The following is a 131,283-nucleotide window of genomic DNA, read 5'->3' as shown; positions in this document are numbered from 1 at the left end:
ATAATGCTATAGATTGAGTTGCATACAGGTGAGCCCAATATTCACTCCTTCTACCCTTGAGGGATTTGCTAATTAAAAAGTGACATGGATCCAAGATTGAGGGTAGGAGAAGAGGGTGACAGAGGATGAGATGGTTGGATGGAATCACTGACTCAATGGACATGAGTTTGAACAAATTCCAGGAGATAGTGAAGGACAGGGAGACCTGGAGTGCCACCGTCTGTGGGGTCACAAAGAGTCAGACACAACTTAGCAACTGAACAACAACGACGTGTCCCAGAGCAGAAAATAGCAGCTAAGAGACTGGGAAATGGAGTCAAACTTTTGGCAATCTCCTAGTAACTGAAGAGACCAAAATATAAACGTCAGGGCTATGAAAACAGCCAAGACTTCACAATCTAAAATCCCAGAGGAGGAAAAAAACAGCTACATTGAGCTGAGCTCAACATTTTGTTCCACTTTTCCCTTCAGACTTTTGCTGATTCAGAAGCAGCATGGGTGCAAGAAACTAAGAAGCTGGGAACCTGAGCAGAGCTTTTGGCAGTTGCATGAGTCTGGGGAGTCAAAAATTTCAGTTAATTGCCCAGTAAAGAAGCCTTGGTGAATACCTCAGGCTTCCTGCTGGTGCTGTGGGAGGGCTATGCTTACATTGAGAGCAAACCAGACTGGATAAGGTGGTGTGCCTGTATTCTTACTGCCTGCCAGAAAATATGTTATTTGTGGAGGAAGGTAACACTAGTGAACCTAAGTATGTCTACTTATACACTATGTCCAGCATACTGTGAAAAGTTATCAGACATTCCAAGAAATAGCAAAAAGTTTACCAAACTAGGGGAAAAAATGTATTTGAGAACCTACAGGTGCTGCAGATATTGGAGTTACATTGGATCATGTGTTTAATAGATGAAGAAAGTGAAAATTTCTGCAGAGAACTGGAAACAATGAATCAAAATTTCAATAACAGAAACCACTGTCAAAATCCCCATGGACATGAAAAGACAACCTATGGGAATGTGAAAAAATGTTTGCAAATCATTTATCTGATAATGATAGCAGATAATATTATTACCTGATATACTTTCTGTATCCAGAATATGTAAAGAACTTGTTTAACTCAACAGTTTTTTAAAGAAAACCTCAGTTAAAAAGTGAGCAAAATCTTGAATAGGTATTTCTCCAAAGAATATACACAAGTGGCCAATAAGTGAATAAAAATATGGTCAACATCACTATTCATCAAACTGCAAGTCAAACCACAAAATGCCACTTCACATCTATTAGGATGGCTATTATTTAAAAACAACAACCAAACAACCCTGAAAAATAACAAGGGTTGGCAAAGATGTAGAGAAACTGGAATCCTTGTGTGCTGTTGGTGGGAATGTAGAATGATGCAGATGCTATAGAAAATAGTATGAGAGTTCCTCCCCCAAATTAAAATGAGTTACCATATGATCCAGAGTACATCATGTGAAATGCTGGGCTGGATGAGCACAAGCTGGAATCAAGATTGCCGGGAGAAATATCAATAACCTCAGATATGCACATGACACCACCCTTATGGCAGAAAATGAAGAAGAACTAAAGAGGCTCTTGAAAGTGAAAGAGGAGAGTGAAAAAGTTGCCCTAAAACTCAACATTCAAAAAACTAAGATCATGGCATCTGGTCTCATCACCTCATGGGAAATAAATGGGGAAACCATGAAAACAGTGAGAGACTCTTTTCTTGGGACTCCAAAGTCACTGCAGATGGTGATTGCAGCCATGAAATTCAAAGGCGCTTGCTCCTTGAAAGGAAAGCTATGACCAACCTAGACAGCATATTAAAAAGCAGAGACATTACTTTGCCAACAAAGGTCTGTCTAGTCAAGGCTATGGTTTTTCCAGTGGTCATGTATGGATGTGAGAGTTGGACTATAAAGAAAGCTGAGTGCCAAAGAATTGATGCTTTTGAACTGTGGTGTTGGAGAAGACTCCCCGAGAGTCCCTTGGACTGCAAGGTGATCCAACCAGTCCATCCTAAAGGAGATCAGTCCTGGGTGTTCATTGGAAGGACTGATGCTGAAGCTGAAACTCCAATACTTTGGCCACCTGATGTGAAGAGCTGACTGATTGGAAAAGACCCTGATGCTGGGAAAGATTGAAGGCAGGAGGAGAAGGGGACGACAGAGGATGAGATGGTTGGATGGCCTCACCGACTCAATGGACATGAGTTTGAGTAAGCTCCAGGAGTTGGTGAGGGACAGGGAGGCCTGGTGTGCTGCAGTCCATGGGGTCACAAAGAGTTGGACATGACTGAGCAACTGAACTGAACTGAACTGAACCATATGATCCAGCAATTCCACTCCTTTGTATACACCCCCCAAAAATCAAAAGCAAGGTCTTGAAGAGATATTTGTATACCCATGTTTATAGTGATATAATTCCCAACAGCTAAAAGGTGGAAGCAACCCAGTGTCCATTGGTGGATGGATTGATAAGGAAATGTGGTCTCTAATATGCTGGAAAATTATTCAGCCTTAAAAAGGAAATTGTGACACATGTTATGACCTGGATGACCTTTTAAGGACATTAAGCTAAGTGAAATATCCCCAAAAGATATGTATTACATGATTCACTTATTGTGGTATGTAGCTGAGTCAGGTTCAAAGAGGCAGAAAGCAGAATGGTGGTTTCCAGGAGCTGGAGCCGGGGGTGGGGGTAGAATAGGAAGTTACTGTGTCATACACACAGAACTTCCGTTTTGCAAGATGAAAAGAGTTCTGGAGATTGACTGCACACCAGTGTGAATGTACTTAATCCTACTGATCTGTACACTTAAAATGGTTAAGATGGTCAATTTTGTCATATTTTTTAAAAAACAAACTAATTGCAAAATATACAAAGGCGAAGTAACTCCACAAATGAGTTTAACAGTAGGTTAGAGACAGCAAAATACCAGATTCATGATCTGGAAAATAGATCAATAGGAAATATCCAGAAAGAATCACAGAGAGAAAAAGTGTGGGAAGTACAGAAAAGAGTGTAAGAGACGTGTGAAATGCAGTGTAAAAATCTAAACAGGTAGAGACTAGAGTCCCAGAAGAATATAAAGTATTCTTCTTCTGCAAGAAGAAGAGGGAAGTAAAAAGGAGGCAACATTGCAAGAGATGACAGGTAACAATATTGCCAAATTTGTAAAAAGACATTAAGTGACTAATTGAAGATGCTCCATATCCCCAAGCAGGGAGGAAAGCACACCTAATACATCATTATAAACCTGCTAAAAACCAGATAAAGAGGAAATCTTAAAAGCAGCCAGAAGACAAATTACAGCCCATGCTCATTGTTTTCAGTATGCATATTTGTGAAATTGCCTAATTGCTAAAATTCATTTGTGACCTCAAAAATGAACTCTCATGGTGTTTTCAGAGACATGCACATTGGAGCAAAAGACCTGAGCCACCCCAACACCCCTGAACCTCTTATGACCAATCTCTTTTACTGTCACCATAGTTTTGCCTTTTCCAGAATCTCATGGAATTGGAATCATAGGGCACATACCCTTGTAAGACTGGCTTCTTTCACTTAGCAGTTTAAGATTCTCCCATGTCTGTCTTTGGCTTGATGACTCATTTTCTTTCTTTTTTTTTTTTTTTTTTGTGGGAAAATTTTTCATTGTATGAATTTACCACGGTTTCTTTATCCAGTCACCTATTGAGGGGCATTTGGATTGCTTCCAGTTATTGGCACTTATGAATTAAAGCTGCTGGAATGCAGGAGACCTGGAGAAGGAAATGGCAACCCATACTAGTTGTGCAAAATTCAACTCAACATGTACCATGAACTTCCATATGAAACATAAGAAGTAACACTTTTGTAAGAAAACAAAGAAGACAACATGTGAGACCTAGGACTAGATAAAGAGTTCTTAGATATAACATCCAGCATGTTTTGGAAAAAAAGAATTCATCGATCAAACATCTTTAATATTAAAAACTTCTGCTCTGCAAAAGACCCTCTTCAGAGGATGAAAATATAAGCTTCAGAATAAGAGATTGCAAATCTTATAGACAAAGGACTCATATCTAGAATGCATAAAGGATTCTCAGCAATAAAAACACATACCATTCAATTAGAAAATGGACAAAAGACATGATGAAACATTTCACCAAAGAGAAGAGATAGCAAATAAGTACTTTAAGTTATTTTCAGCATCAATAGCCACTAGGAGGCACAACACCAAAATGAAAGATCAGTGTAAATGAACCTAGTATAGCTAAAATACAAAATAATGAAAACACTGGAAGCTGGTGAGTATGTGGATAAACAGTCTCTTGTATGTGACTGGTATGAATGTAAAAAGATCACAACCACTTAGGAAAAGGGTTTGGCCACTTCGTTAAAAAAAAACCAATATGACCTAACAGTTGCTCTTATTTATTCTGGGGAAATAAAAACTTAACGTGCACAAAGAAACCTGGACATAACATAGCTTTTTGTTTTATTTTGTTGAAAAATATTTATTGAAATATAGTTGATTTGCAATGTTGTGTTAGTTTCAGGTATATAGCAAAGTGATTCAAATATATATACTTTTCTAGATTGTTTCCCATTATGTGTTATTACAAGATACCAAGTGTTGTTCCCTGTGCTTTCCAGTAGGTTCTTGTTCTTTAACTATTTTGCATATAGTAATGTCTATATTTTAATCCCAAATTTTAATCTCAAACTCCTAATTTATCCTTCCCCTATTCCCTTTCCCCTTTTGTGACTGTAAGTTTGTTTTCTGAGTCTATTTATGTTTTGTAAATAATTTCATTTGTTTCATATTTTTAGATATTTGTCTTTGTCTGACTTACTTCACTTAGTATGATATTCTCTCAGCCCATCCATATTGGTGCAGATGATATTATTTCATTCTTTTTTATGGCTGAGCAATGTCCTTCTGTGCATATATACCACACCTTCTTTATCCGTTCATCTGTTGATAGACATTTAGGTTACTTCCATGTCTTGTCTTTTGTAAATAGTGTTGCTGTGAACATTGGGATGCATGTGTCTTTTTGAATTACGGTTTTCTCTGGGGGAAAAAAAAAAGTAAATCTAATCTTTCTGGTGACTTAGAAGGTAAAGTGTCTGCCTACAATGTGGGAGACCCGGGTTCAATCCCTGGGTCGGGAAGATCTCCTGGAGAAGGAAATGGCAACCCACTCCAGTATTCTTGCCTGGGATATCCCTTGGACGGAGGAGCTTGGTAGGTTACAGTCCATGGAGTTGCAAAGAGTCGGACATGACTGAATGACTTCACTTTGACTTTCTTTTCTCTGGATATATGCCCAGGAGTGGGATTGCAAGATCATATGGTGGCTCTATTTTTAGTTTTTTAAGGAACCTCCATACAGTTCTCCATTGTGGCTGCTGCACGGATTTACATTCCCACCAAAAGTGTAGGAGGGTTCGGTTTTTTTTTCACACCCTCTCTAGCATTTATTTGTAGACTTTTTGATGATGGCCATTCTGGCTGGTGTGAGATGGTACCTCATTGCAGTTTTGATTTGCGTTTCTCTAGTAATTGGTGATGTTGAGCATTTTTTCATGTGCCTCTTGTGCATCTGTGTTTCTTCTCCGGAGAGGTGTCTAATTTAGGTCTTCTGGCCAGTTTTTGACTGGGTTTGTTTTTTTGATAGTGAGTTGTTTGTGTATTTTGAAAATTAATCTCTTATTGGTTCCAAATATTTTCTCCCTTTCGATAGGCTGTCTTTTCAGTTTGTTTATGGTTTTACTGTGGAAAAGCTTGTAAGTTTAATTAGGTCCCATTTGTTTATTTTTGTTTTTATTTCCATTACTCTAGGAGATGGATCCAAAAAAATTTTGCTGTTATTTATGTCAAAGAGTATTCTGTTTATGTTTTCCTCTGGGAATTTTATAATAATCTGGTCTTACATTTAGGTCGTTAGTCTATTTGAGTTTATTTTTCCATGTGGTATTAGAGAATGTTCTAGTTTCATTTTTTACTTATAGCTGTCCAGTTTTCCCAGGGCCATTTTTTGAAGAGACTGTCTTTCCCTAGTGTATATTCTTGCCTCCTTTATCATAGATTAATTGACCATAAGTGTGTACTTTCATTTCTGAGCTTTCTAACGTGTTCCATTGATCTATATTTCTAACATGTTCCATTGATCTAAACTTTGTTTATAATAGATAAAAATAGGAAACAATCCATATGTCCTTCAGTGAGTGAATGGTTGAACTCTGATACATCCCTACAGTGGAATACTTCTCAGCAATGAAAAGGAAGAAACTATTGATTCAGGCAACAACTTGTATGGATCTCAGAGGCATTTCCCTGAACAAAAAGAAGGTAATCTCAAACTCAAAATATTACACACTTCAATATTTATTTAATATGATAAAATTTAGAAATAGAGAGCAGAACAGTAGTTGCTGGTGTTTAAGGATGTGAGAGGTGGGTGCACGTGATGATAGAGGACCCGCTTGAGGGACATCTTTGTGGTGATAACTCAGTTCTTGTATCTTGATTGTGGTGGTGATTACGTGAATCTGCACATGTGATAAAACACATAGAACTTTCAACACACACATAAATAAGTGCATGGGAATCTGTGAAATCTAAGTAGATTCTGTGGATTTCCCAGGTTTGATATTGCATTATAATTAGATAAGGTGCTATCATTAGAAAAGACTAACCTGGAACCTGTACTATTTTTGCAACTTCTTATGAAAGTACTATACTTATAGTGCCATCATTGCTTAAAAACAAAATGTTTTAAAGATCAATTATGCTTCTATTCAGCAGCAGAAATTCTAAACTGAGAGAAAACTTGAATATAGTATTTTGAATAGCTTAAAAAATTAAACTCCTAACTTCATTAGAGTGCTAATAGTTCCAGTGGAAAAAATGCAAGTCCTCTACACAGAAAACTTTTTAAAGAATTTTAGAAAACTACGTAAATGAAGTAATATGCCGTGTTTGTTGATCAAAGAATGAAAAAGATGTCCATTCATCCTAAATTATATGGATTTAATACTGTCAAAATCAAAATCCCAGTTTTTTCTCTTTTTGATATGTGCTTGTGGAAGTAACTAACTGACTCTAAAATGCATATTGAAATGCAAATGGTCAGTGTATCCAAGATGGTGATGGAAGGAGAAAACCTATAATATTTCCACTTTTCTCCCACTTATTACAGTGACAATGTGATATTGATACAAGAATAAACAAATAGACCTATAAAGTAAAAGTTCAGAAATAAACTCACATATATGCACCCTGAAATTTATGACAATACAGAATATTTGCAAAGGAAAGTCCTTTTCAAATAGAATTGGATCACTTTTGCATTTCACACATGAAAAAATACATATTCACCCACACCCCAAACAGTACACAAAATCAATTCTAGATGATTGTTGTTCTACATGCGAAAGGTAAAGATTTCTACAGCAAAATACAAAGAGCAGTGTATATTGTTTTCTTGAGCTCTTTATGGATTTTATTCTTTTCTCATAGCACCTTCTTGTTTTGTGGATATAACGTCTTCTCCGTGGTGATAGAAATTAGAATTTTTAACTTCTTGATTTTCCAAGTTCAGTTTTTTTGCTTGTTTGCTTTTTCACATTCCTGGTGTCCACGTATGTCTGATGATTCTAAGTTTTCCTCGGACTAGATTGCTTATAGGTGACTGATGTAAGTTTTCTCTGCTGTTGTGCAAGTAGGTTTGTTTCCTCATTAGGTATGAATGAGAAAGCTGATGGGGAGCTCAGGGTACATGGCTGAATGGACAGCCCTTTGGCTGGGAATCTCCAAAATTTCAGATTTCCTAAACCACTAGCCCATCCCCACTCAGCCAGGTCTGTTTCTCTAAAGGAAATCTCTTTGACTTCTTTGCTTGGTGAGAGACACTGGACTGCCAGCCTCTGGAACCTCACCATTTTTGGGTCTGAATTTCTCCAGGAAGAATCTCTTCCCTGGCTCCCTTTAGCCCCTTTTTTTTTTCTTTTCTTTTTATTTAAATACAGCCTTCCCTCTGGCTTCCTCATTATAACTTCACCATCATACCTTCATCCACTTTCCTTCTCTCTAGTAATATGTTAAAACCTTTCATCCACTGAAGACCCCTTCCATTTATTTAATTATCATTGTTCTTAGGTGGTAACAAGTGGAGAAAAACATGTTTTCAGTCTGCCCACTTAAAATAGAACCTTCTAACTTACCCTTCCTTTAACTAGCCTGACCTAGTGTTTGCCAACTTGACCTGGACGTTGACCTGGACGTATTCTTGTTGTTGTTGTTGTTTAGTCACTCTGTCGTGTCCAACTCTTTGCGACCCCATGGACTGCAGCCCGCCAGGCTCCTCTGTCCATGGAATTCTCCAGGCAAGAATACTGGAGTGGGTCACCATTTCCTTCTCTAGTGGATTTTCCCAACCCAGGGATTGAACCCACGTCTCTTGCCTTGGCACGAGGGTCCTTTACCACTGAGCCACAGGGGAAGCCCCATATAGTACCTCCAGTTCAGTTCAGTCACTCAGTCGTGTCCAGTCTTGGCAACCCCATGGACTGCAGCATGCCAGGCTTCCCTGTCCATCAGCAACTCCCAGAGCTTGCTCAAACTCCTGTCCATCAAGTCGGTAGAATGTTAATAACATGCAAATGGAACATATATTTAGAAACAGTGTTATATATAGATGTGAGGGGATCATGCAAAGGATGATCCAAGAAAACCAGGTCAGCATCTCCCCTTGTAGACTTTCTGATTGTTCTACATATTTCAGTAGCATACCTTAGGCCTGCTGTTGTTCTCAGGGTCTGGGATGTGAAATCCTGATACCTGAATACTTTTCCCAGGTGGGAAAGTGAATCTAAAACGGGTTCAAGAAAAATTCATGCTACTCAAGTCCCTTTGAGGCAGGAAGTCTGGTTAGGCTTCAGAACTTTCACAAAGGATCACCAAGTCACTTAGCTGCGTGTCGCTTCTCTCCTTCTGACTCTGCCTTCGGCCGTGTGGACAAGCAGAACCCTGAGTTGTCTCGGAGAATCTAATCTCCGCCTGTCAGTTTGGCCACTCTGATGGAAATCCGGGCAGAGGAAGATATCTTTTAAAAGAACATGTAGAGTAGGATTGCTATATATACACTACTGTATATAGCTGCTCTATAGCACAGAGATCTCAGTCGGTGCCCTGTGATGACCTAGAGGCTTGGGATGTGGGGGCAGGAGGGATGTTCAAGACGGAAGGGATATATATAGCTGAAAGCAGTTTTCCTCCAGTTAGAAAAGATAAAGTACACATTTGAGATGGGCTTCCCAGACGGTGCTAGTGGTAAAGAATCCGCCTGCCAGTGCAGGAGACATAAGAGACTCGCATTTGATCCCTGGGCTGGGGAGATCCCCTGGAGTAGGAAGTGGCAACCCACTCCAGAGTTCTTGCCTGAAAACTTCCATGGACAGAGGAGCCTGGAGGGCTACAGTCTCTGGGGTTTCACAAGAGCCAGACACAACTGAGCACACGCACATACACGTTTGAGAGAAATATGAATGGACTTGTGTTATCTTGCTTTGTGAGACAATTAATGAAAATAGTGAATTTAAAAAAAGCAAGGACATCTAAAGTGAGTTTCCCAAAGGCTGGTCTATGGGACGCCTGTTCTGCCCGATGCTAGTAGGTCTTCATGGACCAAAGTTCCATGATTAACGAAATGCACACTGCAGAGTCTGAAAGGAGAGTCCGCATAGGAACCAGCCTGTTTTAACTTGGTTTAAACTGGCTATTCCCCACAGTATCTGACTCTGGACCTTTCCTGGGGGTTTTACCAGAAGCACATACAGGAAATCACTTCTCCATTTGTTACACAATGCTGCTGGAAAAAAGAATCATCTCCTGTGATATTTACTGTCCAAAAACACTCCACAAAACCAGCATCTTTCTGAATTTTGCAGATGAGTGGGTGGGAGTGGGTGCTTTTTTCTTTCTGATGAGCAGAGCTGTGTAACTTCTGTTCCCCTTTTTTGCTTAAGGAAGCTCTGAGTCAGACTTAATATTTAGTGTTTGTGAAGATATAAGGCTCTGTGATTAGCATACTTCCTTCCTCTTTCCATGTTCTTATTGTTTTGATTTTATTTAACCCTGTTACTACGTCCTTTGGGGGAGCCCTTTCAAACACATTTTAGGAACAATTAAGGTCACGTGACCAAACTATGACATTTTGTTAATACGTGATCATGGAATATCCATGATCATATATCCACTCAGCAGGACAATCATCCTCTAATCACACATAATGTCCAGTTATTCAGACTTCAGCTTTATATGGGTTTCCACTGGGAGAAAATCGTTGGCTGTAAAAAATAATCACTACCATGTTCTTGTGCCCTGGTGAAGTATTTGATGGCAAAAAGGAAAAGCCTAGGGAAGAGATAGTTTTACATTTCCATTTCACGGGGAAACATGGACTACGTTTAACTGAAGGAATCGTTTAGACTGGTTTTGTTTTATTTTATTTTTTTAAAGTAGAGTTGATTTACAATTTGTGTTCATTTCTGCTTTACATCAAAGTGAATTATTTATATATGTAAAAGAATATGAATGAGAATGTGTGTATAGATACACACAATAAGAATGTGTGTATAGATACACACATTCTTATTCTTTTACATTATGGTTTATCACAGGATAGTGAATATAGTTCCCTATGCTACACAGTAGAACCTTATTGTTTATCCATCCTACATATTAATATAATTGTTTATATCTGCTAATCCCAAACTCTCAATCCTTCTCTCTCCCACCCTTCTCTCACTTGGCAAACACATAGACTTGTTTTATTCAAAATACAAATTCATCCTCTGTCGGGTGGGGGACTGTTTCTCTAGGCTTCCCTTGCATGTATTACCACATGTGGCATGCATGTTGCCGTGTTCTTAGGAAATGTCTTCAGTTAACTCTAACGTGACAAGGCATAATCCTGGCAGGTGGGGGAGGGTTAGCAAGGAAGGAAGAAGAAGATTCAGAACTGAGGTCTTCAGTAACAAACATGGACAGATTAACTGGCCATCAGTGCATGGGTTTATTTCTGGGCTTTCTGTCCTATTCCATTGATCTATGGATCTGTCTTTGTGCTGCTACCATATGTTTTGATGACTGTAGCTTTGTGGTACAGTCTAAAGTCAAGGACAGTGATTCCTCCAGCTCTGTACTTCTTTTTCAAGATTGTTTTGGCTATTTGGGGATCTTTGTGTTTCCATGCAAATTAAAATTTTTTTGTTCTATTTCTGTGAAAAATGTCATTGGTCATTTGACAGGGATTGCATTGAATCTGTAGATTCCCTTGGGTAGTTTAGTCATTTTAATTAACAGTATTGATTCTTCTAATTTAGGAACACGGTCTATCTTTCTGTCTGCATGTGTCTTCTTCAGTATCTCTCATCAGCGTCTTATAGTTTTCAGAGTCTTTTTGCCTTCTTAGGTAGGTTTATTCCTAGGTACTTTATTAGTCTGCTCCATAGAATTCATATGGAATTAAACCATTTTATGCAGGACATTAAATCATGGGATGTAGGAGCGATAAGCCTAAACATTGTGTAATATGATACTGGTGGATCGTTTGTGGTGGGAGTAGATTAACTTATGAATATTAACTGAGAATTGGGGCTCCATTGTTGAAACCACCTGGTCCCAGGTACTCTTTTCAACAGTGAAGTTTTAATTGCCTTTTCAGAGTCGTCTGTAACAACTGATTTATTCAGTGCCTCCTTTTCTTGGTTTAATTCTGGTCATTTTTGCATTTTGCAAGACCATCTGCGTCCACGTATGTCGCCAGCAGCCTGGAGTAGTGTTGTTTCACAGTGGATTCATAGTCCCCAGATCTGTGATTATCGGATATTCTCATTCTCCTCATGCATACTTTTGCTGTGTTTCTTTTTGTCTTTATCAGTCTCACAAGAAGATCATCAATATTATTGGTCTTTTCAATGAAATGCTTTTGGATTTGTATATTTTTATTGCATAGATTTTAGCCGTTACCGTTATTAATTTCCTCTTCCAACTCTTTGTGGTTTGATATTTTTGTTCCATTACTAGTTTCTTTTTTTTAATATTTGTTTATTTATTTGGCTGCATAAGGACCCTGGTTGTAGCACCAGGGCTCTAGAGCACACGGGCTTAGATGCTCTGTGGCATGTCAGATCTTGGTTCCTCAGCCAATGATTGAACCCTGTCACAGGTTCAATCCCACATCTTCTGCATTGCAAGGTGGACTCTCAATCACTGGACAATCAGGGAAGTCCCACTGATTTCTTAAAATGAGTTGAATTGTGTCCCTGCAGAAAGACCTATTGAAGTCCTAACCACCTGCGCTTCAGAAGGAGACCTTATATAGAAATAGAGTCATTGCAGATGTAATTAGTTAAGGCCACACGGGACTTGTATGGGCCTAATCCAGTATGACTGGTGTCCTTGCACAAAGATGGGCAGGTGAAGATGCAAAGGGTGAACACCGTGGAAAATGGAGGCAGAGAGTGGCCTATGTATGCTGCCACAAGCCAAGAAACATCTCTATCCACCAGAAGCTGAAAAAGGTAAGAAGATCTTTCCCCAGAGACTTTGGAGGAAGCCTGGCCTGGCTAACACCTTGGTTTCAGATTCTGGCCTCCAGAACTGTGAAACAATAACTTTCTGTTGTTCTAAGCCACACAAGGGAAATTAGAAAAAGAGAAGAATGGAATTTAAAAGTCAGCATACTTAAATTTATGGGATACAGTGAAGGCAGAGCTCAGACAGAAATATATAGCTGTAAACACCTACATACAAAAATAAGATTCCAACTCAATTACCTATTACAGACAAAGCATAGAAAATCCTAAAAAAATACACAAAAATTTTTGCAGCTAATAAACTGATGCAGCAAAGTAGCAGGATGTGAAATTAACAAACTAAAATCAATTATGTTTCTCTAGATAGAAATGAATGATGCAAATGAGACATTAAGAAAACAATTTCATTTATAATAGCATCAAAAAGGACAAAATACTTAGGAATAAATTTAAGGAGGTGTAAAGCTTGTACACTAAAAATGACAGAACATTGCTGAAAGGTTAATGGACGCTTAATCAAATGGAAAAAATCCTGTATTCATGGCTTGGAAGACTTAATACTGTTAAGTGGTGATGCTACCCAAAGTGACCTAAGGATTCAGTATAGTTCCTACCGGAGTCCTCAGTTCAGTTCAGTTCAGTCGCTCAGTCGTGTCCGACTCTTTGCGACCCTGTGAATTGCAGCACGCCAGGCCTCCCTGTCCGTCACAAACTCCGGAGTTTACTCAAACTCATGCCCATCGAGTCGGTGATGCCATCCAGCCATCTCATCCTCTGTTGTCCCCTTCTCCTCCTGCCCCCAATCCCTCCCAGCATCAGGGTCTTTTCCAATGAGTCAACTCTTCGCATCAGGTGGCCAAAGTATTGGAGTTTCAGCTTCAGCATCAGTCTTTCCAATGAACACCCAGGACTGATCTCCTTCAGGATGGACTGGTTGGATCTCCTTGCCATCCAAGGGACTCTCAAGAGTCTTCTCCAACACCACAGTTCAAAAGCATCAATTTTTCGGCACTCAGCTTTCTTCACAGTCCAACTCTCACATCCATACATGACCACTGGAAAAACCATAGCCTTGACCAGACGGACCTTTGTTGGCAAAGCAATGTCTCTGCTTTTTAATATGCTGTCTAGGTTGGTCATAACTTTTCTTTCAAGGAGTAAGCGTCTTTTAATTTCATGGCTAGAGTCGCTATCTGCAGTGATTTTGGAGCCCCAAAAAATAAAGTCTGACACTGTTTCCACTGTCTCCCCATCTATTTCCCATGAAGTGATGGGACCAGATGCCATGATCTTAGTTTCCTGAATGTTAAGCTTTAAGCCAACTTTCTCACTCTCCTCTTTCACTTCCATCAAGAGGCTTTTTAGTTCCTCTTCACTTTCTGCCGTAAGGGTGGTGTCATCTGCATATCTGAGGTTATTGACATTTCTCCTGGCAATCTTGATTCCAGCTTGTGCTTCTTCCAGCCCAGCGTTTCTCATGATGTACTCTGCACATAAGTTAAATAAGCAGGGTGACAATATACAGCCTTGACGTACTCCTTTTCCTATTTGGAACCAGTCTGTTGTTTCATGTCCAGTTCTAACTGTTGCTTCCTGACCTGCATACAGGTTTCTCAAGAGGCAGGTTAGGTGGTCTGGTATTCCCATCTCTTTCAGAATTTTCCACAGTTTATTGTGATCCACACAGTCAAAGGCTTTGGCATAGTCAATAAAGCAGAAATAGATGTTTTTCTGGAACTCTCTTGCTTTTTCGATGATCCAGCGACTATTGGCAGTTTGATCTCTGGTTCCTCTGCCTTTTCTAAAACCAGCTTGAACATCTGGAAGTTCACAGTTCATGTATTGCTGAAGCCTGGCTTGGAGAATTTTGAGCATTACCTTACTAGTGTGTGAGATGAGTGCAATTGTGCGGTAGTTTGAGCATTCTTTGGGATTGCCTTTCTTAGGGATTGGAATGAAAACTGACATTTTCCAGTCCTGTGTCCACTGCTGAGTTTTCCAAATTTGCTGGCATATTGAGTGCAGCACTTTCACAGCATCATCTTTCAGGATTTGAAATAGCTCAACTGGAATTCCATCACCTCCACTAGCTTTGTTCGTAGTGATGCTTCCTAAGGCCCACTTGACTTCACATTCCAGGATATCTGGCTCTAGGTCAGTGATCACACCATTGTGATTATCTGGGTCTTGAAGATCTTTTTTGTACAGTTCTTCCATGTATTCTTGTCACCTCTTCTTAATATCTTCTGCTTCTGTTAGGTCCATACCATTTCTGTCCTTTATTGAGCCCATTTTTGCATGAAATATTCCCTTGGTATCTCAAATTTTCTTGTAGAGATCTCTAGTCTTTCCCATTCTGTTGTCTTCCTCTATTTCTTTGCATTGATCACTGAGGAAGGCTTTCTTATCTCTCCTGGCTATTCTTTGGAACTTTGCATTCAAATGGTCCTAGTGGCCTCTTTTTTCTTCTTCAGAAATGGAAAAACTGATCCCACAGTTCACATGGAAAGCATGCGTGCATGCTACGTCACTTCAGTCATGTCTGACTCTTTGTGACCCTGTGGACCATAGTTCACCAGCCTCCTCTGTCCATGGCATTCTCCAGGCAAGAATACTGGAGTGGGTTGTCATGCCCTCCTCCAGGGGATCTTCCTGACTCAGGGATCGAACCTGCATCCCTTATGTCTCCTGCATTGGCAGGTGGATTCTTTACCACTGAGCCACCTGGAAAGCAGTGATAGCCAAAACAGTCTTGAAAAGATGAACAAACTTGGTAAAATGGATTGAAGACTTAAATTTAAGAGCTAAACCCACAGGGCTCTTATAAGAAAATATGACGTTAAATCTTCATGACCTTGGGTTTGGCCAAAAATTCACAGATAGGACACCAAAAGCACAAGCAGCAAAAGAAAAAATTGATGAGTTGGGCTGTATCAAAATGAAAAACTTTTGCATATCAAGAAAGTGAAAATACAACCTGCATGAAGGAAGAAAATATTTCAGGTTATAGAACTGATAGTGGTCTAGAATATAGAACTCTTAAAATTTAACAACAAAAAGGAAAAAAAATTAAAACGAGCAAAGGCCTTGAATAAATATTTTTCCAAAGAGAATATACAAATATCCAAAAGTGCATGAAAAGATGTTCAACATCATTAGTCATTAGGGAAATTCCATTAAAACCACAATGCGGTACCTCATTCTTTGAGGCCAATTCTGCTAGAAACAAGTTCTCTTTCTGTCCCTTAGTCTGAGGATATCTTTATTCCTCTTTCATTCTTGAAGAACAGTTTTGCTGGATGTAGTTCTTGGTTGACAGTTCTTTTCCTTCAGGACTTGCTTGCAAAATGTGCTGGTTCTTCTGCTCCCGTGGTTTCAGACGGGAACTCTGCTGTGATGCCAGTCATTGTTTCCTTCCAGTATACTGTATTTCTGTGGTTGCTTTAAAGTTTTTGTCTATGTTTTCAGTTTTTAGAAGTTTAATTATACTATATCTTGGCATGGATTTCTTTAGGGTTATCCTATTTGGTATTCAGTCGGCTTTCTACATCTCTAAGATATTTGTCTTTCACCATATCTGGGCATTTTCAGCTTCCCTGGTGGCTTGGTGGTAAAGAACCTGTCCAGCCACTATTTTTTTTTTTAATACTTTTTAAATCCGCCATTTTTGAAAGGTGTTTCTCTGATGTATTGATTTATTTCGGTCCTGCCGCAAGGCCTGCAGAACCTGACTTCCCTGTGTTTGCATGTGTGCTCAGTCGTGTCCAGCTCTTTGCAACTCCATGGACTGTAGCCCACCAGGCCCCTCTGTCCATGGAATTTCCCAGGCAGGAATACTGGAGTGGATTGCCATCTCCTTCTCCCAGGGATCTTTCTGACCCAGGGATGAAACTCACGACTCCTGCATTGGCAGGCGGATTCTTTACCACTCAGCCATCTGGCAAGCCTGACCAGGGATCAAACCTGCAACCCCTGCAGTGGAAGAGTAGAGTCTTAACCTCTGTGGTTAAGGACAGGCGAGTCCTTAAAATTCCACATTTTCGCTCCTTTCCTTCTAGGCTTCTGATAACATAAATGTTAGATCATTTGCTGTTGTCCCACAGATTCCTGAGGCTTTGTTCATTTTTTTTTCCCAGTCTATTGTCTCTGTTGTTCAGAGTGAATGAATTCTATTGATCTGTCCTCCAGTTCGCTGATTCTGTCTTTTGTCACTGCACTCTACTGTGGAGTCATTTCAGAGAGATTTTCCTTTCAGTTATTTCATTTTTCATTTAGATCATTTCCACTTCATTATTCTTATAACTTCTACTTTGCTGAGATTTTACATTTATTCATTTGTTTCAAATGAATCTGTAGTTACTTACTGAGGCAATTTTAGGATGGCAGCTTTCCATCTCTGTTAGTTGAGTTCAGCATCTCGTCTGTCTGAGCCTTGATATCGATCCTGATTTCCCGTTTCATTTAGGTTATGGCTTACCTGGGTTTTGGTATGATGTTGTCGTTGTTCAGTCGCTAAATAATGTCCAACTTTTTACAATCCCGTGGACTGCAGCACACCAGGCTTCCCTGTCCTTCGCCATCTCCTGGAGTTTGCTCAAACTCATGTCCATCGAGTGAGTGATACCAGTCAACCATCTTATCCTCTGTCATCCCCTTCTCCTTCTGCCTTCAATCTTTCCCAACATCAGGGTCTTTTCCAATGAGTTGGCTCTTCACATCCAAAGTATTGGAGCCTCAGCTTCAGCATCAGTCCTTCCAATGAATAGTCAGGGTTGATTTTCTTTATAATAGACTGGTTTGATCTCCTTGCTGTCCAAGGAATTCTCAGGACTCTTTTTCACTTCTGTCTTGGACATTTGCCTGTGATGTTAGGAGAGTCTTCCCTTGTGGCTCAGCTGGTAAAGAATCCGCCCGCAATGTGGGAGACCTGGGTTCAATCTCTGGGTTGGAAGATTCCCTGGAGAAGGGAAAGGCTACCCACTCCAGTATTCTGGCCTGGAGAATTCCATGGACTGTGTAGCCCATGGGATTGCAAAGAGTCAGAACAACTGAGCAACTTTCGCTTAGGAGAGTCTTGATCCTACTTAGATCTTTATTCTAATCGGTCATCATGCTTTGGTTTAATGTTTATGTTCTGGTCTTATTTTACGGACTGTAATTCCAATGATGACTGAGTCGCTGAGCCTCTAAATGCTGTTCTGGTCTGTTTTGTTTTTCTGGCTCCACTTGAGCTCCTGTTTAAGTCCCTGCTGGTGCTGCCGAGGGGGGTAGAAGTTGCTTCCCTGGGCCTCTTGGTGGTGTTAGGTGGGGTGGGCCATGCTGTACCTGATCGACCTGGTGCCAAGGGGCTCCGCACTCACTCTGCCGGTGCTGCTTTGGAGGGAAGCCTCTCTTGGGCCACCTTCTACCACTGGGTGGAGGGCAAGAGCCACGGAGTGAAGATGCTGCCAGCCCCTAAGTGGAAGTTTGGAAGACACTCGGCTGTGGGCTTTCCTGGTGGCTCAGCTGGTAGAGAATCTTCCTGCAATGTGGGAGATCCGATCCCTCGGGGGTCGGAAAGATCCCCTGGAGAAGGGAATGACCACCCACTCCAGTGTTCTTGCCTGGAGAACCCCATGAACAGAGGAGACTGGTGGGCTACAGTCCATGGGGTGCAACGACTCACACACCACTGAGCGTGTATGCACAGGACAGGGTCTGCTGGTGCCCCTGGTGTGCATAGATGGGCTCCCCCCCCTTCCTGGGGAGGGGGTAGGCCCTCTGCCCGGGCTGCATTGTTCCCATTCCTGCTGCAGGCAGGTCAGGGCTGCTGCTACTGCCTATGGTGTTCCCACCCACACCTCTGTGGGGCGGCTCCTTTCCTGGGCCTTTGGCAGAGAGCATGGCGTTTTCGTATGTTTATTTTTTTTTTCTTGTCTTTGTTGTTTGGAAGTTCTGAGTTGCAGGGCTCTCCAGTGCCCAGTTGGAAGATATATAGAAAAGTAAAGAAAAAGGAGAACGCAGGGAGCTCCCCACGGTGGTATTCCTAACACCCCAAGATGTCCATTCAGTCTGTCTGCTTTCCATGTTTCATAATCCTTCGATGATTGTCAGTTGATTTGTGTCCAGAGAATTTAGTTGTATTTAGACAGAGTGGTAGTAGTAATAGTAATGCTTAATTGCCCAGTCGTGTCCTACTCTTTGTGACGCCATGGACTGTAGCCTGCCAGGCATGTTTGTCTATGGGATTCTTCAGGCAGGAAGACTGGAGTGGGTAGCCATTCCTTTCTCCAGGGAATTTTCCCAATCCAGGGATCAAATCCAAGTCTCCTACACTGCAGGTGGATTCTTGACTGTCAGAGCCACCGGGGAAGTCCTGTATTTAGATGGAAGGAACAGGGAAAAGTGGGTCTGTGCCATCTTGTCCCCCAAATGCCAGATAATAGGGTTCTTATTAAGTTCTCCTATTTATGTTATTAAAGGCTTGCTCCTATATTTAATCACACAACTTACTGTTAACTTGTCACCCAAGTTGGGATCACTAGCACCAATTATTTGGTTTGTTAATTAGAACCTTAGCATTTCAGAGTCATCTGGACCATACAGATGGCTAGTTCATAGTGCTTAAAAAAATCTTGTTTTATTTACTTTTTACTGGGATATAGTTGATGTATATTATGTAAGTTTGAGGTGTGCACCATAGTGAGTCATGTATTTGAAGGTTACATTCTGTTTATAGTTATTGTGAACTATTGGCTGTATTCCCTGTGTTGTATAATATATCCTTGTAGCTAATTTATGCATAGTATTGGGTTGGCCAAAAAGTTCTTTTGGATTTTTCCATTCTATCTTACGGAAAAACCCGAAAGAACTTTTTCACTAACCCAATATCTTTCCTATCTTTCCTCTCCCCCACTTCTTTCTCCCCACTAGTGCATAGGTCTATGCACGCACCTTTGTCGGCAAAGTAATGTTTCTGCTTTTTAATATGCTGTCTAGGTTTGTCATAGCTTTTCTTCCAAGGAGCAAGCGTCTTTTAATTTCATGGCTGCAGTCACCAGCTGCAGTGATTTTGGAGCCCAAGGAAATAAAGTCTGTCACTGTTTCTTTTGTTTCTCCATCTACTTGCCATGAAGTGATGGGAATGGATACCAGGATCTTTGTTTTTTGAATATTGAGTTATAAGCCCGCTTTTTCACTCTCCTCTTTCATCAAGAGGTTCTTTAGTTCCTCTTCACTTTCTGCAGAGCTTATCTGAGGTTGTTGATATTTCTCCCAGCAATCTTGATTCCAGCTTGTACTTCTTCATCCAGCCTGGCATGTCTCATGATGTACTCTGCACATAAGTTAAATAATCAGGGTGACAATCTATAGCCTTGACGTACTCCTTTCCCAGTTTTGAGCCAGTCTATTCCATGTCCTGTTCAAGTGAACCATTTTCAGTTCTAACAGTGCTTCCTGCCCTGCATACAGGTTTCTCAGGTAAGATGGTCTGGCATTCCCATCTCTTTAAGCATTTTCCACAGTTTGTTGTGATCCACACAGTCAAAGTCTTTAGCATAGTCAGTGAGGCAGAAGTAGATGTTTTCCTGGAATCCCCTTGCTTTTTCTGTGATCTGGCAGATGTTGGCAATTTGATCTCTGGTTCCTCTGCCTTTGCTGTTACTGTGGTTTGTGATAGAGTCCATCTTCTGGAGCTCTTCTAGCCTCCTAGGCAACTGGATTTTGCCTCCAGATTCTGAAAGATCCTGACATTAGCAGAGGGCTTAACCCTTCTAGGGGCTTCGTTGTTTAATCTGAACAAGAGAAAGCATCTTGAAAATTGCTGTGCTGGGCAATATTCCTGCTGGGACCCATCCCAGGCTTCTAGGAACATGAGTGATGGGCCTGACAGTATCACTGCTCTCTCCATTGTCTGGGAGACATTTCAGGTGACCTATGCAGGGAGGGAAATTGACAAGTAAGGGGATACCTGCCCTCCCAGGAAGACAAGGGGTTCAGATGAAATGAGCTCCTCCCCATAAACGCTGGTGGCTCAGCAGTAAAGAATCTGCCTGCGATGCAGGAGACTTGAAGGAGATGCGGGTTTGATCCCTGGGTCAGGAAGATCCCCTGGAGTTGGAAATGGCAACCCGCTTCAGTATTCTTGCCTGGAAAATCCTCATGGACAGAGGAGCCTGGCGGGCTGCAGTCCACGAGGTCTGGAAGAGTTGAATACGACTGAGCAAGTGAAGAACAAACCTTCCAGAGAAGGGGATGGGTCCTTGTGAACCCAGGAAATAGAGTTTGGGGGAGAAATATTTTTCCTACCTTTTCTTCAGGAAGGAAAGTCACATCTTGAAGTATCCCCACTTCTCAGAACTAGTAGATCATGCTCACTGAGAAGTGTGTTTTTACCATGTGAATTATATTGCTTACAGGTTCTCAGAATTTTCCCACCAGCAGGCAGCTCCTGCTCGGAAGGGAATCCCTGAGTGAGGGACCAGCCTGCCGAGTCTGGGGGGTGATGCTCAGTGAGGCAGGAACCGAGACTCCCTGGTGCAAAACTCTCAGGGCTTATGAAAGCAGCTTTCCAAGGGCAATGCCAGAGAGCCTGGGGGTACTCAGCGGGCACAGTGACCTTACCTTGGAGCTGGTTCTCCCGGATGGGCCCTTGGAGTGAGCAAAAGCCCCCAGCTTTCCACTGAGCCAGTTGCAGGAGAGGCTCGGTGGTGAGCGGAGGTGGGTAGTGTCATGCATGGAGCCCCCCTCCCTTTTTGACCAGTGTCACTGGTGGGAATTGTTTGCTGGACGGTTAAGAAGACAGGACTGTGTGCACGCCTGTGGGCTGCAGGAGACGGGTCATCCTTTCTCTGTGGACCCTTGCCTGGATCTCTCAGCCTGGAGCCAAAACTCAGTGACTAGGAGGAAAATGCAGAGACACTCAATGGGCCACACCCTCCCACAATCCCCAGAAGCCAGATGTTAATGTGCCTGGGGTCCGTTCTGATTAGGACCCACTGCAGGGCCTGGTGGGAAGAAATGGTCTCTTTCTTTGGACATTGGCCAGAAGACAGCAATGCCTGTCTGGGGGGTTGGAGCATCAGGCACTTGGGAAGCCAGTGGAAGCCAGGCTTTCTCAACCCTCGGGTGGCTTCAAACAGCGTGCCTGCCTGAGTGCAATGCGGTTGTTGGGTAATTGTGGTGTGCAGTCGGGTGAGAACGGCCAGGCTCCCTCTGAGCGTGTGGGGCGGCACGGGGATAGAGGGGCATCTTTCCAGCCTGTGAATGGGAAGAGAGGATGGAGGCAGTGGGGGCTGGACACTTGTCCTTTCTGTAGCTCACTTCATGGATGGTGTGGCTTTTAGAAGAGTTTAACACCCTTGTAGAGAAGGGAGCCTTCCTATGCTGATGGTAGGAATGTAAGTTGGTACAGCCGCTGTGGAGGACAGTAGGAAGGTTCCTTAAAAAACTAAAAATAGAGCTAGCTTATGACCCTGTCATCCCACTCCTGGGCATATACTGGAGAAAAACATCATCTGTTGTTCATTGCAGCACTGTTTACAATAGCCAAGACATGGAACCAGCCTAAATGTCCATTGACAGAGGAATGGATAAAGAAGATGTGGCACAAATTTACAATGGAATATCACTCAGCCATTAAAAAGAATGAAATAATGCTATTTGCAGCAACATGGATGGGCCTAGAGATTGTCATACTGAGTGAAGTACGTCAGGCAGAGAGGGAGAAATATCGGATGACATCCCTTATATGTGGAATCTAAAATGAAATGATACAAATGAATTTGCAAAATAGAGACTCACAGACTTAGAGAATGAGCTAATGGTTGCTGGGGGGTGGGGTGGGAAGGGTGGGGAGATAGTTAGGGAGTTTGGGATGGACATGTACACACTGCTATATATAAAATAGATAGCCAAGAAGGACCTACTGTATAGCATGGGGACTCTGCTCAGTGTGACGTGGCAGCCTGGAGGGGAGGGGAGTTTGGAGGAGAATGGGTACATGTGTATGTGTGGCTGAGTCCCTTTGCTGTTCACCGAAACTATCACAGCACTGTTAATCAGCGTCGTGTGTGTGTGTGTGTGTGTGTGTGTGTGTGTGTGCGCGCGCGTGCGCACTTGCTTCAGTTGTGTCTGCCTCTTTGCGACCCCATGGACTGTAGCCCACCAGGCTCCTCTGTCCATGGGATTCTCCAGGCAAGAATACTGGGGTGGTCTGCCATGCCCTCCTTCAGGGGATCTTCCCAACCCAGGGATCGAACCCACTTCTCCTGTGTCCCCTGCTTTGCAGATGGATTCTTTACTGATGAGCCACTGGGGAAGCCCATTAATTGGTGATATCCCAATACAAAATAAAAAAGTTTAAATTTTTTTTTAATTAAAAAAAAAAGAAGAGTGACACCCTTCCTTCATCCTCATCTTCGTGATTTCGGTATCCGAGCAGTTGCCACCTGCAGAGTGGACCCAGTTGGCTAGAATGATAAATTAAAACTAAGAAGATGACTGCCAGGTTTTATGACCTCTGATGATTTACTCACCCCGACCTTTTCTAGGCCAGGTGACCTTTTTAACCAGGAAGGAGCTCAGGTTTGGAAGGAAAGGGGAATTTGAAAGATGATCCCATTCCCTTCCCACAGACTGCTGCAGGCTCTTCCTTCTTCTCCCGGGTAGAGCTGGGAGGTGGGCCCGGGCTTGGTTCTCTCCCATTGGGCAGGATGAGAGTCAGGCAAGGAGAGAGTTCTTGAGTGGAGATGCTGAGTCCTCCCGAGAGGCAATGAGGGCTGGTGAATGGGAATCTCTGGGGACGGCTTGCTGGTCCCCCTGCCCTGGTGTCCCACCTGAAACAGGTTAGGCATCTGAGTCCCATCTGCCCCTGAGGCTTGTACAGTAAGAGGCTTTGCAGCAGAAAAATCCTAGTTCTAAATGTTACTCTCACTGTGGTCTGGGAACTGTGCTAAGCACTTATATTAGCTCAGTGAGTTGTCACCACAACTGTATGAAGTTGGGCCTGTTATGATTCTGTTTTACAAAAGAGGGCAGTGGGGAACAGAGAGGGTCAGTAATTTACCCAAGGTCACACAGCCAGCACACGGCAGAGTGGGAACCCCAAATCAGTGAGTTTGGCTTCTAAGCACTATGCCATGTTGGTCTTCTGAGTTCCTTTGTGATTTACAGTTTATTACCACCAGCCACTGGTTGAAAGAAGATAAATTTAAACTTCTTCCTTACTCCATATGCAGAGAGAAACTCCAGATAATTTAAATGCTTAATGTAAAAATAAGTTAACCAAAAGTCATGAAAGAGAATGTAAGTAACTGTTTTACCCTTAGCACGGGGGAGAGTTTTAACTAGGGGAAAGATCTCAGGTACTAGTGCTGGAAAAATGAATTGCATAGCCTTTTAGAAAAGCAATCTGGCAATAACTACTAAAATAAAAAGTGGGACATACACCTCTTCCCAGTGACCTTACTCTTGGGACTCTATCCTATGGAAATAAAACCACCAACATCTTAGGATTCATGTATGTCAATTGGGCTGAAAACTAGATTCAAGATCAATTATCATCAGTTAGAGAATGCTTGAATGAACTTTGTTTAGATGAAGGAATGTTATGCAGCAATTGAAAACATGAGTTAGATCCATACTAGTGACTAGGAAAGATTGTCTCATGATGTGTTTTGTTTTTTACATTTTTCTGTGGAAAAAATTGCACCCTTCTGTAAAGTTGCAAAAGCAACGCAAAGAATTTCTGTATTCCCCTTCACTCAGATTCTCCAGTTGATAACTTTTTACTGCATTCACTTTCTCTCTTTCTATGAGTAGATATATAGATATATAGAAATCTATATAGATATATAGATTTCATGATTTTTTTTCTTTTTCCTAAATATTTCAGTATGTGTTTCTTAAACAAAAATGAGGATTTTTTTTTACATAATCCCAGTGCAAGTTGCAAAGTCGGGAAAGGAACATTAGCATAATACTATTGCTTCTTCTGAAGCCTTTGGACCACTGATATCCTTTATCACAACAACAATAAAAAATTCAATGTTTAGGATACAACCCAGGATCCACCCAATTCAGGATCCACGTTGCATGTATTTGTCTTTTCTCTTTCATCTTCAACCTGGGACTCTTCCTCAGCCCCTCACTGTTTCTCTTGACCTTGACATTTCTGAAGAGTACAGGCCAGTAGAATGTCCTCCATTTGAGTCATCTGATATTATTTCGTGATTAGATGTGGGTCATGCATCTTTGGCAGGAATGTCATAACTGGATGTTAACCTTTCTGAGTGCCATGACACATTAATTTCCTATTTTACAGTACATTTGCAAAGTTGTACGACTATTATCATTATCTCATTTGAGAACCTTTTAGTTAAATATTTCCTAATAAGAAATCCCATACTCTTTAGCCTTCACCCTCAAATCACCCCTGCTCCACTAAATCCACTTTCTGTCACTATAGATTTGCTTATTCTGAACATTTCATGTAAACAGGATCATGCATGTGGTCCTTTATGTGTCTGACTTCTTTTCACTTAGCATAATACTTTTAAGAATCGCCCACGTTATCACATATGTTGGTACTTGCTTCCTCTCTTTGTTGAATAATGTTTTGTTGTATGGATTTGTCACATCATATCTATCGATTCAGCTACTGATGGACTTTTGTGGTGTTTCCGCTTTCTGGCTCATGTCAATAATGCTGCTGTGAAAACTTGTACAAGTTTTTGTGTAGACATGTTTTCATTTATCATGGGTATATACCTAAAGAATCCGCCTGCCAGAGCAGGAGATGAGGGTTCAGTCCCTGGGTTGGGAAGATCCCCTGGAAGAGGAAATGGTATTCTAGAAACCCATTCTAGTTGTTCTTGCCTGGAAAATTCCATGGACAGAAAAGCCTAGTGGGCTGCAGTCTATGGGGTTGCAAAGAATCAGACATGACTTAGCAAAAGATTCTTATTTTCACTTTCATATACTTTGGAGTTGCTGGATCATATGATAATTGTTTTAAGCAATTGTGTTTGTCAGGGTACTCTGAAGAAATAGAACCAATAGGATGTGCATATACAGAGAAAGATTTATTGTAAGGGATTGGCTCATGTGCGACCGCATGGACTGTAGCCCTCCAGGCTCCTCTGCTCTTGGGGTTTTCCAGGCAAGAATACTGGAGTGGGTAGCCATTTTCTTCTCCAGGGGATCTTCCTGACCCAGGGATCGAATTCAGGTCTCCCACGTTGCAAGCAGATTCTTTGCCGTCTGAGGCACCAGGGAAGCCCTGTGACCATGGAAACTGGTAAATCCCAACCTGCAGTGTGGGCTAGTAATGGAAGGTTGGAGACCCAGGAGAGCCAGTGAAGCAGACAGAATCTGGAGGCATCAGCTGGAGTCTCTCCTGCTTGGGGAGGCTGGTCTTTTTTTTTTTTTTTCCTGTGAGGTTGCTTGTCTCTCCTGGTTCCTCTCTTTCATGTCGGCACTTTCCTGAAATGTTTGATGATTCATCAGTAACCATTCCTGTTTCAGAAGGAGGTGTGAGATGCGATCAGGAGCCTCCTGTGTGTGTGGACCTCAGGGGCTGAGGTTTTGTTAAGTGACCAGATGGACTTTCCATCAGAAGATCCTCAAAACTGGAGATGCTTTCTCTGGGGATTTGAGATGTGTTGAATTTCTTACCCTCTGACTCCTGGTGGTGGAGGTGGTGTAGACTTGGCTAAGGGAATTCTGGAGATAGAATTTTGTCTTGATCAGATTAAAATTTACTTCTCTTGTCTTTGGCCCTGAATTTTTACTGCTGTTAGTATCCCAGAGGGGCTTCCCCAGTGACTCAGAATCTGCCTGCAATGGAGGAGTTGTGGGTTTGATCCCTGGGTCAGGAAGATCCCCTAGAGAAGGAAATGGCAACCCACTCCAGTATTCTTGTCTGGGAAATCCCATGGATAGAGGAGCCTTGTGGGCTACAGCCCATGGGGTTCCAAAGAGTCGGACACGACTGAGCGACTAAACAAAAAGTATCCCAGAGTCTGGTACCTCCATGGTTCAGTCTGCTCAGTGAATATGCCTCTTTCTGCTGTGGGCGGGGCTGGGGGTGGAGAAGGGAGTGTGGAGTCAAGAAGTCCCCTTACTGTTGGGGATGGAGGAGGCGCCTGCCATTCTTGGTTAGTGGTGCTCAGTTCAGCCCTTACATGTCTTGCCATGGGCTTCTCTCCAGTGGTTTTTGTCTGTTTTCTCTCCTCAATGAGTATCATTCAATCAAAGTCTTTATTGGGATTCTTCCAGGTGTTACATATTAGGTCAAGTGTTGGGAGAGACCAAAAAGAAAAGGTAAAGTGCCTGTTTTCAAGGAGGTCAGCATCGTAGAAGAGGGACTGCATGTGGATAGCTACAAAGGCAGATGTGTGTCCCACCTGCTAAGAGGGAGGAACCAAAATGAAGCTGTAGGAGTCACAGGAGAGAGCACTGCCAGGATGCCCCTGGCCAGGGATTCCTGGAGGACGTAAGGTCTGGATGAGCTTTGAAGGGTGAGCTGGATTTCAACAGGCAGAGATGGGCATGGGGCATGAGGTGAGGAGTGAAGTCAGAAGAAGGCCTGTTGGTCTCTTTCCATGTTTCTCCACCCGCTCAGTGGCTCGTTTCTTCGTGGCCGTGGTGTCAGCTCGGTCATTGGCACATGCGGGGTGTGCACAGTAGAGGGACCGGGGCAGGCACTAGGAGCAGCTCCATCTTTGACTCCCAGAGCATCTCTGTAGGACTGGCCCACCAGGGCACCTGCTGCCTCTGCCATGGTCAGGCAGGTATGAAATCTGGAGACCAGCCCTTCAACCTTTGAGTTAATGGCTTGTCACACAGTTTGATCTGGGAATTGGGAAGCTGTCCCTGTAGCCACTGCAACTAGCTCTCACGTGTGAGTGGTCCCTGGAGTGCTTTTTAGAAAAACTCAGTGTCTCTTTGGTCTTGCTTGCCAGAAACAATACTGGACGATGGCTGTTGTCGTTGTTCAGTCACTCAGTCGTGTCTCACTCTTTTTGACCCCATGGACTGCAGCCCGCCAGGCTTCCCTGTCCTTCACTATCTCCTGGAGCTTGCTCAAACTCAAGTCCATCAAGTCAGTGATGCCATCCAACCATCTCATCTCCTGCTGTCCCCTTCTCCTGCCTTCAGCCTTTCCCAGCATCAGGGTCTTTTCCAGTGAGTTGGCTCTTCGCATCAGGTGGCCAAAGTGAGCTTCAGCTTCAGCATCAGTCCTTCCAATGAATATTCAGGGTTGATTTCCTTTAGGATTGACTGGTTTGATCTCCTTGCTGTCCAAGAGACTCTCAAGAGTCTTTTCTAGCCCCATAATTCGAAAGCATTAATTCTTCAGCACTCAGCCTTCTTTATGGTCCAACTCTTACATCCATACATGATCACTGGAAAAACCATAGCTTTGACAATATGGACTTTTGTTGGCAAAGTGATGTCTCTGCTTTTTAGAACACTGTCTAGTTTTCTCATAGCCATAGCACAATGACTATAGCACTCTTACTCCTTCAGAAACATGAAGAAATGAATCTAACTGATGGGACCTAGTTTGCATGTAAAAAAGGCTTTTATTTTATTTTTTGGATAAGATGCATGGCATGTGGGACCTTAGTTCCCTAACCAGGGATCAAACCCATGCCCCCTGAATTGGAGGTGTGGAGTCTTAACCATTTGACCTCAGGGAGGTCCCACAAAGGCTTTTAGAGCTGCAGTTCATGAAGGCAGGGGTGGGTGCAAACACCACCATCTTAAAAATAATGTGATTGGTCCCGGGCCTCTGCGAGTCCATTAACATTGTTTCTTGCAATATCTGCTTCAGCTTATAAAGAATAGTTTTGCTGATAACTGGAGACTTCCCAGTGGCTCAGCAGTAAAAACTCCACCTGCAGTGTGGGAGACCCAGGAGCCTCAGGTTCAATCCCTGGGTCGGGAAGATCCCCTGGAGTAGGAATGGCCACCCACTCCAGTATTCTTGCCTGGGAAATCCCATGGACAGAGGAGCCTACATGGCTCCTTCATGGCTCCAGCCCATGGGGTTGCAAGAAGTCAGACACGAATACTTGTGTCCAAAGTTATTTATTGAGTCCTGCAGAGCAAGAGCTAGGGTTTGAGGCTTCTGATTCTCTGTATTTCCTCGCAACCCCAGGACTAGCAGCATCTTGCTTCTAGCTAATGAGGTTGTAAGGGAGATGCCTTTTTTGTTGTTAAAAAAAACAATTTGTAAGAGAGGGTGCTGAGATCTCCAGCTTTGTATGCCTCAAGGTAATGTGGAGCCACCTGGACACTCCCAGGGATGCTATCACCTTCACGGCAGGGGGCAGGACTTGCTGGCTGTGCCTTTTGCATGTGTGAAGGTGAGAACCCAGGGAGGCAAAGTGACTTGCTCAAGGACAGATAGTAGAACGGGACACCTCCTGATGACGGTGAAGGTCACGGTGTCTGCTCACCATCCTGGGAACACACAGCTTCCTGAAAAATGGCTGGTAGTTTCCTTGGAAACCAGCTCCCAGCCCAATCCTGGCCATGGCCCTTTGTGTCAGTGTCGGGCTGGCACAAAGTCTAAGAAATGACCTCAGAGCTGACCTCAGAGTCTAAGGAATCTGAGGCCTCGGGGCCAAGGCTCATGTAATAGCTTGGCCTAAAGCAACATTTTCAGGACCTGTCCTGCAGCCTCTTCCCTGGAGCTGGGGACACACGGTGGCCACCTGGGCTCTGGCTCTTGAATTTCACAATGTGTTTCTGTTTTGTGTCGAGTAATCTGCACGCTCTTTCTCAACCGGGCAGAGAAGTTCTGGGCTTCACTTCTTTGGAAGCATGATGCTGTTAGGCAACCCCTATGTCGAAACAGCACAGCCTCTAAAGGAAACCCTGTGGTTTTTGACTTTTGTCCCAAATCTCAGCCCTTCATGTGTGGTCAGCGAAGACCAGCCTGACCCCGAAGGCCCAGAGACATCAAGAGAACTGATAAGCTGGGCCACTTCCTGGTGGGGGCTCAGTCAAGTCACTGCACACCCTCTGGGTCTCAGTCTCCCCATCTTTAAAATGGGGCTCAAAGCACAGGCTTCCCAGGTGGTGCTAGTGGTAAAGAACCCCCCTGCCTATGCAGGAGACATGAGACTTGGGTTTGATCCCTGGGTCGGGAAAATCCCCTGGAGGAGGACTTAGCAACCCACTCCAGTACTCTTGCCTGGAGAATCCTATGGACAGAGGAGCCTGGCGGGCTACAGTCCATATGTAGCAAAGAGTTGGACACGGCTGAGCACCCATGCACACAGCACATAGCCTGATGAATGCCAGAAGACGAGCTGATTCATGTCTTTGGAGCACCTAACTCTGCCGACTCCCTTTCCAGCTTGCCCTCCGCAAGCAGCTGAGTCCCCAGGTCCGACCTCGTGAGGGGTGGAGGAGAGTCACTCGTGTCAGCCAGGGGGGCCGGTGCTGGGTGGTGGGAGACAGGATGCAGCACACAGACCAGGAAGGGCTGCGCTGCTCCCCGCTGCTGGGAACAGCTCTGTAGGAGGGCACGCACCTGGGCAGTGCGATGCCAGCAGCTGGAGCTGAGAGGCAGAGGCGGGTTTGCTTCCTGCCGGGTGGCTTGGCCAGACCCCTGGGGCCAGCCAGAATCCCTGGGGAAGCAGGTCTGTCCCAGGTGTTTCTTGGACAGGAAGGTTGCTGTCCAAGGGATGAGCAGGGGTCAGGGAATGGGGACTCTGGAGCAGCCAGAGACCTGCAGCAGTGGAGGTCTCCCTGCAGGGAGCAGGTGCGGAGATGCCCACCTATCTCCTCTCACCTGCTGGGCTCCCTGAGGGCTGCACTGCAGTGGGGGCGGGGGGGGGGGGCTCAACATCACAGACTCAACAGATATGAATCTGAGCAAACCCCAGGAGGTAGTGGTAAACAGAGGAGCCTGGTGTGCTGCAATCCTATGGGGTTGCCAAGACTTAGCACACAACTTAGTGACTGAACGAGTGCCTTCCATGTCTATGACTTCGGTTTCATTTATTTGTTTGTGTGTTTTGAGGTTTATTTTTTAAAAATCATTTTCAAAGAACATTCACAGACTCCATCCCCACCTCAGCCTGGTGAGTCAGCTGATGAGGAACATAGGTGCTGTGTTTTCTTTGAGGGAGGAGACTCAGAGAGGCTGTGATTTCCTCAAGGAAAATGTGCTGGGGAGTGGCAGGGCTGTGCCTGAAATAGGAGACTGCTCACTCCTGTTCCCAGAAAAGGCCAGGGGAGCCAGAGCCCAGCGGGGAGCACTGGCAGGATTGGGGGTCTCCAGTTTCTGGCTTGGGAGCTCAGAGGCTGGTGGCATTGGGTTGGCCAGAAAGTTCTTTTGGGGTTTTCCATAGGATGTTACAGGAAAATCTGGATGAGCTTTTTGGCCAACCCAATATTTGTGTATATGGTCTGGCAGGTGTCTGTCTATTCAGTCTCTCAGCCTTTCCTCCTCCAGGAGATCTGAGCCCATTAAGAAGATTCGTCTGGGTTGATCCAGATGCGGGAGGGATGAGGATACAAGGGCGGAGCTTGATGAGATTTGGTTGAAGTAAAACAAGTTGTGTTTCAATAGGAAACTTCTTGTTTTTGTTCAGTCGTGTCCATCCTTCCATCCTGGGGTACCAGTTCTAAACCCCATCAGTGCCCTAGAGTCCCCCAGATGCTCAGTTGTGTCCAACTCTGCGACCCCATAGACTGCAGCATGCCAGGCTTCCCTGTCCTTCTCCATCTCCTGAAGTTTGCTCAAACTCATGTCCATCGAGTCAGTGATGCCATCCAACCATCTTATCCTCTGTCTCCCCCTTCTCTTCCTGCCCTCAATCTTTCCCAGCATCAGGGTCTGTTCCAGTGAGTTGGCTCTTCACATCAGGTGGCCAAATTACTGGAGCTTCAGCTTTGGCATCAGTCTTTCCAGTGAATATTCAGGGTTGATTTCCTTTAGGATTGACTGGTTTGATCTCCTTGCAGTCCTAGGAACTCTCAAGAGTCTTCTCCAGCACCACAATTTGGAAGCATTAATTCTTCAGCATTCAGCTTTCTTTATGGTTCAGCTCTCACATCTGTACATGTCTACTGGAAAAACCATAGCTTTGACTATACGGACCTTTGTCAGTAAAGTAATGTCTATTCTTTCTAATATACTGCCTAGGTGTGTTATAGCTTTTCCTACAAGGAGCAAGTGTCTTTTGATTTCACAGCTATAGTCACCTGGAAATTAATTCCTGTCCTGCAGAGATCTAACTAACTTCCCCCTATCCTCTTGGGGGAAAAAAAGCAATTTTGTTTCCATTCATCCCAACATTGCCTTTTCCACACAAATCTGTGCTGTTTTGACTTTTCCCTTGATCCTGTTATAAAATCTGCATGCCTCCGTCCTATCTTTTAAATACGTATTTATTTGTATATTTGTATGAGAGTCATGGTTTTACCTTTTTCTTTTAAGGCTGTGTTTGTGTATGTGGGCTTTCCTGGTGGCTCAGCTGGTAAAGAATTCGCCTGCAATGCAGGAAACCCTGGTTCGATTCCTAACTCAGGAAGATCCTCTGGAGAAGGGAATGGAGACCCACTCCAGATGGATGGCCCCAGGTGCCCATGAATACCAAGTATGAAGCAGCATGACCTTGACAGTGATGAAGGGCTCTGGGGCCTGGACTTGTCTATCCAGAGAGAGAGAGCTTTTCATGGGGCCTCGGGGCAGAGTGAAGATATTAGCAATGAAGTCCTTCCTGTGGATTCTTGTTTGATCCTGGACTCACTGAGATTGAATTTCTCAGCATTTCTGACTAAGGCATGTGCGTCTGTGGTTGGGAGGGTGCAGACTCAGGGCCAGGTGTCATTTGGTGTGGATAAGTTGAGAAGTGTGAAGTTTCCTGCATCTAAGATTGATGGGACAAGTGTCCTGGATGCTGGATCTTGGAGGCTGGTCTGGACTTGGAGCCGGGTGTCTGCACCACAAACTCACTGCAAGTCCAATTGGTTTGGAGAGGTGGTATGCAGATGACTGGTGTGGAAGTTCCTTAAAAACTAAAAACAGAGCTATCATATGACCCTGCAATCCTGCCCCTGGGCTTATATCTACAGAAAAATATAGGCCAGAGGATATATGCACCCCAGTGTTCATTGCAGTCCTATTTACAATAGCCAGGACGTGGGAGCAACCTAAATGTCCATCATCAGAGGAATGGATGAAGATGTGGTACATGTATACAATGGAATATTATTTAGCCACAAAAAAAGGATGAAATAGTGCCATTTGCAGCAACATGGATGGACTTGGAGATTATCATACTACATGAAGTAAGTCACATAGAGAAAGATAAATATATGATATCTTTATATGCAGAATAAAAAGTGATACAAATGAACTTATTTACCAAATAGAAACAGACTCACAAGCTTAAAGAGAAAGAACTTATGGTTACCAGGGTAACCAGACAGTTACCAGACAGTAACCAGACTGGTAACCAGACAGTTATCCAGTTGGACATGTACACACTGCTATATTTAAAATGGGTCACCAACAAGGACCTACTGTATAGCACAGGGAACTCTGCTCAATGTTATGTAACAGCCTAAATGGGAAAAGAATTTTTTAAAGAATACATGTTGTTGTCTAGTTGCTTCAGTCTTGTCTGACTCTTTTTCAACAGCATGGACTGTAGCTCTCTAGGCTCCTCTGTCCATGGGATTCTCCAGGCAAGAATACTGGAGTGAGCTGCCATTTCCTTCTCCAGAGGATCTTCCTGACCCAGGAATCAAGCCTACCTCTCTTGTGTCTCCTGCATTAGCAGATGGATTCTTCACCACTGAGCCCTCAGGGAAGCCCACAGAATAGATACAAGTATATATTTAACTGAATCACTTTGCTGTGCATCTGAAACTAACACAACATTAATCAACTCCGCGCCAATCTAAAATAAAAAGTAAAAAAAAAAACCCCAAAAAGTATAAAAGATAAACAATGAAAAGTACAAAAAAGAAAGGAGGAGGCGCTTGGAAGGGGAGTGTAAGGATGGCATTTCAGATTCTGAGTGACTAAAAGCTGCAGTCACGACCATCACGACACAGTAACTTTCCGGAATAAGACAGAACCCACCTCTGCACACCTGAATCCCTTCCCGGAGAAAGAAGGGTGTGCAGGGCGCTGTGGTGAGTGAGGATGCGGTCATCCTTCCTGCCCACGCCTGGGCCTGACTCCTGAGACCCAGGCCGACGCGATGGGCAGGGAGTGGGCTGGCTGGGCTGACAGTGACGAGAACAGTGAACCACCAGGAAGTGAGGGCGTTTTGAGGGGAGGACCTGCCACCTCGGGGAGGGCTGGAGCCTTGGCTCCAGGGCTCAGCAGAGATGCCGGGATAGCAGCCACTCTCGGAGGCTGAGAGGTGCTGCTGCTAAGGAGAAGCCCCGAGCTCCTGGGGCTCACACTGCATGCAGTGTCTTTGGCTGGATAACCCAGCTGTGGGCACCTTTCAGGGACCTGGCCGTTCTAGCTCCTTCAAAATCTTCCAGCTACGGGTTGAAGTTTGGAATTTGAGATCACCTTTGGTCTTGGAAATGGAGAGACTGAACGCATACGTGAACAATGTCCAGAATATGTATTATAAATATAAAATACAAGTTAATATTTTATATAAATATAAAAACAAAACTGACCCACAGTCTGCAGCAACCAGAAGCCAGCCTGTTATCTCTAAGTCAGCCTTGTCGGAAGTCAGAGTACTGCTATAGCAGCCAGCCGGCAGCCAAACTATGACCCCTGTAACGATTGGTCCCAAGTGGCCAGGGCTTGATTAATAAGTGACAACCGAACCCACTGCAGTATCCTTGCCTGGAGAATCCCATGGACAGAGGAGTGTGATGGGCTACAGTCCATGGGGTCGCAAAGAGTCAGACGCCTCTGAGGGTCTGAGCAGCCCTGATTTCTGTCCCTGCTTCCTATTCGGACCAGGGAAAGCCAAATACACATGCCTGACCAGCCACAAAGGATGCCCGGCTTCTAGTGAGGGGGGCAGCAGCCTCCAGCCAGGGCATCCCTGGAGCTCCCCTTTCCCCATTACAGAGCTTTCCCACTCCTTCAGGCCTGCCTTTGTGTCTATGCCAAAACTAAGCGTGAGAGGCTGACTCTCCTGCTATAGCCAGCTGTGAGTAAAGAGCCCTGGCTTGTTCTCATCTGAGTGGTCTTTGTTTATGGAAACAAAAGCTTGGATCTGAACAACAGCCAGACCTAAAACAGAGTGGGCAGGGCCAGCTCAGAGGACTCCTGACTCAGAACTTCTCCCAATTCCTGGAGTTGGGATGAGATTGGGGGTGGGGGCTGGGCGCGCAACCCAAGGCTTGAAGGATAGTTTTAGTGGGCACTTCCAGGGCCCCGATGGCAGGGAGACAGGAGGAAGTTTCAGGAGGGTGGGGGTCCCGGAATTCCCTGGCAGTTCAGTGGTTAAGATTCTGTGCTTCCACTGCAGGGGGCATGGGTCCAGTCCCTGGTGGGGGCCCCATGTGCTCCACCACATGCTATGGAGCAGCCAAAAACGAAAAAGAAAAATGAGTGGGAGTCCTGACTGTCACTCTCGGTTCCTGGGAATTTCAGAGACCTGGAAGCCCTTGAAAGCCATTTGCTCAAGCAAGTGGCCTCTGGAGGCTGGCACGGGCCTTCCTGGCTGCCCACAGCGGGGTGGCCCCGGGTACGTGCAGAAAATCTAGGACTGCAGGAGGAGGGCCAGGCCCACCAGCAGGTTAGAAAAACCAGCCAGGTGTGGATAGAATTACAGGTGTTAAGTTTTAACTTCAAAAAATGATCTGACATAAATTTACATTTAGAAAAAAAAGTTGCAAAAATAGTAAAAAGAATGTCCACATGATTCATCCAGATTCTCCAAATCATTTCATTGTGTTTATTTCATCCTTTGCCATTTTTTCCCCTGAGTGTGTGTGTTTGCTTGCGCATGTGTGTGTTAGTTTTTCCTGAACCATTTATGAGTATGTTGTGTGATGCAATGCTGACAAAGTCTGGGAAGAGGTGACCAGATTATTTTATAACCAGGTAATTTGTCCTTGGGTCATACAGATGTAGTTCCTATGGGTAATGGACCTGACAACACTCTAATGAGCATCACTGTGTCTCCCTTATGAATTCTTCCTGCAACATTGCTTACGAAAGCCAAGAAGAAAACAGCCTAAGTGTCCGCCTCCAATAGGACTGAATCAGTATGGTACATCTATTTAAGAGAACGCTACCAGTTGTAAAAAAGAATGAGCCAGCTTGATGTGTACTGATGTGAAATAATATTTTTGTCAAAATTGTGAACAATTCTTGTTGTTTGGTTGCTGTCTTATTTGACTCTCTGTGACCTCATGGACTGCAACATACCAGGCTTCCCTGTCCTTCACTATCTCCCAGAGTTTGCTCAGATTCATGTCCATTGATTTGCTGATGCTATTATATGCTAATATAAGAGTATATATATATATAAAATATATTCTAAGATTTAAAAAGTTATGGTACCAAATACCGAGTAAGTTGTAGGCATGTCTTTTTATTCTTAAATACTTTAGGGTATATTTCCTGAAAGCAAGGAATCCTTTTATATAACCAGAGCACAGTGATCAAAACCAGGTCCTTCACATGATGCGTGCGTGTGTGCTAAGTCGCTTCAGTCATGTCCAGCTCTTTGTGACCCCATGGGCTGTAGTCTTCCAGGCTCCTCTGTCCTTGGGATTATCCAGGCAAGAAAACTCGGGTGGGTTACGTTTCCTTCCCCGGGGGATCATCTTGACCCAGGGATCGAACCCGCATCTCTTATGTCTCCTGCATTGCAGATGGGTTCTGTGCCTCTGAGCTACCTGGAAAGCCTTCGTGTGATATCTGATCCAGTTATAGACCCCATGCCCATTCTCCCACTGTCCCAGTGGCCCCCGAGAGGGCAGTCATTCACAGCATCTGGTCGTCCTCTCGTGTCTCCTTCTGTGGAACCAGGTCTCCGTCTTTGTTTTTGTCTCACGTGGTTTACCCTTTAGGAGAGTGTGGCTGAGGGCATCTGTGGAAGGTTCCTGCTCTCTGTCTGGTGTCTGCCTGGGGCTAGATTCAGGCTTGTGCCTTTGGTGGGAACCCCTGGGGTTAGGCCGACCTCCTCTCGTGCCTCAGGTCCCTGACTTTGAAACCACATGGGCGTCTGGGAGTCTGGGTGAGGTTCTGAGACGAACCTGTGCTCTGGGCCTGCGTGCATTCTGGTCAGCAGAGCTCAGGCCAAAGTTCAGTTGGCCTTCTAGCAAAAAGGCCAAATCCCACCTCTGTCGCAATCAACAAACAACAGAATGTCAGGATCGATTTTTTTGAGGAAAACAGTGACCTCTTGATAACAATTGACTGAGTCCTGGGCTCTCGTTGCTGAGATGAAAGGCCCACGTTGTAGAGAACATTCTCCACTCCTGATAAACAGGATATCGGACTCCCCTCGGAGATGATGCCTGCTCACCTGAGTCCATCCCAGCTCACAGGTGGGGTGGGTTCCAGCCACCCAGTCCTGGCTTGGCCTTGACTTGAATGGATGTTCCCTGCCAGGCGTGGTCTGCAGCACCCTGGAACTTTCTTGAGCCTACTGAACAGGATGTATGAACATCTTTTGTCCTTACTGGCTAATGAATGAGTTTAGTTCAGCAACGTCTGTGTGTGTATGAGGCCGAGTTGGTCCTAGACTTGCTTTCACTGTAACCTGGTAGCTGGCTGTGGTGGGGGCTGCCTGCGTCACGGTCTTAGGAGTTGTCCCGGCTAATGTCACCTTCCAAGAAGTTCCTTCAGTCCTACCACCAAATGGGCTTTGTAAACATCAGCTCTGTCTCCTTTCATGGGAACCAGGGTGCGTGGTGGAGCTGATCATGAGTCACCGGGACCAGGGGTCTGTGGACCTGTCCCCCGAGGCCGGGCTAGGCACCAGGGTCGCTCTGGCAGGCGCTCAGGGATGTGGCTGGCTCAACGGGGCCCATTTCACCCCTCCCAGCCCCCACCTTGCCTTGCACAAAGGTCACTGCCTTGCACGCACTTGCCCCGTTTTTCCTGGCTCTGGCCTATCTCCACTACCGCCCACAGCCCGAACGCCTGTGCACGGCCAGGGAGCAGCGCCTGCAGGTCCCAGCCTGACCTGGCAGGGGGGCCTGGGAGGAGCCAGGTCAGAGGCCTGGCAGGGCTGACTCGACATTGAGCCAGGTGCCCGGCTCCCTGAGTCCCCTCCAGCTGCAGGAGGCAGGTCCCAGCCCTGGGGGTGTGGCCAGGAGCTGGGGGCGGGCGGGCACTCTCTCAGCCCCAAGGACACAGTGCTGTTTCCAGGGCGCTCTCACCCCGCGCCAGGGGCCTCTTGGTCCCTTGAATCTCTGCACTCTAGCTGGGTCCTCGCACCCGGGATGCTCATGAGTTGGGCTCAGTCTCGATGTGCTTGTTGGCGTTTGCTGGGTGCTTTGCTTGGGCTTGATACTTTGCTATAAGCTGACTTAACCCTGCAACAACCCAGGAGAGATACTGTTGTTGTCCCGATGTACAGAGGGGAAAGCAGACCCAGAGAGGTTAGGAATCATGCCCAGCCACTAACCAGCAGAAAGTTGTGGTCACCTTTGCCTGTAACCCCTTAGCAAATGCATGCATGCTCAGTTGTGTCTGACTCTTTGTGACCCCATGGACTGTAGCCTGCCAGGCTCCTCTGTCCCTGGGATTTCCCAGGCAAGAATACTGGAGTGGGTTGCCATTTCCTTCGCCAGGGGATCTTCCTGACCCAGGGATCAAACCCACGTCTCCTGGGTCTTCTGCATTGCAGGCAGATTTCTTTAACTGCTGAGCCGTCAGGAAAGAGTTCAGTTCCTTGAACTCTTAGTAAATGTGCATTAGGTAAGGTTAGTGACTGATACTACTTGAGCATCCGTGCCTTCATCTCTGGGCGACTGCCGAGGTTCAGGGTACAGACTGTTCTCCAGGGGCAGGGAGGGGGCTGGGCTTTCGTCAGGAACCCACCACTGTGCTATGCTGAGGTGGGACCTGGCTCCAGCCCTGGGGGGTGAGTGGGCTTGAGGAGGGTGGGTGTGGAGAGGGTATCTCACCCACCTGACCTAGGAAGGCATGGTGCCTTTGGCCTCATTCTACTTTGGCAGGAGCAGCAGAGCTGTTGGCTTCTTGATGGAATGTGATAGGCTTAACTGGCAGAGTGAGATACAAGTTAGAAAAAGGAGATGGTAAACAAACCCCTCCCGTGTCTGCAGGGATGTCACATTCTGGAGTGAACAGTTCTGTTGCTACACGCTGGGAAGTGAGGGGGTGGTTTCAGTCTTGTTGGAGGTGTTTGCTGTCTTTTTTGGTGTATGTTAATCTTCTGAGGCTGTGGATGGCCATCGGATCCACGGGGCTGATCTCTTCTCAGCAGTAGTTCTCGGCTGCCACCTGCACCTCCAGGCATAAGGGCTAGACTGTCCTGTGATATATTGGCAGCTCCCCCCGCAGCCCCTGGGTGGTGGGGCCAGGAATGTGGACTCCAGAGCCACAGGGCCCAAGGTGGAGGCTCATCTCCACCCCCAGCTACTCTCCCGGGTGGTTTAGAGCTGCAGCAATGAACGTCTCCATTCTGGTGCCTGGAGGTCACCGATCAAAGTGTTCGCAGGCTGAAGTTCCCTCTGGTGACCCCACGGGAGGGTCCTTCTTTGCCTCTTCTGGCCTCCAGCGTCATCAGCCCTCATCCTTGGCCTCCCGTGGTTGGAAGTTGTGTCCTTCCACTCATACGGCTGTCTCCTACTTTTGTCTTCACATTGTCTTCCTTCAGGTGGGTCCATCTCTGTGTCCACAATTTTTTTTATAAGGACACCAATTACATTAGATTAGGGCCCACCCTAATGACTCAACTTGAAGGAGGAAATGGCAAACCACTCCACTATTCTTGCCTGGGGAATCCCATGGACAGAGGAGCCTGGTGGACTACAGTCCACGGAATCACAGAGTCAGACATGCAATATCCTTGCTTTAACTTGGTTGCCTCATTGAAGACCCAATTTCTGGCTAAGGTCACATTCTGAGTTACTCTGGGGGCTGGGATTCCAATATATCTTTTTGGAAGAAGAGAATTCGACCCATAACTTGAGCTACTTTGGACAAGTTACTTGATATCTGCATACTTCATTTTCTTTATCTGCAGAACAGATAATATTGGGTTGACCAAGAAATTTGTTCAGATTTTTTCCATACCATCTTACAGGAAATCCTGAAGGAACTCTGTGGCCAACCCAATACATCATAATACTAACGTCACCAGGCTATTGGGATGATTAACTAAGTGAGTATGTAAATAACATGCTTGGAGAGTTAGGAGCTTAAAAGGTACCCTGGGAGAGAGTGACTCCTATCATGATCCCTCCTCAGAGTCACAGACCTGTAGGAGGTGTAGACGCTTTCTGAGGGTGTGAAGTTGAATTAGGACCCAGAGATGGCTCTGAAGGATCCCTCCTCAGAGTCACAGACCTGTAGGAGGTGTAGACGCTTTCTGAGGGTGTGAAGTTGAATTAGGACCCAGAGATGGCTCTGAAGGAGGCTGGCGTGGAGTTCAGTGTCACCGTGTGTGGCTGACTGCACCCAGAGAGCCCCGAGCCTGGTCTGGAATTAACTCTCTCATTCTGTTTTTTCAAAGAATTGTTTTCAAAGCTGGTGAGGCTTGGATACTCCTCGCGGAGCCAGGGAGAGCTTCAGTCCTCAGTCTTCAACCTGGTGAAATCCCACCAGCAGGGCTTTATCATCTACAAAGGGAGGGGTTCCCTGGGCGGGGGGAACTGAGCCTCTTCCTACTCTGACAGCCTGTGGGTCTGTGAATCTCCAAGTACAAGAACAAAACCCAAGGTGTTCTGACCAAACAAGCCCCAAGGAACAGTTTGCTTAGTTACACTAGAACTTGGCTTGAGGTGGCCCCAAACTTGGACGGTTCCTGGAGGCTTGTTAGAACGGATCTGCTGCCTCCTTCTGTCTTTCAGGGTCTGGAGGAGCCAAAACTTGGGGCTGGGTGGGGAACCCCTGGGGTGCTACAATTGCCAGAGGATTAATAGCGGATTGACTGAATCCCACAGAACCTGGTGGATTCTTCCCCATCCCTTAACCAGGGCTATCATGGACTCTGGAGGTGGGATTCTTTGGCACCCCTTCCTGGGTCCACTCTGGGTTCAAGCCTAGGAGGGCAGGTCTGCCCGTGTGTGATCCTAAGACATTGTCTTCCTGGTCACTGTGGGGTGAAGGGTGCTTCCTTGGAGTATTAGGGATGGGAGTCTTACTCCTCCATCCAGCTGCTGGAAAGATAGGCATGAACCTGTGATTCAGGGAGGGGACCATTTCCTGCCTGATGATTCTCAGTCCTTGGTTTGAGAAGCACATCAGCTCCAAGCGGAGGGGAAAGGCGTGTACTGAAGGCTATTGGAAGCCTGTCAAGTTCACTCTGGAAATAGATCCAGGCCCACAGAGTGTTCGAAGAAAGAATTAATTGCTATTTGCCATCAGTGCATCATCATTTTATGGCACGTGGCTGTTTTTCCTACATATATAACATGTACTTTCTATAATTTTAATTTTTACTTAGCAACCTTTTTTGGTACAGGTGGAATCAGAATACATTTCACCCAAGTCCTGTTTCAAGTGCCAGTACTATTGATGCCCTACTTTTACTGGGTTAGTGTAGCCAGATCAAGCCCGAGACACCAGGTGAGGCGCCAGATCAAGGTGAGGCGCTGCATCAAGGTGAGGCGCTGCAGACTCTGTGGGTGAGAATGCATGAATCCCAGTTGCCAGAGTGAATCCAGCGAGAACTGATGTATGAGTGACTCTCTCTAAAGGAGGGAATTGTCCTGCTCAGAGGACCTTAGTGTCAGTTATGTACCCAGCATCTCGCCTGTTATAAAGTGAACCATTAACATAAAATGTTTTTTTTACACAAAATTTGCTTAAAAAATTTTTATTTTCCAGTTACATTAGCATCTCAAGTACCTGCCAATTTTCCCAGGAAATGGAGCTTTTAACAATTCTTTTTTAGAAAATTTTTATTATAATTGCTCTACAATGTTGTGCTTCTCTGTACAGCAGAGGGAATCAGCCATATGCATACATGGACCCCTTCTTTTTTAGATTTCCTTCCCATTTAGAGCGCCATAGAGCATTGAGTAGACTTCCCTGTGCTATATAGGAGGTTCTGTTAGTCATCTATTTTACACACAGTATCAATAGTATGTATATGGCAGTCCCGTTCTCTCACTCCTTTGTTCACTCCTTTATTATTGTCATTTTCCTCTGCTAGAATGTGAGTTCTTGGGGCTGAAAATAATGCCTGACTTGGGGCAGGTGCTCAAGAACATATTAGAAAAGCAAATATGAATGAATGAGCTGCCACCTCTGACCTTGGTCTTTTCTGAGCTTAGTGGCTGTGAACTGGGGTCTGCTCCCCCAGTTGGCCGTTAGATCTGGAAGCTCAGCTGTCTGCCAGACCCCTCTGATCAAGCCTTGCAACCTGGCCTCACCTGTGTCTTTCTTAGGACCTGTGCTCCGTGAATCACACTTGGAGTTTTCTTACTTGTTGGCATTTGCCCCCTGCAGGAGCCAAAGACATGGCCCTGGTGGATGTGAGTGGTCCAAGTCCTCAGGCAGCGGCTCTCAGCCCTGGCAGGTGGTACAGAGCCCACACGGGAACTTGAAGGTATTGCCTGGTCCAGCTCTACCTGTCCTGTCCAGGTCTCATTGGTGAGAAAGTGTCCTGGCGTTGATATTCGTCAGACACCTCTTACGGGCAGCAGAGATGAGAACCCCTGGAATAGCTTGTCTCAGATTTTGTCCACATCAGAATCATCTGGGGGTTGGGGGATGTTTCCCAAACCCCAATTGTTCAGTCCCTCATCTAGTTTCTTTTTAAAAAAATAATTTTGTTTATTTGTGTTTTGGCTGCACTGGATCTGTGTTGCTGCACGGGCTTCTCAATGCAGCGGCTTCTCATGGCAGAGCAGGTGGTCTGGGCACGTGGGCTTCAGTAGTTGTGACATTGGCTGCAGTTCCTGGGCACAAGTGCAATGGTTGTGGCTCCAAAGCTTAGTTGCTCTGCGGCATGTGGGATTTTCCCATATCAGGGATTGAACCCATGTCTCTTGTGTCTCCTACACTGGCAGGCGGATTCTTTACCACTGAGCCACCTGGGAAGCCCCCTCCTCTAGTTTCTGATTGAGTGCTCTGAGGTGAGAGCTCAGAATCTGCATTTCCTGGATATTAGGGTATTATTTATTGTTTTGACCTCGCCATATGGCATGCAGGATCTTAGCTCCCTAAGCAGGGATTGAACCTGTGCTCCCTGCAGTGGAAACGCGGAGTCCTAACCTCTGGACGACCAGGGAAGTCCCCAGAATCTGCATTTCTAACAAGCTCCCAGGATGCTCTGATGTTGTCCAGGCCACACTTTGAGAACTGCTGCCCCAAGGCTCGGCCATGGCCTCCCTGATTCTCACTGAGCCAGCGCCCTCTGCTTCCTAGCCTCGTCCCTTGGTCCCCCTTCCTCCAGCTGGGGCACTTGCTATGCCCTCTGTACTGGTCTGCCCTTCACTGAGCTCTGGGTTAGCCCTGATAAGATAGAGAAAAAAGTGTTTTTAATCTGCTTTTCTCAACCCAAAGGAGATGGGAATGCTTCAAAAGGCGTTCTATCTGGGGGAGAAATGGGTTCCCGGAAGAACTGATGCTTTCAAACTATGGTGCTGGAGAAGACTCTTGAGAGCCGCTTGGACTGCAAGAAGATCAAACCAGTCAATCCTAGAGGAAATCAACCCTGAATATTCATTGGAAGGACAGATGCTGAAGCTTCAAGGCTTTGGCCACCTGATATGAAGAGCTGACTCACTGGAAAAGACCTGATGCTAGGAAAGATTGAGGGCAGGAGGAGAAGGGGACGACAGAGGATGGGATGGCTGGATGGCCTCGTTGCCTCAATGCACATGAGTTTGAGCATGCTCCAGGAGATGGTGATGGACAGGGAAGCCTGGCGTGCTGCAGCCCAGGGGGCTGCAGGGAGTCAGACACGACTTGGTGACTGAACAACTACAACAACGGGGGGGGACTGAACGCATGGAAGTGAACACGTTTGGGGGTGGCTGCAGGGTGGGCTCTGGGCTGGTTGGTTTGTATTTGAGAGGCACACTTGTGGGTTTGTGGTTGGACCCTCTGGGAACTGGCTAGTCCACGGAAGGGTCAGAGAGGCTCCAGATGTCAAAGCTAAAACACAGACCTGGTTAATGTAAGACTTGGTTAATCCCGGATGGTTTGCAGAGAAATGGGCGGCGGGGGTGGGGTGGAGTGGTGTTGGCTCTGAACTTCAGATACATCCTAAAAGCGCCATCCAGTCTATAAATTATGCACCGGGGTGTCATTGCCTCTTGTCCTCCAAGCTCAGCCAGTCTCTCCCATGCCAGGCTAGGGGTGTCCCCTTCCTTTTCCTCTTTAGGTGAGGAAGGGGGTCCCTTGCTCAGGGTTCATGGACTGAGACCAGCTGCCACCGTGCGAGGTCACAGACCCCCTGCAAGCCCTCAGGGGACAAGTGTAACAGCGCGGGGTGTGCTGGGGCAGGGGGGTGACTGGAGCCACGTGGAAGGCACCTCCTGACGGGACACCGAGGGAGCCGGACTCCGTGTGACTCTCTTCGCCAGAGCCCTCATTCCAGCTGCCAAAGCCTGCGGAGCCCGCCCGTGGCAGCCTGCCCTGGGGGCCGGAGTGTTCTGAAGACGACAGATCAGGGTGGGCTCAGCCCCAAGTCTGCGTGCCTGTTGGGAGGGCTCGCAGGTGCCGTGCCCAGGTGGGGGTTCTTACGTAAGGTGACACATGGATGAGCCGGCCGTGGGAACACCCGGGGCCCGGCAGGGTGACTCAGGCCCCACCATCGCCGCTTCCCAGAAACGTGGCACTCGGGTGTCAGCTGAGCAAAGGTTCTGCGTGTCACTGTGATTGTTAGAAAGCAAAGGAGGGTCCCATGACGCAGTGGGGGCGGGGGCGGGGTGGGGGGCGGACTGTGGAGGCTGCAGGGGTATCAAGGCCAAAGGGGGTGGGTGGTGTGGGATGGGGAGGCACCATCTGGAAACTTCCCTTTCCGTTTGGGCCAGACTGGAAGGCAACGAGGACTGCCGGCGGCATGTCTTCCTCCCACCCTAGGTGAGTGGACGCTCGGCTGGTTTTCAGCGGTGGAAGCCCATATGGTGAATAATCCTTGTGTCACTCATTATGGAAATCCAATCTCTGTGATGAGGAGATCTTCCTCTTTCTCTCTGTAAGGCAATGGAGTGTTTCTTCACCCCTGCCACTGAGCAGAGAGCGGGGCTTGCCCTCCAAGAGTGATCTGGCAGTGCCCTGGGGGTTCTGGGGGTCTTCTCCTGGACCACCCACATCCCCAGTGCTGGCCCGAAGATGGAGGGTAAGGTTAAGGGAAGTGGGGATACAGTTAAGGGACAGCAGGCCTCAGATCAGAGCAGGAGGGGCCTGCTGGAGCCTCCGGAGCCCGCACAGGGGGAGGGCTTGGTTTGTGGATGAAGGACAGGGTATCTGGGCTGGGCGCCCCGGGGAGGAAGCATCAGCGTGGCATGGGTCGTGTCCAGCTGGCCTCTGTCCTTGCTCCAGGCCCCGCGGGCAGGTTGGAGGGGAGAGTGGGCAGTGGCCCTGAGTGTCGTCATCCTGTTGAGGGTCTCCCTCTGAAACCAGGGTGAGGAGGAGGAAGCCAAGGCCAAGCTGGAAAGAACAGACCTTTCTACAGTGAAGACTGATTTCTTCTGAACTGAATACAAAACCAAATCTCTCCTGTAGCTCCCAAGTGCTCTGTGCGTTGTCTCTAAGCCACACCATCTAGACAACCTTGGCCCGTAGGTGTGATGGGAACTGCGTTGTTCCAGCCCACACTTGTGCAGACCAGCGTCCTACACCACGTAGCATCGTCAGGCACAGACTCTGAGATCGGAAAGGCACCTTCGAGCTTGCTGACGGTGAGCTGTGGTCCCCAAAGCACGCCAACATCCTCATCCCTGGGACCTATGATTTTGATACCTTCTATAGCAAAAGGGATTTTACAGGGGTCATTAGGTTGTGGATTTTCAGGATTATTTCAGTGGGCCCCCAATGCAGTCAGGGCTTCCCAGGTGGCTCAGTGGTAGAGATCCCACCTGCCAGTGTAGGACATGCAGGAGGCTTGGGTTCCATCCCTGGGTCGGGAAGATCCCCTGGAGAAGGGAATGGCAATGCACTCCAGTATTCTTGCCTGGGAAATCCCATGGACAGAGGAGCCTGGTGGGCTACAGTCCATGGGGTCACCAAAAGTCAGACACGACTGAGCCACTGAGCATGCACACACAAATAGAGCCAAGAGAGTCCTCAAAAGAGAGAAGGAAGAAGGTCAAGGGAAAAGGCCACCTGCTGATGGGAGCAGGGTGGGAAGGGTGATGTGCTGGGGAGAAGTGAGGATCACTCCAGAGGATGGAGAAGATGAGAGAAGGATCGTCCCCTGGGGCCTTCAGTAGGACCGCAGCACTGCTGACACCTTGACTGCGGCCACCTGGGGCCCACCGTGGACTTCTGACCTCCAGAATGGTTAGAAGATCAAATGGTTTTGTTTTAGCCATTGGTGGTGATAACTCGATATAGCAGCCGAAGGAAACTAATACAGCACTCACTGAACTCAGCCCTCTCTTTTTATAGCAGAGTAGGCGGAAGCCTGTGTGCCAGTATATATTTTCATTTTTAGTTTGCTAACTTGTAAAGTATTTATGGGAAGGGAATGACGTTTCTCCTGCCTCTGTGAATAAGACATAGAGTGTTTTCCTGTAATCGTCCTGCTGACCAGAGCAGAGAATTTTCGGTTTTATGGGGTCTGATTACTAAATCCATCCTGTGGATTTGATGACCATATTTTCTCGAATCAAAATGAAAGAACTCTGATCTGATAAGAATGAGTGAGTCTCCCCTGGTGGCACAGTGGGTTAGAAGCCGCCTGCCAATGCAGGGGAAACAGGTTCGATCCCTGGTCCGGGAAGATTCCACATGCCGCGGAGCAACTGAACCTGTGTGCCACAACTATTGAACTTGTCCTCTAGATCCTGGGAGCTGCAACTGCTGAAGCCTGTGCACCCTGGAGCCTATGCTCTGCAACAGAAGGAGCCACCGCAATGAGAAGCCTGTACACCACAACTGGAGAGTAGCCACCGCTCCCTGCAGCTAGAGAAAGCCCTCATAAAGCACCGAAGACCCAGCGCAGCCAAAAATAAAATAAATAAATAAATAAAATTATACAAAAAAGAATGAGTGGATCTATGGGGATACTATGGCAGAGGCTGTCCCATTAAACTGGGGACCAGTGGCCCATGTTGTAATCCACAGCTCAGTGGCCAACCCACAGTATCCTTGCCTCCAGCTCCCCTCTCATCACCCCCAACCGCTGCCTCCACATCATTGCAAGGAAGGAAGAAAAGGGGTGGAAATCTTGCTGCCGGGTTTGCAGAGGACGCTGCTGATTTCTGAACCAGGACGGACTTTGAAAAGTCCTCCTGAGTCTTAAAAGATGAAGACTCATTGCTTCAACCCTTGCAATAAACATCCTGGGTGACCTTCACCTCAAACCTCAGAGGTTTCGAGATGGCACAGAACATGCTGTGCCGTGTTTATTTCCCATCACTTGGTGGAGAAACTCTGCACGGGAAGGAGGATGCAGAAATGAAGCCCTGGAGGTACCTCAGGGTGGGTTCCCGGCCTCCGCAATAATGTGAATCTTGCAATAAAGTGAGTCACGTGGATTTTTTTTTGCTTCACAGTGTATATAAAAGTGTAATACACTCTACTGTAACCTATTAAGCATGCAATAACATTATGTCTAGAAAAAGCACATACCTTAACCGAAAAGTACTTTCTTGCTAAAAAACGCTAACCATCATCTGAGCCTTCAGCGTGTCATCACCGTTTTGCAATAGTCCTGTCAAAGATCACCATCACAACTATAATAGTAGTAATGAAAAATGTGAAATACTTGGAGAATGGCCAAAATGTGAAACAGACACAAGTGAGCAAATGCTATTGGAAAAGTGGCACCCCTTAGATGTGTGCAAACCCATCTGCTGCAAACCTTCAATGTGTAATAAATGCAGTATCTGCTAAATAAAACAAAGTCCAGTAAAATGAGGTCAGCCTGCACTGCTGCGGGCCCGTGCAGTCTGGCTTGGATGGCTGTGAGTCTGAGGCATTAGATTTTTTTTTTTTTAATTTTTGGCCACAAGGCATGCGGGATCTTACTTTCCCAACCACGGACTGAACTTGTCTTCCCCTGCAGTGGAAGCCTGGAGTCACGTGGATTCTTTACCTTCTGAGCCACCAGGGAAGCCCCTTAACCACCAGACTGTCAGGGAGTTCCCTGAAGCATTAGTTTTTTAAAAGGACTATTCAAACAATTCTTGTGGCTTGAGGATCAAGGTTTCCCATAGAAAAAACTGAGGTTGTGTAAATTCCTCTTTATGGATCGTTAGATAAGCAGTTACCCTTCAGCATGGCCAAAGGCGCATGGCGTGATTTCACTTCCTCTCTTGGGCGCTATTTACGTGGCTGCCCTGTGCTATTGAGTGACAAGGATCCCCAAGAGGCAGGTCAGCTGGACCCCTGTGTTTGGCTGACCACAGTCACAGTAAGGAGAGAATTCAGTGATCGACATGCCTTCATCCTGGGATGCTGATGGTGTTTGCTGAGATTTACCTGCTGAGGTGAATGTGCACCCTTGGAACTGCTTTGGCTGGACCGCAAATTTATAGCATACTTTTTGATCTTATCATGTTAAAGTTATGGGACAGAAACAAGTATTCCCCCTTCAACTGGTCCTTGGAAAAAGATTAAACAGGGATAAAGTGTCACATTTACTCTTTGCCTAATAAGCTCTTTTGGTGGGTATTCCCAGCTCCTGGAGACCCAAGTTCAATTCTTGGGTTGGGAAGATCCCCTGGAGAAGGAAATGGCAACACTCCAATATTCTTGCCTGGGAAATCCCATGGACAGAGGAACCTGGCGGGCTACAGTCCATGGGGTCACAGAGTCAGACATGACTGAGCATGTCACACAGACAGCTTCCATAAGAACCTCATCATGAAGTTATACAAACACTAAGTTAATCCAGTAAGCTCACCTGTGTACCCCTGTGTGCCTGGACCTCAGTTTGTTCTACTTTAAACTGGAGGATGGATTTGACCATCTCTAAGTCTCCATCTTGCTCCAACATTGTGTTTTTCTCAGATTTTATTTACCCATCTGAGTTGAGACCCCCAAGATTACCTTCCTTGTTGTTGTCAGTCACTAAGTCATGTCCAACTCTTATGAGACCCCATGGACTGTAGCCAGTCAGACTCCTCTGTCCTTGGGACTTACCAAGCAAGAATACTGGAGTGGGTTTCCATTTCCTTTTCCAGCAGAATCTTCCCAACCCAGGGATCAAACTCTCATCTCCCGCATTGTCAGGCAGATTCTTTACCACCGAGCCACCGGGGAAGCCCTACCTTCCTTGTCAGCAGAAGAATAAAACTAGGGTCAGTGGGAGCTTTTGACTCTGAACCACTTGCTCTGGGTATGAAATTCCTAAGATTTCTCTACAAGGGTTTCTGTTTCTGTATTTTCACCTTTAAGAATATCAGTATCTGAATAAATCCGACAGAAAGTATCCATTAGGATAGTAACAGGGATTTTTAAGGACCTTTGGAAATGTGTCCTTCCTTGCCACCCATCAGCACCAGCCTGGGTCCAGGCTCATCCTCTCCCCGGGACTCCATCCTTTCTAGCTCCAGGGACTGCTCCTAACGGGAGAGTGATTGCCATCTGTCTTGCACAGACATGAATTTCCGCCTCCAGGGTACAGATTACTCAGCCAAATCCCACAAACTCTGATAAATATTTGGAAAAAGCCACCTTCTTCCTTCACTAACATTTAAACATTACATAAGACTGGGGGCGGGGGTTCTACCCCCAGAAGGACTTCATGGGGGAAACAGCAACTCTGTCCCTGGTTAAAGTTCCAAAGTCCTCTTTTTCCTCTTGAACAGGACTGTGACCGGGCAAAATACACATCCCTTTAAAATCACCTCACAGCTGGAAGTATGCAAGTTTTAGCGAGTCACAAAAAATAGGGAAACTTACACAGAGTCTCCTTGGCCACTTCCCCATTTGAGTGATCACACACCCAGAGCTGCAGCTCTGACGGCGCTCTCAGTGAGAAGGGAAAAGGTGTGTTCACAGCCACCCAGTCAGGGGAGGGACGCGAGCCTGATTGGGAAATCCCTGGACAACGAGGATATAAATTCCTGCCCGACCGCTGAGCTTCCACTGAAGGTGAAAGGCCTGGCAGCCTTCCCAGAAGACAAGCTCCAGGTAAGCAATGCAGAGCTGCAGGTAAGGGGGGGTGGGCTTGATCTGGGAGTCAGGGCATCTGGGCTCCATCATTTCTCCAGGGAACCTCAGAAAGCTTCCCTGATGTCTCTAGACTGCAGAGGCCTCCTCCAGGTGGCTCCCCTCTCTCTGTGACCTTCCCCACCCGTGGGAAGGGGACCTGGACCTTTTGAGGTTTCAGTTTCTCTATCTGTCAAGAAAGGGGCTGGATCAGAGGGTTTCCAAGGACTTTCTATGATTGGAGGGAGTGAGTGAAAGTCGCTCAGCCCTGTCTGACTCTTTTGCAACCCCTTGGGCTGTAGCCTTCCAGGCTTCTCTGTCCATAGGATTCTCCAGGCAAGAATACTGGAGTGGGTAGCCATTCCCTTCTCCAGGAGCTCTTCCTGACCCAGGGATCGATCCTAGGTCTCCTGCACTGCAGGCAGATTCTTCACTGTCTCTGTGATTGGAGTGACAGGCAAAACTGCCATGCAATCAGGAAGGGGAGAGGAATGTCTGAGAGGGTCTGTCTCTGGCTCAGGGGAGGCTGTGCCTCTGGGACTTACACTGAGCTTAGAGGCTTTCCTCTTTGGAAAGATCACGGGATGCTTTCTTTTCCAAAGTATGAGTAACTTTTCGAACATCTGGGCTCTTGGGGTTGGCTGAGCCCCAAACCTCCTGGCCGCCTTGGAAGAGCAGCAGGCAGCGTGTGGTTAAGTGCCAGTCCCAGAGGCTGAAGGGCCCAGGTTCAAGTCCGGCTGTTCCTGATATAACTGTGTGACATCATGTGTATGTTCCTATGATAACTGTCTTTTTTATTCCCATTTATTTTTATTAGTTGGAGGCTAATTACTTTACAATATTGTAGTGGTTTTTGCCATACATTGACATGAATCAGCCATGGGGTAACTGTCTTTTATAAACCCTGTACTTGAGTGAATCAGGAGTACCATCAATAGAGACGGTCCACCCAATGGCCAGCAGCTGCCAGTAATCCGCAGTCAAGAAACGTTAAGCTTACCTTTATCCCTTGCTTTATTCCTGTGATGTAACGATAAAACTGGGCATGAGTTTCTAAAAAGTCATTTTTACCATCAATTATCATTAAGTAACCCACACGATTTATTTTTACCCTTCTGGCTCCTGCTGTGTCCCCACCTGTAAATCATAATGCTAGTGGTGAGGATGCGTGCATTCATGCCAAGTTGCTTCAGTTGTGTCCGACTCTTTTGCAACTCCGAGGACTGTAGCCTGCCAGGCTTCCTCTGTCCATGGGATTCTCCAGGCAGGAATACTAGAGTGGGTTACCATTTCCTCCTTTAGGGGATCTTCCCAACCCAGGGATTAAACCTGCATCTCTAGCATCTCCTGCATTGGCAGGTGGGTTCTTTACACTAGTGCCCCTTGGGAAGCCCAGCAGAGTAAATGAATCCAACCCACATGGAGCTTTGGTGCAGTGCCAGGCACAGGGGGGCGCCATCTGAATGTTTTCTGTGTTAACTGTCCTCCTCGAATCCAAACTCCGCTTTGGAACCCTGTCCTCTCCCTGGCTCCCGGCTCCCTTGGGAGCCCCTGGCCCCACTCTGCTTCTAATGCTGTGTGATCCTGGGTCAGGGCTTGTCATCCTTCTGAGTTTCTGGTAAGCCGAGGCCATTGACTGACCTGCCCTTCGGAGTTCCTCCTGCAAGTCGCTGTCCGTGGTGGGGTGATGGGGCGTCCCTCCACGCCCCAGTTCTCCCTTCCCTGAGCTCTGCCTTCCAAAAAAGGCAGGGGTGGGGAGGGGGCTCATCCCACATGCATCATAGAAGGGGTACCTTCCTGCAAACCTCATGACAGTCTTGTCCATTTTAATTGCATTTCCCACTTTTAAACCTGTCTGGTTATCCTAATGGGCAGGGGGCTGTGAAGAAAGTCACTGCCCCATTTGTTCCCAGCTGGTCTGGGACCCCCCTTTCGCATGCTGCCAGCTGGCCTTCCCCCTCTCCCCCCAAAGTCTCTACTCCCGCCAGCCCCTCAAAGCCAGGCTGTTTGACAGTCAACACCTGCGTGGGCAGGAGTGCTCAGAGCTAGGATGGCAGAGGTGGCATCTAGTGATGGCACAGCTGAAGCAGTGCAAGCATGCAGTGTAGCTTCAGGTGGTCTTTTTTTTTTTTTTTTTAAGATTCATTATGTTTGGCTGTGCTGGCTCTTTGTTGCCGCATGCAGGCTCTCTCTACCTGCGGTGAGTGGGGGCTACTTTCTGTTGCAGTACGCAGGCTTCTCATTGCAGTGGCTTCTCGTTGTGGGGCATGGACTGTGCACACAGGCTTCAGCAGTTGCAGCGTCCGCGCTCTAGTGCACAGGCTCAGTGGTTTTGACACACGGGCTTAGTTGCTCCACGGCATGTGCGATCTTCCCCGACCAGGGATCGAACCCTGTGTTGCAAGGCACACTCTTAAGCCACTAGACTATCCAAGAAGCCCCAGGTGGTCTTTTTATGTGTCCAGCACCTGCTCTGTACATGGGGGATACTTGATCAGGACAGTGCCTTTGACAAGAGGTTCTCAAACTTGAGCTTGCTTCAGCATCACCTGAAGGACGTTATTAAAATGATGGCTGAGCCCACTCAGGGCTTTGGATTCAGTAGGAGCAGGGGAGGGAGCGGGCTGAGCACCTGTGCGGCTACTGAGTCAGCAGGTGGTGCTGGGGCAGCTGGTCTGGGGACCTGGAGAACCACTTTCTTAGGAGGTTAAGAGATCTCATGCCCAGAGGCGAATCAGCTGGAACAAGTGAGTATATCAGTGGCTGAAACCAGACCTCCGTTTCCGCTCCATTTTGTTCCCCACTCATAAGGCGTATTGCTTGAAGGAGGGAGGAAGAGGACAGCGAAAAGATGAAAGGGATATGGAAGTTTCCAGTTGATGGGGTCACAGGAAAAATAGTGATGAGGATGGTGTTGATCCTCTAGCTTCTCAGAATACCTGCTCCAGTGTTTTAGCTCTGGTTGAGCATTAAAATCACCTGGAGAGCTTTAAAAACTCTCTGTACCTGGGACCAACTACATCAGGAACTTTGAGGGGTGGGGCTCAGGCATCTTTGGTTTTTAAAGTGTTCCAGGCAATTCTGATGTGTAGCCAAGGCTGATACCCACTGCTCTGTTCTACCTGGTGAGTTCCTCACTGCCACACTTTTATAAACTGTTTATGGACTTCTTTTTCTTTAATATTTATTTATTTGACTGCATCAGGCCTTAGTTGTGGCATGCGAGCTCTCTAGCTGCAGCGTGTGAACACTTAGTTGTGACATGTTGGATCCCTGACCAGGGATCAAATCCAGACCCTCTGGACTGGGGGCATGGAGTCTTACCCTCTGGCCCACTAGGGAAGTCCCAGAGGAGGGCTTCTTAATGTGGGGTCCACTGAAGGGTCTTAGAATTCTGGGAGTCTGTGAACTGAGATGGCAAAAAGTACATTTCTTTTTTCAAAAACATCTAAGTCTCCCTTCAGCACCTGGGTTCTGAACCTGTTATGTATCTGATTGAATCTCATTAGATAAATGGGCATTTGATTCACCAGTAGCATGAACCGAGAGAAATCTGAGAATCTGTATGGAACTCCATCGAAACATTTCTGGAGCATACTTGAGTTAAGAACCTCATATGAAACATAAATAATTTCCTAAACACAGGAGGTCAGTTATCATGGCACTTGATTATGGGCCCAAAGAGCCCAGTTTAAAACTGGGATATTATCTTGCTACGTGACTTGGACATATAACTATGTGTCTGGATGTTTCATTCATCTGTTGAAATGGATGGATTAGAGAGCAGGGGTTCTTTTGTTATTTTAAAAATGTTTTTGGAAAGTACCCACTTCACTCGAATTTTTCATGACATGTCAAGAGGAAATTTAAGAGTGCTTGGGCTTAATTGGGGATTGCTAGCCTGAGTGTGTTCAGGGGCCAGGAAGTAAGTCAGATCTGTGAGGTTGTGAATGACAGGGCCTGTGACCCACTGCAATGAGCCTGTCCCTTGGAAAGACATTTAATGGAAGACAGCGCCACCACTCTGACTGGAAGATACACACCCACATGTTGAACAGGCCTCTGACCCCCAGTCTGTGATTCCCAGTGTAGCTTTGACACCTTGTGACAATCAGATCACATCACCCTTAAGTGGAAGGGACCAGGGCCAAATCCTGGGCCCACCACTTCTATTTGTATTTCCTTGGAGGTGTTATTTAACATCTGTAAGTCTCAATGTCTTTACCTCTAAAAGGAAAATAATAATATCTAGTTTGTAAAGTACTGAGAACATTAAAAGAAATCATACATGTCAAGACTTCACCCAGTGCCTGGCTCATGGTGGATGTTCAATAAATGTTAGTTGTCATCACCATCCTCATTGTCAGATTATGAGATACTGACCTCAAAATTTCAAAAACCACTCTGAGAGGGCTGGCGTGATCAGAGGCACAGGGACTTAACATTATCTCTGCTCTTAATTCCTGTGGGTATCTGCCTACTTTATTTAAGGATAGAAAGAAGTGAAGTCGCTCAGTCGTGTCCGACTCTTTGCGACCCCATGGACTGTAGCCTGCCAGGCTCCTCCCTCCATGGGATTCTCCAGGCAAGAGTACTGGAGTGGATTGCCATTTCCTTCTCCAGGGGATCTTACCAACTCAGGAATCGAACCCAGGTCTCCCGTATTCCAGGCAGACGCTTTAACCTCTGAGCCACCAGGGAAGCCCCTATTTAAGGATAAGCCAGGCCTAAATATCAATGCTTCTCAAATCACATGAGAATCTTGGTAAAGCGCAGCCAATTCTGGTTCCCTAGGTCTGGGGTGGGGCCAGAGATTTTGCATTTCTCATAAGTGATGTATGTCCATGATACTGGTCCAGGGACCACACCTTGAGTAGGAAGGCTTTAGAATATTTGAGACAAAGTTTTCTTATCTGGGAGCAAGGAAGTTAACGTATGGCTTTGGATGTGCCCTAAATTTTCTAGAGCTAATAGTCATCAGAATGTTTTCTTAACTGTCTGTGGTTGGCAGAATTCTCAGACACCCCTCACTGATCATGCTTTGTGTAAGCTCCTCCCTTTGAATGAGAGTGGGTTATCCAAACATTATGGAACGGCTTTCCCACGAATTGGGGACCATATGCAGCCAAGGCGAGGGGATTTTGCAGATGTATTTTAGGTCTCCAGTCAGTTGACTTGAAATTAATCAAATGGAAGACCAGCCTGGCACAACCAGTTGGACTCTTTATTTATTTATTAGGATTTTATTTATCATTTTTGGCTGTGCTGGGCTTTTGTTGCTGCAAATGGACGTTCTCTAGTTGTGGTGAGTGGGGGCCCCTCTCTAGCTGAGGTGTGTGGGCTTCTGATTGCGGTGGCTCCTCCTGGTGCAGAGCATGGGCTCTGTGGAGTGTGGGCTTCGGTCGGTAGCTGTGGTCCACGGACTTAGCTGCCCTGAAGCCTGTCGGTTCCTCCCAGACCAGGGATTGAACTCATGTCCCCTGCACTGGTGGGTGAATTCTTAGTCCCTAGACCACCAGGAAAGCCCTTAGTTCTTTAAAAGAAGATCTAGGGGTCAGAGTCCAGAGGTAAGAGAGATGTGAAGTAGAAGTGAGATTGTCCTTTGGCCCTGAGGAAACAAACTGTCCTGTTGAGGAGAGGGCCCCGGGGCAGGAAGCGGCAGCGGCCTCTAGTTGCTGAGAGTGGCCTTGGCTGACAGCCGGCAAGAAAGTGGGGACCCCAGCTCTACAGTTGCAGGGAACTGAATTCTGCCAAGAGCCCCAGGCAAGTGGGCCGGGATCCCAAGCTTTGATATCAGTCTGTGGGGCTTCCCTTGTGACTCAGCTGGTAAAGAATCTGCCTGCAATGTTGGAGACCTGGGTTTGATCCCTGGGTTGGGAAGATCCCCTGGAGAAGGGAAAGGCGACCCACTCCAGTATTCTGGCCTGAAGGATTCCATGGACTGTATAGTCCATGGGGTCGCAAAGAGTCGGAAATGGCTGAGCGGCTTTCACTTCACTGTGGGACCCTGAATAGAATCTATCTGAGCAGGCAAACCCACAGTGATGTGAGCTCGTAATGGGGCCTGGTTTCACGCCAGTGAGTCTGTGGTCTTTTGCTCCAGGGCAATAGAAAGCAAAAACAATGTCCTCATTCTTCTTTCGGATTGCTGTGCCTAAAGATAACTTTTGTAGACAACCAGTAGGCTTCAGATTATCTCAACACAAGTGCTGGGGTGGAAAATCGGTGTTTCTATTTGTTGTTGTTCAGTTGCTAAGTTGTGTCCAACTCTTTGCGTCCCCATGGACTGCAGCACACCAGGCTTCCCTGTCCTTCACTATCTCCCTGAGTTTGCTCAAACTCATAGCCATTGAGTCAGTGATGCCATCCAAACATCTCATCCTCTGTCACCCCCTTCTCCTGCCCTCAATCTTTCCCAGCATCAGGGTCTTTTCCAATGAGTTAGCTCTTCACCTAGGTGGCCAAAGTATTGGAGCTTCAGCATCAGTCCTCCCAATGAATATTCAGGGTTTATTTACTTTAGGATTGACTGGTTTGATCTCCTTGCTGTCCAAAGGACTCTCAAGAGTCTTCTCTTGTACCACAACTTGAAAGCATCAATTCTTGGGCACTCAGCTCTTTTTATGGTCCAACTCTCACATCTGTACATGACCAAAGGGAAAACAGACAGGAACAAGGGGATGGACCCATGGATAGAAGTAAACCTCAGCCTCCTATCAGGGTGTCCTGACTATCCTAGGTGGCCACCATTCAGCAACAAGGGCTCGGGGTTTACAGCGGTAGAAGAGAGTGCTGGGGAGAGGGGCACCAGAAAGAAAACTCCTGGGGGTGACCCATGTCCTTCCCACTCCTTCTTATGATAACCAATTCTGTGATCATGCCTAACGTGAAGGGTACAGAGAAGTAAAATGCCTTGTGCACCTCAAGGTAGCACTGGTCCAGATGTTGGGAACCTGAGTATATCAACCCCTGTGTTGCCAGAGAGGAGGCAGGATTTCAGATAGCTCAGCTTCAGGATGCTCGGCTCACACCAGGGATGGATCTGGCTGCCCTGGCTGCCTGGGAGAAGCCAGAGGGAGCATGTGTGTGTAAAGGGAATGGCACCAAAATCTTGGCTTTCTCTGCCCACCGAAGTGGGATAAAAAAACCCAGAGAGTTTGGAGGAAATAGAAAGGCAGCTTCGATCCTCAGCCGGCGGAGGGGGAGAACACGGTAGGCTCTTGCCTCAAGAACTGTGTCCCCCTTCCATGAGGAATCTGGGGGCTTATATTAGATGAGGCCTCACAGTCAGGGCTAGGTGATGAGGAACGAAGGTGTAAGGATCCTGTATTCTTTCTCTTGCATTGTTTTAAAAACAGCATAGGCTGGCATCAGGTGGTCTGTTAGGGTGAGTCCGGCCATCTGGTAGCCTGGTAGTTCAGTCTGTTGTCTTTTGTGTGTTGTACTGGGCCTTCTTTCTATTATGTAAAAAAGAGAAAAACTACAAGGGGGGATCTGTGGGGAGAGGGCTGTAAAGGTGAGTACCAGATACAGGATAACAGGTGCAAAATGTGAGTTGGGGGCAGGAGAGCAAACCTAGTTACAGACTACAGATTAGGAACAATTAGAGTGAAAACTCAGAGTGGCCAGGCCTGCTCACTTTTCTCTTTATCTTCTTCGGTCTCAGGAAAGAAAAGAAAAACTCATTCCTCTTTTTTCCTTTTCCCTGCAACAGAAACTCTCCCTCTGGCCCCAAAGGAGAGCAAAGAGTTTCTTGGTGGGACTTCCTGGGTTGGTGGAAAATCCAGTCAGTTCTGGGCTGTCTTCAGGCTAATGACTGAGGATTCTTGTGCCAAGGACTTTCCCCACACCCAATAGACCAGAATCGTTTGGGTTTCCTAGCATGATTGGTTTTTTTTTGGCTTGATTTTCACCTGCTCTCTTGTCTGTGCTGGGCACAGGGCTGGGGGAAATTATGCCTTCTGTGACCCTTAGGGGACAAGCCATTCTGGGTGGGCATATTTTCCAGGGAGTAAGAGATGATCTTTTGAAGCATAAAAAGAAAAATCTCCTCTGTTCTGACAGCTTAATAACTTGGGGAGGAAATATTTCTAAAATATATGTATGGTGGTGAATATTTGTACTCACTGCAAGCTGATGTCACAAAAATGAGCTTTTAATAACTTTTCTAATAAGAATCTCATTTGGCTCCTGAGGCTCCTGTCAACTTAAAAAATAGTCACAACCTAAAAGTTGAGAGCTATGTTTTATTTGATGGGAATTTTTTAGGACTTCAGGCCTGGGAGACAGCAACTCAAGTAACCGTGAGAGAATTACTCTGAGGAGGTGGTGGGGAGGAGTTAGGTTATATAGGAGTTTGCAACGAAGGGTAGGTAGTCTGAACATCAAAAGTATTTTTGTGAATTATAGAAAACCAATCTCAAATTAAGGAATTTAGTGCCCACCTGTGTATGGGAAGATGCAAGAGTCTGGGCTCACTGAAATCATTCCTTTCATATGCATCTCAAAACACACACCCAGCATCCTGTGTTTTTTTTCACATCCTGAGTTCTTCAGGGCTGACTGTAGAGAATGACTGCTCCCTAATGGTTGCCAGGGCATGACGGTGTTCTTCTTTCTGAGTGCCCTGGAGGGCTGGGATCGCTGATGACTGTGACATCCTTGTTTACTGATATGGCAGGAAACCCTCCATTTCTCACTCCTATTAATGAGTAAAGGGGAATTTAAGCTGCCAGTTCATGTTATTCTAGGGTCTAGGTTGGTCCAACTCTGCCCCTCTGGGTTTTATTCAGCCTCTTTTGGGTATATGGCTCAGATGGCATAGAATCTGCCTGCAATACAGGAGACCCAGGTTCAATCTCTGGGTCGGAAAGATCCCCTGGAGAAGGAAATGGCAGCCCACTCCAGTATTCTTGCCTGGGGAATCCCATAGACAGAGGAGCCTGGCGGGCTACAGTCCATGGGGCTGGAAGAAGTCAGACATGACTGAGCAACTAACACTTTGGGTAGATGCTCAGTCTTTTAGACTGACCTTGTCACCTACTTCTCGCCAGGACCAGAGTCTGAGAACTGGGGAAGCCGTGTCCCCAGGGTGTGATGGGGAGGGTGGCTGGTCCCCATCTGCTGGCCCGGGGGCTCTTCACTGGCTTCCATGAAGATGTTCCTGGGCCTGGCTGGTCACACAGTGTCCGCCTACATCTCCCGCTGAAGTTCGTGGCTGGGAAACCTGGCGTCTGGTCCTTCCTGGGAGTCAGAGCCAGTGCACTGGCTGACATGACCCCACGGTGCCCTTGGCGGCTCCATGGTCTTCTGTGCCCCAGCCATGGCCTTGTTTTCCCCCTGGCTTAGACTGGCTAGCTGTGCAGGGGATACCCAAAACATGTACCAACCAGCAGGGCAGGAGCACCGATCCATCAGAGCAGGTGCTGCACTAGGCTTTGGACCATAAGGATCTCAGGGGAGCATCTCTGGAAAGGCAGAGTGTGGAGAGCTCAGGGCTTAAGTAAGTGGTTATTTCCTAACTGGTAAGGACATGTTTCTGGGTTTCCCAGGTGGCACTAGTGGTAAAGAACCTGCCCGCCAATGCAGAAGACAGAAGAGACATGGGTTCGATCCCTGGGTTGGGAAGATCCCTTGGAGGAGGGCATGGCAACCCACTCCAGTATTCTTGCCAGGAGAGTCCTATGGACAGAGGAGCCTGGCGGGCTACAGTCCATGGGGTTGCAAAGAGTCAGACATGACTGAAGCAGTTTAGCACACATGTTCGCAAGGACATGTTTTCATAATCGGCCGTCCTGCTCCTTATGGACTGAGTGTCCCGCAGCCTCTAGGTCATCTTGTCCTTCATCACGGCAGCCCCATATCAGCTCAGATCTCAGCTTGCCCAGTTTTCCACTGGAAGCACAGGGGGAGCTGTATTTCCTCTCCATCAGCAAAGAACTGAGACTCACGGGTAACTAACCCTGCCTCCCTCCACCTTAACATGCAATGTCTCCATCCTCCCTGGGTGCTGCCATCTTGATCAGAGCTCCCTACTTTACCCTGGTGGGAATTCCTCGAGGGACCCAGTGGGAAAGCAGAGCTGTCCCTCTGCACTCAGATTTTGAGCCTGGAAGTGGGGGCAGAACCCATTTTCCCAACTTGGACATCCCCTATGTTATGTTCACTTCCTGCCCTCCTTACCGAGCAAGCCTTTGCTCTTCCCCTTTTTTGGGGGCCATAGTGGCTGAAGACTCAGAGGAAATGGGAAGGGGAATACACTGGAAGATAATTCGCTGTTATCCCCACCACATGCATAACGCACTTCCTAATCTTGAGAAAGAAGGTCCAGAGAAAATACATTCATTTGTATCATTTCTTTTTAGATTCACCAATAAGGAGTCATATGAGATTTCTCCTTCTCTGCCTGACTTACCTCACTCAGTAAGACAATCTCTGGGTCCATCCATGTTGCTGCAAATGGCATTATATCATTCTTCTTAATGACTGAGAGCGAGATTTAAACTGTTCTTCATGATTCAGGGAAAATCATAGAGACACCAGCTGTTTTGTGCTGAAACACCTGGACACTTTCAGGAAGCGTGGAGAGGTGGAGGGGGATGTTAGCATCCGCTCTCATGGGGCTCTGTTGTGCTGTTTGGTTCTTGCTCTCATCTCAGTAGTTTTTCTTCTCTGTTGTTGGGCAATCAGCTGCTGCATCTTTGTGGGTGTGTTTTCCTCTGTCAGCCATCCCTCTTTTTCTGAGTAGCTGCCTCTTCTCTAAATCTAGGCTATGACAAATCTAGATAGCATATTAAAAAGCAAAGACATCACTTTGCTGACAAAGGTCCATATAGTCAAAACTATGGTCTTTCCAGTAGTCATGTATGGATGTGAGAGTTGGATCATAAAGAAGGCTGAGCATAAAGAAGAACTGATGCTTTTGAAATGTGGTGCTGAAGAAGACTCTTGAGAGTCCCTTAGACTGCAAGGAGATCCAACCAGTCGATCCTAAGGGGAATCAACCCAGAGTATTCATTAGAAGGACTGATACTGAAGTTGAAGCTCCAGTACTTTGGCTGCGTGATGCAAAGAACCGCACTCATTGGAAAAGACCCTGATGCTGGGAAAGATTGAAGACAAAAGGAGAAGAGGGCAGCAGAGGATGAGATGGTTGGATGGCATCACCAATTCAGTGGACGTGAACTTGGGTGAACTCTGGGAGATGGTGAGGGTCAGGGAGGTCTGACGTGCTGCAGTTTGTGGGGGCGCAAAGAATTGGACACAGCTTAGTGAATGAACAACCTCTTCTCTACTTCTCTTCGAACCATCTGGTCACCTTTCCCTGACCCTCAAGGCTCTTGGAAGACACAGAAGGACTTCTGAGCTGCTCCCAGATTGGAATCTGGCCGTTGAGTGGAGCTTAGGGGTAGGCAAGCCTGCATCCTGAAATGACGAATGTTTCTGATGATGAGTTCTTTCTAAGACTGGAAGTGTCCGTCCTATGAGGGGCCAGCGTGGCCACCTGTGGAGGATGCTGTTTGGGAAGACTGTGTAGGTGGGCTGCTAAGCTTGGTGGCTCCTGGAACCCCTTCCAGCGCCAGGTGCTTCCACAGAGCTGAGATCCAGTCCCAAGGATGAGGACTGTGTAGATTCAAGTTTACCTCCTGCTGCATCAGTCCATTAGCTCTCTGGCCTTGGGTTACCTGCTCAGTGTATCTGAGTCTTTCCATTGCTCACGTTGACAGTGGGGATGACACACTCTTACCAGACCCATGGGTTTTGCTCTGTGGAGTTGTTCAGAGTGCCGAACCCCTTTTACACAAACCTCTGGCTGGGAGAATTTGAAGCCTGGTGGGTTTGTACCGTGGGTGCCAAGGGCCTCAGGGGCCCAGCTTCCATGTCTGTCCTGCTGGGTGACTACAGGTGACTATTTTGAGCTAGAGGAGGGCTTGTTGAGGGTTGGCCTGTGGGAGGGGCTGATGCTGGAGGAAGGAAGTGTCTTTGCTTGCTGGTCCAGAACCCCCAGGAGCCCTGAATGACTGTGGCTTGCTGGGAGTGAAACCCATGAGTGGAGTGTTTGAGTGGCAGGATGAGCTGGGCTGATTCGCTGAATCTCTTGGTTAATGGTTCCTGGGGCAGAAGTTGGTCAAAGTTCAAAAAGTTTGACAGGGGAAGGGTGATTTTATTTGTTTTTTTATTTAACTTTTAAAATTTATTTTTGTTAAAATTTTTTTTATTGGAGTATAGTTGATTTATAATGTTGTGTTAGTTTCAGATGTACAGCACAGTGAATCAGTTATGTATGTACATATATTTGCTCCTTTTTGTTTTTTAGATTCTTTTCCCATATAGGTCATTACACAGTATTGAGTAGAGTTCCCTGCGCTGTACAGCAGGTCCTTGTTGGTTTTCTGTTTTACATGTAGTGGTGTGAATTCGTCAGTCCCAATTTCCGAACTTATCCCTACACCCTTCTTTACCCCCTGGTGGCCATAAATTTGTTTTCTCCAGCTGTAACTCTCCTTCTGCTTTGTAGATAAATTCATTGGGAAAGGGTGATTTTAGAGCGAAAGGTACTTACTGGTAGACAGTAAAATAAAAGAGAGTGTGTAGCCCATGGTGGAGCTGAGTCTCAGCCTTACCGGGTTCTCCCCTTTGAGATTCCGCCCAATGTGGCCCAGCGGCTGCTTCTGCCAAAGATGGGTCTTCCTGTGCCCTGGCTTCCAGTTAGTGCTTCTGTCCCCCGACCCCATTAGGGTCAAGACTTGCCAGTGACACAGCCACGCAGACCTGAAGCCGTCCCACTGTCCTGCTCCAAATCCCCTTAATCCCAGAAGGGAGGGAAATGCTAGCCTCTTTTTTCTACAGGACAAAAGTAGTGTGTGGACATCTCTCAAGGATTCTGCTCTGAACCAACACGTTTGTCTGCCTCAAACCTGTCTTTTATTTCTCTGTGTCTGAAGTTAGAGAATCTCAAATGCCTAACATTCTGTGTTTCCCAGAGACGTAGTTCCAAATACTTTTTATTTGGCTTCAGCATTGAATTATTAATTGCTGTTCCAAGCTTAATTTTGATGTAAATATTTATTTCCCCATAGGTTTCAGAGGGTTTTGTATCACATGCCTGAAACACCCTGTTTAGATTTTTAGGAATCTATTTTGCATACTGGACGTGACTCAGTGGGAGGCGTGAGGCTGGAGAGCTATGTGACTTCACTGATAGTCAAGATCTGTCACCTCATTTTTGTGTTTTAGATGACTGTACTTCCTGACTCATAGATGGAAGCCACTCATAGTGGCTTAAAACCTTCCGGGAACAAGGTAAAGGTAGAAATAAAGAAAAGTTTCACCTTCTAGGTGAATTAAGAGAGATACTCAAATATACTAGAGAATAAAATGTTTGCTCCTTTTAAATGCCTGAAGATTTATCTCTGGAGCTAACTTTTGCTTATTTACTCTCAATAAACTTTCAGGTGTTCAGGGGAAATTATGTATGTATGTATGTATGTATGTATCTGTGTGTGTGTGTGTGTGTGTGTGTGTGGCCCAGGTGGGATTGGGGTGGGTCCAAACAGGGCTGGGGGTCCAGTCAGGGTTTGGGGGCCCAGGCCCCACTTCTGAAAACTATGGGAAATTAATATTTACATCAAAATTAAGCTTGGAAATTTTTTCTAAATTAAAAGCTGAATCAAAGTGAAAAGTATTTGGATCTAAGTTTCTGAGAAGCACAGAGGTCATGAGGAGTCATGGGGGGCCCAGAAGGAGAGACAGAAGACAAAGAGAGAAGAGAATAAACCAAAATTGGTGACTCTAGGTAGGATACATTGGGCCTCCCAGGTGGTTCAGTGGTAAAGAATCCACCTGCCAATGCAGGAGACACAGGTTTGATTCCTGGGTCAGGAAGATTCCCTGGAGAAAGCAGTGGCAACCCACTCCAGTATTCTTGCCTGGAGAATCCCATGGACGGATAAGCCTGGCAGGCTACAGTCTGTGGGCTCTCAGAGTCAGACAGGACTGAGCAACTAAACAATAATAACAAGGTAAGATACATACCGGTGTTATACTTTTTAGTACATAGCACGTTCTGCAACGTGTTAGTCTGCTGGAATTGTTGAGAATTAAAGGAAAAGGTGAAGTGAACACCTGCACATGTGTAGGCCACATGTCCATCCCTGAGCAGGAGTCAGGCCCAGGGTCACGGGCGGGGACAGTCACCTGGGCCTCAGGGGCCCGTGGTGGACGCTGCTCAGGCCTCCCCCTCCTTCCCGCCCCTTCCCCGGCCCCAGGCACCCCTGGCTTAGGCTGAACCATCCGCAGTTTCCACCTTACTTCATTCTTTTTCTTTTTTCAATTTCCCCACATTTTTGGCCATTTTCTGAGCCTGGCCCTGCTTTGCCTCCTATTGCTCCCTACTTTTACACTGAGTTCAGCAAAACAGGTCATTTGACAGAAGAAAAAAATAAAGCTAGAATTGTAACTCAAATACTTGGAACAAAATGCCTTTATAATTTCTTTCTTCCAGTAAGAAGGTCATCTTAGATTCAAGCAGAAATGTCAAATTGCCTGTAATTTAAAGACACATTTAAAGAAAGTAGGACAGGAAAACAGCATTTTGCTGCAAAATGAATTCTTCTTCCTCGAGGCTGCCAAAAACTGATGTTTCCCACACCGCGGCAGCTCTGGTTCCAGCCTGCTTCTGAGGTTTAGATGATTGAAAATGATCACTGCTATGTGTTTGTGGTTTAATTGTCTGAAGCCACTTCCTGGAGAGGTCACAGGGCAGCTGCTGTTTTGCCAGAGTCCACAGAGAGGACTGGAGACAGCTGCCTTTGGCTGGGGGCCCAGGCGGGTCTGGGGGTCCAGGCCAGGGATTGGGGAGCCTCAGTGGCGCTGGGGGCCCAGGAGGGGATCCGTGGCCCAGGTGGGGCTGGGGGTGCAGGCGGGGGTCTGGGGGTGGCACTAGGTGGGGCTACGGGGGCCTAGTGGTGGCTTGGGGAGCCACGGTGGGGCTGGGGGTCCAGGCAGGGCCTAGGGTCTATGTGGGGGACCCAGGTGGGACTGGGGTGTCTCGGCAGGGGGTCAGGGGTCCAGGTGGGGCTCAGGGTCCAGGTGGGGGGTTGGGGGCCCAGGTGGGACTGGAGGGTCCAGGAGGGGTCAGGGATGGATGAGCAGGGGCTGGTCTGGGAGGAGAGCAACAGTGTAGAATTTCGTTCCCCTGGAACAGCGTGTCCTTGTGTCAGCTCTACTCCTCACTCCCACCAGATGTGGTTTTGAGAGGAGGGTTAACGTCTGTCTCACGTTCATCGCCTGAAAAGAAAGTGATGGCATGAGATTTCTTGGATCCCCTCCCAGCTCCAAGGCTTCAGCAAGCAGCCACCCCAGAGTGGACGCAGCCTGACTCTTGGGGTCAGAGTGACTTTTAAATAGTTACAAACCTTCTCCCCATCAGAGGAGGCTAAGCCTGAGCCTTGGGGGTGCTTTCATCCGAGGAGAGTTGAGATGACTTCTTACAGTCAATGGGCAGAAACATTTTAATTTTAAGAGTCAGGTCTCAGAAAGAAGAGCAGTGAGAATGTTACGTGTGACAGATCCCTGTGGGGCTCCTTCCCTGAGCTCCTTGAAATTAGGGGTTCAGGATAGGAGTGACAGGAAGCCTGAACAAAGGGGGCAGTTGGAGTCGGGGTGAGGGCAGCTCCACGAAGGCACCGAGGAGCAGACTCCTTCCGCACACGGTCTGCACGTGGCCCCATCCAGCCACTATATCCACACTGAGCTGGCAGCAAGGCAGACTTTGAAGCTGAGACTTTTAAGTTTTTCAGACACTTTTAGGTTGACTTCCGGGAGGATCATATGTTTCCACTTACATTTCATTGGCCCAGATTTTATCATGTGGTCACTCCTAGTTGCAAGAGAGGCTGGGAAATGTAGTCTTTGTGTGGGATGGGAGGTGCTTAGTTAAGAGTCGGGGGGTTTCTGTTATTGGGGAAGCAGACACTGGAGAAGGAAGTTAGCATCTGTCATAGAAACTTTGTTTCTGAAGACTAAGGGCTTTGGAATCACCTATCCTGGGTTTAAACATCAACCCTGTGTACTAGCTGTGAGATATTGGCCAAGTTACTTCACCTCTTTAATCTCTTCTACTTTAGCATCCATGGATTTGGCATGATGTTCACATCACAGGCGCAAAACAAAAGAATCAACACTCAGTATTTAGCACAACATCCGTCACCGGTCCCCCGGTCCCTGTGTCAATGTCTTTGACTTCATTCATTTATTCAGATGTGTGGTATTGACTGTTGTTGTTCAGTCACTAAGTTGTATCTGACTCTTTGCCACCCCATGGACTGCAGCACACAAGGACCCCTGTCCTTCACCATCTCCCGGAGTTTGCTCAAACTCATGTCCATTGGATCAATGATGCCATCCAACCATCTCATTCTCTGTCACCCCGCTCTCTTCATGCCCTCAATCTTTCCCAACATCAAGGTCTTTTCTAATGAGTCAGCTCTTCACATCAGGTGGCCAAACTATTGGAGCTTCAGTTTTAGCATCAGTTCTTCTAAAAAATATTTAGGGTTGCTTTCCTTTAGGATTGACTGGTTTGATCTCCTTGCTGTCCAAGGGGATTCTCAAGAGTCTTCTCTAGCTCCACAGTTCAAAAGCATCAGTTCTTCAGTGCTCAGCCTTCTTTATGGTCCAGCTCTCACATCCATACATGACTACTGATATTGATTGTACGTGTGTTTAACTCCTATTTCTTTCAGTCCTCACCGGAGATCTCATGAGTCTGGCTAGGACCAGTACAACTAGGATGTGATTAGCTGCGTGTGTTAGTCACTCAGTTGTGTCTGACTCTTTGCGACCCCTTCGACTGTAGCCTGCCAGGCTCCTCTCTCTATGGGATTTCCCAGGCAAGAATACTGGAGTGGGTTGCCATTTCCTTCTCCAGGGGATCTTCCTGACCCAGGGATCGAACCTGGGTCTCCCCCATTGCGGGCAGATTCCTTACCATCTGAGCCACCAGGGAAGTCCCTGTCCAAAGAGGATAAAGCAACATGGTCAATGTTGGGGTGAGCTTTATGCTAAGTAAATGGCCTGGTGAACCTTGGGTAGGTTTAGAGGTGAAGTTACAGGAGTAGAAGCAGGAAGAGCTGAGGGTGAGACAGCCCAGAGTGGACATCCAGCCAAGGGGAAAGTTCAGGCCCTCCCTGTCACCACTTGTCACCAGTAGGGGTGCTCAGGACACAGCTCTGAGCCCCCATCTTCTGGTGGTTGCCCAGTGATGAGGTGTGGGGGAGGTTTCTAGAGTTCAAGGGTCACTTCCTCTGTCTGCCAACACTGCCCTGGCAAGCTAAGAGCCAGCTGGGTTTACTGTGAGCCGTTCTGAATGCCATCTGTGCTAGGAAAGGGGAACAAGCCAAACTCCTTCAAGAATATGAAGGTGGGTGCTGGCAAGGATGTTTTTATCTGGATTCATGCATCACTCCCAGTTTCCTAGCAGACTTTCAGTTGGACACATTCCCTGGTACTTTCTGGGAGTGGGCACCGTGCAGTCCATGAAAACTGAATTAGATGGAGCCTCTGTCCTCGTGGGCTTCCCAGGCGGCCCCCTGGTAAAGAATCTGCCTGCCAGTGCAGGAGATGTGGGTTCGACCTTCCCCTGGGTTGGGAAGATCTCTTGAGGGAGGGCATGGCTACTCACTCCAGTTTTCTTGCCTGGAGAATCCCATGGACAGAGGAGCCCGACGGGCTACAATCCAGAGGGTCACAAAGAGTTGGACACTGAGCCGCTGAGTATTATGTCCTCGTCTGTCCCCACCCCTGGGATCCACAGGTGTGGTCCAAGGCCTGATGGCGCCCACTTCATTCCCTCCTGGGGTAACTCCTCCCTCTACAGGCGGGGGTGTTTACCTGCCCCACAGATGGCACGTCTGGCCACGTGTCTGGCTTTGACCAAGGGAATGTGGGCCAACAAGAGTGAGCTAGTTCTGAGCAAGCAAGGCCTCGCGTGCTTTTGCCCACGTTGTTTATGTTTTGCCATCACATGAGAACATCACCTCCCAGAAAGTCACTGGTCCGAGGAGAGTGAGACATCCATGGAGCGGACTTGGGTCCCACCTGAAGCTCAGAGCTGAGCCTATCCCAGCCTAATCTAGGTCGGCCAACCTCGATCTCACCCACAGTCCTGTGAGCGAGAATGGAAGACTGGTGTTCTGTGGCATTGGTTTGGGGCTGCCTGCCTAGCAGCATTGTTGGGGCAGTGGCTAGTGATACAAGAGGCAACCGTGATAGAGCGTGAGAGGGGCTGGGGCCGATGCGGATGGCCCGGGGGGGAGGTGTGGGGGTGCGGGGGGGCTGGAGGGAAGTACAGGGGGCATCTGATACTCCAGCTTTGGGGAGGTTGATGGGGAGGAATGCTTCGTGAACTTGTGTAAAATATTCAGTTTTTGGCCCTCATTTTGCTTTTTCCTCTGGGTTGCTCTAGACCACAGATTATATAGAATTCCTCAGGTTATGTCAGAATTGTGTGTAAAATAAGAGTTAATCCATAAGGCCTATAGCAAAAGTTCTCTGACAAGTTAAATATGAGGGCCTTTTGACTTTGTGACTCATTCACTCATTCCCAACAGACAGGAATTAGGAAGCAGCTCTGAACAAAATGAATTAGAATCCCGAGCACCTGCAGCTTACATGCAGGTGAGAAGAGACATAGTTGATGACAAACGTCAAGAGAGCAGGAGAGCTGGAAAGGAAAGATGGAGTGTTGGGGCAGAGGTGGGTGCAATTATACGGGAAGGTCAGGGAGGACCTCGTGAAGAGTGATGTTTGAGCCGAGACACTAGCAGCGGCCTTAGGTGAGGAAAGAACCTCTTGGGCCGAAGAGCAGGGAGTGCTAAGGTGTGTTTCAGGAAGACGGAGAGACTTAGGATACAAAACTCCTATTTCCAGCGAAACTTGCCAGAGAGGAAGAACAGATTCAAAAAATTTTGAGTTTTCTTGTTTAAAAAAAAAAAAAAATCTAGGCTAAAAGGTTTCTGTTGTCAGGTAAAGGCTCCAGAAACCAGCCCAGGACCATCCTCATGGGGTCCTCCCTTTTGGTGTTGGTGGTGCCTGGTGACCACCGCCCCGTCTGTCTCCTCCTCTAGGCCCTGCTGGGCAGGACTGGCAGTCTCCCCTCCCTGTGTCCTCCAGAAGCTTCTGGGAGCCATGTTCCTCTTGTCCGTATTGATAATGGGCGTGTCCCCCTTCGCCGTGCAGTCTGAGGATCACACGGGTAAGTAGTGACTCTCAGCTGGAGGGGCTTGCCTGCAGCTTCTCTGGGGATGTTGTTGTTTGGTCATTAAGCTGACTCTTTGCAACCCCATAGACTGTAACCCACCAGGCTTCTCTGTCCATGGGATTTCCCAGGCAAGAATACTGGAGTGGGTTGCCATTTCCTTCTCCAGGGGATCTTCTTGACCCAGGGATCAAACCCATGTCTCCTGCATTGGCTGGCAGATTCTTTACCACTGAGCCACCTGGGAATAGGAGTTGCTTATCTAGGGATATTTTGTTGTTGCCGAGAAGCAAGGTATGACCATCTGTGCTTTGGTAGGAGACAAGAGTTTTCTCTTGCCAGTCTCCTCTGGTGGATGAGTTTGCTGTGGGCGTCAGTCATTCCTGCCAAAGGAACAAACCAAAAAGACCATGCTTTTGCACTTGATAAAAGGTGCTTTTGGATTTTTACCATACAATGTGTTGGCACTAAGCTGAACTCAATCAATATCGACCTTGAATGACCAGGTGTCATCAAGTCAAAAATAAGACCAAACCTGAGACTTCTTGGTGGTCCAGTAAGGTTGTCTTCCAATGCAAGGGCTGTGTGTTTGGTCCCTGGTCAGGGAGCTAAGATCCCACATGCCCTGCAGCCAAACATCCAAAACATAAAGCAGAGACAGTATTGTAACAAATTCAGTAAAGACTTTAGAACTGGTCCACATTAAAAAAAAAAAAATTCTTAAAAAAGACCAAAATTTTTTTGTTATCTTGTGAACCTAATTTAACTTTTCCCACAAAATGTGGATGGAACTTGTTAGCAGCCCTAATGTCATTATCTGGGAGCTTTGAGAGCATTGTGAGCTCTCAGATTTGTTGGTGGGACCCCACATCATCAGGGCACGTGGTGTCCCCGGAGAGACCCCAAAACCTGACGGTGGATTCTCTGTCCTTCAGTGGCCGCAGGAAGCTGCCGATTTCATGGCAGGCACCCCAAAACATGGTTCAAGGTAGAAGGGGAGCCTTTGGTCTTGAGGTGCCCCCAGGTGCTCCACTGGGAGTCTACCAGCGCCCATGTCAACGTGACGTGGCATAGAAATGACTCCGCCTTGGCGGTCCCAGGGGAAGAAGAGTCGCGCGTGTGGGTCCAAGATGGAGCTCTCTGGATCGTGCCAGCCTCCCAGGCAGACTCCGGCACCTACATCTGCACTGTCAGGTCAGCCCCTTGGGGACAAGAAGCGGGGAGGGGCGCTCTTCCACAGCGGATGCTTGCATGGCATTTATAACAGCCTGGCCTTCCAAATGCAGCCCACAGGTGGGAACCTACTTTACGTCTGCCTCCCTGTTCCTGCAATACCTCCTACCTGGGAGCCTGTCCCAGACATCCTCACGGTGCCCTGTCTCCCCTTGCTGGGATCTTTAAGTGTCACCTCTTTGAAGAGGATGTCCCTGGTGACTTTGTCTAGAGCAGGATTCCTGTCCCTCTCTCTCCTGAACCTGAAGTTCTTTGTCTTCATCTGACACACATATACTGGTTTTATGTATTTAAGGATTCGTCCACTCCATTAGAACATACACTCCAGAGCACAGGGGCGTGGTTTATGTTGTTCGCTGCTGAATCCACAAGGACTTAGGGAATACATGCAGAACCCCGAGTCGAGTTGGAGACCGGGGAGAGACTTTAGGGAGAAGTTAACACAAATGCTTATTGGGCGGGGAGAGCCAAACCCATAAAGTTCTCCCAGGTGGTGGGTGTGGAGCTGAGGCTGGAACCCACAGCTCCTGGCATGGGACTTAGTTCCCCCATTTTTGTCCTGCTGCTTTTTTTCCTCTTTAATTGTGGTAACACAAGGATAATATAACATTTACCATTTTAACCTTTAAAAAAATTTAATATTCAGCTGAATTTATTTTTGTTTTTAAATTTTAATTGGAGTGTAGCTGCTTCAGGGCTTCTCCGATGGCTCAGTGGGTACAGGAGACACAGGAGATGTGGGTTCGATTCCTGGGTCGGGAAGATCCCGTGGAGGAGGAAATGGCAACCCACTCCAGTGTTCTTGCCTGGAGAACCCCATGGACAGAGGAGCCTAGCAGGCTCTAGTTCAAAGGGTGGCGAAGAGTTGGCCATGACAGCAACCAGCGCAGAGAGTTGCTTTGCAGAGTTGTGTCCGTTCCTGCTGCCCAGCAGAGTGAATCAGCTGTGTCTGCGCCATACCCACTCCCTTCTGGATTCCGCAGAGCATTGAGTAGGTTCCCGGTGACTGTCTATTTTATACATAGTATCAACAGTCTATGTGTCCATCGCAGCCTTCCAGTTCTGTTTCTATTAATATCACCATTTGGCCTCTGCCTTTTCCTCAGTTCCAGGGTCTTGATAGAATGATGATATTGAGATTATTGTTAGACCAACCCCAAAAATAAAACCCAAACAAACTTACCAAGTTCATTTCCCCCATGCAGTATTGAAAAAAAGACTTCACAGATCTTATCCAAAGATCTTAAGTTTCCTGATATTTGATTTCAGTTGATACATGATTTCCAAGAGAAGTAAAGGGGATGTTCTTCCTATGGAAACAGTGGCTCTTGGGAAACTGTCTCTCCATCTGGACAAGGTTTCCTGGGCTGGGAATTTGGAGCATGTTGGGGCTGTGCTGAAGCCCCACCTGGGGGGGGGATGCTGAAACACCTCCCCAGAACCTGGGAGGGTGTAGACCCCTTTGAAGAGGACTTGGAGTTTCTTGTGTACGTGTGCTAAGTCACTTCAGTTGTGTCCGACCCTTGGCAACCCCATGGGACTATAGCCCACTGGGCTCCTCTGTCCACAAGATTCTCCAGGCAAGAATACTGGAGTGGGTTGCCATTTCCTTCTCCACTAGGAAACTGGAATTTCTTCTTAGTGACCTCAATGGCCTTGAAAGCAGGCTTGTGAAGGGTCCTTTGAGAAACATGCAGAATACATCACCATTCCTATCTGATAATTATGACATGGTACTTTTTCTGCCCCCCAAAGGTTCAAAAGGACTAGGGACAGAAATGCTACAATACTAATGAGAAAAATACAGAATGAATTATTCACTGAGGTTGGGGAAGTTATTCTTAATTTCATTTAGTTTTACTTTCATTTTGCCTTGCCATTTAGTATTCTTTTCTCCCCTTTTAAATCAGAAATGCCTCTTACTGTGACAAAATGTCCGTCGAGCTCAGGGTTTTCGAGAAGACAGAAGCCTCTGTGCCGCTCATCTTCTACCCCCAAATTATACCCTTGTCAGCCTCTGGGCTACTGGTTTGTCCTGATCTGAGCGAATTCATCGACAACAAAGCTGACGTGAAGATTCAGTGGTACAAGGTACGTCTCTGAAAATTGCCATTTAATGAATGCATGTTTGAAGAGCCATAGAAAAGATATAAAATGCCTATTCTGAAGGCAATATGTTCACTTTTCTATTTCTATTTTTTAACCAGTGATTTTTAAAAGGGTCATGATTAGTATATTCTATACATCTTTATAAGGCTTGAGTAAGCATCCTCGGATAGTGATTTGAAAAGACAGTGTGTGAAATGAATGCAGAATAAATAAAAACTGAAGAAAGTAGCTTTTTACTCTATGCTGGGTCTATAGAAATTTAGAAAGAACTGTTTAACAACTTTATATTCGTGTTAATAGAGTTTTTATAAAAGCACATGAAAATTAACCTTTGGGTTAAAGGAGTAAATATTGGTGTAAACACAATTTCGTGTCTTTCTCAATAAACACTGTTGTCAGCTCCCTTGTGTAGACCAGGGGTGGGCAAACGACAGCCGTGGTCCAGTGAGCTGCCCCTCCTTTGTTGTTTTTTAACTTTTTCTTTTGTATTGGAGTATATTTAATTAACGATGTTGTGATAGTTGCAGGCGGGCAGCCAAGGGACTCAGCCATATGTGTACATCTATCCACTCTCCCCCAAACTCCCCGCCCACACAGGCTGCCACGTGACATCGAGCAGAGTTCCCTGCGCCCTGCAGTCGGTCCTTGTTATTATCCATTTTAAATATTAGCTGCTACTCATTTTTGGATGTTAACTATCCAGTTAAGGATAGTTTTCACATTTTTAAATGGTTTAAAAAATTAAAAGAAGACTAATATTTCATGACCTGTGAAAATGATATGAAACTCACATCTCAGTGTCTGTAAGTAATGTTTTACTGAGGCATGCTCATTTGTTTCTCTTTTTATGGGGCAGCAGCAGCTGAGTCGAGTGGTTGGACAGAAGACATGTGGACCATAGGCCTAAAATATTTACTTTCTGGCTTTTTACAGAAAAAAGTTTGCTGACCCCTAATATAGGCTGGGAATTGATACTAAAAAGTATGGTTACTTGTTTAAAAATGGATAGAGATGAACACTTTAGTAAAAAAAAAAAAATAGGTTGACCACCTGACAAGCATTCTAACTACAAAATAGTGTAGTATGTCAATTTAATATTGGAAACTTTTAAATGATTTTCAGAGAAAATATTGAGTTGGCCAAAAAGTCCTTTCAGTTTTTTTGTATAGGATGGCATAGCAAAAGCTGAATGACCTTTTTAGCAAACCCAGTAAGTAGCCAGCTCTTATGAATTAGTCCACCCAGTAGAGGATCTCTTAAGAGATATCTTAGAGGTTTCATAAGAACATAAAAGCAAAAAGATCTTTTAGAGGTTTCGTAAGGGCATAAAAAGGTCAAGTGAGAGATTTTACCATAGAGGAGAGAACACAGGTTCTGGGGGGTGACCAGTCGGCTGTCTGGCCTTGGTCAGCTTTTTCCCTCTTGAACCTGTTTTCTCTGCAAGGCGGCACTTCATCCCTCCCACACCTGGGACTGTTTCCAGTTGAAATGGAGCACAGGGTGTGAAAGACCTTGGGCAGTGCTTGGTGTGTAAATACGGGTGGACAGGGGCATCCTGGTAGCACTTAATGGTATCAGTTCCCGTCCTAAGAGTGCTGGCCATCACTGAGCATGTACTGTGTCCAAGTCTGTTCTAAGCTCTCCGACTTGAACCCAGTGCAGTAGGGGCTGTTAATATCTCCATTTTACGGATTAGGAAAGGGAGACACACAGATGTGAGCACCGTGCCCGAGGTCACTCAGCTGGCAGAGGATGAAGTCAGACCTCTGACCGTGGAGGCCAGAATGCACACATCCCTGCCACACGGGCAACCCTGGAGACTTGCAGACCCTGGAAGAACCATGTGGCTCTGCCCTGTTTTAACTTTTTAAACTTAATTGACACACTAGAGACTGTTCACATTTGAAGTACACTAATCAGGAACCCACACTCTGTGTGTGTGGGAGTCGCTCAGTCGTGTCCAACTCTTTGGGACCCCGTGGACTGTAGCCCGCCAGGCTCCTCTGTCCATGGGATTCTCCAGACAAGAATACTGGAATGGGCTGCCAGTTCCTCCTCCAGGGGATCTTCCTGACCCAGGGATCAAACCCGGGTCTCCCACATTGCAGGCAGGTTCTTTACCATCTCAGCCCTGTTAGGGTTTGTTCACATTTGATCACATGTGTTGGGAATGATGAAATCTCTGTTTTTAATTAAGTATATTGTTCAATTAGACTTAATGAGTCATGTGGCTGACAAACTCTTCCAGTTATGCCCATGTTCTCATTCAGATAAGTCTGTGAAATGACTCAGGGTTATATTCGATGATTGCAGTCGTCCTGGTTTTGAAAGAGATGTTCCTGAGAACATTTTGTGCTCATGAGGTGTTTCCTCTGCTGTGCCCTGCAGTACCTTTGTCCATAGGAGAAGTGCGGGTTCATGTCTCAAACTCGGTTTTCTCTTACAAAATTTTCTCCATCTCTCCTGACTCTTTAACTTGAAATGATTCTTAACATGACTACTGCAAGATCAACTCTTGTGGGCATTCACCATGACTACATCATAGCACTCCTTTCTGGATGTTTCCCAGGGCCTATAGGCAGCAGTTAGGCCATAAATATGTTTATATTTTAATGGCCTACTTTGTCAAAGAAGATAGTTTCTTTTTTTCCCCGTTTTGCCAAAGCAAACGTGCTTTAAACCTTGTAGTTAAACAGACCCAGCCATTTATTACAAACTTTTTATTTTGCATTGGGGTATAGCCAATTCACAATGTTGTGATAGTTTCAGGTGAAGCGAAGGGACTCAGCCATACATAACATGTATCCATTCTCCCCCAAACTCCCCTCCCATCCAGGTTGTCAGATGACATTGAGCAGAGTTCCTTGTGTTATATAGTAGGTCCTTGTTGGTTATCCATTTTAAATTTATCTGTGTGCACATGTCCATCCCAAACTCCCTAACTATCCTTCCCCCCATCAACTATAAGTTTGTTTTCTAGGTCTGTGAGTCTGTATCTTTTTTGAAATAAGTTCATTTGTATCATTTCTTTTTAGAATCCCCGTATAACCAATGTCATATGGTATTTCTCCTCTGTCTGAATTACTTCACTCAGTGTGACAATCTCTAGCCCCATCCATGTTGCTGCAAATGGCATTATTTCATTCTTTTCAATCTAGTCATTTTATTTTACATGCTAACAAACTCCCTCCCCTAAAAATACAGTTAAAAGCATGTCCCAAAGGACAACATTTGCAAAGTAAATACCAAGGTGATTCTTGGGTTGCAAATTCAATAGTGATGCATAATACTGATGCTGTTCATAGCTTTTGAGATATCAATTAGAATATAGTTTAACTTTTTTTTTTTAATTTTTTAATTTTTTTTTATTAGTTGGAGGCTAATTACTTCACAACATTTCAGTGGGTTTTGTCATACATTGATATGAATCAGCCATAGATTTACACGTATTCCCCATCCCGATCCCCGCTCCCTGTAGTTTAACTTTTTAAAAAACTTTTAATTTTGTGTTGGGATATAGCCGATGAACAATGCTGTGATAGCTTCAGGTAGACAATGAAGGGATTCAGCCATACATGTACAAGGATACAGTGTAACTTTGAAAAACGTTTTCCCTTAAGGATTCTGTCCCTTTGGATCAAGACAACAAGAAGTTTCTCAGTGTGAGGGGAACTCGCTTACTCGTAAACAACGTGTCCATGGAGGACGTGGGCTACTATACCTGTGCCATGACGTTTGCCCACAAAGGCAGGCAATACAACATCACCAGGAATATCAAACTCCAAGTCAAGAGTGAGTACTTGCCATCAAGAAACCTCTGTACCCTGGTTCAGCAACAAGCATGCAAGGGAAAAATTAGGGCTCACATAGAACTCTTTTTTTCCCCAGGTTGTTATCTCTTGATTGAATTTTTTTTTTATTTTAATTGAGGGAAAATTGCTTTACAATATTGGTTTAATTTCACGTAGAATTCTTTGAGTGTCTTTGGTATGAGAGGAAAACAGATATGGCAAATCTCTCAGCACCAGGCTTGTAAGACGTGTGTGACACTTGGAAGGATAGAAAGCTGGGTGATTTTATAAACAGTGAATCCCTGGGTAGTTGACAGGGTTCCAAGTCTGAAGTTAAGATATACACCACTAGAGGGAGCCAAACAGTAGTTCACATGGAAGGTCCCTCTGCAAGGTCCGTCTGGAAGACTTGCACATCGAGGGCCAGTCATCAGAACACAGTTGCCGTAATTTTGTGTCTAATTCTAGGATGTGCATGCGTGCTCAGTTGGTGGGTTGTGTCCGACTCTTTGTGATGCCATGGATTGTGGCCCACCAGGCTCCTCTGTCCATGGGATTTCTCAAGCAAGAATACTGGAGTGGGTTGCCATTTCCTTCTCCTAATTCTAGGATACTAGGATTTTTTGGAGTTCTCAATGAGAAGTCTACACATTGGCATAGCTGGTGAAAAATCTCTCTCTTTTTTGATCTTCCCCAAGCATGTCTAGCCTGAAGGTTCAGATGGTAAACAATCTTCCTGCAGTCCAGGAGACCCAGGTTCAATCCCCGGGTTGTGGAAATCCCCTGGATTTGGAAATGGCTAGCCACTCCAGCATTATTGCCTGGAGAACTCCCTGGACAGAGGAGCCTGGTGGGCTACAGCCCAGGGTGTCGCAAAGAGTCGGGCACGACCGAGAAAACTGAGTGACTAACACACAAGCGTGTCTCGTGGCTCTTGAAACCAGAATTTGAAATAGCAAGGGCTCTCATGGGTTTAAATGAGTTCTACCTGAAAATAATGTGTGAACAGTACCAATTAGCATGTCAAGCTTGTTCGTGTTTCTTCCACGCCTCCTCTGTGCTGAGCATCAAGCTTGGTGCGTGAGGCACACAAGTGGTGAAGTGCTGGCCCCTGCTCTGGACAGTACGGTGCTTCTCTTAACTTTATACACTGAATAACTACACAACCGGGGTCTTTTAAAGGCTTCCCAGGTGGCACTAGTGGTAAAGAATCCGCCTGCCAGTGCAGGAGATGCACGTGATGAGGGTTAGATCCCTGGGTCAGGAAGATCCCTTGGAGGAGGGACTGGCAACTTATTACAGTATTCTTGCCTGCAGAATCCCATTGACAGAGGAGCCTGGCGGACTACAGTCCATGGGGTTGCAAAGAGTTGGGCATAACTGAGCAAGTGAGCGCGCGCGTGCGCGCGCACACACACACACACACACACACACACACACACACAGACATTTCAGAGAGCTTTGAAACTATGTCCAGGTATATAATTAGTCTACGAAGGGAAAAGACTTTCTTCTCCCAGACAATACAGAGATTCGGTCTTATTACAGGGAAAATCGAATCTTCCGTGAATGGAAATCTCTGTGTCTGGTGAGGATTCAATCACATCAGCCCCTTGCTCCCCCGCAGAGGGGATCCCCTAGAATCCCGCCCCCCTCCACCATTATCCTGTTCCTGTGATACTGCGCAGGAACACGAGGGGGCGCCAACCTACCTATTATCCTGTGTCTCGACCACACTGTATCTCAGCTGTTTTCAAGGGTGGTCCTCCGCCAGCTGCAGCATCACTTGGGTACTCATCAGACACGCAGACTCTCAGACCTCCTCCCAGACTTACTGAATAAGAAACAATTTGCAGCCCATGTTTAATAAGCTCCCAGGTGATCCTGACATGCCCTGGAGTTTCAACCCATGGATGTCTCTCGTCCTTGGGGCATCTTTTCCCCTTCTCTGCCTCCCTGAAGCCGCCCTGTGACCTTGGAGGGAGGTGCAGGCTCCTGGTCATGATCACGGTCACAGTGGAGAAGCCGGCTGCTCTTTGGGCTCACCTGGGATGCTGCCTAAAGCTTATCCCATTAGGGTTTCAGATGCTTTTTAGTGGAAGACATGAGGAAGGAGCCATGGTGGACATGGGCAGCCCTTCATCCACCCTTTGCTGTCCTTTCTGCCCCAGTTCAGATGCCTAGTTTCTTCAAGCTGCTGGAAGAACTGCCCCTTGGGGAGCTGGGCTCTGATTCCTCCACAGAGAGTCAATTTCCTCAATTACAAGCCGAGGTGGCCAAGCTGGGTTTCCCTGTTTCTCTCTCAGTGTGGGGTTAGCAGGCTTCCCAGGCGGCCATTCACAGGGGCACCCGCCTGCCAATGCAGGATTCGCAGGTTTGACCCCAGGGTCGGGAAGAGCCCCTGGAGGAGGGCATGGCAACCCACTCCAGGATTCTGCCTGGAAAATTCCATGGACAGAGGAGCCTGGCACGCTACAGTCCATAGAGTTGCGCAGAGTCTGACATAACTGAAGTGACTTAGCTTCACACACATGGGGTTAGCATCACAAACAGGTGGTTCTGGATGTCCTGTGCCTTCTTTATTTTTCAGAAGTGACTCCAGGATCCTATGGCAGGTGTGGAGGGGGCTACTTTAGGGTGAGGAGCCTTTGGCATAACACCCATCCCGTGGACATGGAGAACATTCCTGTTAAGGGTTCATTCAGGAAGCCGGGGAGTGGAATGGTTAATTGTTATCGCAGAGCATAGAACATCTGCAAGAGGAATGTGTGTAAAACTGCGGCTTCTTCCAGTAATCTCTCTTCTGGGAAAAGCATTAGCCAAAGAGCCTCAATTTCGTGGCTAGCCAGTTTCCTTTGCCAGACAAAAGCCGAGTCTCACAATGTCTGGCTCTGCTGCAAAAGAGAATTTAGCTAATTAGCTAAACAATAGATCCTGACCCTCAGCTCGCAATGAAGCGCTTCCTCATTGAATCTCCTTTCCTCCTGTCTTTATCAGAAAGAGATGAGGAGACCATTCCTGTGATCATCTCTCCCCACCAGACCATCTCAGCCTCGCTGGGTAAGGACCGTGTGACCCATGGGGGTGGCTGCAATCCCAAACCTGGGGCTCCGGGACCCCTGCAGGTCTCTGGTGGAGACCCTCCCTGCAAGAAATAACAATGTTGTTACCCCATCAAGAATTAACAAGTGTGAGGGAACATTTCTCTTTGTCAAATGTTCTTAGAAATGGTATTGTTGGGAAGCATGCATATTTTACTTCTTGAAAACTCTACCTAAAAAAAAACTCAATGCAAAAAATCAAAACATTCCAGTGACCATTGTTAACTACACGAAAGGAAGAATGGATGGCATGATGTCCCAGGCAGCACCTGAGGTGTATTTAAAATATTAATAATTCACTTCACCACATGTGGCTAATGCTAGCATTACGCCCAAGGCTCAGACTGCCCTGCCAGCTCCTGGGAGACAGTTCCTTGTCACTTAATATCAGGTCAGTGGGTCAAGGGAGGTAATGCTTGTCAGAGGTTTTCGTTTTTCACCCTTTCACTGTTCCAGCCAGCACACACTTTCTTATCAAACACTGTTAAGTCTAATAAGATGTCTTTCAATGCCAACATCAACCCTGTGGAATGATCTTATTTCTCCCATTTTCCAGAAGATGCCTGGGTTGAGGGTGGTGGGGGTCATTGGCTCAGTGTCTGTCAAAATGTCACAGCTGAGTCTGGCTGGGGTTCAGACCCAGGCCTGTGTGTCTGTGAGGCCTGCACCTTTTGTGTCTGTTTGTTTTTATATAATCGTTTTTTAGGTCTTATGCTCATTATTAAACCCTGGCTGCAGAGTTCTGTCTATCTATCTATCAATCTATCAATCACATGTCTATCGATCCATCAATCATTTATCCATCCATCCATCCATCCGTCTATCTGTCTACCTACCTATCCCTTCTGTTTGGTCTTAGGCTTGTATTTTAAGGGCTTTCCAGGTGGCTCAGATGGTAAACAATCTGCCTGCAATGCAGGAGACCTGGGTTTGATCCCTGGGTTTGGAAGATGCCCTGGAGAAGGGAATACCCACTCCAGTGTTCTTGAGGCTTCCTTGGTGGCTCAAATGGTATTCTCCAGTGTTCTTGCCTAGAGAAGCCCCTGGATGGAAGAGCCTGGTGGGCTACAGTCTGTGGGGCTGCAGAGTCGGACACGACTGAGCAACTAACCCTTATATTTTAAACTCTAATTGGTGACCATGGAGCCTAGGGGGCTCTTGCAGATGCTGGGGTTGCGGCCTGACACCTGAGTTGCAGCTCCCGAGGCTATCTCGGCTCTCAGAAGACCCTTCTGGAAGCCTGGGGAGGTGGGGACCCAGGTCAGTGCTGACCCTGGCTCCTCCATGTTCCCCAGCCCACAAAACTGCACCTCCCACCCCGTTGCTTTGCACGCATGGATGTGCCTGGCAGAGTCACTTGTGGCCGGATTGAATGGGCTGCTGCCGCCTGAGAAATCTTTAAAGGTCAGAGGGGCGTGCAGGAAGAACAAGAGCAGGCTTTCTGAGCCTGCAGTGGGGCCGAGGGGGTTAAAGGCCAGGCCCCAGGGAGGCCCGTCACGCGTGAGGAAGACACGGATGCGAAGGGTTTCTTCTTTTGTTCCCCACTTTGGTGACTAAAAAAAAACTTACAGTGATTGAGGCAAGGGACTCAGGACTATCACATCACACAACTGTAGAAGGTACCCTTCACCCTTCATGTAAAACACAGTGGCTTTTTCTTTTGAAAGAAGTTTTTATTTTGTATTGGGGTATAGTCAGTTAACAATGTTGTGATGGTTTCAGGTGGACAGCCAAGGGACTCAGCCATACATACACGTGTATCCATTCTCCCCCAAACTCCCCTCCCATCCAGGCTGCCACGTGACGTTGAGCAGAGTTCCCTGTGCTGTACAGTGGGTCCTTGTTGGATCCATTTTAAATATCGCAGTGTGAACATGTCCATCCCAAACTCCTTAACTATCCCTTCCCCCCATTCTTCCCTGCAGGCAACTGTAAGTTCAGTCTCTAAGTCTGTGAGCCTGTTTGTGTTCTGTAAGTTCATTTGCATCATTTCTTTTTAGATTCCACATATGTAAGTGTTAAGTTGCTCAGTCGTGCCCAACTCTTTGTGACCCCATGGACTGTAGCCCACCAGGCTCCTCTGTCTATGAGATGTTTCAGGCAAGGATACTGGAGTGGGTTGCCATTTCCTCCTCCAGGGGATCTTCCCAACCCAGGGGTCAAACCCGGGTCCCCTGCACTGCGGGGAGATTCTTTATTGACTGAGCTACAAGGGAAGCCCACATATAAGGGATGTCATATAATATTTCTCCTTCTCTGTCTGACTTACTTCACTCAGCATGACAATTTCTAGGTCTCTCCACGTTGCTGCAAATGGCATTATTTTGTTCTTTTACACGGCTTAGTAATATTCCATTGCATATATGTGCCGCATCTTCTTTGGGCTCCTCTGGTGGCTCGGCTGGTAAAGAGTCTGCCTGCAATGCAGATTCAATCCCTGGGTCAGGAAGATTACCCTGGAGAAGGGAATGGAAACCCACTCTAGTATTCTTGCCTAGAGAGTCCCACGAACAGGGGAGCCTGGCGCACTACAGTCCACAGGGTCACAAAGAGTCAGACACCACTGAGCGACTAACACACATATACACACACATACACAATGTTCCATTGTACATATGTACCACATCTTCTTTATCCATTCCTCTGTGGACATTTTGGTTGCTCCCATGTCCTGGCTATTGTAAATAGTGCTGCAATGAGCACTGAGGTGCATGTATCCTTTTGGACCATGAATGTAAAACACAGTGACTTTTGAAAGGGTTAATCCTAAATGAACACGACCTGGGTGGAGAGCTCCCTGGGCAAACAGGAGAGCCGAGGCCAGCAGTGGGCAAAGAGAATCCACACACACACCCGCATTTTTGGAGGCAGCGAGAATGAATTGTGGAGGAAGGTGGCCTGGGACTTCAGAATGCTCTGTAGGAGCCCAGTGGCCTTGGGAAGCTGTTTGCCTTTGGCTTTCCATCTGCCATGAGGAAGGAGTTGGAGATGCTTAGTAAATACTGACGCTCTAGGTGAAAGCTTAAGGGAGCTAAGATTCCTTCTAAGAAAAAACAGTAGTGTGGTGAGGGTGTCTGGGAAGAAGTGGAAAGGCCCACTGCTCAGATCCCCTGACCTGACCCCTGTCCGCCAGCTGGGCTCTGATGTCTGACGCGCTATGTCTTGCTGTTACAGGGTCAAGACTGACAATCCCGTGTAAGGTGTTTCTGGGAGCCGGCATACACACAACCACTCTGCTGTGGTGGACGGCCAACAACACCCTCATAGAGGACGCCTACCACGGGGGCCGTGTGACCGAGGGGGAGCGCCAGTAAGTGATGGGGGGGATCTTCCTTGTCCCCCGGGCAGAGCTGTTGTGACCCTCCACAGGCTCACTTCTTGTACAGACAGTGTCCTAGCCAACCCATCCTATATGACGCACACACACGTACACAGTATAAACCTATGTATATCTTTTTATTCTAATCCGTTGGATTTTTAGCATCTTCGACATTGAGTTTTGCTAAGAATCATCAACTGCTCTTGAGAATCAAGGCTTGTAATGCTATGAGTTGAATAGCAGCCTGATACTTGGTTGGTGCTTCCTCTTCTAGTTGTTTAATTAAACCTTTTTCTCTGGAGTGTTAAAGTTTTCAAACAAATACTTTGAGCTAAGATGTGTCCATTTCTGACTTTGCAACCTGAGAGTCCAACATTTTCACAGCCCTTAAAGAGACCTTGAGATATAGCGCAGGATCTGAGCCCCGCCTATTTCTCAGGAAGCCGTGGGCTACCACAGTCTCTAAGGAAGGATGCTATGAAAGAAAGCAAGAATTCTGTTCTCAAAAGCCTTTATCTCTTTAAAATGTTTTCTCACTCTGAACGCAGAACAGTCAGGCCTTGTAAATGGGAACCATTTTTGTGTGAGGAAGGCAGACCCTTCCATGTTCCAAATTATAAAGGATTTTTAAAATTGTGGTGTCAGTACTCTGAATTTGCCTGAATTTTTGCTTGCCAAATTCTTGTCTTTTTGGAAAGATCTATCCAACAAGAACTTTCTGGATGCAGTTTAGTGGATAGAAATTAGGCGTGGTTAGCACAGCCCTTTGCTTGTGGATCCTCGTTGCAAGAAGTTTGGGCAGAACTCACATGCCACATGTCAGCTTGCTCATACTATCCGTTTACTTAAAGGAGCCTATTTTTTCCCCCATAGATGAAAAAAAAAAAATAGTCACAGTGGATCCACAGCCACGATATTTTTATTTGTACTATTAAGTAATGTGAAGCATCTTTGGATTCCTGGAACATTACAAATGGCAGTGATGTTGACTAGAGCCCTCCCCCGCGTCTGCCGCCCTTGGTTCTGAACTTGAACTTCCAGAGTGAGAGCTGGCAGTGAATGCTGATGAGAGCAGACACTGAGGAGGATGGGATTCCTGGAAACTCCCTCCCTCCCTTCAATATGCAAATGATTTGTTGGTCATAGAGTCCAATTTCTCCAGACTAGATATTTCTGTTCCCACCAATGGTTCACTGTTCATCAAGAGCCTTAAAAAGTGCCCCCCCCACCACCCCCACCTATTTATCCAAAGAAGCTGGCTTCTCTAAGTTCTCATCGTCACAAGCATCCTATCACAGTGACCAGCATCTTAAGAGTTATTCTCACCTTCAGGAATAGGCTTAGAAATTCTCCCAAATAAATAACAACTGTAATGGCAAGTGGCCCTCACTTGGTAAACCGAGCCATCAGTTTGAGTACAGCGGAGCTCTGAGAGCGTGTAGGTGTTGGTATTGAAAAGACAAGCGGGCATTTGACAGTGGGTATTGAGCTCACTCTTTTCTTACTCAGGGCATACTCAGAAAACAATGAGAACTACATTGAAGTGCCACTGATTTTTGATCCCGTCAGAAGAGAGGATTTGCACACGGATTTTAAATGTGTTGTCCGTAATACGATGAGTTTCCAGACGCTTCGCACCACGGTCAAAGAAGGTATGGATTTTGGGGGGGTGAGTTGTGAAAGGGAAAGACAAGTGTTGGGTGCTCTGTGGATGGGAAACAAAGGTCCTGATTCAGCAGGTGGTTACTTAGTGAGTCTGTGAGTTTTCTGTTAGTGGAGCTCAGAAAACACATCTCTTCGTTTTTGTGAATGTTTTTGGTAGGGTGGAGGCAGGCTTTGGGAGATTATACTCAAAGGAAGATTCAAAGAGGAAGCTGATTTTTTGGAAAAAAGACAAAATGGTTCTGTGATAGGGTTAAAAAACAAAACAAAACCAAACCCCGTGTCTCCTGTGGTTCTGCCGGATCAGCAGGGCCAGTGTGCTTCCCTGAGCCCTCGAGGCGGGTGGGAGGTTTTTCATCCTGAGGTTGAGAAACTTCATCCTCCCAGGGCTGGGAATTGGGAGGTACCCAGAGCTCAGGTGGCTTTAGGGTTCAAGCCATCAGTCACCAGGAGATAGGGCTTCTCAGGTTGCTCAGTGGTAAAGAAGCTGCCAGTGATGCAGGAGAAACGGGTTTGATTCTTGGGTTGGGCAGATCCCCTGGAGAAGGGAATGGCAACCCACTCCAGTATTTTTGCCTGGAAAATCCCATGCACAGAGGAGCCTGTCTGGCTATAGTCCCTGGGGTCACAAGGAATCAGATACAACTGAGCAACTAAATAATAGCAACATCAGGAAATAAAGTGCAAGACTGTAGCTGGATCAGCTCACTACTCAGGGAAGAACATTGAAACAAGGAGAAAAGAAAAACCTGATTTATCCTTTTGACGTGGCTCAGCTGGTAAAGAATCCTCCCGGAGTTTGGGAGACCTGGGTTTGATCCCTGGGTTGGGAAGATCCCCTGGAGAAGGGAAAGGCTACCCACTCCAGTATTCTGGCCTGGAGAATTCCATGGACGCTATAGTCCGTGGGGTTGCAAAGAGTCGGACACGACTGAGCAACTTTCAAAATAAAAAAAATCATTTTGACAGATCGATTTCTTCTCAGTGTTTGAGTGCTGAGCAGGCAAGGGAGGTGTGAGTGATGTAGTCTGTCAACTGCTCGAAGGACAAGAAGGGAAGGGACAAAGTGACTCCCACTGGGGACCTTACCCTGACTTCTGGGCCTCAGCACAATCAGTAAACACAGCTGCCCACGTTTGGGTATTTGCAGAGGAGGCAGCTGCAGACGTTTGTTTGTTTTTAAGTTGAGAGTTATTTCTGGAGGGCACCCAGGAAGAACAATACCTATGGTCCAGGCCCCCACCAGGCTGCACCCACTTCCTACAGTGACTACGGAGGAGCTGGGGGTGGGCGGGGGGAGGCTGTGAAAAACTACGAGATACTGGTCCCAGAAAGCTGAGATGTATAGGAAAGGATCGATTTTAGTTAGCCCAGACTCTTGCATCTTCCCATACATAGAAAAGTGCTAAATTCCTTAACTTGAAACATCAGGCAAGCTTTTAGTGGAAAGCTGAGGATCTGGATAAGTCTCAGGGCAGGAATGACCACGCAATACAACTTCTCTGCAACTGTGATCTGTACACACCACCATCCTGCACTTGAGCCACTGGTTGACAATGCAGATTCCCGGGTCACCCCCAGACCTACCCAGTGAAATTCTCTGGGGTGGGGGGGAGGCCAAAGACTGATACTTAGCAAGCTCCGTTCATGATGTATTTTGAGAACCGTTGTCAGAGCACAGAAGCAAGGCCTGACGTCTCAGATCATTTCTCTGTGAAGGAGCTGGTGGTGGTGCAGACTTAGAAATGGAGGATCCACTGCCAGGCTGCAGAGCAGTAACCCAGAGGAAGCCACGGCGTGTCTGGTCCTGAGGCTGGGAACCTGCTCACATTTCTAGGACGTGAGCCCTGACCTTGCATGTCCTTTGCTGGGTTGGCTGTGGCTAATCACAGAGCTCACAGCTGAAAGCTTTCACCAGGGCTCAGAGGTGCCTCCCAATAGTTGCTTGAAAAATGAAAACTTCGCTCGGTTTGTGGAATTTTAAGATGCAAGAATCATCTGGAGAAGTTGCCTGAGATTGTGTTTTTTCCCCCAAATCTGCACAGAGTAGAATAAATAATAGCTTAGAAATATAGAATTCTGGCCTCCTCATCCATGTGTGATCAATAATCAGAGCCTCTTTTGTGACTATAACAAGTAATACACTTGTTAACCTTTTCATCAATTTTTATTGGAGCGTAGCTGCTTTACAATGTATGAATTTCTGCTCACAGCAAAGTGAATCAGCTCTATGTTTGCGTTTATCTCCTCTTCTTTGGATTTTCTCCCCGTTTAGGTAACCACGGAACACTGAGTTTCCTGTGCCGTACAGTAGATTCTCATCAATCATCTATCTTACACACAGTATCACTAGTGTATATATGTCAGTCCCAACTTCCCAGTTCATCCCCCACCCCTACTGTTACCTCTCGGTATCCGTTCGTTTGTTCTCTGCATCTGAACTACACCCTCTCTAATTCCATCTTTACTCTTTTTTTTATGCTTTTATATTTATTTTATTGAGCTATTATTCACATACCGTAACAGTCACCATTTTAAAGTGTGAAAATATACTTGTTGGCTTTCTAAACTTTAATTGTTATTATATTCTGGAGTATAGTTGGTTTACGACGTTGTGTTGGTTTCAGGTGCAGAGCTAAGTGGTTCAGTTATACACAGACAGGCATCCATTCTTTTTTGGATTCTTTCCCATATGGGTTATTACAGAGTATTGAGTAGAGTTCCCTGTGCTATATGGTATGTCCTTGTTAGTTATCTATTTTATATCGTGTATATATGCCAGTTCCAACCTCCCAACTTACCCCTCTCCTGCACCACTTGGTAACTTTTAATCAACACTTGTTTCCTATGTTTTCATAACACAGAGCTGCAAAGGAGCAGAACTTAAAATAACTGGATCCCGGCAATAATTTTGACACCTAAAGCTCCTTTATTCCAAATTTTTCTTTTCCTTTGTTACTTTACTGACTCCTCCTGACACCAAGACTCCCTGGAGAAGGACATATTATACCATGACCACATCACAGTTGGCCAGCAAAGACCTTGATAGACACCTTATTGCATACAGTCCAGCAGGTGGAACAAAATTAGACCTTGACACATGCCCCGCCCCACCGCCAAAATCTACACTGCTTCTCTCTGATGGATATTTGTTCTACTTGACTTTGTTGTTGTTGTTATTTGTTTCTTTACCCATTGTGGGGCACATGGGATCTTCCCCAACCAGGGATCAAACCTGTGCCCCCTACACTGGAAGCTTGGAGTCTTAACCACTGGTTGTTCAGTCACTAAGTCATGTCTGACTCTGTGACCTCAAGGACTGAAGCACACCAGGCTTCCCTGTCCTCTACCATCTCCCAGAGTTTGCTCAAATTCATGTCCATTGAGTCAGTGATGCTATCCAACCATCTCATCGTCTGCCATCCCCTTCTCCTCTTGCCTTCAGTCTCTCCCAGCTTCAGGGGCTTTTCTAGTGAACCACTGGACTGCCAGTAGATTCCTGTTTTACCCTCCTTGTTTCCATAATGCCACCAATATCATTCTCAGGTACCCTTGATCCGGGCGTAGGGGACATACTTTCTGAAAATCAGTGCATACATGTTAGAAGAAACGAAGGCAGTTTCCTTCCCTGTAGAGTGCACGGCAGTGTCCTATTTGGCCACAGGAGCTTGTTCACCTCTCATGTGTCTCTGTTCTTCCTACAGCCGCCACGTTCTCCTGGGAGATCATGCTTGCCCCCCTGTTCCTCGTCATCTTGGTTCTGGGGGGCATATGGATACACAGACGGTATAAATGCAGAACTGGAAAAGACTATGGTTTGATGGAGTTAAAGACTGGCCATCCAGACTCGCAATCCTATCCGAGTAAAATAAAGGAAATAAAATAGTTCACATCAAGCCAAGTCCTTTCCAACGGAAGCGGCTCAGTTGTGAAGGATGCTCTTCTTGTCCTCGGTTGTTTACCAAAGCTACTGTGTTTATAGTGGATTGTAGTGAGAGACTGAAATGTCCACATAATGTTTATTGTGAAACCAGATCACGGGAACCAGTGTGCATGTGGGTGGGTATGAAGTGCCCTTTGAATAAGAGTTGGAAACATCGAAATGAGTTTTGAAATTCATTTATTCATTTCATAAAAATGTGTTAAAAGTTCTATGTTGGCTATGCTCTGTGGCAGATGTTCTAGATACAAAAATAGTGAAGGAATGGTTTTCCTTTTGGAAAAGTGGAATTTTATCTCGAAACTGGAAAGGATGATTTAGAAATACTCAAGAGGTAGAATCCTCAAAAATTGGTAAATGCTTTTTAAAACGATGATCCAGAAAATGGTAGTGTCAAATAGATGGTCTGAAAAATACATAACATACTAGTGAATGGAGAAATGGATTCAGTTTTCATAATTAAACTTCTGAAAATAAAAAGAAAGGAAGAGTGTTGAGATGATTGCATACACATTGTGGAAAAAAAAATCACAGCCTCTTTTATATAATATACCAAAAATAAATTCCTGCTAAGTTAATGAGTTAAATTTAAAAATCGAGTTGCAGGAAAATTGGCGTGACTCACTCCTTTACCTATTCAAGTCTTGGTTCAAATGTGATCTTCCCACAGGCCCTTATAAGAGACCCTCTCTTTCCATCCCTCTCTGACCCCCACCCACTACGCTTTGTGTCATTTTAGCTCTTACCCCACCAGACCTTCCATTATGTATTTGCTTGTTTCTTTTCTGTCTGTTTTCCCCACCAGCATGGGAGCTTCTTGAGGGCAGAGATGTTATTTTGAGCACGACTATATATTCCCTGTACCTAAAATCAAGCCTGCTGTTCCCTGGGCATTTAATTATTTGTAGAATAGAAGAAAATAGGATGAATTCTCTTTATAGCAATAAAAGAACCACCAGAGTAAAGATGGGCAGGATTCATTATGTTATAATTTCTGCATAATAGAATAATAAAAGCAAAATGTCAAATTGCCAAGCAAGATCAAGGCATTAATAACTATAATCTGCAGAGTGATTCAGGGTTCTAAGAAAGGTGTCAGAACTGAACAGATGAAGGAACATGAGTGAAGAATTGCAGAAGAGACATGCACCAGGGAACCATGGTTTCAGTGATAACCAGAGATGAATTAAATCAGCACTCACACACTTTTGTTGTTGTTCAGTTGCTAAGTCCTGTTTGACTCTTTGTGACCCCACGGACTGCAGCACGCCAGGCTTCCCTGTCCTTCGCCGTCTCCTGGAGTTTGCTCCAATTCATGTCCATTGAGTTGGTGATGCCATCCAGTCATCTCATCCTCCGCTATCCAGTGTTAAAAGGTGATACCAAGATGACTACAAAACAGTCACGCTCGCACCCTGTGATGCCGTGCAAACACGGGCACTGGGAGGTGGCAAGGAGTGCATGTGACGCCAGGGGCGTGCTGGGACCAGCGTCCAGTCCTGTGCGTGTGGGCGCAGTCGCGTCCGACTCTGCGACCCCATGGACTGTAGCCCTCCAGGCTCCTCCCGCTGTGGACTTCTCCAGGCAAGAACACTGGAGTGGGTTGCCATTTCCTACCCCAGGGGATCTTCCTGACCCAGGGATCGAAACAGAGTCTCCCGCATCTCCTGTTGGCAGGCAGGTTCTTTACCCCTGCGCCACCTGGGACCGGCTTGCAAAAGAGCCAGTTACTGTGTTCGGTGGTGTCATACTGTAGCTTAAAACCAACTCTGGTGGGAGAATTTACATCACAGAAAGTGGCAAACACCACAAGCCTCCCCTCTGCGGTACCCCACTATGAGGACCATAGAGATGCCCAGTACTGCTATTCCTGGGAACTTAGGACCTGATTCAATAAAATAGACAGGAGATAACATTCAGTGAAACTTACCACCCTGATGATGAAACATTATGCCTCAGTTATAAGTGATAATTATCAAGATTCTGAGACCAGGATATTTATAGTATTAAGGGAAGTTTGTAGGCAAAACAGTAATTGTCTTATACAATTGGACTGCACCCTGCAGGTCTACAAGTCTTGTAATTGCCGAGGCTGGAGACCCAAGAAAGCTTGGAAACAGTGGCAGAGACGAGTGGCTTGTTGGATGGGGCCTGGTGTCCTGGAGCCACAGCCCACCGTGGCTGGCTAGCTGCACAGGGTGGCACTTCCCTCCTGGGGGAGCAGGCAGCGTCAGTTGCTCAATCGTGTCCAACTCTCGGTGACCCCTTGGACTGCAGCCCGCCAGGCTCCTCTGTCCATGGGACTTCCCAGGCAAGAACACTGGAGTGGGTTGCCACTTGCTTCTCAGGGGATCTTTCCGACCCAGGGGTTGAACCTGAGTCTCTTGCGTTGCAGGCAGATTCCTTAAGCTGAGCTACCAGGGAAGAGCAGGAAGCTACCGGTTCTAAAGGGAATTGATGCAGATTGGCTTATTGGTTACCCGGGAAACCAGCTTCAGGCCTGACCTCACAGCCCCTCAGGTTAAAGACGTTCCCCCTTAATAGGCTAGCAGGTGGAGCCCTTCTGGCCTAAGGATCAGAACAATCTCGGGCCTGGAGCGGAGGGTGAGCACTCTCGTGTGAGTGGGCGTAGGGGAGGTCTGTACGATTCACGCGTGGGACGCACGGACAGCAAGAGAGGAGCCACTCTTGTGTCCTGCGATATGCAGTTTAAGTGGTTGCGGCCATGTTACAATTTGTTTGCATTGAGACAAGGAGAAAAGCAAAACCCAGAGACTGAACACGTGTTTCTTAGGTTCATGCCAAGCTGCCTTGGTGACCCTGCAGCAAGGCATGGGTCCAAGGATGGCCTTCCATCTCACGGTGGGTCAGTCTTCTTATCTGAGAAATGGGGGCAGTAACAGGACTGACCCTGCAGTCGTTAATAGAGGCTTTCGTTCTTTTTGTTTATCTTTTTTTTTAAGTGTCTTTGGCTGTTTAATAATCAAAAACCATAGTGGGAATTCCCTGGCAGTCCAGTGGTTAGGACTCCAGGGCTTTCATGGCTGTGGACTCGGGTTTCATCTCTGGTCGGGAAAACTAAGATCCTACAAGCCGAGTGGCAAGGCCAAACAAACAAACAAAAATAACCCAGGAATAGACAGAAGTAAATATAGCTGTATTGTTTAGACCAAAGGTCAGCAAATGAGTTTTCTGGCCAAATCCAGCATGGCCTCTGTTTCTATAAATTCAGCTTTATCAGGACACAGGAAGGCCTGTTTGTGGATGCTCTGTCCACGGCTCCCCTGGCTCTTTGAAGGTGGGGCTGAGTAGTGGAGCTCTGGCTGGAGAATTTACCCTCTGGCCCTTTACAGAAAAGGTTTGCAGATGGCTGGTTTGGACAAGGAGATGATGGGCAGTTTTGACCCTTCATTTTAGATTCCCTGTTACTATCATCTCTCCCCTTCTTTGCCTGTTTTCAAAGCTGGCAAGGCAAGAGAAGTAAGACGGTGCAGGCAGAGGTCTTTTGCACCCATCAGGAACTTTCACGCGAAGGAGTGGAAAGTGAGGTTGGAGAAGGCGGACAGGTGAGAACCTTGTGAACGGCTCCAGGGCCTTCTCCTTTGCTGGGTCTTCAGCTCGGGGGCCACGTGGCATTCGTCCTGCTTCCCTCCTGGGGCACCTCCTCCAGGGCTCTTCACCCCACCTTCAGATTTGGGCGGCTTCAGCCATGACCCAGAAAAGAAGCAGCCTGCAGCCGGGAGAGCCACCACTACCAGACTCTGCCTGACAGCTCCCTTACGCATTTCCTCTCCTCCCCAAAGATTTGAAGTCTGGGTCACGGCGTCAGAGAAAGTGGGAGACACTTGGGGAGTCTGGGGCACTGATTTATGATAATATCAAGGAGTAAGTGGGACACCTGGGTTTCCCAGGTGGCCTTAGAGGCAAAGAACCCGCCTCCCCATGCAGGAGACTTAGGAGATGTGGGTTTGATCCCTGGGTTGGGAAGATCCTCTGGAGGAGGAAATGGCAACCCACTCCAGAATTCTTGCCTGAAGAATCCTCTGGACAGAGGAGTCTGACAGGCTATAGTCCATGGGGTTGCAAAGAGTCAGACATAACGGAAGCAACTTAGCATGCGTGCACAAGTCTAGTGCTGGAGTGGGAGTGATGTGGGGGAAATAAGATTGGCCACGTGCTGATCATTGCTTACACCGGTCATGGCGCGTAGGACATTCCTTACACCAATCTCTCTATGTTTAAAAGTTTCCGTCCTAGAGCAGTTTAAAAAAAACACGTAGAAGCAACGCAGATGCCCACTAGACAAGACAATGGGTACATAAACTGAGATGTCATAGCACAGTGGAATCTTCTACAAAGGTGACAATAAATGACAGCTACCTGCGGTTGAATCTTAGAAATATACTCTTGAAGGAATAGCAAATCCCAGAAACAGTGATTTATAGAATGATGTCCTTTTATATGATCTTCCCTGGTGGCTCAGCGGTAAAGAACCCCCCTGCCAATGCAGGATACCTGAGGTTGGAGCCCCAGGTTGGGAATATCCCCTGGAGGAGGAAATGGCAACTCCAGCACGCTTGCCTGCTGGACAGAGGAGCCTGGCGGTCTACATTTCATGGTGTTGCAAGAGTTGGACACAAGTGAGCACACACACACACCCGTTTATATAAAGTGAAAAACAACTAAAACGAAACTCTCTACATACGTACATGTGCGTATATTAACATTCCAACTTATATCTGAACACATGTGATAAGGCTATTTTAGGCGCCTGATGACTTCAGCTAGCGATCAGAAGTTGTTTTGTGAAGTTTGCTCTGCGTTCAGATATTCTTTTGATGAATTTGTAGGAGAGAAAGTGGTCTCCCCGTCCTACTCCTCCGCCATCTTGGCTCCTCCCCCGATAAGGCTATTTTAACTGTATGTGAATGTATCTATATTTAAAGAGCAATGTGTGATTTGAAGGGTTTAAAATGGCCTGTTCTTTTAAGAAAGCAGGCTTCCCTGGTGGCTCAGGTGGAAAAGAATCCGCCTGCAGTGTGGGAGACCCAGGTTTGATCCCCGGGTTGGGAAGATCCCCTGGAGGAGGGAATAGCGGCCCGCTCCAGTATTCTGGCCTGGAGAATCCCATGGACAGAGGAGCCTGGCAGGTTACAGTCCATGGGGTCGCACAGAGTTGGACACGGCTGAGCGACTAACACGTGAGAAAGCGGGAGAATGAGAAATGTAAGTTTCAGGATAGTGACGTCATCAGGTGACAGGTAGGGCCAGGGTGGAGATGTGGAGGGATATGTAAGTTTCCTCAAGTGCTGGCTGTCACACTCTTGTTTAGTCACTAAGGCAGGTACAACTGTTTGCAGCCCCATGGACTGTAGCCCACCAGGCTCCTCTGTCCGTGGGATTTCCCAGGCAAGAATAATGGAGTGGGTTGCCATTTCCTTCTCCAGAAGCTCTTTGCAATCCAGGGATCAAACCCGCGTCCCTGCATTGCATTGCATTGCAAGTGTATTCTTTACCACTGAGCCACCAAGAATGCCCTGGCTCTTATATTGGGTGGTGGATTTTTATTTTTATCAAATAGATCAAGTAACAGGCCACTTAAGTGTATGTGCTCTGAACCAAAGATTCTGATTAATCTAATTCTGAGCACCTGAGTCCAAATTAAACAAAAAGAAACAAGATGGTTCTTAATGTGACTGATCTCATCCGTTTTACTTTGATTCCATTGGTTTCACTTTCTTAAGGTGAATTTTTTTCACCTCCTCCTACAAAACGGGTGCAGGGGGAGATAGCATCTGACCGCCTTGCACTTCTCTGCTGCCCATAGGAAAAACAAGCCTGAGGTCATCACATCTCACCAGCCCAAGGACTGCCCAAGGATGACAGGTAGCAACAATAATTTATGCGTAAGAAATGAAATTTGATGTCTCAAGCATTTCGTATGCTCCGGGAGCAGATAGGTGCTTCTCGGAGAAGGTGGGGTTGTCTTTCTACTGTGACAGCCCCCCGGGGCAGGGGTGTTCTTGCTCACTGATGTATCCCCAGCACCCACAGGCCCTGAGGAAGTGTCTGCTGGGGGGATGGATAAGTTGTGTGTGACCTGAGTTCTCCGGGGACTTGCGAGCCTGTGTGAACAAACGGGATGGCCTCAGTGAGACCCTCGATTTCCCCTTTTCCTGACCCTGCTCCCAAACTCTCTCTGTTCGATTCCATGGTTCTCACCGTGGCTCCCTCCAACATGAAACGGGTCTTGTGCTTTTGTGGTTCTGACCTGTCCTTGTCCCGCCCTCCACCCCCACTGGTGTCTGTCACTCACGCCGTCTTGTCGGGGCCCCGTGTTACAGCTGCTGGCCTCTGAGAGCGCTGTCACCCTACAGAGTGTTCTGGGGTGACCCGACTGGGGAGCAAGCGGCCCAGCTGCGCCCCCTCCCCGGGCTGCAGCCTCTGTCGGCTATGCTGTCAGGAGCCGCCGCGTACTGTCCTAGGGACCCCCGTTCCAGGCATCCCAGTGGTGATGCTGGAGGCCTGACAGCCTCTCTCCCACAGGCCTGGCCACAGAGCCACCCTCCTCCTCCCTGGCCGCCTGCCGAAACCACTTCCTCATTCCTTGGCAGACAGAGAAAAACCAGATCAACCCTCCTGCAGAGAGACTCCCAGGGGTGCTGACCACTGCTTCTTCAGAAACAGCACAGCTGCTGAGCCCTGAGGGAGGCCCAGAACTTGGGCTCCGCGGGGCCAGGAGCTGCTCGGCCAGAGGCAGGGACTCAGGGAGAAAAACTGTTGATGTGGGAGAGGAAAAAAGAAAAAGCAAGAATGGACAAGAGGAAACAGACATTTAAGCATCTGTAAATGTGCAAGATTTTCTGTTGTAACTAATTTAATCCTCAAAAAAAATCTGCAAGGTGGATACTATAATTCATGTTTGAGAGATGAGGAAACCGAGGAGTTTAAATATTATTTCCCAGAGAAGGTGGCTTCGATGTGCAGCCACAAAGGGTTGCCTAAGACTGGATTCCAGAATTCAGCACAGCTGAGAACAGCTGGTCCAGGCTGGGGGCAAGTTCTTTTCAAGAATGTGGGAGGAAGGGGCAGGGTAAATATTTGTCTTTTGGGGTCGAGGGGAGGTGGGCAGAGCGCAGCCTGACTGACCAGAAGCACTGAGCCACATGAGTCCAGCTCCTCTCCCAACTCGTCTATAATCCGTGAGGGAACAGGAGTGACTCATGGGGGTCCTTCCACATGGAAGGAAGCACCAAATGCCAGAAATGGGACCCAAGTGGTCCTGTCGCCTTCGCTGGGGCTTGTTCTCCTGGCTCTTGGGACTCCAGCCAGGGTCCTGCTTACCCCACGGGGATGGAGGTGAGCAGCCCACCAATACAGTCCCACTCAGTCCAGGAAATACAGGTGCACTTTCTGGATCATTCTGAGCCTGCTGTCGGACAACATGCACTTAGCCTCTAGAAGGCTCAGAAATGATTCAGAACATGATGGGAATGAGATTAGCAGCAAAACCACGCTCTACTCAGAGCTGGAAACTCACCTGACTGTATTTCCTGTCCCCAGTAACCACATGAAAATGTAGGTTTTATTATTTTTCAGGGCTGGCGAGGCAAGCAGATCAGGAGATGAGTGTCACTGGAAAGATGGCATGTTACTCACAGATCCCAAGAGAAGGGGCGTGCCGAACCTTGTAGGGTCACACGGGGAAGCGCCCTTGTGGGTCGGGGGGCTGAGGAGAGAGCCCTTATTGTGGTTCCTGTAGAAGGAATGGGTGATGCAGGGGAAGTGGGCTTAGTGGCAGCTCGTCTGAATCATTTCAGTGAGCTCTGGGGCATGGGGCTGTCCCTGGTGGTCTGGGGTGTGGGTTGGGGCAGGTGAAGAGTGGCCCAGTGATGTGAGAGCTGATAAAGGAGATGTTTGGGGTGTGGACTCTATTCAAAACACATGCTCTGGGGATTGGCTAGCCTGGGGAGGGGAAGTCCCTTCAGAGCCAGCGAAGCCTGGATATCAAAGCCTCAGAAACAAGTGTTTAATACATTTATGCCCAGTTAGTCTGACACAGTGATGAGCAAGGAAATCGGAAGGCCAAAAGAAAAGTGCCAGCCAAACAGAGAGGCTCCCAGTTTTATTCTTTTCAAGGAGATGATCAAATAGCCTTTATTTTTTTCAGTTTTAATTTTTAAATTAAGCTGATTTTTATAATGTTTGTGTTAATTTCTGCTGTATAGCAAAGTGATTTAGTTGTACATATGTATACATTCTTTTAAAAATGTTCTTTTCCATTATGGCTTATCATAGGGTTTGATATCTGGGTCGGGAAGATCCCCTGGAGAAGGAAATGGCAACCCACTCCAGTACTCTTGCCTGGAAAATCTCATGGGCAGAGCCTGATAGGCTACAGTCCATGGGGTCACAAAGAGCTGGACACGACTGAGTGACTTCACTTTCTTTCACTTTTATCATAAGGATAGTGAATATAGTCTGCGGTGCAGAAGGACCTTGTATAGTAGGTTGCCTCTGCTAATCCCAAACTCCCACTCCTCCCTTGCCCCAACCCCCTCCCACTCGGCAACCACAAGCCTGTTCTCTATGTCTGTGATTCTGTTTGTTTCATATGTATGTTCATTCGTATCACATTTTAGGTTCTGCATATAAGGATGTCATGAAATTTGTCCTCTTTCAGACTTACTTCACTTGTATGATAATCTCTGGTTGTATCCATGTTGCAGCAAACGGCATTATTTTGTTCTTTTCTTGGCTGAGTGGTGTTACATTGTGTCCATGTACCCAGTCTTCTTTACCCAGTCATCTGCTGAGGCTCATTTAGGGTTTCCATGCCTTGGCTGTTGCGAAAACTGCTGCTGTGAACATAGGGAGACATGTGTTTTTTTTAAATTATAATTTTGTCTGGATATATGCCCCGGAGTGGGACTGCTGGATCACATGGCTGAAACATCCTTTATTAAGCACCAGTAAAACAGTCACCATAAACCTGGCAAGCATTAGCAGTTGAAAGTTAGTGCGGCACATAAAATGGAGTCTCTTGTCTGTGGCTTTGACAGTATCCAAAACAAACACAAAATATTATTTTGTACTCCCAAGTTTGATTTTCAGCCTTTTCCCATTGTCTAGTTCCTAAGAAGACATTAAAGTCCAAAGATTAAGTTACTTTGCCCTTGTAAATTGAAGTACAATGAAACCAAACCTCACAAATGTTGAAATTAAGGTCTGTGTTTCCTCCTCATCAGTTTCTTCCTGCTTAGTTCCAGCAGGGAGACTGCTCTGTCTGGGAAGGGGGCCACAGTCCAGGTCGCCTTGTCTTCTGCAGGGAAGGGTGTGGCTCCTTGGGCCTCCGTCATCAACTTGACCTCCCACACACCCCTTTATTTGAAAAAAAACAAACAACTAAAAACCTTTTTCTGTTTAAGTATAGCCGATTAACAATGTTATGAGAGTTTCAGGTGAACAGCCAAGGGACTCAGCCAGACATATACATGTATCCTTGCTCCCCTAAACCCCACTCCCATCCAGGCTGCCATTTGACACTGAACAGAGTTCCCTGTGCTATACAGTGGGTCCTTGTTGGTTATCCACTTTAAATATAGCAGTGTGTGCATGTCCATCCCAAACTCCCTAACTATCCCTGCCCTCCACAACCCCCCCAGCCACCGTAAGTTCATTCTCTTAAGTCTGTGAGTCGTTTCTGTTTTGTAATTTCATTTCTATCATTTCTTTTTAAATTCCACATAAGGGATGTCATATGATATTTCTCCTTCTCTATCTGACTTATTTCACTTTGAGCACATGCTAAGTTGTTTCAGTCATGTCCAACTCTGTGAGATCTTATGGACTGCAGCTTGCCAGGCTCCTCTGTCCATGGGATTCTCCAGGCAAGAATACCGGAGTGGGTTGCCATTTCTTCCTCCAGGAGACCTCCCCCAACCAGGAATAGAACCCTAGTCTCTTACATCTAACCTGCATTGGCAGGTGAATTCTTTACCACTAGTGCCACCTCCACCTTCACTTTACACATCCCTTAAAAAATGACCCTGATGTTAGCATAAGATTATCACATCTCTGGGCCCAATTACATGAAATTGTAGTAATACCAAGGGAACATTTCATGCAAAGATGGGCACCATAAAGGACAGAAATAGTATGGACCTAACAAGTAGAAGATATTAAGAAGACGTGGCAAGAATACACAGAAGAACTATACATAAAAGATCTTAATGACCCAGATAACAATGATGGTGTGATCACTCACCTAAAGCCAGACATCCTGGAATGTGAAGTCAAGTGGGCCTTAGAAAGCATCACAACAAACAAAGCTAGCAGAGGTGATGGAATTTCAGTTAAACTCTTTCAAATCCTTAAAGATGATGCTGTGAAAGTGCTGCACTCAATATGCCAGCAAATTTGGAAAACTCAGCAGTGGCCACAGAACTGGAAAAGGTCAGTTTTCATTCCAATCCCAAAGAAAGGCAATGCCAAGGAATGTTCAAACTACCACAAAATTGCACTCATTTCACAAGCTAGCAAAGAAATGCCAAAATTCTCCAAGTGAGGCTTCAACAGTATGTGAACTGTGAAATTCAAGATGTTCAAGCTGGATTTAGAAAAGGCAGAGGAACCAGAGATCAAATTGCCAACATCCATTGGATCATTGAAAAAGCAAGAGAATTCCAGAAAAAAACATCTATATCTGCTTTATTGACTAAGCTAAATCCTTTGACTGTGCGGATGACAACAAACTGTGGGAAACTCTTAAAGAGATGAGAATACTAGAACACCTTACCTGCCTCTTGAGAAACCTGTATGCAGGTCAAGAAGCAACAGTTAGAACCAGACATGGAACAATGGCCTGGTTCCAAATTGGGAAAGGAGTCCACCAAGGCTGTATATTGTCACCCTGCTTATTTAACTTATATGCAGAGAACATCATTTGAAATGCTTGGACTGGATGAGGCACAAGCTGGAATCAAGATTGCCAGGAGAAATGTCAATAACCTCAGATATGCAGATGACACCACCCTTATGGCAGAGAGTGAAGAAGAACAAAAGAGCCTCTTGATGAAAGTGAAAGAGGAGAGTGAAAAGTTGGTTTAAAACTCAACATTCAGAAAAGTAAGGTCATGGCGTCTGGTCCCATCACTTCATGGGAAATAGATGGAGAGACAGTGGAAACATTGAGAGACTTTATTTTGGGGGACTCCAAAATCACTGCAGCTGGTGGCTGCAGCCATGAAATTAAAGGACACTTGCTCCTTGGAAGAAAAGCTATGATCAACCTAGACAGCATATTAAAAAGCAGAGACATTACTTTGCTGACAAAGGTCCATATAAGTCAAAACTATAGTTTTTCCAGTAGTCATGTATGGATATTAGAGTTGGACAATAAGGAATGCTGAGTGCTGAAGAATTGATGCTTTTGAACTGTGGTGTTGGAGAAGACTCTTGAGTGTCCCTTGGACTGCAAGGAGATCAAACCAGTCCATCCTAAAGAAAGTCAACTCTGAATATTCATTGAAAGGACGGATGTTGAAGCTGAAGCCTCAATACTTTGGCCATCTGATGCGAAGAACTGACTCATTAGAAAAGATTGAAGGCAGGAGGACAGAGAATAAGATGGTTGGATGGCATCACCAACTCCATGAACATGAATTTGAGCAAACTCTGGGAGTTGGTGATGGACTGGGCAGCCTGGCATGCTGCAGTCCATGAGATCGCAAAGAGTCGGACATGACTGAGCAATTGAACTGAACTGAACTGGTCTCTGGGGCAGATTTCCCAGACAGATGCTGCTCCCAGAAGCAGGTGCTGAGTGTCAGCAGAGCGTCAGGGGTGCCTGGAGGGGGAAGGGAAGACAGGTGCCAGCGCAGAGCATGGGCCCCAGACCAGCAGCATCAGCATCCCAGGGAGGCCACCGGAAGTGACAGGGCTGCTGGCGGGCTGGGCCCGGGACCCATTGCTCACAGGCCCTCTAGAGTGGTCTGGTGTTCACTCAAGGTCGGAGCCCTGCTGTGTTCTGTCTAGAACCCATGGCCTGGGAATGTGAGGTCTGTTGGGTCAGTTCCTCCAAGAGGCGTGAGCTACAGCACCGTGGTGATCACATCTGCGAAATCCAACTTGTGTGTTGTAGCTCAGCCTCTGGTCCTGATGCTTTCATGAGTAATGCAGGCATTTCCGGGGGGTAGTCTTTCCCTCCACCCTCATCTCCCAGGCTCTGGGCCATGTCACGGCCTTTCTTCCCCACCCAGCATGTTCAGAACTTCTTACTGGGTCTTTTACCCTAAGTTATGTGTTTTGGGCCCTTTCTGGTGACAAACTGTCCCCAGGAATGTTATCATCAGGCACAGACAATCCTGGGCCAGAATACTGAGGACCACGGCCCCCTGAGCAGAACTTTCTTTTTTTTTCTTCCTTTTTATTTTCATGATTTACCTTTAGTGGAACAAACCAATGAATCACCAATTTTTAAAAAATACTTAATTTCTTTGGTTTTGGTTGCCCTGTGTCTTGATTGCTTTGCGCGGGCTTTCTCTAGCTGCGGGGGTGGGGTGGGGTGGGGTGGGGAGGCCGTCTACTCCGTTCCAGTGCTCGGGCTTTTGGCTGAAGTGGCTGCTCTTGTTTCTGAGCACAGGCTCTAGGGCACAGGCTTCAGCAGTTGTGGGGCGTGAGCTTAGATTCCGAGGCACATGGGGTCTTCCTGAATCAGGGATTGAACCCGTGTCTCCTGCACTGGCAGGAGGATTCTTTACCACTGAGCCACCAGGGAAGCCTGTCAGTGGAATGTTCTAGGCCTTCCCAAGGGAAGCACTCTCTCCCTGCCCCACTTCAGCTACAGAACCACCCTCAGAAGATCAGTGGCCTCCCCCAAGCCCTCGGGCCTGTGAGGATGACCCTCTGACCGTGCAGTGGATGTTCTCTTGATGTTTGAACGGTCAGGACCGCATGAAACCTTGCTCCCTCATGCACATGGTTCTGATGTGGAGGACCTGCTTCAAGCCTGTGTGGCCCAGGTGAATGGGAGGTTCCAGCCTTGGCTGCTCACAGGGACCATCTGGAGAGAGGAAGGCGGTGCTCTGCCCTCTGAGCTCACCATGTGGGCCCTGCTGCTGATGGTGGGGGCTCCTGGGGCCTCAGGCGAGTCTAATGAGGGTCCAGCTGGAGTCCTGGTTTCAGCTCTTTAGTTTTCTAAGTCAGATGCCACATCCTTAGCCTCTGAATTTGCCTTTCCCCAGGGCCGGCAGTGGTCTGTATCCTTGTCTGTGCTTTCTGATGGATCCTAGGCTCCCTGAGGGTAGGGTCTTTACCTTCTACACCTTGGCTCTGCCCTGGTGACTCAGGCTTAGCATGCATTAAACACCCACTAGATACTAGGTGAGCGAATGAGTGAAAGAATAAATGAAGGACAGTGCGAGGGTTCTGGGCACGTGAAGCACAGCCCCTGTTCCCCACCTCCGTGTCGGTCTAGGAAGCTCACCCTTGCTTCCCAGAGTGTCCAAGAATCAGCTTTCCCTTAAGGGCCCATTTATCTCTGTTCCTGTGTGTAGCTCAATGCTTTAAATGAATCCATTCTCATCAATGTTACTTAGAAAGCAGAGGTCCACAGATTTCTCAGAGTCAAAGACATCAAATGAATGAATGAACAGACTATGCTGGCTGCTGGGTGTTCATGGGAGTTGGTCTGTTCTGAGGGCCAAGGAGGATGTTTCTCTCTGTGATGGAAAGAGAAGATTAGAACCTGATTCCAGGAATCACTCCCTCCTGCACTCAGAGGTCAGAGAGGCTCTTTCTCTCTTTTGTTAAAAATTATTTTAAACTCTATTGAATATAGCTGATTAACAAACAGTGTTGTGACAGTTCCAGGTGAACAGCCAAGGGACTCAGCCATGCATATACACGCATCCCTTCTCCCCCAAACTCCCCTCCCAGCCAGGCTGCCACATAACATGGAGCAGAGTTCCCTGTGCTCCATTAGGTCCTTGTTGGTTACTCATTTTAAGTATAGCAGTGTGTAGATGTCTATCCCAAACTCCCTAACTGTCCCTTTCCCGCATCCGTCTCTCTGGCAACCATAAACAGAGAGGCTGTTTCTTGAAGAGGTAATTCTGCCAAGCTCTGTCTCTTCAGCCCGAGCCCACTGTGAAAAGAATCCTCAAAGCCCCCTTTGGTTTTAGGTGTAAAATACCTTCCGTGTGAGGGTGGAGGATGACTTTCGGAGTCCCTGGCAGGGTTCCGAATGTTTTCTGTACCATGGACTTAGAGCTTCCTGTTTTAAAGTCTGGGAGGATATCGCTGTCGGGCAACAGGGTGCTCTGACTAATAGAAGCCTATGATTAAATTATTTTAGCCTCTAATAAAAATATTTTTAGAGTAAAGTCCTTTGGCAATTATGCTGAGTGCTGAGCACACAGTTTTTGGTAAATACTTGGACCTGACAGGTCTTTTTCAGAAGCTTTTGCTCAGCGGGCACATCCTGAGGAAATTTAGGAGACTTATCTTCAGAGTCAGAAGCTGGGGTTGATTTCAGGAACCTCCTGGAGAGAAAGGGTCCTGAGGAGCTATCTCACAGGCAATGCTTTAGGGTTTTTTATGTTCTTTCACCTCTCTTTAAATACAAGTTTCCTGAAACACACTTGAAATGACAGTCTTTCAGGGGAGAAGATTGATCACGACACCACCCTCAGCCTCCCATTCTCTGCCGCACCGCCCCTGCATGCAGAGCATTGGGTGGCCAAGGTGGGGGTGAGAGGAAGGGAGTCGGGGACTGTGAGCCGCTTGGCCTCCCCATGCTCACTGACCCCAGCATTTCTTACCTTACAAATTTTCTCCCCTAGCCTGGAGCAGATTCCCTCTTTCTTCCTGCTTGTGTTCTAAGTCACCTCAGTCATGTCCAACTCATTGTGACCCTATGGACTGTAGCCCACCAGGCTCCGCTGTCCATGGGACTCTCCGGGCAAGAATACTGGAGAGGGCTGCCATGCCCTCCCCCAGAGGATCTTCCCAACCCAGGGATTGAACCCACATTTCTTATGTCTCCTATATTGACAGACAAGTTCTTTACCTGCTTGCTGCTGCTGCTGCTGCTAAGTCGCTTCAGTCATGTCCGACTCTGTGCGACCCCATAGATGGAAGTCCACCAGGCTCCCCCGTCCCTGGGATTCTCCAGGCAAGAACACTGGAGTGGGTTGCCATTTCCTTCTCCAATGCATAAAAGTGAAAAGTGAAAGTGAAGTCGCTCAGCCATGTTCGACTCTTTGCGACCCCATGGACTGCAGCCTACCAGGCTCCTCCATCCATGGGATTTTCCAGGCAAGAGTACTGGAGTGGGGTGCCATTGCCTTCTCTGTCTTTACCTGCTTAGAAGCAATTTGTTTACAAAAAACTGTTAAACACCCACCATGAGTAAATGCTGTCCTACGTGAGGGTTTGGGGGGAATCTCATCAGTAGTGATCCAGCATGTCCTTGCCCACCTGGAGCTTGTGGAGCAAGAGCAGGCATGACATTTTCATAGTTTGTACCTGCTCCTGCAGACCACATAAGCCCTGGGAGCCACTGGTGCAAGGGGACACATGAATGGCAGCTAAAAATCTTCTATAGCTCTAGATTGGTATCGGTTAAGGATGCCTTTGCTTGCAAGTAACAGAAAAAACAATAGAGAGTAGTTTATACAAAAAGTGATGTTTACTTTTTCTCATATTGCTAGAAGTATAGAGATTGGGCAGTTCAATGATGTCAGGGTCAGTGACGCTTGAATTTTTGACCTTTCCTCATGGTCACAAAAGGACTGCTGGAGCGCCAGACATAGTGCCTACATTCTAGGCAAGGAGAAGGGAAGGGAAACCTCAGTTCTGTATTTACCTTCATCTGGAAGCACTTTGTGGAGCTCCCTGAAGGCTTCCACTGGGTCTCATTGATCAAAACGGCTCCACGGACTTCCCTGGCCCCAGGGGAGACTGGAATGCCATGTCCCAGCCTTGCACACTCAGTTTGCTACTATACAACAGTAAAACCCTGCCAGCAGCCTTCCTTTTTTTCACCTATTACAGCCCAGTTTCCCAAGACGCTGGTTCAGTGTTTCTGTGGGCTGGGTTGGCAGGAGGCTGGTGTGCAGAGCCAGAGAGGACGAGGTGTCCCAGACACCAGAGTGTGGCAGACTTGTGGTAGAACAGCAGGCGGAGGGAACACAGAGGAGAAATGACTTCCAGGGTGGTTGCATGTTGGTTGGTGGGAGGCTGACAGTGCATGAGTCATAGAAGAAAGAACATTTAGTCCACGCTTTCATTTATTCACTCATTCAATGGATCTTAGCTATTCCTTCCTTAGCCGGGCATGTCTCCTGACCTGTGGGAGCTTAAGCCTCATGAAGAAGACAAAGATCACACAATAAATGAGATGAAATGTGAAATTGTGCAACATATAAGATAGGAGAATAGATGAGGGACTCTAGTTAGGAGTGTCACCCACTCAGGAGGTCAGAGAAGGGTGTTCAAGGGCAAGTGAGATTTCAGCAAGGGGAGGAAGAGGGGAGGTGCCCCATTAGAGGAACAGACTGGTCATGAACAGGGCTGGGGACACTGGCCAAGCTGGGGAAGCTGGGTGGCCTGGACCCCAAAGACGGCAGAGAGTGAACAGGGCTTGGGGCAGTGGATACCAGACTCTTGGCCAGATGTTTTTCATGTTCTGGACTAGGTAGAGTTAATGCTTAGAACAACCCTCTAAGGTGAGAGTCCCTATAGTTTTGGCTTTAGTGAAAATAAATTCTGAGACACAGTGGATGCTGGTAGTTGAGGAGGAAGAGGATTCCAGAGCACAGGAGTGAGGGGAAGAGGCACAGGAATTAAAAAAACCTCATGAAGGGTGACTTATGAGGGTCACCTGCTGTGGCCAGGAGGGCTCTTATCCACCAGGGATGCCTGAGAGGTGTATGAAAGGTCTCCCACAGTCTTTTTTTTTTTTGCTTGAGAGAATGACACAGATCAGTAACGATGGTCCTGGAGATACCTGCTCCAGGTGTTATATGCATTTTAAAGTTAAGGATCAGAAAATACTAGCATTTTGCCCAAATTTTCACAGCAAGTAAATGATAGAGCAGGGTTTTGAACCATGGTGGGCTGCGACTGCCAAGTTCATACCTTTACCACCATCCTCTTCACTGTATATTAAAGACACACAATTGTCAAGAATACAGTGAATTAAGATGGATATGAAGGTCAGCATTGGTGTGATATTTTTATTTTTAAGTTGAAGTATAGTTGATTTACTGGGTTTGATCCTTGGGTAGGGAAGGTTGCTTGGAGGAGGTCATGGCAACCCACTCCAGTATTCTTGCCTGGAGAATCCCATGGACAGAGGGGCCTGGTGGGCTACAATCCATAGGATTACAAAGAGTCGGACATGACAAGTGACTTAGCATGCACGCATAGCTGATTTACAATGTTGTATTAATTTCTGCTGTAAGCAAGGTGATTCCACTATATATATATACACAAACACACATTCTTTTTTAGATATTCTTTTCCATTTTGGTTTGTCACAGGATAATGATATAGTTCCCTGTGGGTATGATCTTTTTCTCACAGCCACTATCTCCCCAGGCCTGGAGGTGATGCTGAACCTCTGGTGATTCTAGAGTACCTGCGGAAGAGGTACCACCTCCTTGGGTGATAGTAAAGAACGATGTCACCTGATCTACAGAGCAAACTAACTGACCCATGAGGATTCACCCAAGTGTACAATAGTGAAAGGGGTGTCAATATGGTCTCTAGTAGATTGAAGAGGACTTCCTGAGTGCACAGTGGTAAAGAATCCACCTGCCAAGGCAGGAGACACAAGAGACGTGGGTTTGATCCCTGGGTTGGGAAGATCCCCTGGAGGAGGAAATGGCAACCCACTTCAGTATTCTTGCCTGGAAAATTCCACGGACAGAGGATCCTGGCAGGCTACAGTCTAGAGGGTCGCAAAGAGATATGACTGAGCAACTGAGTACCATAGTAGATCAAAAATGGTCAGAAATTCTTTGAGAAGTAGCAAAGAACAAGGGGAGAAATTGAAGTCTCCTCCCCACACCTGGTCTGGTCTCAGTGACTGGTTCGACCAGTCAAATGGGCAGAAGTGACCTTCTGGGACCTCAAAGGTTTGCTCACAGGGGTCCCTGCCACTTCCAGCTGGGGTGCTTGAATGGGACACTTGCTCTTGGAGTCCTGAGCTGCCATATGAGCTGTCTAGCTGCCCCGAGGCCACCATGCTGGAGAGGCCCCAGGTGAGTGGTCCAGGCGAGATGGACAGGCTGTAGGTGAGTGGTCCAAGTGAGACAGGTTCTAGATGAGAGGTCCATGTGAGAGTTTCAGATGAATCCAGCCATCCAGTGTCTCTGCCCGGGTGCCAGACGTGGTAGAGACCCGCCAGACCAGGCACCTTCAGCTGGTACCACCAAGTAAGCTCTATTGATGCCACATGGAACAGATGAATCACCCAGCTGCTCATACTCCTGACCTACAAAACTGAAATGAAATAACATCCTTGGTAGTTTAATTTTTTTGTTGCTCAGCTGAAGATAACTGGAACATGAACTCTACTTTCTATTTCCTGTAGGTACTACAGTCTTACTCTTGGTAGAAGAATTTTATGTTATATTAGTTAGTCGTGTCCGACTCTGCGACCCCATGGACTGTAGCCCGTCAGGCTCCTCTGTCCATAGGATTTCCCAGACAAAAATACTGGAGAGGGTTGCCATTTCCTTCTCCAGGAGACTTTCACCACCTAGGGATTGAACTCGGGTCTCTTACATTGCAGGCAGGTTCTTTACCATCTGAGCCACCAGGGAAGCCTATATTGTAGAAGGATATGAACCATCATTAAATTTAGTCCCACATGGCAGGTTGGAATTCAGCTATTTGAACCAAGTTCTATATACATTTAGAGGTCAATGGAGAATTTGGGCACCTCTCTATTTCTTTCTGTGATTCACGGGTGGAATTTTGGATCAAGCATCTGAGGGATTTGCCCCAAGCAGTGAAAGCACGTTCCGTTCTCAGCTCTGAAATCTAAGTGGTGGTGGAAGTCCAGGAGCCAGTCTGTAAACATAAGCGTGCAAAGCAGTAGGGACTTCACACAGTGTGAGGAGGTTTCCCTGAGGCATAGCATTGTAAGCAAAGCAATGATTATAGTTGTGCTTCTGAGAGAAAGTAATCCAGAAAGTGCAGGAAAAATGTAGGGGGATGCCCATAGTCAAAGCAACCAGGAGTCAGAGGAGACCTGGCTGGGAGATGGTTTGCAGAGTTCAGCTCAGGACAGAGGAGGATGCCAGCAGGAAGCACCGGTGTCCATGCCGCTGGGAGGTCCAGGAGACTGGGCTTCAGAGCTCTCCTCTCAGCTCCTTGTGACCTCGGCCTTCAGTATATATTTTAGGGGGGAAAAGAGATCTTCTTTCACCAGTTGTGTAACTGATTCAGTGAGGTGTGCCACCTCTTGGGGGGCCAAGGCTTGACATGGTATTGCTTATTTTTTTCAATAGCCACAGCTGTGTCCTGCCAGCTCCTTTCCCACTGGCTGGGGATCCCCCAGTGACTGCTGTCCGTCACCATAGCTCCCCAGTAATGGTGGGTTTCGGGGACTGTCTGGTTCTGATTTCCAAGACTTTGTCTGGTTTGCATAAACATTTAATCTCATGGTGTGTTTCTTTTACCCGCTCTTGTGACTGATGTTTGTATAAGTGTGTGTTGTGTATGTGTGGGTAAGTATGTGTATAGGTGTGTTGTGTATGTATTGTCTGTATGTCGTATATGTGTATATGTGAGTGTGTTGTATATGTGTATATATGTATATGATTGTGTTGTGCACACATATATGTGTATGTGTGTGCTGCACATGTGTATCTATGCATGAGTATGTATATGTTGTGTACATGTGTGTTGTATACTTGTGTGTATATATGGGAATGAGTGTGTTCTGTATATATGTGTGTATGAGTGTGTTGTATATGTGAGTATATGTTTATGAGTGTGTGTGTTGTATACGTGTGTGTATGTGTTATGTGTATGGTGTTTGTGTGCATGAGTGTGTGTTGTATGTATGTGAATGAGTGTGTGTTGCACATGTGAATGTGTGTGTAGTATGTGCACGAGTGTGTATGTGTTGTGTTTGTGTTTATGTGTATATGTGTGTTGTGCGTATGATGTATATTTATGTGAATGAGTGTGTTTTATACATGTGTGTGTCTATCCTTGTGTACGAGTGTCTTGTGTGCTTGTGTGTACGGCCGAGTCTATCGCCTCACACCTGGCTGGTCGCCCCTGAACTCGCCCCTCGGGACCGCTGGGGCTGGCCAGAGGGAGGGGCGAGCCCTGGAGGGCTCCAAGGTGGCCGCTGAGGCCAGGCTGCTGTCCTTTTCCTACTGGCGGGCACCACTTTTCATCTTGGGACACTGTGTGAACTCTGGGGTCCTTTGGGTGCTTTCCACCAAGTGCTGGCTCTCCAGAGGAGGGTGAGGGAGGGCCCTGGGGGAGAAGGTCTCATCCTGTAACCTCCCCTGGTTTTCAGGACCATATCCCCCACGCCTTCACCTTTTCTGGTTGAAGATGCTACCACTCTGGACCACCTTCCCACAGCCTGCCTCCTGCTGAAAGGAGAGGAAGTCTTTTCCTGAGCCCTGGGCAGGTTCCAGCCACCCCGAATGTTGAGTGCTGGAAGTGCCCACTCTTTTCTGAATGCTCCTAGTCAAATCCTCTTGACTGGGCAGGGAACAGAGGCTCGGAAGGGGCAAGGCTGCGCTGGGCAGACCACGGTCAGTGTCCTCTTGGGATTTCATCCCAGGCCTGTTGTCTGCTGCAGTGTTTATTTGTCACACAATGTACACATCTCCACAATCCATCGTTTGTGCTTCTGAGAACTTCCCTGAGTCTCATTCTGTCTTTTAAAAGATGTGGTAACCCAGAGTTCATCTAATTCCCTAAATACAGCTGAAATTCATCTTTTTATCAACTCAGGATGGCAGTTCCTTTTGACACAGTGGTTTCATTGTCCTTTGACTCTGGTGGGACAATGGGTAGATGTTATCAAGAAGTGGTCAGTGTCACATCTCTTCTTGTAGTTACAATGGATTGGTTGGGCGTGTGTCTTATAAAGATAGTAGAGGCGACTTTTTGGAAGTCATTTTAGGGAAAAGTGTCATCATGAAATACTTGCAGAGAACTACAGCTATCGTTTCCTGCCAACTAGTCATTACTTTGTTGGGTTTCTTGGAAGTTTTTCAGCTTGCTGTTTGATGATCTGGAGGAGTTCAGAGTCATCAGCAAAATTGGAGATTTCCCTCCTTTAAGACCATGTAGAAGTATTCATTTATGTTTAAGGTTTGTTTTGGCTCCCCCCCCCCACCCCATATTTCCTGTCTAGACTTGCTAAATGCTGGCTTTTCTACTGACTGTATTTTGAAGTCATCAGTTTAGATCTAGGGCAGGTCTGAAGTCAGATCAGAGGCCATGGTGAGTGATGACTCCCAGGTAGTTTATTAAAACCTGGAATTTCCATTCGAGTCAGAAGTGGGCATAATAAGCATATAAAATCAGATTAACCCAACATTCTAGAACATTCTAGAGGGTGTCACCTGACGTTTGACAGGGACAAAGACAATGAAATAGAGATTTAAACATTAAGGAAACTTCTGGGGGCCATTTAAAAAAGCGTGTACGTGTGTGCTCAGCTGCGTCTGACTCTGTGACCCCTGTAGCCCACCAGATTCCTCTGTCTGTGAGATTTTCCCAGGCAAGAGTACTGGAGTGGCTTGCCATTTCTTCCTCCAGGGGATCTTCTTGGCCCAGGGATTGAACCTACATCAGTAGGCAGACCCTTTATCACCGAGCCACCTGGGACACCCTCAGGAAGAGGTGGTACCTCCTAAAATACCAAAGTTTCAAGAAGGCTTTTCTCAACAGTAAATATATATCTACAGGATAATTTGGGGGGGTGGTAAGTTAATTTTTAATAATTTGAAATTTATGTATGCTGTAAACTGTGGCAAACTACAGTCTTAAATAAACCAAACTTTCTTGTGGGGATTAAACATTTGAGAGTAAAACCAAATCCTGGGAGCCCACAGTCTGTACAAGATAATATTTAATGGTATGAATGATGTTTCTTTGTTTCACTATACTGAAAACTGTCTCTATTGGAGGGCATTAGGTTTCTTCTATTTAAAGATTTTTTAAAATTGGATTATAGTTGCTTTACAATGTTGTGGTAGTTTCTGCCAGACAGCCAAGTGAGTCAGCTGTAAGTACAGAAACATCCCTGTGTTCTGGATTCCCATGCTGTGTAGGTCACCACAGAGTAGGGTTCCCTGTGCTGCATAGGAGCTCCTCATTAATTATCTATTTTATACACAGTATCAGTAATAGATGTATGTCAACCCCAATCTCCTAGGTTATCCCACCCTCCTTTCCCCTCCTGTTGGCCATACCTTTGTTCTCGACACGTGTCTCCATTTCTGCTTTGTAAATAGGTTCATCTGTACTGTGTTTCTTGTTAATATACAATATTAGTTTTTCTTATTCTGACGTACTTCCCCCTGTATGACAGTCTCCAGGTTTCTATTTTTTAATTAATATAAAAAATGCCACAATAAACATTCTTGTCCTGCCCCATTTTCCACATCCTTGATGTTGCTAAGAAGATAGTTTTCTTCTAAAGAAATCCAAGGTCAGGAGCCACGAAGCCTAGGGAGTGGAATTCACTCAGCAAGTGCTTTTCAGAATGCACATCTTGGGAAGAGACATGAATAACACCATTTTCTCCCAATTTCTGGTGTTTCCTTTCTCACATCAAACACAGATGGACACAGATGGACTATGACCATATGACCATTGTTTGGAACCAGCTATTGAACAGCTGTAGCTGTGATGGCATTTGAGGCTGCCAAGCTCCAAGGAACCCTCAGCTTCTGAGTTTAGAAATGGGGTCTGCTTGACTGAGGGGAGCCTTGGAGCAGGCTCCAAGGGCATATAGCCCCATGGTTCTGTGACACTTGCCTGCCCAGGGTGGACAGTATTTGGGAAGGAAGGTCCTTCCCGAGTCAATGTTTCAGGTTCTTAGCCACAAAGAAACAGCTAACAACACATTTGTACCTGACCAGGGAAACATCCCTTAAAGCCCAGGAGAACTTAAGTGCAGATTGTTGACTTTAATTAAAATGTTAATCTTTACTTAGGCACTTGGTTAAGATCAAAATGTAGTATGGGTGCTTCCCAAATGGCTCAGTGCTAAAGAATCCACTTGCTGATGCAAGAGACCCGGGTTCTATCCCTGGTTGGGGAAAATAACCTGGAGAAGGGCATGGCTACCCACTCTAGTATTCTTGCCTGGAGAATCCCATGGACAGAGGAACCTGGCAGGCTACAGTCTACAGGGTCGCAAAGAGTTGGACATAACAGAGCAACTGAGGACACAAAATGTTAATTTAAAAATTCTTCTTGGTAGCAGTGTCTATACCAAACATTTACCAAGAGTGAACAGAGCATCTGTGAGAAAGAGCATTAGGAAAACAAGGGTGAGGTTTTGTTGAGATTCTGTTGACTCTCCACTAATTCTTTGCTCAGATTTGTTTCTCAGTTCCTCCTGCTACCTTAATTCATTTTATATTAAAAAAAAATCTGGCAGCAGTTTTAGCCTCAAAAATATCCTTCACCTCCAGCCTGACTTTCTGCCAAGTGCACCAGACCACGTCTCCCAAATGGTGGCTGTTTAGGTACCAGGCCGTGAGTGCGTCCGTGTGAGCTAAGTCGCTTCAGTCATGTCTGACTCTTTGCCATCCCATGGACTATAGCCTGCCAGGCTCCTCTATGGGGCTCTCCAGGCAAGAATACTGGAGTGGGTTGCCTTGTTCTTCTCCAGGATATCTTCCCAACTCAGGGATCAAAGTCCAGTCCCTTGTGTCTCCTGCATTGGCAGGCGTGTTCTTTACCACTAGCACCACTGGGGAAGCCAAGTGCCAGGCTAACCCAGCTTCAAATCCCAGCTCAGCCCGTAGCTCTCTATGTCACCACAGTTGCTTAAAATTTCTGTAAACTGGCAGAATAATGCCTATTTCAAAAGGTTGCTTTGGGAATTCAACTAAATAAAGCACTACATGGCGACCATCTCCAGAACAGTGCTCGTTAGACTGTGATTATTAGGTGACATGGATGATGATTTCCAACTGTAGGTCTCTATAAGCCAAGGTTGTGGGAATTTTTAGATTACAGTGGTCTCTTGGTTTGCTGGTCGATTTCCTAGATTTTTGGGGAGTTGTCATGCCACTTGTCTCCCCACTTCTCCTGCCCAGCCTGACGCCCCACTTCCAGGCATAGTGGATGCCGTGGTGTGCTACCCTGACCCAAGTCCTGCTTTCAATAACCTCCGTCACTCGTTGCAAACCAGCGGTGATTTTATGTGCCGATCAGATCAGGGAGGGTGTCATGAGGGCAGGTCAGTGATTAGAATTTTAGAGCCTACAGAATACAAATCTGTAAAATGACTATGAAAGATAATTTTAAGAATGCTAATGGACTTGACACACTTCTTTCTGGAGCAGGAAAGTCAGGACACCACCCTGTGATGCATGAGAGATTCTAAAAGGATGCATGACCCATAGAGCAGGGAGGTAGCTCAAGGAAGACATTGCCACCCAGGTGGTGCCGAGTGAAGGGGGTTTTGCCGAGGATCTAGAAGCCAGGGAGGGAGCGCCATGGCCACGTGTGCTCAGCATCTTGGGTCTTCAGGTTGCCCCCTGGTAAAACAATCAGCATGGTGCCTCAGCTGTGTCCCGGAACCACTGCACATGGGCCCATGCCTGGTTATCTCGCCTCATCTCTGAGCATCCTCTACTTCTTGGAACCTTGGCATAGCTGGTAAGTCCCCAAATTTTTGATCTTTCCTTTGCTTCTTTCCTCTAGTCTGGCTTTAGGCAAGAAAACAGTGAGCTCATACTGTTATGTAATTTATACTGAACTAAGTTCATCCTTGCCACTACCTGTGGGAATGGCAGGTGACACTTACTGCTTCCGTTTAATTGAGGTGTAAATAGTTTAGGCACTTAAGTACTCTTGCCTAGAAAATCCCATGGATGGAGGAGCCTGATAGGCTGCAGTCCATGGGGTCGCTAAGAGTCGGACACAACTGAGCGACTTCACTTTCACTTTTCACTTTCTTGCATTGGAGAAGGAAATGGCAACCCACTCCAGTGTTCTTGCCTGGAGAATCCCAGGGACGGGGAAGTCTGGTGGGCTGCCGTCTATGGGGTCGCACAGAGTTGGACACGACTGAAGCGACTTAGCAGCAGCAGCAAATAGTTTAGGAGACGAAGATCCCCAGCTCTTGTCGTTTCTTATCATTTTACTGTAAGCTCCATCTTGAGGCGTGCTGAAACTTTCTTGTTATTGTTTAGTTGCTGAGTCATGTCTGAATCTTTGTGACTCCATGACTGCAGCCCACCAGGCTCCTCTGTCCATGAGATTTCCCAGGCAAGAGTACTGGAGTGGGCTGCCACTGTCCTTTTGCAGGGGATCTTCCCAACCCAGGGACTGAAGCTGCATTTCCTGCATTGGCAGATGGGTTCTTTACCACTGAGCCACCTGGGAAGCCCCATGCTGAGGTTTTACTAGCTGATAAAGCCATGGATTGTCATTGGAGAGGGCACTTAACCTTTAAACAGGGGTCTTCAGTGACGGCAACGATGGAGTTGTAGACAGCATGGCATGGACATTAGAGAGAGATTTGGGAGAATTTCGTGGGTTCTCAGATCACTAGACCACTGACTCCCCTCTGTGGGTGATGGATTAGAAGGGCAGATCAAGGGATGGTATCATTTCCAGTAGATCCAGTAGATGCAACAGATCTTCCTGTTTGTGGGACTAAGTCCTTTAAGTCAAGCCAAAAACTGGGCTTCAGGCCAACAGCTGAAGGAAGCCCATAGTCTCTTTGATCAAGTTGCATGAAGGATTCTGATAGCCTTGTTCTCAGAAACCCTCTTTTTGCTGACCACAGATGCCAACCAGTGCTTTGAAGGCTCCTGTTGAGCCGTGGCTGGCTTTCATTCTTCAAAACACACTTGCATAATGAAAATATTCCTGTTCTACCAAAGCCAAGTAGTTTAAATAAATAGTAATTTCTTCTGTTAGTGAAAGTTAAGTAGAGGGTTATCGTCATGGGTCGTGTATGAGAAAGGGTTGCAGGTGTGCTCGTGAAGGCACGGCTTGGTTGTTGCCAGGATTGTGGTTTCAGGAGCCCCAGATTGAGCCGGTCGGGGCCCCTTTGGAGGGCCTGGGGGAGGCTCAGGAAAGACTTAGGGCTATTGTCATTGTGTGCATGAGACCTGTGGAGTTTTCAAACTGAGGTAGGCTCATTCTAACCAATTTCAAGAGGTTGATGAATTCCAGGAGGTCAGTTTGTTAATTACAGTAGGTGTGTCCCTCCCAGTGACTTGTGGAGTTGACTGGAGGGCTGAGTGGAGGACCTGAGGGCAGTTTGGGGAGCATGAAGCCAATTTCCATGGGAATTGGAGGCCTGATGGAATGTTGAGGCTGTGAAGTATGGCCAATAAAGACCACTGTTGTTGTTGTTTAGTCCCTAAGTCATTTCTGACTCTTTGAGACCCCATGGATTGCAGCATGCCTGCCCTCCACTGTCTCCTGGAGGGCTCAAATTAGTGTCCACAGAGTCAGTGCTGCATCTAACCATCTCATCCTATGCCACCCTTTCTCCTTTTGCCTTCAATCATTCCCAGCTCAGGGTCTTTTCCAATGCGTTGGCTCTGATCGCATCAGGTGGCCAAAGTATTGGACCTTCAGCTTCAGTATCAGTCTTTCCAATGAATATTCAGGGTTGATTTACTTTGGGATTGACCGGTTTGATTTCCTTGCAGTCCAAGGGACTCTCAAGAGTTTTATCCAGTATCACAGTTCAAAAGCATCAGTTCCTTGGTGCTCAGCCTTGTATATGGTCCAACTTACATCCGTACATGACTGTTAGAAAACTATAGCTTTGACTATATGGACCTTTGTCAGCAAAGTGATGTCTTTGCTTTATAATATACTGTCAAATTTTTCATAGCTTTCCTTCTAAGGAGCAACTGTCTTTTAATTTCATGGCTGCAATCACCATCTGCAGTGATTTTGGAGCCCAAGAAAACAAAATCTGTCACTGCTTCTGCTTTTGCCCCTTCTATTTGCCATGGAGTAATGGGACTGGATGCCATTTTCTTAGTGTTTTGAATGTTGAGTTTTAAGTCAGTTTTTTCACTCTCCTCTCCCACCCTCATCAAGAGGCTTTTCCCCGCCAATGTTACACTGCTGACATTGGCATAGAGTTGCTTGTAATAGTCTCTTATGGTCCTTTGTAGTTCTGTGGTCTTGGTTGTAATTTCTCCTTTTTTATTTCTAATTTTATTGATTTAGGATTTTTTTTTTCTTGAGTTTGACTAAAGGGTTATCAATTTCATTTATCTTTATAAAGAATCAGCTTTTTCTTTTATCTTTTCTGTTTTTAAAAGCATTTCTTTTTTAAAAATTATTTTACTATTATTAAAAAAGGAATACTTCTCTGGGGTGGAAAAGCATTTGGGATACAGCACAAGCAGTTCTAGAGCTTCCCAAGCGGCTTAGGAGTAAAGACTCTGCCCTCCAGTGCAGGAGATGCAGGTTCAGTCCCTGTGTGGGGAAGATCCCCTGGAGAAGAAAAGGGCAACCCACTCCAGTATTCTTGCTTCGGAATTCCCACGGACAGATGAGCCTGGGATCAGAAACGACTTAGTGACCAAACATCAACAAAAGCAGTTCTGAGAGAGAACCGTAGAACTTTCTGCCCCTCTTCTGTGAAACTTGAAGGAGTCTTTTGGGCCTAGAAAAGAGAACAACAGTCTCAAAGGCCCCTTGCTGAATCATCTAACTTCGGAGAAAACAAAGCATAACTTTAGTTCCATCCTGATGCTCCAGGCCAGCTGCATCTATCTGGAACTTATCACCCCCTGTCCAAAAACCTACCACCCCCTACACCTGCCCAAAAGACTTATCACCCCCTGCCCAACTACAAGTGTCATCTCAACAAAAGAATACTCAAAATATCCCGCCTGATTGACGTTTCCCTTATCGCTTCCACAAACCTCCCCATAAGTATGAAGCCTCCCTGATCCCTTTCGGCGCTCAGCCTGGTCGTTAGGCCGACTGTCGCCCCTCCTTGCCTAAATAAAGGTAACCTACTTCTGTTGAGGTCGTCTTTCCTTTTCTGCCTCGCCGGAACTATGCCTTACAAAACTGATTGGTAAGTTTTATCAGCTTGATGTGAGGATTCAGTGAGAGACTCTGCATTAAGCATGTAGAACAGTACCACGTGCGTGTTACCTGCAAGGAGCTTTATTTGTTGTTCTCCAGAGCAGGGGTGGGCAACCTTTCTCTGTAAAAGTTGTTTTTCGATTGTCAAGCCCTGTCTGACTCTTTGCAACCCCGTGAACTGCAGCCCACCAGGCTCCTCTGTCTGTGGGATTTCCCAGGCAAGAATACTGGAGTGGGTTGTCATTCCCTTCTCCAGAGAATATTCCTGACTGACAAATCAAACCTATGTCTCCTGCATTGGCAGGGGGATTCTTTACCACTGTGTCACTTGGGAAGGTCTGCCGAGGAATGAGGGACAGAATTCCTGCCCAAGAACTTCCAGGGAGGGGTATTAAAGGATCGTGCAGGGTGGTCTCTCCGCTAGAAGGGATCTTAGTGGTCAACTGTCAGATTTCGTCCCTTCCCTCTCTTCTATCACGTCTAGGACGGGGCGGGGGGGGGGGGTGGGGGTGGGGGTGGATCCATAGCCAACCTTGAACAAAAGCATCTTGCAGGTATGGCTGGAGTCAGCACTGTTTTTAGACCAGAGGAATAGGCAAAAACTCCAGAGACTTCTTTTTAATTGTATTTGCAGTCTCATCAGAATTTTTTTAAGTTTGGCTAAAAATTGAGCAAAAAGGAATTACGGAAGAAAGTTCAAACAGTTGCTTGAACCAAACTGGACCCCACTGAGCCAGACAATGCTGGGTGGAGAGCTCCGAGCTCGTGGGCAGGGAGAAGTCACAGGCTTGCTCTCAGCGCCCAGAGAAGGTTCCTGCTTTTCTTTGAAGTGGACTGCTCCTTATCATCCAAAGTGGGGGTGCAGGCAGGAGCCAGCTTCCCTGAATCACTATACCTCCTCCACCCCTTTGCTGGGAAGCCGTGGTTTGGAAACTGTCTAGAAATCTGAGTCAGACAAATGAGGTGTGGGGATACTGGGGGATCTTTAGTTTTAGGGTTAGGGAATCCCCAGATTGGCTTCCCTGGTGCTCAGTGGTAAAGAATCCTCTTGTCAATGCAGGAGACATAAAAGACGTTGGTTTCATCCCTGGGTCAGGAAGATCCCCTGGAGGAGGAAGTGGTAACTCACCTCAGTGTTCTTGCCAGGAGAATCCCATGGACAGAGGAGCCTGGTGGGCTACAGTCCATGGGGTCGCAAAGAGTCAGACATGACTTAGCAACTAAACAACAACATACAGCGGGTCTGCTTTGACAAAGCTAGGAAGTCACCGGGAACTAGCAGGTCACCTGAGTTAGATCCTGGGAGGGGACGGGTCGGTGCGTGCGGGTGTGCGTGTCAGGGCAGCGTTGCCCTGCATGCCCAGAATCCTTAGCTTTGTCCCCAGTTTAACGCTTACGAAGATGCGGGAACGTCTAAGCAAAAACTCTCCTTACCTGCCAAGTGAAGGCAGACTTTCTAGGCTTTTTCCACCCAGCCCCCAAGGCCACTTATACATTAAGTACCAGAACACTTTTTTAAGTGTTCTAATTACCTGCAGAGAGCTCTTTTAAGAGGAAAACAAATTACTTAATTAAGACATTTCGTTCCTTGTCTGCAATGGGCCCATGGGGAAGAGGAAGTAATAGCATTCTGAGTACTAGCCATGAGGTTTTACCAGTTTCACCAGCAACTATAGGCTCCCACAAGCTGCGTGTTTTTTTTTTTAACTTTTTATTTTATATTGGAGTGTAGTTGATTTACAAGGTTGTGTTAGTTCCAGGTGTAGAGCAAAGAGCGATTCAGTTCTATTCTATTGTGTATCTGTTCTTTTTCAAATTCTTTTCCCACTGAGGTTGTTACATAATATTGAGCAGAGATCCCTGAGCTCCGCAGTAGGTCCTCCTTGGTTTTCTATTGTAAATAGAGCAGTGAGTACTTTTTGACAGGCTTCTCAGGTGGCACCAGTGGTGAAGAACCCACTTGCAATGCAGGAGACATAAAGAGATACAGGTTCAATCCCTGGGTTGGGAAGATCCCCTGGAGGAGGGCGTGGCAACCCACCCCAGTATTCTTGCTGGGAGAATCTCATGGACAGAGGAGCCTGGCGGGCCACAGTCCATGGGGTTGCAGAGTTGGATATGACTGAGCATGCGCACAAATGAGCAAGGTCATAGTTTGGACTGAGACTACGGCAGCACTGCTGGTGGTGTTCATGACCAGATGCCTGTGAGTATGGTAACATCTAACATCCTCTGTAGCAAACAGGGATGCCTTGAGAATTCTGGCCTACAAGTAACAGCAGACTAGAACTTATAGTCATGCTTTAACAACCTTTTATTAATAAAATGTCCTGGTGAGTGCAAAGCAGCAAGTAGATTTTCCAGAAAACATGTGACTTCAATTTCTTGGAAGTATTTTTATAGCTTCACAGCAATAAACATTTTTTTTTTCTTCTTGAATTAAAGAGCTGAGGGGGTCCACTGAGCATTCTCTCTTTTGGAAGTATTTCCTTTGGCTGGCATTCAAAACAGCAAATCCTATTATAGGTCTGAATTTGGAAAGCCCCTGTTTTGACTACATTTGACCAAAGACTAACGTCAAATTTAGATGGAATGAGCAGGCATTTTCTGTCATCAACAAATTTATAAAGGTAATATTTCATGATTTCTTTAGGCCACTTTTGGGTTTTCTCCCCTGAATATGATCAAAATATACAAATATAAATATAAAACTTTTTTTTATAAATTATCTGACTTCTTATAACTAACAACTTATATTAGTAAACTTTTTATTTGCAAATGACAGTGATTCTTTAACATATTAGAGAGAAAAAGATGGAGGGAGGGAAATTGAGAGAGAGAGAGGTTAAGAGAGACAGACAGAGAAAATATCTATTAGCTCCTAATACAGTAAAGTTAAACAAAATCCAGGAACAGAACAGCTTCAGGCATAGCTGGATCCAGGGGCCAATAAGGTGCCTTATCTTTGTGTCTCTTGAACGGGTTCTTTTCCTGTGGTAGGCATGTTTAGCCACTGGTAGGCCAAGGGGTACCTTTTATTTGCTCAGCAACCCGCAAGAGAAAAGATGGCCTTTCCAATATTTCTGGCTCAAAGAACCCCAGGAAGTGTCTGGCTTGTCCGGCGTGTGTCTCGCCCTCCTCTCTGTACTCATCACTGTGGCCACGAGGATGGTGTAGTCTAATTGATCAGGCAGGCCTGCTGGCATGTCCTCAAACACTATCTAACTCAAATAGTATGCCTCTTTGTAATTCTGTTTCCTCATTTCTAAGAATAGTGAGAATATCCTGGTTTATTTCTTACAGCTGTCATGTAGGCGATTATTTGATGACTGCTTTCCATAACGTGCTTGATTTTCTGGGACAACTATGTGTTGCATTCCAATGGAAGACGGATGCAGGTGCCTGCAGTATAAACAAGATGTTTGCTGGTCAGAGGCTCAGGTGGGTTGTCCCTCCACCGGATTCCTGGAGGAGGGACTCTGGTTGATTTATGTAGGACTTTCTGCTTTCTGGACACTTTGAGTTCCTACTATTGTACCCAGAGGGTTTCCCAGGTGGCACTAGTGGTAAAGAATCTGCCTGCCAATGCAGGAGACACACGGGACTCAGGTTTGATCCCTGCATTGGGAAGATTCCCCTGGAGGAGGAAATGGCACCCCTCTCCAGGATTCTTGCCTGGGCAATCCCAGAGACAGAGGAGCCTGGTGGGCTACAGTCCATGGGGCTGCAGAGTTGGATGTGACTGAGCGACTCAGCACAGTATTGTACCCAGAACCACAAGAAGAAAACCAGGTTGAAATGAAAAGCTTGGGATTTATTCTAGAAAAATCCCAATGCCTCAAAGGCTTGTGCATTCAAATGGAATGTGGACAATAATTTGCATTATTTGACCTGATGAATGCTTTTCCCCACATGAAAGGCTCCTTTCTTTCCTTTTCAGAAACCAGGGGTGGATCACCAGGGTCCCCTCCCTCAGCAGGAAAGCCCCTGAGAACTGGAATGAGTCATCAGTTCCTCAGGGCGATGCTGGGGGCTCAGTGATTTGGTGTTAATTGAAATTCCCCTTTTTGTGAGATTTTCCTTGAAGACATTGAAACAAGTGATTGAGGTGTGGAAATGAATCACATGATCACTCTTGAAAGGCTTGCAATGTCCCAAACAGGTTTTCTTACTTGGAGAGGCCCACATGCTCTGTCTGTGGTGGAGAAGCTGAGTCAGTCACCTGAGCCAGCGGGCCAAGGTCCCACGTTCCTTGGGGTCCACCTAGAGCCCTGACTCCTCCTCAGACACACTGGCACACTTCAGGGGTGAGTTGAGGGTAATTGATTCCATATCCTCCTTAGGAAACAGGTGTTCCGTAATCAACAGAACTTCGTACCAGAGATCCTAAAATTTTAAAAGCTCACCCAGGCCAAAGAACCTTTCAGTTCAGTTCAGTTCAGTCGCTCAGTCGTGTCCAACTCTTTGCGACCCCATGAATCGCAGCACGCCAGGCCTCCCTGTCCATCACCAACTCCCGGAGTTTACCCAAACTCATGCCCATCGAGTCGGTGATGCCATCCAGCCATCTCATCCTCTGTCGCCCCCTCCTCCTCCTGCCCCCAATCCCTCCCAGCATCAGGGTCTTTTCCAATGAGTCAACTCTTCACATGAGGTGGCCAAAGTACTGGAGTTTCAGCTTCAGCATCAGTCCTTCCAATGAACACCCAGGACGGATCGCCTTCAGGATGGACTGGTTGGATCTCCTTGCAGTCCAAGGGACTCTCAAGAGTCTTCTCCAACACCACAGCTCAAAAGCATCAATTTTTCGGTGCTCAGCTTTCTTCACAGTTCAACTCTTACATCCATACATGACCACTGGAAAAACCATAGCCTTGACTAGACAGACCTTTGTTGGCAAAGTAATGTCTCTGCTTTTTAATATGCTGTCTAGGCTGGTCATAACTTTCCTTCCAAGGAGTAATTGTCTTTTAATTTCATGGCTGCAGTCACCATCTGCAGTGATTTTGGAGCCCAAAAAGATAAAGTCTGACACTGTTTCCATTGTCTCCTCATCTATTTCCCATGAGGTGATGGGACCAGATGCCATGATCTTAGTTTTCTGAATGTTAAGCTTTAAGCCAACTTTTTCACTCTCCTCTTTCCCTTTCATCAAGAGGTTTTTTAGTTCCTCTTCACTCTCTGCCATAAGAGTGGTGTCATCTGCATATCTGAGGTTATTGATATTTCTCCTGGCAATCTTGATTCCAGCTTGTGCTTCCTCCAGCCCAGCGTTTCTCATGATGTACTCTGCATATAAGTTAAATAAGCAGGGTGACAATATACAGCCTTGATGTACTCCTTTTCCTATTTGGAATCAGTCTGTTGTTCCATGTCCAGTTCTAACTGTTGTTTCCTGACCTGCATACAGGTTTCTCAAGAGGCAGGTCAGGTGGTCTGGTATTCCCATCTCTTTCAGAATTTTCCACAGTTTATTGTGATCCACACAGTCAAAGGCTTTGGCGTAGTCAAAGCAGAAATAGATGTTTTTCTGGAACTCTCTTGCTTTTTTGATGATCCAGCGGATATTGGCAATTTGATCTCTGGTTCCTTTGCCTTTTCTAAAACTAGCTTGAACATCTGGAAGTTCTCGGTTCATGTATTGCTGAAGCCTGGCTTGGAGAACTTTGAGCATTACTTTACTAGCGTGTGAGATGAGTGCAATTGTGCAGTAGTTTGAGCATTCTTTGGGATTGCCTTTCTTAGGGATTGGAATGAAAACTGACTTTTTCCAGTCCTGTGTCCACTGCTGAGTTTTCCAAGTTTGCTGGCATATTGAGTGCAGCACTTTCACAGCATCATCTTTCAGGATTTGAAATAGCTCAACTGGAATTCCATCACCTCCACTAGCTTTGTTCGTAGTGATGCTTTCTAAGGCCCACTTGACTTCACATTCCAGGATGTCTGGCTCTAGGTGAGTGATCACACCATCGTGATTATCTGGGTCGTGAAGATCTTTTTTGTATAGTTCTTCTGTGTATTCTTGCCACCTCTTCTTAATATCTTCTGCTTCTGTTAGGTCCCCTTTAGCTTCCCTCAAACGTGAGCCCTTGACAGGCCTTCTGTGTCACAATCTCCTCTGTTCTTGGGAACTGGAGGAGGAAACAGACAGAACAGGCTCTGTCTTGAAAGCAGGACTCCGTCTTGGGCCAGACTGTGGACTTTGATCTCTATGCCCAGTATCTATGGAAACTACTGGAAAACCAGCCCCTCCCACCTACCCCATGGAAGAGCCCCAGGGCTCGTACCTAGACTCTCCGTTGCCTAAAAGAATACCCAAATTGTCTGTGTAACCGAATAGAATCATAAATTCTATTATGCTTATCGAGGTATGACCACAGGCCTATTGATAATTGTCCACTGTTAACTACCTAGGCTGAAGGCATAGGAATCATGGGTTAACTTTGATTGTATCTTTCTTTTCCTTTGTTCAGACTAGTTTCAGAGAATTTGGGGAGGTGGGTTTGAGCACGTACACTTAGGGTATACAAGGTTTTCATAAGAACTGGTTGGGGTCCTTGGCTAAGAGGAGACTCTGCCTTGGGCCCCGTGGTGTAATAAACTGCACTCCACTATCTTCATTGTCCTCCTGGGTGAGTTTGTTTCTTGGAACACGTGGCTACAACAGAACAAATAGTCATTCCACTTGTTATCAAATGTCCTTTGGCCTCTTCTCAGATGCACCTGATCAATTTTCCTTTCCAGACCTCCCCTGCCCTGGGGTCACAGAGCAGTTCTGGGAAGGTCAATGGGAGGTGGGTCTCTGGGCATCTCTGTGCACACAAGGATGCATGCCTTTCAACAGGTGGCCTGAAGACCTGTGGAGTGGGAGGTCCTTGGCTTCTTGCTGGAGGAAGCTTCCTCATCTCTTCCCACACATGAGGATCCCTAGGAAACAGCCAAAGTCCCACATCAGAGTTCCCAGAGTTCAGTCTGGGATGTTTTCCCACACACACAAAAAATGGAGCCTCTTCTTTTTTGACCCTCTCTCCCAACCCCAGGTGTTTCTCTTTCTTTGGATTTTTATTTTCATTTTTAAAGCAGCTTTATTGCATGGCATACAGTTTATTGCATTACAGACTCATTTAAAGTCTGTAATTTGGTGATTTTTCTGTGCAGTCACCATGTTGTACAATCAGCACTATAATGTACTTGAAATTTTTTTTATCACCACAGAGTAAACGCAAATCTGTAGCCATGAGCAGTCATTCCCTTTTCCCATCATCCCTACCTCTGGGCAACCCGCCAGGCTTCCCTGTCCTTCCCTATCTCCTGGAGTTTGCTCAGATTCATGTCCAATGAGCTGATGACGCCATCCAACCATCTCGTCCTCTCCTGTCCCCTTCTCCTTTTGCCTTCAATCTTTCTCAGCATCAGGGTCTCTTCCAATGAGTTGGATCAGGTGGTCATAGTGTTAGGGCTTCAGCTTCAGTCCTTCCAATGAATATTAAGGGTTGATTTCCTTTAGGATTGACTGGTTTGGTCTCCTCGCAGTCCAAGGGACTCTCAAGAGCCTTCTCCAGCACCACGGTTTGAAAGCATCAGTTCTTCAGTGCTCAGCCTTCTTTATGATCCAACTATTCTATTCATTTCATATAAATGGAATCATAAAGTATGTGTTTTGCAAATACCTTCTTTCACTTAGCAGAATGTTTCCAGGTTCATGAACGAGGGGCATGGATCAGTACTTCATTTTTTTTTTTCTACCAAATAACACCCTATTGTGTGGATATCCCATGCTTTGCAATTCTTTCATCAACGGACAGTGAGTTGTTCCTGCTTTGGGGTTATTACGAATGATGCTGCTGTAAACATTCTTGCACGAGGTTTGTGTGGACATGTGTATTCAGTTCTCTTGTGTATATGCCTAGGAGCGGGTCTGCTAGGACATAGAACAGGTGGTGCTAGAGGTAAAGAGCCTGCCTGCTGACGCAGGAGGCATAAGAGAGGAGGCTGCATGGCGGGCTGCCTGCAGGCATAAAACCAGCTCACTGCGGTATTGGGCCTTACAAATCCAGACACATCCCTACATCTGCTCCTCACCCTGACCCTGCCTGGGTGTCCCTGTGGTTATCCTGTTTTTCCCAAGGAAGGATCAAAGGTCGAGAGAGAAAGGAAACTTGTTTCCAAACCCGTCCTTTTCCCACTTATGGTGGTGCATGCGTGCGTGCTCAGTCATGTCTGACTCTTTGTGACTCCATGAACTGTAGCCCACCAGGCTCCTCTGTTCATGAGATTGTCCAGGCAAGAATACTGGAGTGGGTTGCTGTTTCCTCCTCCAGGAGATCTTTCTGACTCAGGGGTCAAACCCTTGTCTCTTGTATTATAGGCAAATTCTTTACCACTGCAACACCCGGGAAGCTGTTCATAAGTAACTGTATTCATGATATGTTTGAATTCTGTAGGAAACTATCCAAAGTGACAAGGAGTTTGTAAAGATATGAAGGGCTGATTGTACCTTTAAAGGAATTGGGTACCGAGTTAGGGACTGCATTTTAGCCTTGTCTTCATGGTTTCCTCATGGATGCATCTGAGACATGATGCCGGGGAGGCAGAAGGGAAGTGCTCCGGGCAGTCAGGTCAGGGAGGCAGTGATGCTCCAGCTGGGTTGGAGCTTGGCTCTCCTTGTGGTGGGTTTCACTCCACGTGGTGACGAGGAGTGCCTTCTCTGCTGGCCTGGCCTGTGTGACACCAAGTGGGGGATATTCTGGGCATGCTGAGCTTGGCCCTGAGGCATCATGAGCAAGTGGGGAGAGCAAAGATTTGGAAATCAGACAAACCAGTTGGAAGACCAGACCTGTTACTTGATAGGGCTTCCCAGGTGGTGCAACGGTAAAGACACCACTTGCTAAAGCAGGAGATGCAGGAGATGGGAGTTCGACCCCTGAGCTGTGTGACCAGACTCATTTCTCTACTCTCTGGGTCTCCCTTTTCTCTTTTGTAAAGTGGGTTTATCATATCTATATTGCATGGTTCTCATGAGGATTCATAAAGATAAAGTATGTCAAATCCCTTCACAGAGGACAGTCAACAAATAATAAAGGACGTTTCTCAGCCTCAAACCCCAAGTCCTTCCCCTTCTCCCCTCCCCGTCTCTGTCTCTCTCTTCCTCAGCACAGTTCTACATCCCTTGGACAATCACGTGACATCTCTGGGTCTCCTCAACTACACAAGAGAAATAGGATGATGAAATCAATCTTCTCAACCCCAAAATGTGCAGTGTCCCTGAGTTCTCTGCCGGGCTGGGCTGCGCTTGCAGTGGAGGGGTCTGAGTCACGGTCTCCCGCTCCAGGGCCTCTCAGAGAGGCTCTGTCCTGCCGCTGGGCTGACTGTAGGTGGCGGTGTCTCCCACCCCCCAGGGAGTGTCATCGCAGTCCTCCCCGTTGTTCGAGGCTCTACTTTCCATGCTTTCAATTACCCCAGGGTCAGCCATGGTCTGAAAATATTAAATGGAAAATTCCAGAAATAAACAACTCATCACTTGTAAATCACTCGCCATTCTGATGCGTGTGATGAAATCTCGTGCTGCCAGGACGTGAATCACCCCTCTGTCCTGCGTGCCCCGGCTCTCGGTCACTTAGTAGCCACTGGGTGATCAGGTCACCAGTCATGTCACCATGATCTCATGTTCAGTGACTCTTATTTTATTTTATTTTTTTTATTTATTTTTTTTTTTTTAGTGACTCTTATTTTACTTAACTAACAACAGCCCCAACATGCAGAGGAGTGGTGCTGGCGATTCACATACAGCAAAGAAATGCCATAAAGTGCTTCCTTGAGTGAGAACGTGAACATTCATCACTTAGTAAGGACAGAAAAAAGTTATATGCTGAGGTTGCTAAGATCGAATAAGAATGACTCTTCTATCTGTGAATTTATGAAAAAGCAAAAAGAAATTTTTGTTGGTTTTGCTGTCACACCTCAAACTGCAAAAGTTACAGCCACAGTGCGTGATAAGTGCTTAGTTAAGAAGGAAAAAGCATTACATTTGTCCAGTATGATATTTTGAGAGACCATATTCATACAACTTTTATCATAAGAGATTGTTACAATTGTTCTATTTTATTATTAGTTCTTGGCTTCCCTGGTGGCTCATGGTAAAGAATCTGACCACAATGCAGGAGACCTGGATTCAGTTCCTGGGTCAGGAAGATCCACTGGAGAAGGGAATGGCAACCCATTCCAGTATTCTTGCCTGGAGAATCCCATGGGTAGAGGAGCCTAATGGGCTACAGTCCATGGGGTCACACAGAGTCGGACACTACTGAGTGACTAACACTTTCACTTTCAAGCTCTTACTCTTTCTGATTCATAAATTAAAGTGTATTATAGGTAGTTGCCTTTAGGGAAAAACATAGGGTTCAGTATTATCCCCCAATTTCAGGCATCCCCTGGGGTCCTAGAATGTGACCCTTGCAGATAAAGGGGATCAGCCATCATGATCACCTGGGGAATTTGCCTGAGAACCTCCTTCCTCTAAAGTCGGGACTTAGAACAGAGAGAAGACTTAAGAACCACAGTCCTGAGAAGTGAACTGACTTGTCCAGGCTCTCCAGAGCCAGTCTATGCCAGACCTGTGATAAATGATAGTGGAAGATGAACAGTAACACCCCTCAGTGAATGCTTGAAACCATGTGTGTCTTATTGGCTTTTCCTTGACTTTGAGCTCGATGTTGCAGCATCGTCCGTTTGCACTGTGATGTGGCTGCTGGGAATCACCACAGGACTGGGTGGGCCTCTCCTTAGGCTGCATCCCAGTGGGGTTTAAGGACCACTGCGCGGCACGGCGGCTGAGGTCTGGAGGCCAGTCTTCCTTCTAAGCTGCCACCTTTTCCATGGGTAGTTCAGGTTTCCCAGCTGTAACGTGAGTCGGGTGACATAGATGGCCTTCATGTCTTTGTGCTGTTTGATGCTTTAGAATTGGAGCCCTTCAGCTCTCTTGGATTATAGAAAAGAAAATGCAAAGTTACAGTGGCTGAAGTCAGGGAGAGAAGGCAAGAACACCCCCCACCCCAGGCAAGCCCCTGGTCATACCCTCGGCACGTCAAGGAACCCTAGGGTTCCTCAGAGCCCAGTCCTTGAAACCACTGGGTTGAAAGCCCTATAAGATGTTCTGGTTGTGTAGGTGTGTGACACACGGGAGGTGGAGGTGTGCTAGCAAATACCCCACCCCTGCCCCAGGGTCCTCCCGGGAATATCCATTGGCCACAGACCAGCGGATTCCCTTTTCCTTCCATTTCCTACAGAAGGTGGTAGGTTTTGGGTAAACAGAGGGTTATGACTTGAGCTTTTTCCTCAAAGAACTTAGTGTTAAATCTTCATGGTGAATGTTCCATGAGTCCTTGATGATTAGATGAGAAAACCTCGTTTGAGGTTTGCAGAAGCCAAAAAGTACTCTTAGTGAGAGACGTTTGATGTACCCAGAGCACACGTTCATGCACGTATTTACACAGTTGCAAGCCCGAATTTATTTCGTTCTCTTTGTTTCATTTTTTTAAAAATGCTGATAGTGACCCAATGAAGTGTTTTTACAGGCCATTGCTAGTGTTGATGAAAATAATCAGCTATTGTTCAGTTTCTCAGTCATGTCCAACTCTTTGCAATACCATGGATTGCATACACTAGGCTTCCTTGTCCTTCACTGTCTCCCGAAGTTTGCTCAAATTCATTTCCATTGAGTCAGTGATGCCATCCAACCATCTCATTCTCCGTTGTCACCTTTTCCTCCTGCCCTCAGTCTTTCCCAGCACCAGGGTCTTTTCCAATGAGTTGGCTCTTTGCATCAAGTGGCCAAATTATTGGAGCTTCAGCTTCAGCATCAGTCCTCCCAATGAATATTCAGAGTTGATTTCCTTTAGGATGAACTGGTTGGATCTCCTTGCAGTCCAAGGGATTCTCAAGAGTCTTCTCCAACACCACAGTTCAGAAGCAATTCCTTGGCACTCAGCCTTCTTTATGGTCCAACTCTCACATCCATACATGACTACTGGAAAAACCACAGCTTTCACTGCTCTTGGACAAACCACCTAAACTTCTTCTTTAACAACCTATATAATAATACAAAAGAGTTTGGTTTGAGCCAAACCTAGGACTACAGCCTGGTAGACAACCTCTCAGATAACTGAGGATCTTCTCTGAAGAAGCAGGACTTTCAGTACAGTTTTTTTTCCCCCACTTTTTATTTTGTACTTGGGTATAGCCAACTAACAATGTTGTGATAGTTTCAGGAGGACAGCAGAGTGACTTCGCCATACATACACATGTATCCATCCTCCCTCCAACTCCCCTACCATCAGTACAGTTTTATGTCTTATCAGAACAGAAAACATGAAATATGTCAGGGACTCATTCCTTCAAGGTTTCAAAAAGGCCAGCATCTGCACATTAGTCAGTATGGCCTTCACACCTGGGAAGCGAGTGTTACCGTGGAAGGAGCAGCTCGCTTTGGTGTCCCAGGAAGGGAGGTATTTAAGCTTTATTTTTGACATGGATTTTCTTTACTTCTGGCTGATGCCCCCTTTTCTGTAATAATTAAAGCAGAGGCATGATGTTTTAAAAAAACATTTATTATTTGGCTGTGCCAGGGTCTTTAGTCGTGCCATGTGGACTCTTAGTGGCGGCATGTGAGATCTAGTTCCCTGACCAGGAATCAAACCTGGGCCGCCTGCATAGGCACATTGTCAGATTGACTGGCCACAAACAGACTGTTTCCGTTAGCATCCAGTTCACTCATGTAGAAGCCAGAACAACTTCATCGTATTTTGATCTGTGAAAATTTCTTTCATCAGTAGGTTGTGCCCTGGAGAAGGATGGTGGGGGTGCTCGCTGGTCATTCCCCATTTCTCCCACTAGCATTAAAGATGGGCTTCTCCTGTTATATCAGGGGTCAGCAAACCACTGTCCACGGATAAAGTGCGGCCTGTCTCCTGTTTATGCATGGCCCAGGGCACAAGGCGAGCCATGTGAGCCCAAGCTGGGGTGTTCCCTCCACCCCTGCTCCCCATGCTGCTCCCAGTACCTGCTGGACTCTGAGCTCTGGACCCCAGTCTGGGAGTTGGAGAGGTGTTGGAGGAAACTGAATTCACTTCCAGTTAGTTTTCCAGAGAGAACCAACTGGTCTCTCCAGGAGGAACAGGTCTGGGTGTCATTGGCAAAGAGAAATTGATGGCAGGGGCTGAGTCCCTATCAACTACCCCCATCTATCTGATCTGGCCCGCCAGGCCCACTCCCCCGCAGGCTATTCTTCTTGAGGTGGTCTCCAGCCAATGCAGTTGAACCCATAGTGTGCCCACTACCAAGGGCAAATTTATATTTGCTTCTTGATCCAGAGGATCCAGCCGGGCTTTCCTGATAGATCAGTTGCTAAGGAATCCACCTGCAATGCAGGAGACCCTGGTTCGATTCCTGGGTCAGGAAGATTCACTGGAAAAAGGATAGGCTACCCACTCCATTATTCTTGGGCTGCCCTTGTGGCTCAGCTGGTAAAGAATCTGCCCACAATGTGGGAGACCTGGGTTCGATCCCTGGGTTGGGAAGATCCCCTGGAGAAGGGAAAGGCTACCCACTCCAGTATTCTGGCCTGGAGAATTCCATGGACTGTATAGTCCATGGTGTTGCAAAGAGGTGGACACGACTGTGTGACTTTCACTTTCACTTTCTTGACCTGCAACATGTGAAATTTATTTACTAGCTGTAATTTTACAGGAAAAGTGTGCCCACCGTGATGCTATATGATATCAGGCAGTACATTACGTAATCCTATACAGACTCAGCCACTTTGAATCACAGTAAAGAGTCGTGTTAGCTACCATTTGTGGAGGCTCAGGAAGGTTAAGTAATTTGCCTAAGGCCACACAGCTCACAGGTGGCCGAGTGGGAACTTTGCAGTGACAGTTTGGCAGGAGAACAGAGTGGAAAAGATGGAAGCTGGTCCCTGGCCACGTTGACGGCGTGTGACCCCCACTTCAGCTTCTCCAGGGACCACCCTCAACTCCAGAGCTGCTGGGCAGCTGTGTGTCCCACCCACCTCGTGCGTGTGCTCTGGGGCAGCTGCCAGTGCTAGTTTTTGATTATCACGGTCCCACATTGGGAGACTGTGGCCAGTAATTTCTGTTTCCGTCATTTTCATCCCTGAGTGGCCTCAGTGATTTAGTGGTTCCTTTGTGACTTGACTAATTCCCCCCGGAAACTCAGGTTTCCTCTTAAACTTCACCTTGTGGTCCAGGGAGGAGATCCCCGTGCTTAAGGCTGCCCAGTTCAGTTTCTGGTGCGTCAGAGCTCGCCTGCCTCCCTCTGGCCCGCTCCTGACTCATCCTTTGTGGAGCGGACACATCTCACTTACCGAGCATCGTTCAGGAATGTGCTGTGAAGTGGATTTTCCAGGAATCAGAGCTCCCTGCTCCAAACTCCCGGCTTTGGGAACTTGTAACTATCTTGCACGCTAATCTTTGTAAATGACAGCACGCCTTGTGTTCTGAAGCAGAACTCATTGTTCACACTGCTCCCTGACAGCAGA

At 46.6% G+C, this 131,283-nt stretch overlaps 1 protein-coding gene and 1 long non-coding RNA gene across 3 annotated transcripts; both read left to right on the top strand.

Annotated features, from left to right (window-relative positions):
- Nucleotides 1-36,984: 36,984 nt before the first annotated feature.
- LOC122702758 lies at nucleotides 36,985-43,390 on the top strand. Its single transcript, XR_006343304.1, has 4 exons — nucleotides 36,985-37,089; nucleotides 39,819-39,896; nucleotides 42,188-42,287; nucleotides 43,247-43,390. It is a non-coding gene; the product is annotated as an uncharacterized LOC122702758 (long non-coding RNA).
- A 6,317-nt stretch (nucleotides 43,391-49,707) lies between these two features.
- IL1R2 (interleukin 1 receptor type 2) lies at nucleotides 49,708-89,019 on the top strand. Of its 2 annotated transcripts, none has more exons than XM_043918513.1 (9): nucleotides 49,708-49,993; nucleotides 69,139-69,266; nucleotides 70,205-70,463; nucleotides 72,413-72,593; nucleotides 76,232-76,403; nucleotides 79,400-79,462; nucleotides 82,678-82,813; nucleotides 84,332-84,474; nucleotides 88,189-89,019. In XM_043918513.1, the coding sequence occupies exons 2-9, from the start codon at nucleotides 69,200-69,202 to the stop codon at nucleotides 88,368-88,370; spliced, it is 1,203 nt and encodes a 400-aa protein (XP_043774448.1). In that variant the 5' UTR covers nucleotides 49,708-49,993; nucleotides 69,139-69,199; the 3' UTR covers nucleotides 88,371-89,019. The 2 variants fall into 2 exon arrangements, with proteins under 2 accessions (XP_043774448.1, XP_043774449.1); XM_043918514.1 differs by lacking the exon at nucleotides 49,708-49,993 and adding an exon at nucleotides 63,290-63,313.
- The last annotated feature ends 42,264 nt before the right edge of the window (nucleotides 89,020-131,283 follow it).

Source organism: Cervus elaphus, chromosome 11, assembly GCF_910594005.1.
Source record: "Cervus elaphus chromosome 11, mCerEla1.1, whole genome shotgun sequence".
Taxonomy (NCBI): domain Eukaryota; kingdom Metazoa; phylum Chordata; class Mammalia; order Artiodactyla; family Cervidae; genus Cervus; species Cervus elaphus.
This window is presented reverse-complemented; position numbering and strand designations above follow the sequence as displayed.

What these genes read in the sequence shown, in the direction of transcription:
- IL1R2 (XM_043918513.1), top strand. Translation starts at nt 69,200, where the DNA reads ATGTTCCTCTTGTCCGTATTGATAATGGGCGTGTCCCCCTTCGCCGTG. An exon ending in GCAGTCTGAGGATCACACGG is followed by an intron (nt 69,267 to 70,204) that starts GTAAGTAGTGAC and finishes TCTGTCCTTCAG; the next exon opens with TGGCCGCAGGAAGCTGCCGA. An exon ending in TGAAGATTCAGTGGTACAAG is followed by an intron (nt 72,594 to 76,231) that starts GTACGTCTCTGA and finishes TTTTCCCTTAAG; the next exon opens with GATTCTGTCCCTTTGGATCA.